The sequence below is a fragment of the Motacilla alba genome, chromosome 2 (genome assembly GCF_015832195.1).
Source record: "Motacilla alba alba isolate MOTALB_02 chromosome 2, Motacilla_alba_V1.0_pri, whole genome shotgun sequence".
In the NCBI taxonomy this organism is placed as follows: domain Eukaryota; kingdom Metazoa; phylum Chordata; class Aves; order Passeriformes; family Motacillidae; genus Motacilla; species Motacilla alba.
This window is the reverse complement of record NC_052017.1, coordinates 66,258,039-66,402,217: the sequence shown is the minus strand read 5'-3', so window position 1 is coordinate 66,402,217 and position 144,179 is coordinate 66,258,039. Positions and strand designations below refer to the sequence as shown.

The 144,179-nt window shown below is 42.2% G+C and overlaps 2 protein-coding genes across 3 annotated transcripts; one reads left to right on the top strand and one right to left on the bottom strand.

Moving 5' to 3' along the window:
* Nucleotides 1-27,676: 27,676 nt before the first annotated feature.
* Nucleotides 27,677-115,796, top strand: BMP6 (bone morphogenetic protein 6). 2 transcript variants are annotated; one of them, XM_038126728.1, is made up of 7 exons: nt 27,728-28,799; nt 90,597-90,789; nt 102,902-103,050; nt 104,232-104,429; nt 112,136-112,212; nt 114,136-114,246; nt 114,338-115,796. In XM_038126728.1, exons 1-7 carry the CDS (start codon nt 28,367-28,369, stop codon nt 114,485-114,487), a joined length of 1,311 nt encoding a protein of 436 aa, XP_037982656.1. In that variant the 5' UTR covers nt 27,728-28,366; the 3' UTR covers nt 114,488-115,796. The 2 variants fall into 2 exon arrangements, with proteins under 2 accessions (XP_037982657.1, XP_037982656.1); XM_038126729.1 differs by lacking the exon at nt 104,232-104,429 and having other exon boundaries at nt 27,677-28,799.
* On the bottom strand, nt 115,619-140,200 carry TXNDC5 (thioredoxin domain containing 5). Its single transcript, XM_038126730.1, has 10 exons — nt 139,918-140,200; nt 135,264-135,413; nt 132,441-132,546; nt 131,140-131,236; nt 128,749-128,864; nt 126,476-126,562; nt 123,593-123,733; nt 120,744-120,826; nt 117,878-118,007; nt 115,619-117,314 (listed from the first exon to the last, which is right to left on the bottom strand). The coding sequence occupies exons 1-10, from the start codon at nt 140,130-140,132 to the stop codon at nt 117,192-117,194; spliced, it is 1,248 nt and encodes a 415-aa protein (XP_037982658.1). The 5' UTR covers nt 140,133-140,200; the 3' UTR covers nt 115,619-117,191.
* Nucleotides 140,201-144,179: the final 3,979 nt, after the last annotated feature.

Sequence of the window (144,179 nt, the reverse complement as noted above, 5' to 3'; positions counted from 1 at the left end):
CTTTACGTGGGAAGAGAGATGTCAGCACAGAAGAGCACTAAGTGTTAGGACTATTGAATTAACAGTCCAGAAGACTTTTAATGTTAATGATGCCAAACCCAGGAAACTAATGCTTTGTTTTTACTCATGTTCAAAACTTTGAAGTGGATTGCTCTACATGTGTTTCCTGAAAAGGTGAAATTTCTTAGGCTGTCAACTCTGACAATGAATAATCAGCAGATAATTACAATAGAGAGCTCATTAGGGTCCTGCGTGCTTTGTAGCCAGGTGGGTCTGGCTAAAAAACAGTTCCAGCTTCTCTTTTGCTCCAGTGCATAGTCTCCAGCTGCAGGGACTGTGCCTGGCTGTCAGTGTTGCAATGGGGGTCCTCCTAGTTTGTGTGTCTGAGGCCTTGAAGCAGACACTAATTTTCTCCTAGTTCATTCCCAGCTGGTGCTTGGCTTTTTCCAAAATTCCAATTACTTGAGCACTCTAATTTATCATCCTGCTGGTCAAGAACAAATCACAGTTAAAGCAGAAAGTGCAATGCTTTGCAAAAGAACTTGCTAAAAACACAGATTTTTCTCATAGGCCAAGAGTTGAAGAGTGAGTTGCTGGAGAATATAGTCTCACAGCCTTCACCTTACGACTCCTAAAGCTTCTGAGGGTTTTCATCATTATGAGGAAAATCATCACTGAGGAAAATATGCCGAGCTGTTCTTGTTTCTACATCCCCAGATTGTTGATTTCTGTCCAGCCCCAGTCCAGCTCTCATCCTTCGGTTGCATCTGCACTTAGAGGTGTTTGTGAATGCCACTTCTTTTTCTTATTTTTATTTATGTTGTGGAGTTTTTACTGAACCAATTCTTCCTTAGGGATAGCTGGGCAGAGAGTTGGGTTCTAACAGTGCTGAGTCCTTGCCTTCTACTTTGGCAGAGCCATTCATCTGGCAATTGCCAGCAATGGCTTGGTTTTACTTCAATACAGTTAGCTGTCAAGGGGAGGCTTTAGCACACAGTGAATGGTATTTCTCCAGGAGCAACAACAACAACAACAAATTAAAGAAACACTGTGAGACTCATTTATTCTTATTTTTCTTCTCCTTTTTTTTTTGTTTGTTTGTTTTTTTTCTAAGGCAATTGAAATTTGGATTTTCCAGTATAAAAAACCAAAACAACAAAACAACCCTCTGATCTCCCCATCACTGAAGATGCTAAAATGGTTGTGCACAAGGAAATAAAGGTGCCCAAATGAGGGGTTTTCTTACACTTCTACTGTCTCCTTGCCCTTCCTAAGATGTGACTGCATAAATGAGTAACTAAGTGTGGTTTGCATCTATTTGAGGCAAAAAGTTCTTAATCCTACATGTTTTTCAACAACTGGATGAAAATGGACATGTAAAAATCTTAGATTGTGAAATACTCAACATTTTTATTAGAAGTCCACTTAAATATTGAAAATTACATGTTAAAGTAGAGTTTATGTGAAACATTTTTAAATGCCATACTGATTTTCTTTGGTGTTTGCAGCAAAATGCACCTTTTATTTCTTTTGAACTAGTAAGTCTTATTTTTGTTCTCTTTAAACATGTAGAGTAGCACATTAATCAGAAAATTCAGTATCTGAGCCTTATCCATTGTAAAACTGTAAGGCTCAGATTCAGTATCTGAGCCTTATCCATTGTAAGTGTGGTTTCCACATTGTCTCCCACAAAGAGTCTAATCTGGAAATTCTTTTATTTACAGTGATTAGGAAACTATATGACTTCTGAGAGTGTTCTTTGTCCTTGCATGGAGGCACACCTTGTATTACATGGCAGAAAACTCTGGTGACTACTTCTTTTCCACACATTGCTCACATTTGTGAGCATGAAACACAGGTTGCATCTCAAATAGCAAATCACTTTTGCAGCAGGGGCGTGTTTCTGAAGCCCAGGTCCTGAATGTCCTCTCTCACTGGGTTTGCTTTCATGTCTACAACTTACAAGGCTGCTTCCACACCATACAGAACTGGAAGATGCTCTCCAGTGGCTGTGCTCCACCTGCTAACCGGTGTTCCATCCATGGGAGCACATGAGAACTAAAGGCAAGTAACCTGCCTCGAAATGGGTTTAGCACAGACATCTCGTGCCCAGCCCCAACAATTTTGGGCTGCTCCACTTGTTAGTGCAGCCATAACCTGGGGCTCATGAAATATGAAAGCCAAAATAGGGGAAGAGTGTGTTATTTAATGTGCTCCTCTTTTTCATAATGTGTTTATTATCTCAAAAATTTAGCAGAGGAATACTGGACAGGGAGTACATACACCCTTGGTCTGGAAACTGCAGCCTTGCACCCCATTTCAGAGAATGTATCAAAGAACTTCTTGTGTTTTGTCAAGCAAAGACAGCAAATCAGGGAGGGACATTATTAATTGCTAATTAGAACTAAGTGCCCTGATGTTGTTTAGGTAGGAGATATTTGTATCTATTGTTCATCATTAAAGTATTAAGACTGATTACCAAAGTTCCTGTAGTGTTAGTTCAAAGGTAATTATTTACATTTGCAGGTTAAAATCTTAGTAATGACACCTTGCATGGATCAGCACTTACAACTAATTGCCCTTATTATTATATTAACTTTTTTTTTTACCTGTATGCTCTTGTCCTCTGGTTTACCTTAGAAAGTAGCCTCAGAGCTGATTATATCTCTGCTGTAAATGCACAGAGAGTAAATTGAAGGCATACTGTGCCCTAAAATTTACTAAGTTAGTCTTTGAATTTAATTTTTGTGATTTAAAATACTATGAAAGAAATGGATAAGTACGTACTCATAAGGTCTGCACTTTAGAGTATTAAACAGTGATTATTAGCCTCTGAAATATCATGAATAAAAATGGAGGATTTCATTTTTATATGGTGAATTTTCAACGGACTTTAAATATACAAATTGAATGAGTGGAACACAGTGTTTCTGAACAGTAAAAGTCTAAATCCAATCTTCATGTCAGTTTTGAGAGAAAACAGATCTGCTTCAGGAAAGTAGCAGATCAAACACCCAACCTAGCATTACAGTTCTAAGTTTGGAGATGGCCAGGCTTTTGCAAACCAGTACTCTCCAGTGAAGTCCATTTTGCTAAATTTAGTGAATCAAATGAAAAACCAAATGCAAACTTGAATCTGTCTTTACTTTGGTTTATACTGAAACGTAATGTAGCCAACTGCGTAATAGCTTATTACCTAGTAACTGCAGATTGATATACCCTGCTGGTTTCAGCCTGCTGGGATCTTAGCTTTTCTAGGATTTTTATTTGAACTGAAGTCATATATGTGGCACTATAGCAATTAACAAGGGACACATTTGTGATGCAAGTCATTGAATCATTGAATAATATAATATATTTAGTGGGAAGCTATCCATCAGGATCATTGAGTCCAACTCCTGGCCCTGCCCCAAGGGGCACACCATGTACCTGAGAGCATTGTCCAAACACTTCTTGAACTCTGTCAGGCCTGGTCCTGTGACCACTTCCCTGGGGAGCCTGTTCTAGTACCCAACCCCCCTCTGGGTGAAGAACCTTTCCCTGCTAGCCAACCTATATCTACCATGACTCAGCTTCATGCTGTTTTCTTGAATCCTATCACTGGTCATCAGAGTTAAGAGATTGGTACCTGGCCCTCCTCTTCCCCTTGGCAAGAAGTTGTAGACTGCAAAAAGGTCTCCCCTCAGCCTCCTCTTCTTCAGGCTGAATAAGCCTCATACAGCTTCCCCTCAAGGTCCTTCTTATCCTCCTTTGGATGGTCTCTAATAGCTCCATGTCTTTTTTGTGTTGTGGCACCCAAAATTGCCCCAGCACTGGAGGTGAGGCTGCCCCAGTGCAGAGCAGAGCAGGACAATCCCCATTCTTGCCCGCTGGCCATGCTGTGCCTGATGCCCCCCAGGACATGCTTGGCCCTCCTGGCTGCCAGGGCACTGCTGGCTCATGTTTAATTTGCCATTGACCAGGACCTTCAGGTCCCTTTCAGCAGCACTTCTTTCCAGCATCTCATTCCCCAGTCTTTATATATAACCAGGGCTGTCCCATCTCAGGTTTGGAATCTGGCACCTGCCCTTGTTGAATTTCATGCAGTTGGGGATTGCCCGTGTCTCTGATTTGTCATGGTCTCTCTGCAGGGCCTCTCTACTTTCAAAGGAGTCAGCAGCTCCTCTCAGTTTTCTATCATCTGTGAGCTTGCTCAGCATCCCAGTCCTGTGTCCAAGTAATTTATGGAGATTTTGAAGAGCACAGGGCTGAGGATGGGGCCCTGGGGAACCCCGCTTGTGACAGGTCACCAGCCTGATGTCACCACATTCACTGTAACCCTTTGTGCCTGACCTGTGAGCCATTTGTTCACTCATCACAAGATGTGTTTATCCAGCTGTGGGCTAGGTATTTTGTCCAGAAGAATCCTATGGGAGACAGTGTCAAAAGCTTTGCTGAGGTCCATAAAGATTACGTCAACTGTCTTCCCCATATTGGCTAAGTGGGTCATTCACTATGTTACCCTTCTTCTCAGAGATGCACAAAAATGTATGTGTGCCAGTCTTTGGGCTTGTCATCACATGAGTGTCAGAGGAGACAGCGTGGAACTTCAGGAAGAACAGCTCCCCTCATAGCTCTGGAATGGTTTTGTTCCTTTATTTCAAGAAAAATTATGATGGGCCAAATAGCTGTAGACAGTATCTCCATTTACCTCCATAGAGTAATAGACTCTGAATTTAGCTGTTGTCCTCTTCCCTCATGTCTCATGGTTCCTGTAGTGACATTCACAATATCTTTTTTTTCTTTTGTTTCCTGAAAAGCTAGCTAACCCCAAAACCTTGAAAAACGCAGACATTCCTGTAATTTAGAATGACTTCATATTAATTGCAAAAATATATGTATTCCTGATGTTGCCACCTTAAAAAGATAACTTACAAGATTGTTTGAGGGAAATTTTTTCTTAGGTTTTGAATGCTGATGACACCCTAAAACAGTCTGATATCAACAAATGCTCTGCTTCTGCTTTGGACTAGTCTGTCATTGTGACCTTTTGGCTCAGGTAGAGCTTCTGTCTTCATGCCTTTGGGACAGTTGCTGTCATCCTTGGAGTGAGGTAGAGAAAGCCTTTAACTCTTTGCAGTGTCTGGATGAGTGTGGCCTGAGATACCTTGCAGATACACATGTAATGCAAAGGAGTATTGACCACCCAACTAGAAAAAACCAAAAATCTTCCTAACACACCTCAAAACCAAAAACCTTTCTAATACACCTCAACTTGAGCATTCAGAAACAAAAACACTGGGAATGTCACGTACTTTTTGAAAACTTCCTTCTGAGCTTAACTATTCAATTTTTTCCTCATTTTCCAGGCTGTTGCTCATTCTATCTTGTAATACTTACAACATGATCACAATACTAATGTGTTAGTGCCTATTCAAAAACCATGCCACTTCTTATCCAGAAGGAAAAGAGATAAAAGAAAGGAATTGGAAAACACTGGTATGGCAAGTCCTAAAATCAATGTAATTTAGTGTAAAACTTTATTTTTAAAAAAGGTGGAAAAAAGAGGAACTAGTGTGTGATTTGCAGCTTATTTTCTTGGGGCATATATATGAATTGTACATAACACAGAAATTATCTAAAATGAGAACATTACAACATTGAATTTTGCAGCCCTTTACAATGATTCCATCTGTTAAACTGTGCAAGTAAATTCCTGCTTTCCATGTATGTTTTGGAGAATTTGTGTTGTCATACAGTCTAGTACTAAAGTATATTGTGTGTTCTGATTTCCATCACGGTGGCTTAATCAGCAGCTGAGTTTTCTTGCAGAACCTAAAAATAATGACACCTTAGTCACCCAAAAATGAATTTAGTCATCTGTCTGGCCTGGTCGCATAGACAGAGGATATATATCCCCAGTGAGGAAGAGGAAATATGGCTGTGGATTAGGAGGGGGTATAATTCTGGTTTACCCTGTCAAAAGACTCTGGAAATGTATTCAGTTTTCATTCTGAATATCCATCCTTAAAATGCAGGGAACATGGCTGTTCCCTGCCTGCAGTCTCTCTTTATATTTTGTGGTATATGGACAGCCTTGAGGAGTGCATACCATCCTCCCTTGTGGTCCAGAACTCTCAGATTACACCATTTGCCTCACCTCCCTTTGGGTGCCCCTTCATCTTGGCACAAGTCATTGCAAGGCTTGCTTTGGCTCCGTGCTTGTTCTCTTTTCAACATCTTTGTGGAATGTAGTATCTCTTCAGGGCATAATCAGTCAGGGTGCAAGGAAAGAACATGGGACAGATCAACAGAAAAATCACTGCAATGCTGATAACTTGCTGATAGGCAAGAATCTCCGCCATCAGCAGAGCAAGCAACTTATTTGATTGCTATATTTGCTTTTTGGGAAGCAATGTCTTAATCACTCTGAGCACATGTTATACCTCTCTAGTCTTGTCACAGCACTGGTCACTGAAGCACTGAGACTTTTGGCAACTTCTGGACCTTTCAGGGAGCTGTGGTTTTTGTATGGATGCTCCACAGTGACAATCATGTCTTCCCACTGCTTCCTTAGCAGGAATTTCTGGCAGAGCAGACTGTAATTCAGGTGTTCCATATGATCCTCACAGACCCTTTGGGTCTTAGAGAGCCTGCCCTCTGGGTTTATCCAGGGCACGAATTGGGAGTTAGAAGTTTGGCCAGTATATCCCTGCTTCCACAGACATCCTTGAAAGTTATAGTTTCATAATTCTTCTAACCCTGTTACTGCTGTTGTTCTGAAGCAGAGAGAAAGTGCCTTTTTTCATGCCACTCTTGAATGGGAATTTATTCTTTCTGGAGTTCTGCACATACAAACATCCATGAACAAAGAATGTGGGCCTGACTCTGTGTCCTTAGACATAACCCACAGGTTTTTGGGTAGGTATAAGAGAAACAACCCTATAATATGAATAAACTAAACTATGATATTTTTTGTGTTAAGTGTAGATCTAAACTCTCAAAAACAGAGGTGAAGAGTACACTACAGAAAACTGCCTTTGCCTCTCATTTACAAAGTATGTTGTCTTGGATGACCTCTAAGTTTGTTGGCCAAAACACTTTAGACCTCCTTTGGTACATTATATTGTTCTTCCCAGTTCAGACAACTGGGTTTAATTTTCAACACATAATTATTCTACACTTCTTTGTGCATTCCCTCTTCATCTCCCCAAAGTAAATGCATTTTGACAGCTACCACCAAGAAATAAAAAATGTTATATTCCACGGTTCATTGGACGCAGTACTGGAAAGTGAATCATTCCCTTCCTGCGTGTTACCATACACTGTATTTTGTTACATGACTAGAATATATATATATTTATATATATATATATATATATATATATATATATATGTATGTATCTAAAACTCTGTGTTTTGCCTGATCCTGTATGTCCCTAGGAATCTTCTAAGATAAAAGGCCCTGTCTAGGACATACATTTGAATGTTACTAGATCTGGTTCACAGTGTGTGATTTCATAGCCCAAGAGCCTCCTTCAGACACAGTCATTTTAAAAACCTGCTTACCCAGGTTTTTATTTGAACGCTATTGTGGCATTTTCACAGTAACAGATTTCATACTCCTGAACACTAATTCTTGGAGACTCAGTCAGAATATGCCTTATTTCTTCTTTTTTCCTCCATTTCCTTCCGTTTTTTAGTTTTCTACATCATTTATATTCTTTACCTCATTCCTGCTGTAAATGTGAATAAAAACTTAATTTTATATCAACATCTCTTCAACATTCAGAGGTGAAAAAAAACTTGGTTATCTTTAAATCTGTTCTCAATTTGGAATGCAAGTAGATGTTTAGGTTTATACAGCTGTTGCTGACTCTCAGAATCATGTTAAAGAAGTGCTCCCTTTTAATGTGTTCCAAAGTTCCATGAGAGATTTGCATATGCATTTATTGATCTGACACAGCACTGGAATGAACTTGTGTGCTGAGATATTTTTCTCTTCTCTTGAGGATGTTTTTAAACTCTGTTCTGATCATCTCAAGGATAAAGAATCAGCACAACATGTTTATATGTGGTTTTCCACTTTCAATATAAGTGCCTTTTCCTCTATAAGGGCCTTTTTCAATATGAGGGCTCAGGGGACTATAACCTCATCTTTCCCAACATGCCCAAGAATAGTTCTCAAGAGAGCCCAAAGGTGTGAATTTATTCTTAACCTATTGGCAGGAAAACCAGTTCACTGACAATCAACAAACTCTGTTTCCGGGAAAATTCCTGTCCTGGAGCAGAACATCCCTCACTGTTCATTAAGGAGCAACATGGCTTTGCATTAGTCACAGTGGAGGAAAGCAAAATGACTTTAATCTTCTTTTCTTGATGTTATACCTAGACTGACAACAGCTTCAGCTCAATATATACACTTTAAAAAATATTTTAAAAGACTGAATCACTTGTTTCTATCTATGTTTGTAACCTGGCTTTAGATGGCCTGTAAGATAGTAGCCCATGTGGGCTTCCTTCTTTCATCTTTCCTTTACGCATCCATATGTGGAAAGGATTTTTTCTTCCCTGGGGGAAGATGAAGTACTGACTCTCTTCTCTCACTTTTATCCCACAGGAGAAGTAGCCAAGCAATAGGGATCCCGACAAAGAGGAAGAACACCATTTATCTATGAATGAAGTCTGATGGATTAACCATTCCCTTGAGAGATGTGTTTTTTTCCATCCATCATCCATCTTGTATTGTTGAGATCATGGATTCTGACTTGTTTTTTTGCAAAGCACTGGGTCAGATTTTGTCTCGATATGCCTTGTCCCATGCCTGTGGAGGGGGTGTTCTGGCTGCTGCCAGGGCTGAGCCTCGTACAAGCACTGTAGTTAGCTCCATGCACAGAGCTGTTTGCTTGGGGTGAAGGCAGCGCCGTTAATTTAAAAGTTTAGGAGCGGTGATTCATGACTCCTGTAACAAATGCTGAGGCATATGCTTGTCCAACCAAAGAGGCCCTCAGGTGGTGGATAACATCTGGCAAACCCACAATAAGGAAGAGGCCTGTCCGTCTCATTGCTGCCTTGGGTTAGAGAGCACTGAAATGAAGACTGGAAAGAGGAACTATTAGGTTATGAGAGGGAGGATTAAGGCTGCCTGTGCAGATTTCTCTTCTGCCCTCTTGTATATCCATTAGTGCTTAGAGCCTTGCTTCATTACCTCTTACAAGTTTTCCAGCTAGGTATTTAATAGATGTGGAAAGAAAAAAAACCCTTACACAAATATTTAATATATTACAGTCTCAAGGAAATGCATGTTATTGAGCATGTCACGCTTTTAGTGAGAAATGGAGTAATGCAGCAAGCTGCTCAAAATATTCTATAACTTTCCCTGCAGTCTTAAGATATAACATACCTTTATAAGGACCTTTGTGTTTCCATTTGATGTAAATACTTCTTAGTGTAAGTAAGAATGGAGTACTTTTCCTTCTCCTGCTTACACTTTATACAGCTGACAGAGGAGTGAGCCATATTAAAAGTGTTACTTCCCATTTAATATCTCTACTTTATGAGTCAGATTTCCAGAGAGTTTGAATTAGTGTAATCTCAATGATATGTCAAAGAAACTACTTCAGTCTACTGGCCCTATATCTCTAAATATGACTTATTTATACGGCCCAAAGCCCTGTGGAATTTTATAATTCAAATAATTTCTAAATTAAACTAAAGCACTTGAAAGGAAGATACATGATTAGGATACACTTAAGAACATGTTCTAGCTATTAACATTTCCTACTATGTTTTAACAGCTCTATCAAACATTATAATTCATTATGAAATGTTGTAGTCTGACCTAAAATCAGTTTCACAAGTGAGGAAGCTGCTTTTGCAGAGAAGCAAACACTTGGAGATTTAACCCTGGAGCTGAGCAGGACTCAGTTGGAGAAGATGGACAGTGACCATGCTGAGGCTTTGACTGCCATGGATCTGAAACCATGGGAGTATCAACCTGGCATCACCCAGAGCTAAGGCTGGTCCCATTGAGGCACAGCTGCATCTCTGGCTAACGTATTTGCAGATGTTTAAGACTGGGACAATTTGACTAGCTATGAATTAAACTGTAGCTTTATTATAGACAATAGACATCATTGCACTTTTTTATTAATTTGTTTTGAAAAGAATGCCTTTCTAGCTCTGTGCTGAAGACAGTGAATGGGTTGGAAAAAAGTGATGATTGTCTAAGATTTATACGCAATGTTTTCTAATCCAAATCTGTTCCTTTAAATGTTCATACTTAATTTTTTCCTCCTCCAAATTCTGAATTAGGCAATCAGGGCACATAAATTTCCAAATGAAAGCAAACAGTGTCCTTTCAGCCTCCTCCAAAACAGAGGAGGACAAGTTCTGGGGAGAAAAAATGTTATCAATGCTTAAAGCTGCATTGACCCCAAAATGAAGCTTTCCCAGATTTGCTGCGGCAGTCTCACTTTTCTGCAGTGTTTTGTAGGAGGTAATTTCTGTGCTGGTTATGATTTGAAAGGCCTGGCCTGCAACCCAACCTCAATCAAATTGGAACAACATGTCACCAAAGGTCCTGGTCCCATGGTATGTGCTTGGAAATACAACTCCCCAGTGCGGAGAGGTTTCTGGCAAGTCAGTGAAACTAAACTCAATTTCCATGGCTAGAAATTGCTGCAGGAGCATTTCATTGTGCTGCAGTTGCTGTGCTCTGTGTGTTTGTGTGGGGGTGTGGGGGACATTGAAGGCTTGCTTGTGGGTGTGTGTGTCACTGAGATAGGGCAACTCTGAAAGCTGGATTTGTGGACAGAAATGACAAATTTCTGCTAAATTATTGACACAGAAGGAAAAATACTTTTGTCCTTTGAAGTTAACTAAAACCAAATGGGATTGTTTCCTCAAGGGAAAAGTAGGAGTTTAGTTATGATGCATCCCCTCCCAGAAATCTTTCAAATTATACATAGTGTACCCTCTGTTTGTATAAATATGAATTACATGATTGTGTGTACAGGGTCATTTGTAGTTCAAATGGAAATGCAATGCTGCTAGGCAGAGGCTATGGAGAGATTGAGGGGATTCTCAGATCTGCCATTTAACCCTTTTCAAATATTCAGTGGCTTTGAGTAGATCTGCAAGAAAGCTTTGGCCTGGCATTACAAGGAGACAGCCTAGTTTTGCTGGTAAATCCAGATTTCTATGCAGCTTTAAATGGAGAGGGGCTGATTGCCTCTCGTTTATGTAGGGTGCTCTGATTGTGCATTGTTGTGGATGGTGACAACCAACAGTTCATGCTCTGCATTAAATTTGCCTATGTGTTCTCATCCAGCTGTGAAGTTCAAATTTTGTAAGGGATGTTTTCCCACATGCAGGATAACAAATTTGTCATATTGACCTAAGGGTTGTTCTTTTCCAATTTGACAGTGATTTCTTTTTCATTTCAGCTAACTTAATAATAGTTAGTTTAATTGTTGTTAAGCCATAAATAAATTGCCTTCTGAAATACTTGGGTTTTTTCTCTCTCATAAAATTGTGTTTCTGTATGTCAGCAGAAAGACATATTTCTGACTGGGTGTCCTTCTATCTTTTAAGCTGAGAGTTTATCAAATTTATTTTCACCATAGGGCATTCAGTTACATTTTTGCTCTTTTTGACTACATCCTTGGACAATACTTTCTGCTGCCTTATGTCTTCTTGCAAATTCTCTGAGGAAACTTAGACAAAATCCCAAACTTAGTAGCTCTGGGCCGTCCAAATGTGATGCCTATAAAGTAGGAACGTATGACTATTGCCTAGTAGACAAAAAGTTTTGTTCCTAATCTGTAGTTTTGTTCCCAATCTGTGTCATGCCATCTGTGTCATGTCTTGTGTTGTGTCTCTGTCTACCCTCCCCTCCCCAATTTCATTAGTTTTTCCAGAAGCTCTACAAGCTTTGGATAGTCTGTGTCTTATTTCAGCTCTAAGAAAGCTTCCTGTGCACAAAACTTCCCACTTAGATGAACTTTTCCACTGCAAATGTGAAGTCATCACCACCATCCATGTGCAGTGTCACCTAAAGATTTTAAGGATGTATACATTCTATCTTCCTGGGACTGAGAGCTAGACTGAAGCCCAGAAAAATGCTTGACATTGATCGTAGCAAGGGCAAGAAAGACAAAGCATGCAGCAAGAGCTCCTGAGCCAATTCTTCAGATGACATTTTAGGGGTTTTTTGCAGTGTTGATGGCAAGCAAGGGTGCAGGGTTTGTCTGGTGTGTGAAAAGACATAATTCACTCTTCTGCTCTTATGGGTGGAGCACCTTCCACTGTGTCTCCTGCAAAGATATCAGGAGAGCTGTCTATGCCACCTCACAGTGCAATAAAGGCTGATTGAAGAGCCAAATGCTTCTAAAAACAGTGGCGTGTGCTTTCAGAGCTGGCATTGGAAAGACTCCAGTTTTACCAAAGAAGTTTGGAACAAACCAGCCTGTTACTGACAGGGAATGTTGGGCAAGTGATTTTTACACTGCTTCTGACCTCTTCACTGGCATATCTCCCATTATCCATTCTTTATAAATCATTTTAGACAGTATCAAGGGACGTGCCAACATTTCCATCAGCAGTGAATTTGCCAGAGGCACACTCATAATGGGTGGTTAATAAAAAGCAATGCAGGTGGATACAGTTTCAGAAAGCAAACTCTTGAATTAGATACACAGGTATCAGTATTGGATTCACAGGTATCAGTATCTATTGACCCAACACCGTATCTCTTCGGGTCTCACCTCAGGTAATGTTAGAGGCAGCCAGGTCAGTAGGCTTTTCCAGTTGAAATGGAAACAGGGCAGCTGTATCATCTGAAATTTGTAGCGGCTCCTCTCATTTGGAGATCACTCTAGGTTTTTGACAGACAAAGCTATGTAACTAATACAAAGGGTTTGCTTCTTCAAAGTTAGTTTTCCAGATGCTTTATTCATGTTATCCTAAGAGTCCTAGCCTCAACATACTTCACTGAGCAAAGTACCTGAGCTGTTTAAAGGTGTGCACGGATCATTGCAAACAGTGTCACACTTCTGTTTCTTCACTCTTAAAAAAATAGAATTATTCATTTTCCAAGTATTTAGCTATACTAATGAACAGACTGTTAGAAATGAGGATGGCAGAAGTGTAAAACTCAGTGGGCTGGCCATGGGATACAATCATATGGGCTATTTCTGTGTTAAATGATCAGTGATTCTTGGTGCTCAACACTGTCCATTTATGTCTTAATTATTGCAGAGATATTGCAATGTGAAGTTGGAGCATAACAGGAGAAGTCAAGCCAAGCTGTTAAGTGAGATTATTTCTATCAGTTATTTTTGTCTTTCGTTATGGTAGCAACAGGATTATAGGGCTGGGATACTCAGCCAAAACCACAATGCAGAATAACACCTAATTATGTGAATACAGTCAGTGCCACCCAGCAGTTTTATATTGTCACCCTATTCTAGCCTTCCTATTTTATATAATGGCACTGGGGTCCTTCTGCCGTTCAATATCCACCCCCCTCTAACACTCCCAGCTCAAGTCCATTGTCTCCACATATTCTTGCTCTCTGAGCTCAGCTGGACTAGCCATGGTGGAGCTCAGCTTAAGTCCTCTGAAATCCATTTCTCCCTCTCCCTTTACCATCTCCCTGCAAACCCTTGTAGTCTGCCTGATTGCTTCCAGCTGCAGACAGGCAAATATGGCAAGATTCATTTCATCAGTGAGGAGATACTAGGGAGAAATAAGGTGGGTTGGAAAGTGGGAGAAAAATCATGCCTTTTAAAATACAATCTGAGCACTTTACAAGCATTTTCACATTTGCACAGTAGCTCCCCTAACCTTAACTCTCTCATCTCCTTCATTATTTAACTCTAATGGAACAGTTTCTTAATGAGCCACAGTAGAATAAGTAATTACTTTTGGCTGGGCATTTATCAATGGTAATTTAAATATTGTTTTGTCCTTTGTCAGATTTATGCATTAATTCCAAGGTCAGTTTGATTCTGAAGAGTGAATCAATAGAAAAGGAGCAAGAAAATCTTCACTTTCTTTCTCAATTTACAAGTAAAAATTTTTTCTTCTAACTGCTAGTTCATTATACCTTAAACTGGGCTGCGAACAGTCAAAGAGGGCTCTCTCTGCTAACTGCATGACAAGCAGTAGCAGTCCTTATTGCCCCACTGAGTTACTTTTTCTCCCATACAGGTCTGATTTAATGGGACTGCTGAGTTTTAGTGCATTGGTAGTTGTTTGGGATGTGTCACAGTGCAGCAGTCTCCAATAAGCTAATCTAACTCTACTGATAAAAAATGGAAACTGGTCAAACCAAACCCAGAATCAGCATGCATATTAGTTGCAAACAGAATTACTGCAAAGGTCAAGTTTGCAAATACTTCAGGTCAGGCACAGGTCTGAGGTCTCAGATGAAATCTTTGCGTCTTCCATTCCATTCTATTTATCCACTGAATTGTGTTTCTGTAAGATTAGATTCTTCTTGTGTACTATACCAAAATAGTGTATGAATGTATATATATATATGTATGGGAGTTTAGAACATTTCAATGGCATTTTTCCTCATGAAGAAAGTTTCCTAAGCATGGGGCTGTTGAAGAGGCAAGTGTGCAGTGCTGGTGGGCTGGAAGTATGTCTTCTTGCTGACTGATATGTTTTGCAGAAAAGAATTCTTTGGAGTCCTCTGCATCACCTCAGGGCACTTTGGAGAAAGTTTCTATAGAAAAGGCACATGCTAATTACCTGAAAATGCTCTTAGGCTCACAGCCACTTCTATATACAAAAGCACATGCACAGACTTTACATTCGTAAAACCTCAATCTTGCTGTAAATCCCATTCTTAAATTTATCAGTGTCTGGTTTGGAAATAATCTAGGTTTGGAAAACTTAAGATTACAACCCCATTTGAGAATGAGACCTAAGCCCTCACGATTTGCCGCCCTTACTATTTTAATTTTTTGTTAGCTTTTTAAATTGTCATTTTCTTAAAGTAAGCTTGAAAATTAAGAAACCTTACAATGACTTCTGTTAGTACAGTGAAAAGTGCAAAGAGGCTGAATTTGAGTGGACCTTGAGCATGTGCTGGCAATGTTAGCAAGGGATTTTGTTGATATATAGTAATCCAAAATGACTTCTAATCAGTCAGAGCCACCAATAGGGGAAGCAAGACATAATTTTCAAATGCTGTTATGCTGAGTTGGGGAAGGGATGTGAGAAAGATCTGTCATTAGGTCCACTCTGCAGTGGCCAAGATGCTGCTGAAAACAACAAATACATTAAAAGTGACACAAATGAAAATGGGTTATTAGGTGAGTTAAACTCAATTACTTTGAATATAATCCTGAACATATCTTTAGACTTGTAGTTTGAACATATCAATTTTTGAGACAAGAAGTGATTTCAGTAGCTCACTCTTTTTTTTTTTTTTTTTTTTTTTTGGTTGAACTCCACTGCATCTCTGGTGATACCCACACTCAATTTCCTCTCCTGATCCAGTCCCTCCAGCTCTTGCACTCCTTATATCCCATTATTCTTCTGCAATTCTTCCCATTTTCTCTACCCTGGAAAAAATTCAAAAGTAAATAGTTTACCTCAGTGTTACCATGGCTTGGGATGTTTCATTGGTGCAGTTACTGTTAACTTAAATTGATCAACTGTTGATTCAAATTCCTCTAAAGGTATGCCTAGCAATTGTAGCCACAACTAACAAATGTCCTGGAACTAAAATTCTGTCAAGCTTTTTTTTTGTTTTGGTTTTTTGTTTTGTTTTGTTTTGTTTTGTTTTGTTTTTGTTTTTTGTTTTTGTTTTTTTTTTGTTTGGTTGGTTTTTTGTTGTTTTTTGTTTTTTTTCAGTTGGGCACAGACAATGAAAATAGAAATAAAAATTGTTATATGTGTTTGATGAAAGGTAAGGCACAAAGGATTATGATAGCTTATTCACAACTGAAACTAAAGGTCATTTGCCATTTTAATAATCCAGCAAAGCAAACCCCTGGTCCCAGTGTTTTCCTTACCACATCCTTGAAGGACAGAGATATGTGGGAAATCCTGTGGAAGAAAAGTGCATGAAAACATATTATTGATGTATTTTCTTTCATTGTCTTTGTGGGAAATTTGGTATGGAGGGGTTGGAGTTTTAAGGTTACGGAGTCTCAGGCAGGAATTGCAGAAGCAAAGGCTGCAGTTTGAGGAACAGGGTGCTGGGAAGAGGCAGGGCTCAAGGAGAGGGCAGAAAGTCTCAGTCTCACAGACTTGTGCAGCAATACCCAGTTCTGTTATTTTGAGCAGTAAAGCCCATGTCATTTTTGGAAGGAGTTTGGGATGAAAAATAATTAGCTGTACGACAACTGCTGGAAGTTATTTGGGATCTGGGAATTGATGAATCTCTGTCTTTTAATTTCCTGGCTCTCTTCTTTGGAGAGTGGCATTTTCATGGCTCATTGTATATCCTTGAGTTTCCCACTGGGTCACACACCCAGAGCTCACATTGTCTCCCATGGAACCATGCTCGCCAGCAAATGGACAGCACTACCTACTAGTTGTCAGAGGAGTTCAGAGCTTCTTACCAAACCTGTATATATTTGTACCTCAATGATAATTTACCAGAAAATTTCATAGAGTCTACACCATGCTGAGATGCCTTAAGAAAGTAAAAAAAAAAAAAAAAAAATAAAATTGCCTGAGAGCAAGAAGGGGAGAAAAGAAAGGGGAGAACTGTAGTCTGTCTCCTATGGAAATTGCTCCTTTGACATTTGGGAAGTCCTTTGGTGGCTGGGAAAGTTTTCCTTAGTAGCCACTATTGTTAGTTTCGTGTATCTGAGCTGAATTTTCTTAAATTCACGTATGATTTGAACAAAAAAATCCACATTTTCTAGTGGTGGATTGCTCTAACTGTACTTCATAGAACAGAGGGTTGTACACTCTGCCATACCCAGCCAAAGATTTTAATGATGACAGTGTAATATAATAACCATACAGGCCTCTGTGTAAAGGAAGTAGTTGATCAAGGAGGTATTTAATTATTCAATTGTTGGCAGTCTAGTTCGTTCTAATACTTTCTGGGATCTGAGTTATGGTCAGATATTGAAGATGATGATGACTGTAGGATGCCTGGGAATAAAAAGCACTTTCACCACACTGGCTTCAAATGTTGTCATGTTATAATGATTACAGTTTATTCGTTGTCACTAACCTGCTCAAATATTTGAGAACAAAGTGGTGTGGTTATATAAAACTTTGTGCAAGAAAACACAACTTTAGAGATCACTTTTAAGCACTGCTGTTGTCATCTGCAGTCCCCTTTGATCCCAACCACATATCTGCGTAGTAGCTCTGAGGATCTGTGAACCATTTCTTTTCCTCCCTGTTTTGGGTTGCAGCTGCTCATCAGAACACTTCAGGACATCTCTTTGAAGAAACATGGTGGTGACAGTGGCTGATCAAACCCCAAATGCTCAAAAACATTGGGCTGCAGGAGGAAATCCATATGTCAGAATCCTGCAACATCTTGAATCTGTTATGGGAGGAAAAAGAGGCTAATGTTTAGGGAACTGTTTGGGAACCAGAAAAACAGGATTCAGCTCTCATTTTCCCATCTAACCATGGAATAGAAGTTTCATTCTCCTTGTTCCTTAGTTCTCTGGGTGAAAATAGATCATTTTTTTCCTGCAGAGGCCTGTAAGAACAACTTCTTTAAGTGCTGGAACACCTGAGTGCTCTGACAATGGTAGCAGTTCAGATGGGTGCAGTTGAAGGCCTAAAGGGGTTATCCTCTGGTGTGAGAGTGATACAGCCCCAAAAGATATTATGCTGGACAGAGATGTAGCTGTGTGCTTACTGTTTGCATCTCCTGGGAACTTTGATGTCACAGCAAAGAGCTCAGTCATTTAGCAAATCACACAGTAGCTGTGTGGAAGGCCATGTTGGCTCTTTGGAGTAATTCCTAACAATATAGTCTCATCTCAGCTTCTAATTCTAATACAGCTCCAACCTGGAGAGTTTTTTGTGGAAAAGTAAGTCTTACTGCATGGGTTACAGAGGCTTAAAGCAGGTCTCTGTATTTTCCTTCTGACAGTTTCACAGAGCAAACAATTTGGAGAGGATGTGAGCTGGAAACTCCCAGTCTATAGCACCGATCTTGTATTTTTCTAATTTACAGCTTCTGTAAAACTTCGTTGATCAAGTGTACAAAAACATATTGCAGGGCATAATATGGATCAATGATAAATATTTGTGAAAATCTGTGAAGGGCTTTGTCTGAGTTTAGTAATCCAGTCTTAGTTCATATGACAGACAAATTACACGGAAATGAGTATCAGATATCAGTGGTGGGAGTAAAACACAGAGGTCAACACCCCTTTTCAGAGTTATTTCTATAACATGAACTGGCAATTGACATTATACATAACTTTTTGCCTATTCAAATGTAAAACTGAAGGGCAAATACTAAAAAAGCTTCCTAATGATAGTGCTCAATTGTGCAGAGCATTCTTGACAGTAACGTAATTCCAAGAAAATGTCTGTAGTATATGCATGCATTTGTTCTTGGAAAGGGTTCCTCCAATTGCTGGTGGCACTGTCTGACTGCCCAAATGAAGTGATCCCCCAGGAGCTTTGGATCTCAGTCCAGGCAGCCAGCCTGGAGTCAGCACCTTGCCAAGCACTGCTCCACACAGCCAGGCTCACTGCTGGATGACCTGCACAGGGAAATAAATGGGTTTCATGTGAATATTTTGACAATGCCACCTTTGAGGATGCTCTAGGCTATACAGAAACATTGATATACGTGATAAAAATAACTTGCCATTTCTATTTTTAGGGAGAGTGTGCTGATTTTGTGTGCGATAAATTTTTCTTCACAGTAATTAGCATGGAGCTGTGTTTTGAGTATGTGCGGGAAACAGTGTCAGTAATATAGAGATGTTTCTCATTATTGCTGAGCTGTGCTTGTACAGAGACAAGACTTCTTCTGCTTCTCAACCCCACCCTGACAAGAAGTAGGCTGGAGACGCACAAGTAGTTGTGGAGTAAGAGAGCTGGGACAACTGATCCCAGGTGACCAAAGGGATGTCCTGGACCATATGGCATTGTGCTCAGCATATAAAAGTCCAGGGAATGAGGAGGCAGTGGGAATATTTGGAGTTACAGAATATGTCTTCCCAAGTAACTGTTACCCATTATGAAGCCATGGTTTTTTGGAGATGGCCAAACACCTGCCTGAAAATAAAAAGTAGCTGATATTTCCTTGTTTTTCTTTGCTTGTTAAATAGTGTTCATCTCAACCCACAAGTTTTCTCACTTTTACCCTCCTGATTCTCTTCCCCATCCTACCAGGGCAGAGTGAGTGAGTGGCTGGATTTCTGGCTGGGGTTAAACCACGAGAAGGGGATTGCATTCTTGTCTCCAGAGCCCAGCCTCAGAGGGCCCTGAATCCAAAAGTGAGGCCTCTTGGCCCTTTTGCCATGCAAACAGTAATTTTAAATATACATCTGGCACACTGCAAAGAGAGAACATCCAACATCTGTCACATTCCATTATCTTGCTTTGATGCTATTAGGCTATTATTAGTATTCAAACTAAATATATCTTCCCACAAGCTGCTGACCATAATACCTCATTCGAGTACCCATTCCTTTTATTGTCGCAAACTGTTCAGAACATCGCATAAATAAAATTGGAACATCACTTGATGGGCTGTTATCATATTTTGCTGCTTTATTTTATTTTACGTGGGAGGAAACAAAACTCACTGAGTGTTGTCGTATGGTTTGAAGAAGATTAAATGGATTTCCCTATCGTTTTGGGTGAGGGAAGTGAACAGAGGCTTCTCTAATGGAGATCAGATGCAGGCATTTGGTTCCACACTAACAAGGGCCCATATGTTGTCACTGGTGTATCAGTTTTGTCTTGGGGCTTCAAGACTCTGGAATGACTGGTTATTTTTTTTTTAAACTGTCTTTTATAATTAATTATCTGACTCCTCTATCTCTTCAAAGCCAAGTGAAATAAAGACGTCGTAAGAGAATAGAATTACTCTAAGCCAGAAGTTAGCTTTGAAGTGTTTCCTTCCTAAGCCAAATGCTGTATTTCTACTGGGAGCCCTGCTCAGCAGTTTGAAATAACTGCCCCAAACCTCAGGTAGCATTTTGAAATGAATAATGTTTTTAATTCACATCAGCACAAAGCGTCACTGCTTGCCCAGGGCCAAGAGCAGTGCCCTTCCTGAGGCTGCCATGAAGGATGCTCAGGAAGCATCCAGCCTGCATCCCAGGCAACTCACACTACATCTGTTCCCATACATTAAGCAGTGACCGCTTATGTTGCTGGGTCCTGGGACAGGATTGTCCTTGTGGCTGAGCACAGCGGTGTGGGGTGTTATTTCAGCTTGGGCCAGGCAGTGCCACCTCAAGTGGCTCCTGAGGTGGGTGGATGCTGGGCCTGACCAGAGGCAGCCCTGGGGAATAAGGGAGGAGCGCCGTGGTCATGAGCCTTCCCTGTCTGGTAGGAGGTCGGTCCCAGAGAGCAGTCCTAACAACATTTAATTTCAGAGCAGAGTGAGTCCTGCAGGCATTGGTGTGCCTTCAGAGGCTGTCCCACCACCCCTGCTCAGTGAGACAGCGGGTGGTCACAGTGCTCCATCCATCTAGAAAGTCTGAGCAGAGCACCACATCAACACAACTCTGCAGCTTCTGGTGTCTGACCTCTGGCATCCTACGCACTGGAGGTACTGAGTTTTAAGCTAATCATATCTTCTCGCTGACATTATTTATTCATTGTTTTACATTATTTATTATAGTACTGTACTTGTCAAATATGAACACAGTAACAATACATTAGGGACTACTTTTTCCACCCCGTGTGAGTCATCCTTTTACACAGGAACAAAGACCTGTGTGGACCTGGAGCAGATCAGCTGCCCAAGTCCCTTCTGAATGGCTTGCAGGGGCTGGGTCTGGCAAGGGAAGGCTTTACCTGCTTTTCAGTGCCAGTGAGCCTGTGCCCACAGCAATGCTGACCTGTGTGGATGTGCTGGCTCCAGGGAGCATCCATGCTGCCCAATGACACCATGGGGAGCCATGTCCCAACTGGTTTTTCCTTTCCTGAGAAGCAGCCATGGCTTCTCAGCCTGCATCCCCTGGGGACCCAGCAAGGTCTGGGCTGCTGACATCCTGCAGGAGGGATAGAGGCTTCAGAGCTTGTGTGCAAGCTGGCTGAGACAGAAAATTTGAGCTCTTCTTTGGGCCAACAGTGCAACAAAGACAAGCCCTGCATTAGAGGCATGCTGTTGCTCTGGAAACTTGAAACCTCTCAAAAGCAATGCAATTACTAGCTGCTTATCACTTCTGCCTCACCAAGGAGGAAATTTATTAATTTAGAGAACACTAAGGACACAGAAAAATTGAGTTTTTTTCTTTTACAAGGCTTCCTTCTAATAGTGTCTAAAGAAACCACACCTCTTTCTCTGTGGTTTCTGCCTACCTCCAGAAGGCGCATGTATAAAATTTCTTTTATGCCTCTAAATGTTTCCTGTAGAAAGAAAAAAGATGATTCTTTTTTCTTAGTTACCTCATCTTGAGCTGGCATGGAAACTTGTTTAGTGCACAATGGCAGCTGCATCTTTTAAGCTAAAATTGCTATATGGCTGCTGCTTAGCTCTTCTCCTGACTTGTTAACAAAATGATTATTGCAATGTTCACCTCTTAAATTTAAATGTTAAATGGTGTTTGGGAACAATTCATGCCCTCTTTCTTAGCTGAATCAGTTCCCTTAAGGAACTAATCCATAAGGCTATTAGCTGTCACAGTAAGTACAGGTAATGAAAAATATTCTCTTTGGGGGATGAGGGAGTGTTTGAAAGAAAAATGTATGAAAGAAAAGGCTCAGCTATAAAACAACAGGGGTTTAAAAGTTTTTTTTTAAGCTGCTACAGTTCTCGATGTCTAAAAATGCCTTTGTAGACTCACTGCCCTGTGCAGTGTCTTCTGGGACCCTGCTTTTTCCTAAAATACCATGTTTGATTTGGCACTGTATGAGGTGGCTTTTAAAGCAGAAGTGAATGAAAGTTAGCGGAGTCTACTGAATGTTAGTAAGTAGCAAAGAACTGTAGGAAATGCGTTTTGTTCCCCAGAGCTTGAGGAGACCACGAGGCAGAAAATCCCTTGGTGGCAACTCTGTTTCAAGAAGGGGTAATGGTGGGAGTGGGGAAGCCCTGGAGATGGCTGAGGATGGGAAAAGGCACCAATCTGCCCGTTAGGCTTCCTGAAGCTGCCCCACCCAGGAAGGAGATGTCCACTGTGTCCAGGGGGGGATGGGTGTGAGGCCACTTGGCTTTCTGGTACAAAACAGCAACTGAGCCCAAAGCAGTTGGGAATGGTCTCTGACATTCATTTTTGGAGGATGTTTAGGACCCTTTGTCTTTGAAAACTTGCTCCTGTGTGGAAATAGATAAGGTAAAGGCAGTCTGAGTACAGTGGACTTCACAATAGCATACTGCTGGGAATGGTATTTGTATTTTCAAACTTTAATAATCTGGCAGTCCCCACTGTGGCCCCATGCTACTTGGGTCTATCCCAATTTTATTGAAAAATGTTGTTGAAAAGACATATTTTGAACACTGGTAAGAGTAGACCTCATTGGAGTTACTTTAAATAAGATTTCAGAACCTTTCTTTTTTTCCTCTCCAGGATATTTTCCAGCCCCATTCTGCAGTGTTTGTGAGCAATTTCAACAGCTGTTCTTTCCTTAACCATTGTCATTTGTCTTGGTTTTTGTTGGTTTTTTTTTTTTTGTTGTTTTTTGGTTTTTGGTTTTTTTTTTTTTTTTTTTTGGTTTTTTGTTTTTTTTTTTTTTTTGACCCAAGGCAGAAGGTGATGGCCAGGCCCTTGCATCTCCAATACTTTTCCTGTTGTCTGTATAGAAATATGCAGGTGCATGAGCTCAGGTGTTTAGCCCTTGGGAGCAATTGTGTCTCTCTGTGGTACACCAGCCACAGAGGGATGTATGTGCTCAAAGCTGGCAGCAGGACGAGGCAGAAGTGGAAGGGAATTGTTCCAGCAAAGTACACTGCTCAATCCTCCTCTTCTGTTGACAGAGAACTGGATAGCCAGAGCGATGAACAGCGAGCACCCAAGGACCATGACGTGGGAAATACATCTGGATCCTTTCCTTCCACCTTGAGGTAGAGATTATGCACTGACTCTAGTATCTGGCTAATGCAGAGGGCTGCAAAGTGCCACTTGCTAAAACCAGACTCTTACAGCTCATTCTCATGTTATGAGCTACCACCACTGGTGTTCATTTTTTCTAGTCAGTATGCCAGACAATACTCATGGAGGGACACTGGCTGATGGCTCACCAGCTGACACCAGCAGAGGATGGAGTGAGGGCCTCTCCTCCTCTTGTCGTCTCTTTTTGCAGCATTCAGGTTCTTGCAGTCTGGTACCTCTCTCATTTTCATTGTTCAGAAGAAATTCAGCTCTTTCTCTGAGATATCACTAACAAAAAAGGAAAGTAAAAGCAAATACCATGAAAATACCCAGAAAAAATATATCAATGATGGAATATATTAATATTTACTTAATTTCTGCAATTTCAGGACAGATTCCCTTGATACTGTTAACTTCAAGTAAGATTTAAGGTACAATTTTTCATACATCCTTGGTAGGGTGAAGATGGTGGCCAGTACTGGAACAGAGTTGAAATTGTTTGTGAATCTCATATGGGACTTTTTTCACTTTTAACTGTTTGCTTTTGCAGGGATAGCAGTCCAGTTGTGTTATTGAATTGATATTAATAACCATTTTTTAAAGTGTTCTGATCTGGGAAATTACCATTGCATATTTTTAGATCAGATTTCCGAGTAAAGAGAGTAGTGGTTTGCTATGTGCAAATAAGATGTTGTTACTATTTTTCAACTGCCTCTACTTGCAGCAGAGAAAGTTCGTTCAGCAAGCAAAAAGAAAAAAAATGAGCCTTCATAGCAAATACTGTTTTTAGCCTTCTTCAATCTTTGAACTAAGATTATACTCAACCACTCTTTCTCATTGGACAAGCAAACTTTGGAAACCGATACACTAAAATTAGGAGGCATGTTTGCATTTTCAACCTCTCCAAGTGCAGTGCTGCAAATAGTTCATTCCAGCTATGTCATTACTGTACAACATAGGGTTTGGGGTTTTTTTTAGAAAGCAAATGTCATTACTTACATCTCTTCCACATTGCTGTTAAAAAAATACCCACTTTGTTTGGCAAAACGAGTGTGGGGACCGAAGTTGCCCTTACTGCAGTGTCCTTGCTGACCCCATGAGCATAGGAGCCTGCGTTTGTCACAGGCACTTTGGTAGCCAGGGGTTCATCTGGGGCAAAGTTGTGTCTTTTCTCTGCCCAGGAGATGGAGAAGGGATCACTAGAGTAGTAAGTTCTCCACTCTATTCAACAGTATTTTATTAATCCTGAGAAAATTTGAATTTAATGTGTATCATTCTGCTAGGGTTGTGTAATCCCAGTACCTGGGATGCTTGATGAAGATTTTGCATAGTTCTCCTCATGAGTACAGATGAGATAGTGTATTTTAAAGCATTGCAATGAAAACTCTAATTTTTGTTTGTTTGTTTGGTGTTTTCTGTTTGTTTGTTTTGTTCTTTGGTTCTTTTCATTCTGAAGGCTTCCAACTAAAGTGAACTTTACTCCTTCAGTGCTTCAGGTGCCTTGAACTGCTCCTCACAACTTCTGCATACAACAACGAGGAAACTTAATTTGATTAAATAAGAGCAAGGAATTATTTGATAAAAGCAGACAATTGAAAATCCAGTAAATCCTCTTTGACTAGAAACAGGTAGCCCAGTTTTTAATCGGAACACTGTCACTATCAGAAGAAATTAACTGCCATAGCTAATCCTTGCTGGCCCCATGCCACACCTTGGGATGGGTGCTCTATGGGGTACAAGCTCGGTTCATGGTCATGTATAAAGGACTTCATGAAGCACTGAGCAGATGTGGGATTGAATATAGACTAAAGTTTGGCTTAAGGACAGACAATTACATAAGGATTGGTCCAGGGGAGGGAGGAGACCTTTTTGTATTATATAGAGAGGGTGTTGCTTATTTCGGTTGGGGGTAGTTGGTTTCTTCTGTTGGTTTCTTTTATTTTGGTTTGATTTTCTGTTTGTTTGTTTGTTTGAGAGACAAATAAATGTTCTATTGCTGACTTGCCAACGAGGGAAACTTCGAGGAACAGACCCGAGTTTCTTCACTTTGCCACCAGATGTCTGTCATGAGCAGGGAAAGCTGGTGACTCGCACGATACCCAAAAACCTGGACTCGCAGCATTTTGGAAGATCTGACAGATAAAACTCGAATGAAATTACGTATTACCATAGAGCTTTGGACGGCAGGTATGCTGCGAAGGCTTTTTGGCCGCGAAAAATCCAAAGTCCTGCCGGTAGCCCTAAAATATATGTTTAACTCTTTCAAACGTGTGTGTCTCAGCCTGCAGCAGTTGCAGAATACAGAGCCTGTGCACTCCTCCAGAGAATTACGTATGCAGCTCTCGTCCGAAGTCCTAAATTCCTTTTGGGAAACTTGCTCTTTCAGATGGCAGGAATATCTGAGAGTCACTGCATGTGACCTCTGGAAGGAGACCTAGTCCTTTTCAGCCTCATCGAATTGCTGAATGATGCTGTGGCTTTCTAGGTCTGATAGCATTGACTGAATCCCTCAGTAAAGCATTCACATCCACAAGCAAGAGGCATTTCCAGGCATAAGTAGCATACAACTCTGGAAACACTTCTGGAAAAAAAGTTGGAACACAAACTTAAAAAGGTGCAATGACTTGTTAAGGAGGGTGTTAGCTTCCCACCTACACAAGGGAATTACCTCCAGAATAAAGTAACTTAAGAGAGAACTACTGGAAGGTTTGCTGTATGTCCCCGTCCTCAGATTTCTTTAAACTCAGATGCCCAAATGCTTCTAACTGTTGTAACAGCTGCTGTTTATTGCAGTAACCACTATTTCAGATTAAAATCATAAAGGTTTGATAGATGTTTGAGAATCAGAGGAGGAGAAACACCCAAAAGCTGCTCCCAGAGTCTGGCACTGTCTGTTGCCAAATGTGCACCATCTCTTCCTGTCTTCGAGAGAAGCAGGGAACATTTCAGATGGAAAGATTAATTCTTCAGCAATAACTGTGTAATGGGACACTTCCCTCTCTCATTGTCAAAACAGGAAGCCAAGGCTACAAAGATCCTCTGGACACAGCCACAGGAGCTACACCCAAACAAGCTCAGGGACTGGGAAGTGAATGTCTGTGGGAAGTGGCTGCTGTCCTACTCCACCACCTGCAGGAAAAGTACCTGCCTAGGAAACGTCCCTCACTCACCTAAGGGCTTGTGCACTTCCTCCCAACTTCCCGACGCCCTTCCTAAGGGGTTACAAAATGTCCTGCATCCCTCTCAGCTCACGAAGGAGAGAGTTTGTGCACTGAGCTCTACTCCTGGGAACCTGGGTTTTCCCAGCAGGATCCCACACTGCCTTACAGAAGGAAAGGTGTGTTGCTCACCACCTCTCTGGGAGTGAGCCCTAGTCTCATCTAATAAAAGCAGCCCCATTGCTCTATGTTGAGAAAAGTGAATAAATGAACCAGCAGTACAAAAATTTCCCTGGACATTGCCTTCTTGAGTCCTTCCTGGGAAACACAGACCTCTTTCATGAAGGTAGTGGGATCTACTACACCAAAAGGAACATCTTGGGTCTGTGCTGCTGTCACATGTACCCCCATTTTCAAATTTTGAGAGTCTTCACAATCTGGGGAAAAAAAAAGGTGCAAAAGCAACTTGCACTTCTTCCTCCCACCCCCATGACTGCTATGATCCAATCTCCTAATCAATGCCGTTTTTCCTATCAAAACAAGTTTTTAAATATCCAGCATTACAGTGTTCCTTGACTGGTGCAGTTAAAGCACACATCTGTAACCTTGCTTTCAGAGATGTGAAGGCTCAGTGTAACCTCTTCTGAAAATACTGTATTCTGTCCTGAATATTCTCAGCTGTGTCTCTGGGAAGCTGAATATGAGCTTATTGCCAGATTCTGATTCTAATAAAGTTGATGGAAATTTTGCCAGTGACTTCAAATGGTCCAGATATTATTCTCGGGCCAACTCCTACGAAATTATCCCAGTTCAAACCTAGAGCAATTGCACTGATTTCAGTGAGACTAGACTGGTTTCATACATCCAGTCCGAGGAGGATCCATGAAGTCAGAGATCAGGATATGGAAGAGCTGCCTCTTGCTCAACCAAATTGCTGTTATTGAAGTGTTGGATGGTGTTTGTTTTTGGTTTTCTTTTTTTTTCTTTTTTTTTCACTCTTTGATGAAAGTCATGAAATCAGAGCTGCAGCATTACTGCAAGAGGGGGTATGTTCTTTTCTGGCAGTATAGCCTGCTCCACAGGATGCAGACCGGTATTCCATCAATCAGGGCTGGCGTGGGGTACCTGGGTAGTCTCAGCCACGTACCACAGTTTCATATTCAGTTCTCCAAGATACTCCAGAAAAAAAAAATGCTGTGTAGTATGTCGTAACCTGCTAAAATAAACCGCAACGCTTATTCAGATTTAGAAAACCCCACCTATTTTCAGGACAAATAGCCAACACCCGCTGGGGGCAGGAAGGGTGGCCGAAACCCTTCCTTTAACAAGAAACAAGCCGGCAGAGTCCAGCGGCAGGAGCCGCAGTTCGGGGCAGCGCCGCTCCAGCGCAGCGAGCCCGCGACATCCGACGGGGCCGGCGCTTCTCAACCTGCTCCTCGGCCGCCCCCGCCCCGCCCGTCCGCCCCCGCGGGGCCGCGCTACCTGCGCCCGCTCCCCGCCCCGGAGGAGCGGCCGCCCGCCCCGCCGAGAGGCGGGCGCGCTGCTGATTTGCCTTCGCTGTCAGCAGCCGCGCTCCGGCCAGCCCGCGGGGACCGGGGCTGCAGCCGCAGGAGCCGCTCGCTCGCTCTCCCCCTCCCTCGCTCGCTCCCCGGCGGCGAGAAAAGTTTGCCGCTCTTCACCCTGCTCCTTCTCCCCCCGTCCGCAGCCCCCGCGGCCCGGCGCGGATCCCCCGGGCAGGGGCATGGCGCCCTGAGCGGCCGCAGCGGGCCGGGGGCGGCCCCGCCGCACCTGAGCGGCGGCGGGCGCGGGGGGCTCCGCAGCGCGGTGCCCCGCGGGCGGCCATGCGCGGCGGCGGCGGGGGCGAGCGCTGAGCCCCCCCGGCCCGGCCGCCCCCCGCCGGCCCGGGCCGAACCCGCCGCGGGGAGGCAGGGCTGGAGGGCGGCGGGCAGCCCGCGGGGACAGCGCGGAGCGGGGACGTCGCCCGCCTGCGCCCGGCCGAGCGCCATGCCGCGCCGGCTGGCCTGGCTGTGCTGCTGCTGGGCGCTGCTGAGCGGCGCCTGCCGCCCCGCCGAGCCCGCGCTGCCCGCCGAGGGCGGGGAGCCGCCGCCGCCCGCCGCCGCCGCCGGCTCGGGCTTCCTCTACCGGCGGCTGAAGTCGCACGAGAAGCGGGAGATGCAGCGGGAGATCCTCTCGGTGCTGGGGCTGCCCCACCGCCCCCGGCCGCTGCCGCGGGAGCCGCCGGCCCCGCCGCCGGGACGGCTGAGGGCGGCACCGCGCTTCATGCTGGACCTCTACCACTCCCTGGCCGAGGGCGCGGAGGGCAGCGCGGGCGCGGAGAGCGGGGGCCGCCCGCCGACCCCTGCCCCGCCGCTGCCCAGCCCGCAGGACAGCGCCTTCCTCAACGACGCCGACATGGTCATGAGCTTCGTCAACTTGGGTGAGTGAGGGAAGGAGGGAGTCCTGGGCTGCGCGGAGCCCACCGAGCCACTCGCCCGTACGTCCGTCGGTCCCGCGACACCCCTGGCCCGGGCAGTGGGGACGGGCGGCCGCTCCCCGGTGGGGCGCGACGGGGTCGGGGCTTTGCCGGCTGGGACCCACCTTGGACTGCGCGGGTTTCGGCCAGGAGGGCAGCTCACTTCGGGGAAGTGCAACGCCTCTCGCAAACAGCAAAAAAAAAAAAAAAGAATATACCCCGGCATGCAAAACCTTGGGCGGAAGGAATGAGAGGAAGGAAGAAAAAAAAAAAAGAATAATTACTTTTTTTTAGTAGTCCGTGTTCTGATGGTAGTGGTCAGAGCCTGCAGTTCAGAATTAAGCACACCCGCCTCTGCTTCTTGGGCAGCAGAGCTGGGGTCATGCCAGAGTATAGGTTGCACTCACTCTATGCAAGGTCCGGCAGCAGAGATGCCTTTCGGACTTGAACAAAGCACAGCCATACTACTTCATGGTGTCCTCGTCTTCTCCTTTTAAAATATTTTTTGTTTGTTTTTATTTTAAGGGATCAGAGCTAGTGTGGTGGTGAATATGTGTACTACTCTGTGTAGGTTATTCCGGTGACTGAGCATGGGAATGCGAAAAAAGTCTGTGTCATGTGGAAATCTTAAATTAAGTTTTGTTAGACGTCAACCTGCTCTTCAAACAAATCATTCTGTCAGCGATGTGAAGGGCTCTGAGGCGGGTATTGCAGTGGGAAAATCATTAAGTTTTTTACTTAAAGGAGCTCTTAGTACTATGCAATTGTAAGGAAACAGTGTAATTAGATTCAGCCTAATGTGGAGAACGAAAATATTTCAGTTGGCAAATAACAGTTCCTTTTTTTAGGGAATTCCTGTGAAGCTCAAGTGTCTTAGCCGGTCAGCTGAAGACTTTGCCTTTTTACTTGTGCTGCCAGAGCTGTGTGCCAGAACGACAACAGCTTGTCTTGTTTAAAAAAAAAACCAAACCAAACCGAATTTGTTGTGTGTTTACTCGTTTGGAGCAGGGATATGTCACTGCAGCAGGAAATTTCTTGGAGCTCCAGTGCTGGTACAGGTGTTCAATAGCTTTGTGCTGTGCTCTGTGCATCTAGAACAAGAGCTGATTAGTTTTTTGTACCTGATGGAAATCACGTGGTAGGTCAGAAGAGCTGCAAATAGTTGTTGAAGGATTTGTCTACATTGAAGCCAAGGCAGCCACGACTCGTAAGGGTACAGCTGAGCTGCCTTAGGTGCTCAGACCTTCCAAGAGCCTGGAGCCCTGCTGTCTCCTTGTACTGCCAGTGTGTACCTGTCAGGGTCTCATCTGCCTTGTTTTAAGTCAGCTCAGGGATGTTTAGGTGGTGTTGCCATCTCAGAGCTCGGATGTATTTGATTTGATTGTATTTATATTTGATTGAGACATCCTGAAATTGTCAATGAAACTAGCATGGTCTGTGGTCTCAGCTCAGAAGCCAAGATCTGGGAAATACTGTACAGGTTTTAAATGCAAAGGGCATCTCTTTTTCTTCCCTCCCAGCCTCCCCAAACCTCTCTGTCCTTTGAATACACAGAGCTGCTGTCCCTGTTCTTTGCCTTGGGGACTTTCAGGAGCTATACTTGGAGCTGAGCTGTGAGTTTAAGAAGTGTGATGCTGACTGTAGCTGTCAATAAGCAACCCCCATGTCACATCGTACTTGAGGGATGTGAAACAGGGTGCCTGCAAGGGGCTACAGAGTTCCCTAAAGAGCTGATTTCAGGGATAAGTGTGAGCATGTGGTGTTTAAGAAGGTAATTAGCTGTTTGTAAAGCACTAGGAGAGTATTATTAGGTGGTATAATCTAAAAGTATGTGTTTCTTTTGAAAATAACCCCTTCCACTCATGATTCAAATCAGTTCAGATAATTTGGATTTAGACACTTATGTAACAATGAGGAAAATTATTCATGTAATGTAGTGAAATAGTGCAATTGAAATGCTAGTTATGTGTCTCAGGAAGCATGAATCAACTGTAGAAATTTCTCATCAACTTCCAAATCCCGAGTCATAAATCATAATGTCATTTAATGTGATTTTTTGTTACCAGAGTGTTGACAAATCGATGGGCTGGGACTGAACAGCTGTTTGGCTGTTTTCTGTGGCTTTGACATACCAGGGATTTTTTTGGGCCTTTCACCTGTGTATTGACATTTTCTTTTCCATTTAATGGTAATTCAGGTTGGAAAACTAGAGGAAGCCTAAGGTTGTATTCCAATATAGAAACCAAAGGTTTGATGGGAGAAAGCCAGCTTGTGATCTGTCAAAGTAGCTTATTAGATGAAGTAAGAAATGCAGCAAAAGATGGTGGGATCACAGCAGAAAGGGAAGAATTCTTAATTTCAAGCACACTGACTAATCCAATGAAGTACATGTCAAACAACCCTGAAAACTCACAGCTGGAATCTGCTTATAAGTGGACACTGCCAGAATTATTTTAGTTGGAGCTTTCGGCATGTGGCCATGTATGCTGTTACTTCTGTTCAGTTAAAACTGACTTCTGAAGAACTTTGTGTTCAACCTTAAAGACTTGCCATTCCATTATTGAAGAGGCAACTACCAAAGAGATGTGAGGGGCCCTTGCTGTTCTCTCAGGGTGAGGAGTGTATGGTATCACCTGGGTATGCAGGTGAATGTGGCTGTGTGGGTGTCAAGTCAGTGTGGGTGACCTGCCTGCAGGTGCTGATGCTGCTTCTGCTGCAGCTCAGAACCAAACCAAAATTTGACGCATCTCATTGTGCTAGAAAGCCATCATCTAGGTCAGCTGTGCAGAGGAGTCCTACTTTGTCATGGAAGTTTGCAGGTGTTGATGTTCTTATAAAAGTGCTTTTAATTTCTCCAGCCCTGTAGTCTGAAAAGGGCCACTTGCTTGTAGTCACTGCTGATTTTAAACATGCAGGGCTCCAGCCCTTCCTGACCAACCTGCATCCTTCAGTGTGGGGACACAGCAGATGTGTTTTCTCTCTGGGGAAGGCCATGTTTCCATATGTGCAGAGTATGAGTCCTCTTTGCGAAGGTCTTGCAAAGCTGAGGTACTTTGGTGAGGTCCTGGATTATTCAGGCACTGCGGGCTTGTGTCAGCTCCAAAGGTGATGGTGTTCTTGGAGATGGCTTCTATTTCATTCTGAGTTTTTTTAAAGTGAAACAGGAAGGTCACAGAAGTGTGGAGGCTCTTCATGCAGAGGGAGTTGTTGTCTTATAGGGAGGACAAGAAGTATCAGTCTTTGAAATGGGGAATCTGGGATTTATCTTTCTTACCTGGTGGTGTCTGTATTGTGGTGTGGGCAATGATTCCCAGAGGGGCTGATTACAGGGGAGCTTAGTGTGTCCAGGGTTTCCAGGAGATGCTTAGCACTTCGTTTTATGAAAAAAATTCCATCTGGACAGCAGTATCAGGGAGGAGAAATAATTTTTTTGTTCCCATTACAAGCAAAATCACACTAGATATAAACCAGTTCAGATAATTTAAATAATAAATTTAATCTATCAGGTTAAATACCAAAACATAGTTTGACAGGAAGCATAATCTGTCCGTGGTAAATCTGGTCCCTTTTTTGGGAAGACAATCCTAGAAGTGTCTGTTTTGGGTGTTTTCATTAGGATGAAGCGTCCGACAAGTGCCTGTTTCTTTTCATTTCACACATAGGAAGTCTGGATAGCTAGGACAGATGGAAACATCTGCATGGATTCACTGACAAAGCAGGGTACCAAACTCCTGCACTGTGGAAATAGCTGTACAGCAGGATTGTGGGGCTGGGGCGGGGGAGTGCGTTGTGGGCCAGGCATCTTTGTGAAACTGATTAGCTCTTCTTGTAGGAACAGCCTTGATATAAATATGTGGCATGTCTTGACACAGTACTTTTGGGGGAATAACATCTATTAATGTTTCCTATCTGGAAAATGTACCTTCCTCATGGCACGAGATAAGGTTATCTTCTCTTGGCAGAACAGCCTGGGGTTGGGATGGAGATACATATCCCTTGACCCCAGTGTTCTCAGGCACATCAGTGTTGATGTGAAGGGGATCTGTGCTGCATCCTCTGTTCACCAGCTGGTGTCTTCAGAGTAGTGCATGCTGTGTGAAGCAGCAGAAAACAAGGCTCTCAAAGACTTGGCTGCTTTAACAGCATCCAGAATTATTGTGTATCGTGAAGGGTGCTGTGAAGCAATCCTATGTCAGAACATGGTCTTCACCCATGTCCTCCTATCGTGGCATCCACACTGAGAGGATAAACAGCCATGCACTTCCTACAATCAAACCCAAGGAATTCAGTGGCAGTCTGAGTTTCTGCGGTGACCCAAATCTGGGGCTGTTGATAGACGTGCAGTAAAAGTCTGAACCCATCAGACCTGCAAGAGATAAGGATCATAAAAAGTGTGCTTTGGGGTATGGTACCTGGTTATTCAGCATTGTGGCTTTTTGTAGCAGACTAACAGCCCTGATTCACTGTATGTCTACTTTTGGAGAGAGAGTTTTCCCTTTTATCATAAGACCCACAGGTCCCTTGGGAGGGCTTCATGCAAAAGGTTGAGGGAAAGCTCGCCTTTTGCCAGCCAGTCCTGCAGTCAGCCCTGAAGCTTCAACACTATTTGAATTGGGATTGGGGTGGAAAGACTCTTCTATTTTTGAGTCCCCAAACACAAGGCAATCCCCATCTTCCCTGCAAGACTTCAAGTGTCAGCTGGGGCAAGGGTGCTCCCTTTCAGTGCAAGGAAGTTGCTGGGTGGTAGATATAAGACTTGTACAAATACATTCTCTTTCTTTCTCTCCCCTTGCCTACAAAGCAGCACCTTATGCATGTGATGTCTTACAAACAGGCTTTTCATCTTTTTGGCAGTGGTGACCTACCAGATTTCCTTCTAGGAATGATCTCGCACAAATCCATAGCACCTTAGGTGCAAGCAATATGCCTTTGTTCTGCACAGCTTTTCACAGGAGGGAAGCAGTGCTCCAACATCCTTACATGTGTTTCTAAAGCAGGTGAATTTTTTCATCTGAAGGATTTGATCAGCCCACCTGCCTTTTTCCCAGTACCGTGCTTGCTGTTGGGAGATAGGAAATTAGGCAACCAAGATGTCTCAGGGATGTTGTGTGATTGGATTGATGGGACCGTACCATTCATACTGTCATCCCATCTGTTTATACTCTTGGCCACGTGTTGTAAAGGTCAAGACATCTACTCAGAGGTAATAACTGGAGTGTGTGATGCTGTGGATCTGGCTGTGCTGCCAGCTGGCTGTGTACAGCCTGACTTGCTCGGCATGTGAGCAGTGTCCTCCACGTGTGTCCAGAGCAGGCCAATACTAGAAATCACGAAGCTGATGATGGGAATGAGTTTGCTGACTTCTGCCAAGCCTTGTATAGTGGGCTTTGATGCCAAGACAGATTCCCAAGTGCCAAAGAGCAGCCTTATATTTGCTGATCAACTGATGCAGCTCGAAATCCTCATTTATGTAATCTCCTTGAAGTAGCTGTTGGTTGCAAGCTGCCTGTTAGTGTGGAGCTGCCTGACAACACAGTTAAAGAATGGGCAAATGGTCTTTCAGAAGTCCTCAGCTCCTCTGGACTTGGAATTTGAGGGACTATAGTCATCCTTCTGTCTTTGGTTGGAGCCCTGAAAGATGTGTGACTCCTGGAAATGCTGCTCTTCAAAAACTGTACTGTTAAAATGAGTGGAGGTTGTGTTCATGTAAGCAATTTATCCAAGTCTGACTGTCATCTGGACTAAGCTACTGGAACCAGACAGTGTGACATTAGTAGGATTATTCTCTGTCTTGTGAAAGCTTTTCAGAGCTTCAAAATTTACAGTCTTAGACTTCAACATTTCACACAAATTTTTGTTCCAGCAACAACAATAACAACAGCAATTTATTGTAATTTAAAAAGCTGGTATTGCCAAACCAGTCTTGATTACTTCAAGCCAAATTTTTTATCTATAAATAAATGAAAAGTTGCATTTTGAATTAGAAACCCAGGTGTGAGGCTGGTGGTTTTTGGTTTTTTAAAATTTTTTTGTAAAAATAAAAGCAGAACTTCCTAGTTCTTTCCCTCAGAAAAAATTTGAAGCTAAACCACTTATTATAAAAAGGTTTTTTTTGGCAATTTTTTTTCAGCTCAACATGGCTTTAGCAGAAAATCACTTGGGCAGCTGTCATGGATGTCTTGTGCTGAGCTCCTGCTGGGACTGCTTGCTGCAGGCTTGTACCTCTGCCAAGGAGATGTGGATCCTTGCTGGGTCTAGTCCGGTGCATTGCAGTGGTTACACTCTCTCTTGTAGTTTTAAATATAAACTTCTAAGCGGTGTTTGTGATTTAGGAGGAAGGAAGGTGGTGTTTAGACTTTCCATGCCATGGAGTCATGATTCTCTTTAGGTCATCTTGCCTCATTGCTAACTTGTAGGGGGTTAGAGGAAGGTATGATTTACTTGGGACGTAAACAGTCCCATTGTGTGTTTCTGCTGTGTCCCAGCAGATGCACAGCTATGCTGTAAAGTTCAGCCCAGCTCCTAATCATTTAACGTTTCCACTTGACCATTTATATAGCAGTGTGAAGCAAAGAGCAAGCACTATTGCCCAAATGGAAAAATGGCTCATGGATGAGAGATTCCCATTTGTTACAGCAACTATCAGACCTCAGAGCCTGGGAGATGGAGGTTAAGGACTGGAAAACTGTCTTCTGCCCACCTGATTCTTGGAGCCTGGTGTTGGGTCACACCTAGATTCCCTGTTCGATGGAGCTGCAGTTTTCAACTCAGACAGGGTAGGTTTAGGTTGGACCAAAGGCAGGTTTTTCAGACAGCAGTAGTGAGACACTGAAGCAGGTTCCCCAGAAGAGCTGTGGATGCCCCATTCTTGGAGCTGTTCAAAGTCAGGTTGGATGGGGCTTTGAGCAACCTGTTTTACTGAACAATGCTTCTGTCCATGGCAGGGATTGATCTGGATGACTTTTGAGGATCCATCCCAGCCCAAACTGCCTGGAATTCTAAGTGGGAATTGGGAGGACTTGGGACTGGGATTCTGTAGCCATGATATGCTGAGGGTGAGGAGACATGCCTGAAAACGTTCAGTGAGTCGTTTGTTTCCACCTTTTTTTCAGTCATGGCTGGTAGAGGATGAGGAGTGGTGCCTTCTGCAGAGCTGCAGCCCTTGCAGCAGGGGTGGCTGGCAGCAGCACACTAAGTGGCCTGGTGCTTTGCACACAGGGGCTTTGGGAAGGGGATGTGGCTGCAGCTGCTGCAAGACTGTTGCAGGAGAAAAAAGCTTAATTAAAGAAGCTGAGTCCCTGTGGGATTGCAGGGGTGTTTAATACCTCGTAATGGACTTTGATTCCTAAAAACTGCTGTGGATTGGGGTTGGCATTTCCTGAACTTTTAGTTACTTAAGAAACAGTCTTGTAGTGTTGGGTAGAGTTTTGGAATGGATTTTTTTGTTTGTTTGCGTTTTGGGTTGGTTGGGTTTTTTTGGTGATGTAATGAGTTTGTTTTTTTTTGTTTTGTTGTTAAGGGCACAAAGATTTTGACAGCGCTGCTTTCAGCTCTTTTTATTTTACGTAGCAGTGTTCATCATAGCACAATGACAGAATTGAATCAGTGGTAGCAACAGTGGGAACTTTTGGCAAAAAAGGATAATGTAGACAGAGCCGAAGTGTTCTGCTAACTAAAACAGTAGCTGTATTTTTCAGAGAGCTAGACATGACTGTTTTGATCCAATGTGGTGTTAATCACAAGAATACATAACTGCTTTCCTGTGAACTTTCCCCTTAAAAATATCCAATGATATCACCTGATGTTTTGCACTTATGCTCAGTATAACCAGAATTTAGAACAGCTGGCTCCATATAAACTTGGAACATTCATAGGTCAAATATTAGTGTATAAATAAAAACATTTTGAAAATGAAAACAGAAGCACAGTATTGGAAATATACTGAATGTGCAGATGTACTTCATGGCTTGAATAGCTTTACAAATTAAACAAGACAGTGTTAACACTTGTTCTGAAGAGTCAAATTTCCTGATAGTAAATGAGGGAGTGTTTTCAAACAGTATTCCAAAGATGTGTTATTCCATTTATGTTAATAGTTGTTTGCAGTGTGAGAAATGTATGAATTGGCTATTTGAAACACTCTTCTAACGAATACATATTTGTTCAACCCAAAATCTTGTAAAACGGAGATCTACAGTTTCTTTTATCAAGTGCAGGCTGTAAAATGTGCCACGTTTAAAGCATGCGCAGAGATGTTTATGTTGAAGTGTACTGCTGTAGCTTTCTTATCTTGTCGCTCACCTCATCGCGTTTGCGTGGTGGGTATGGTCAAGGTATTAGACACTCTGTTTGTACAAGGGCTAAAGGGTGACATAATGTCTATTGAAGCACAAGTGTTAGGCTCCACAGCAGGCAACAAAGAGCACTTAAAAAATGAGAAAGATTAGAGCTCATGAGCAGGGTCCGATAGTTGCACACATAAGCCAAGATGTGTTGGAGGGAGGAAAGGGTCAACAGCTATGGTGTGAAACAGATGTGCCCCCTTGCATCCTTGTCTCTCCTGGGCTTTCCAGACCACTTGAGAGAGAAATCCAGAAGAGTAAAGCTCTTAGCAGTCAATTCCAGTCTTTTTACAGGGAATAAAATTGTTCAAATAAGTTGGAAAATAAGGTTTAACTGTAACTAATGCATACAAGATGCAAAAGACTTGTCTGCCTCTGCCTTTGTAAACTCTGTAATAATACAAAGTTGTTTCAACATGAACACTTGCTGCAGCCTAACTTCCATATTTTTCAAACTGCTTTAAAATATCTGGATAAAGGTGTTCTGTATCAGGGATTAAAGAAGTGGGCACAGATTTAATTCCTCATGACACAGAAGCACCAGCTCCCTCTTTCAGTCCAAATTCAGATGAGCAGAGGTAGAGGCAGCAGTCTTTAATTGCCAGATGCTCTGCAGGAAAAAAGGAGGTAGCATTTCCTGTGTCACTTACCATTGGCTTCCCATTCATGTTTCTGCAGGAAGAGGCCTTACACACTTTTAATGTACCTGAGTCTTCATAATGATGCCAGGCTTGGTTCTTCAAAACACTCGTGTGTGAGCAGGGAGAGGCTTCTCTGCAAGGCTTGACATGTGTGCACAATTTTGATGCAAAAAAAGTAGGAGGATAGTTCTAAAATTTAAGCCTGGTTTGAAATTCATGTTTTAATATCTACACAAAGATTTGATTCACAAGTACAGAATCCAGGTACTCAACTTAAATGATGAAGGTTGGCAAAGAAACGCTTCATTTTAGAAAAGCAGCAGCCTCTCTTGCCCACAAACCGTCATCCTGAGACAGCATTTCAAGCATGCAGACCTTTCTGCTTAATTATTGTAACATCAAACATCTTTGACATGAAAGGGACCAAGCAGTGGCTATGCAAGATAATGACTTGTTTATAAAAATAATTTAAACAACATATGAAAAGGATAAACATGCATGTCCTGCCAAAATTCACTGTATGTTCTGCAGACTTTGGTGATTGTGAATCTCTTGGCTTGCTCTTTCAATTTTTTTTTAAAATTTTTTAAACCCTCAAAGAAAAAAGGCAGAGGGGGAATGGAATGAAGAGAAATGAAGGGAGACTTTGAAAAAAAAAAAAAAGAGAGTTCTCATATTTAAGGAAGTTCCGACTTATTAAGATATGGAAGATAACTGGAGAGAAAATACATTTATTTAATGTACTACAATAGATTTTCTCTTTGAGATGTCTGTGTCTTGTCTCTTGCATGTGATAGTTTTTACATTTTAATGATTGTAGCAGCTGTCCTGTCCAAAAATGTTCCATTCTGCAGGATATGTAATGCTCGTTACTTGCTAGACAACATCAAGATACTACTCAGTCTTTTATTCAGAACCTCAAAACACTTCATAAGCATTTAACTCTCTCAGTATGCTCTGGCAAATGTAAATCACTCTATACTGATTTTCCAAGTAACTAAGTTGAGGCTCAGGGGTTATGACTGGACCAGGGATGTGATCCCTGAAATTTTTGCTTTTGGTCCTACAATCTCACCTGTTTAACTGACCTGGCCAGTCCTCCAGTTGCTCATGGAGCCAGTGAAACAAGAGGTCTTATCTTCCAGGTGAAACCTGGCTTTTTTCAGATGGCAGCATGAATCAGCTGGAGCCTACAGGTTCTCACTTGGCTTAGGCTTTAGTTTTTCCTGCTTGTGGACCTTGCTCATCAGTGTTGTACAGTCTGTGCCTTTTGCAGCCATGCTCCATTAGGGACATGGCTCTTCACACATGCTTGCCAACAGCTGAACATAGGAGAGATGAAAGAGGTCACAGGCTAGCACATGTTTAATTTGAAACTATTGGAGAGCCTAATAAAGGTTTGGTTGACTTTTGATAAAGCCAATGCTGCAGGGAAGCTAATAGTAGATGTTCTTCCGAGTTAACTGGCAGTTTTGTTGAGAAACTCTCTATAAAAATGCAGTGTAACAGCTGAAGTTGGTATAATGACTCCTTTATGTTTCAGAAGCTATTGGGATTGGGTCTGCCTGATACTGTTGCTATCTCTAGTCTCAGTAAAAGCAGTTTTATGGGGTCCCAAAACAGTCTGTTGCTTCTGGCAGCCAGAGAGCTGGCAGCTCCGATGCACTGAGGCTTGAAGAGATAGTTCATTAATTCATGGCACTTTCCAGAATAAACATGGCAAACCTCCTCTGAAATAACAGACGGTAAATCCTCCTTGTCACTCAAGACTGCACATTTGTCTTCAGAAGGGGGCCGTGAAAGAAGCTGTCCGTCTCCTAATGAATGAAAAAATAAATAGAAGAAGAACTGTGCATTGTGTCATACTTGACGTGGTGAAGCTTCGGGGTGGAATAACAACAAACCTTTCCTCCCATCTTAGCCCTGTTAATTGTGGACTGAAACCAAGCAGTGCCCACTGGGCAGGCTCTCAGATGGCACAAACTATCATAGCTCTCTGCCAGGGATCCCTGGTGGGAATGACAACACTTTTTGCTCCTTCTTTGACTCCTTTTGGGAAGGTAGGTGTCAGCGTCTCTCAGCTGCAGGTCCTCAGGGATAGGACCTCAGGTCTCTCTGTGCTGGGAGACTTGTAAAGGTTGCTGCAAGCTGGGGCTGCTCAGAGCGCACAGATGTTTTGTGCAGCTTGTTATTTTCTATGTTGGAGGTTATGAGTCAGAATACTGTTACCAAAATGTTTATGTGAAATCATTTCTGAGTCATATATTTGCATCATATACAACCTGTCTGACAATCAAAACATTCAGTGCTCGGCTAATGATTATACTAAGTTTTCCAACACTCTGCTCCAACATAACATAATTACATGGCAGAATGCAATATATTACTTTGACAGGGTTCTTCATGCATCTTGTGATGTCAGAACATCATCATTGCTATTATTTTAAATTATCAGAGTTTGTTGCATGAAACAAATTTAAAAATAGTGAGAGGCAGTTCCTCAGAAATAAAATGCCGTGCAAATATTCCTGGCATTTTCAGTCCCCAAAATACCATATTTCAAGAGCTTGCATAGTATTTTTAACTTTATTCTCTCCAAAATAAAGTTGATCAGGACTTATTGGTTTAATTGACAGATTGGCTGTGGATATTTGCCCGAAGAAATTGTTTGGTGCCTGCAAGACTATTTGGTAGTTTCTCTAAAATACATTTTTTTAAGATAGAACAAGAGTATTTTTATCAGCATGATGTCTCTAAACTACAGTTTAATGCACTTTGTGTTTGTCTCTTGTGTGAGTTCTAACACAAATAGGAATTGCCTACAAACATATTCTGAATGACTAGGGTGAATATTTAAAATTACACTTCAGGTGTGTGAGAACTCAGCAGGTGTGTTTGCCACCATGTTCCAGTGATTTCAGTAACTCCTCTTGAATAGTTTATTCTAGAGCAGGATGGGGAAAACTGAAGTACCCCCCAGCTCTGTGCTAAGGTAATAGTCAAGGAGGTGTAAAGGACATAGGGGTGAAGGGCTGCTCTTTTGCTTCTTTTGAAATACATGTCCATGAAAAAGCACATGAATGTTCAAATGGAAAATTATGTTAGGGCTGACTTGTCTGGATTTGGTTTACCATCTTTTGGAATTGGTTTTGGGAGCTCAATTATAAGTGTGAAGGGCACAGGCAGGTCCCTTTAAATATAAAATATTGTTGCATGTAATCGCTCTTACTGAGCTGGCAAAGTGCAGTATGGATTATGATGACATTCTTTATGTTCCTAGTGAAAAAAAAGTATGGACAATACAGTAGTGGACTTCCCTGGCCACAAGTGACTGGGCTGCGCTAAGTAATTAAGGATCCCACATTTGGAGCAATAAAAGCATCCCTGTGTAGTATTAGTGAGCACCATCTTTGCTTATGCACTCTCCTTGGCCAGCGTCAGTGGCAAATACATAATTGGTCTATGAGGACCAATATATTGTGAAGTGTAGTGGAAAATGCCAAAATAAAATTTCAGTTGGATGAAGTCCATTTGTCCTGTGCTAATTTCTAGCCCTGTAAACAAACACAGCTGCTGAACGTAGAATCAGTGCTCAGAGTGGTTAAAAACAGTGATGCATTGCTAGTGAGATCACAGCAGAAAAAAATATGTAACACATGAAGCTGCAGTAAGGATCAAGACTATCCTCAGCTCTGAATAATTGTTTCTGTTCATCTATTTTTGATGCTTAGAATGTAAAGATTACTGTTGACTGTTGACTGACAAACCATTCAGCTGGGACAGAGTATTAAGTATTGATGAGCCAGTTGTCATGAACTTTTGCAAAAGAGTGAATCGGCAACCAGAGGCTTGATGAATTTATGTGTATTTATTTTATATTTCTCTCTTTTATATAAATATATCACCCCTTTGGTCATCTGGGCTTTGTTGTTATTTGTTTATATATATGAAGGATCCATGCAGGTAGCTTTGCCTGCCATTTCATCTTAATTGAAACGTCTTTAGAAGTATTGCAATACTGAACAAGGAACGTGAGACTTCGAACATTAGAAATCTCAGGGTCAAGCCTGCTAGGTCATTGGCAAAGTAGCAGCACTTACACTGTAATTTGTCTCATGGCCCAGTTATATGTTTTGACATCCCTGAGCTGACTAATTGCTCTGGGGGGAAAAAAAAGACTCTTGGTTACTGTAGTAGAAAAGTTTCCAACTTCTTCTGTCCATCAAATCCATTGTCTAGGGACTGCTGCATGGTCATCCCCAGAGCTAGTAGAGTAGGGCAGTTTTGAACAGCATCAGTTTTAAAGTTTTGGACATTTTATAGCCATTTTGGGGCTTTGACTTGTGGTAGGTGTGTCATTCCATGCTCTTGCTCAGCACAGGTTGGTGCCACCCTCTTCAGAAGCCTCCTGGGGCTTGAGGAATAATTGGGTGTTCGCGTTGCTGTGTACTGGCCTCGTGCCATCATGGATTTTGTCATGTCTGCAGAACACGACTGGGGTCCATCAGTGGCCTGGGTTCTGGAAACTCTCCTAACCTCTACCCCAGCTCAACTACAGGCTGGCATGGAGCATTTAAATCTCAAACTGTCAGTCTGGCACGTTCCATAAACACTAAATTGACTCAGAGTGGCTAGGTCTAGTGCTATAAAACATACTGTTCAGGTATTATTGCCAAGGAAAAAAAATTACCTGTAAATAGCAGACTTACAGCACGGGGCTTATTTCTGTGCTTATGCTTTTTACATTTCCATTTTTGCACCAGCTTGGCAAGAAGTTAACTTAAATGTCAAAACTATTTTTATGTAAATATATGCATTATTGAATCTCTTACTCATAAAGCAAATAGTACTTTAAACCCACACAAAACAGTTGAAGCTATATATATTTTTTCACTACTGAATTTGGCTTTTAATAACTTGGAGTGAACTGTCCAAAATAAAGTTAGGAATCAAGGGCACTTTATTTTCCAGCTAGCAACATATGTATTCTTGGCTTTGCACTGTACCAATTTGAGATGGAAGAAAACCTGGATTTGTACTACAGATCCTCTCAGCAATCAAGAGGAGAGAAATATCACAGTTAAATAAACTTATTATTTTAAAATTAAAATTTTCTAAAACTGTATGAAGCTACAAAAAATATGAAGGACTATTAAGAGACTGTAGAGGCTTTGATATCAAACGGTGGTTTTCTGATGTGTTTCTTCTGCTGGAAGTGCAGCCTTTTGCCAGAGTCAGAGGCAGCAGTTACCCAGAGAGAAGATTCAACTGTTGCTATTTGGGGAGTAAGGACAGCAAAACTTGCTCTCAGCACATACAGACAGAACCTCAGCTGAGGTAAGGGATTGTGTAGTAAGCCCAGGTCATAGTGGCCTGGAAGGAGATGCTTGCTGTCTTTTGTGGGTTTCGTGGTTTGTCTCCATGTCACAGATTTTCTTGCCCAATGCCCTCTTGCCTGTGGGAAGCTACTAGAGATCGGTTCTGGATCCCAAAGATAAGGTGGGAAAATCACATCAGGAAGTCATACAGACAAGAGCTTGGTGCTGAAGAATACATGGCCAGTGCTCTGCCACAGTGTCCTGGTGGGATCCACCTTGTTGCTGTCTTATTGCTCCCTGCCACACACTCCGTGTCAGAGCCTCTGTAGCAGAGGTCTCCACTGTTTTGCCTTGCCCTCTGCTGCAGCAGGAATTCCATGAGCATGTGGGTGCGTTCAGGCTAACTGGGATACAAAGAAGCAAGAGAGAAGAAGAGGGGAATCCTCAGCAGAATTGCGTGTGATCTGCCATCCTAGATTTCAATTCAAGCTTTAAAGTCAATTATTCAGCAATTCAGATAATTTCTGGCTGGGTTGCAGGGTATTTGCCTGCCACTGTGTGTGGCATGAAGGGCCCACATTGCTACTTATGCCCTTTCTTGTTGAATAAACCCAAGCTGTACTTGAGGAGAAAAAAAATATTGGAGTCCTTTCTGGGGCAGCTGAGCTGTGAAAGCTGCTTTGGTTATCTGAGGCTGAAGTACATGTGGAGCACAACTGGAGAAGACTCCTGAAAAAAGCCAGCCCTTGGAATGTTGGATACAATCACAATCAAAATATGGAAGACTCCACCAGAGCTGTAGTAAATGCAGCAGCTGGTCATGGGTGGGTCATGTCTAGCAGATGATGTGGGCTGGCCACACATGCCTGATTTCATGGGCATGAAGGAGAGGAGAAACTCTGGAGAAGGAGGAATGAACTGGACCAGGGAGAGGGTCCTGGCTCTTGCCTGTGCAGGCAAGTGAATTTGAAGGATGGTGACTAAGAGATTCTGGTTTTCTAAAAATAATGCTTTCCACTGACTGAAACCACAGCTCTTGCTGATGCAGCTTTTGATTATTTTACCTCTTATTCTGTCTTTCCTAGTTTGCATGATTCAGACTTATGTAAACACTGGTAATGGTGCCTCACTGCGGTGAGAGCAGCACTGTGCGAATCAGACGAGGCTCACAGAGGCAGGAGATCTGCCTGAAAGCCTTTTTGTCCATGAGATCCCCTGTGCATCCTCAAGCAGCTGCTGGAGTGAGGGGTCAGATATCTCTGTTTGGTGGTGCCCAGAAGAGAAGTCTGAGGAAAATGATGCTGCTTTCTTTTCTTGTAGTGTCCTCTCCTACAAAACTTCATCGTAATGACTTTTGTTCTTTCTTGTTAAATGTAGTGTATGTGAAAAGGCTGCTTCAGGTTGTCTTTAAACACAAGCCTTAAGGAAAAATTGAAACAACAGATGAGTAAAGTGGTTGTGGTTTAACTTGAGCTGTAAATACTATTTTCCTTTATAAATATGTTTTTGGAAGGTGAGGGGAAACCAATTATGATGTGTGATTCATCTTGACTGGCTTTTTCTTAGTTTTTAAGTCATTCTGCTTGTGTTGCATTCATTCCCTAAGCTTATTTTGTTAACCTTGCCACCTGAACAAATTAAGCACGTGTCTTCATGTGGTGTTCCCTTAATTAAGTACCTGCTGGTCACAGTTGGGACTCCTATATTTGCATCTGCTTCTTTGTGTCGCCAGAGGACAATTAATGCTGCAGATTTTTTTCCTAGCCTTTGAAAACTTTTTTTGTGTATTGTGCAGATTATGTTAGACATCACTTTAATGTCCTGTTTTTCCATCACTTTGGCATTTCTTTATGTGCTTGGAGTGCAGAGGTAGTAAGCTAGAGTATAACAATTGGTACTTGAATTAGCAGTGGTGCTGTACACAAAAAGCCCAAGTCTTAACTAGAAAGGTAAATTCATGAAAGGACTAGCAAGGACCCTCAGAGCTATTGAAAACAAAGATGTTGTAGGCATTTTGTCCAGCAAGCTCCACAGAAATCTGTTCCAGTTTTCCTCCATGTCTTTCAGGTCACAGGACTCCTGCCAGCTGCCCTGGAAAAAAAAAGTAAGAGTGAAAAAGTGAAGAGCAACACCTGCAGCTGTAAGCTGCTGGGGAAGATGTGCTGGGAGCAGGAGAGATCAGCAGTGTCACTGGTGTCCTGGGTCCTCACAGCAGTGCAGCAGCTGTTAGGTGGTGTTCACAGGTGGATGTGAATGTTCTCAGTGTTACAGAGAGAAGAGAAAATACCTAACACGCAAACTCCTCCTGCTGCTTTGATTTGAGGAAAATTTTGTCACTGGTCCTAGCCTGAGCATGTGAGAGATTGTCACTTAGTAGTGGGGTCTGAGCAGGCTCTTGGCCTACAAAATTCACTGAGGCTCTCTAGCTTGGGTCAATCAATACCTGATGCTTCTCCACAGGACCACAGGAAAAGGCTCAGGTTGTTGATGTAAGTCACGAAATGTGGGACCGATACAGTGTAACTATGGGCCACATGAGCAGGGGGGAAAAAGAACTATCTCCTCCCACTTCATTGTGCTCTAGCAGTACTGACAAATTTGACACCTCTGTCCTCATTTCCCAAGTTTCAAGTTCCCATTTCAGAAGGAGGAGCAGTTGTTAAGTAGGACAAAGCACACCCCATCTCTTCTCCCAGTTTTTTTGTGTGGATGCGTGCATGCTGTGCTCACGTGGTCTTCCCCTCCTGCTCAACCCTCTCAGCTTTCTATCAAAAATCTAAAGTTTGCAGTGCGAAGGTGTTGGAGGTGGCTTGTGAGAGATGTGAAACACAGGTACTGCATATTGGCTGCGTGGGGAAGGATCTGCTAGTTGAAATTTGGCTTTTTGTTCTAACTTGTGACATCTATATTGGTGAAACAATACAGGCATTACTATTGGTAGGAGCAATGGTATATAACAGTGTTCAGTGAATGCCCCAGGCATGAGTGTTGGTTTAGATAAAGCTTGACTTTATATCCTTCTTAGGTATTTGATGGAGAACAGCCTCAAAGATCTCCAACTCTATGCAAAATTATTTTGAGTGGTATGTGGCCGGTAGGTACCCTGTGTGAGAGTAACTGGTGTGTCAAGAAAATGAGACAGCTTTATGCTAGTGGGGGAAAAAGCCCTAGAGTTTAACTGAAACAGCATTTACAGATTGTCTCTTGGAATGCAATCAGCAAGCAGTAAGGGTTGTTAAATAGATACGAAATTCAAGTGACTCTACTCTTAATAAAAACAGCTAAATAAATATTTCAAGAAAACAGTGAAGTCAGATTGCAATAAATGTTATTATTTAGTGCACTTTTAAGGCCCCAGGACGGGAATATATCTGCATTCAGGAAAGCACTTAAGCACATGCTTTCCTGAATGGGGACAGTCTAAGGCTTATACTTAAGTGCTTTCCTGAATGTGGGCCAAAGCCTCCTAAGAGTTTATTTTAAAGACACTCTCCCCTTAATTAAAACACTTGGTCAAATGTAACAATTAGGTGTCAGCTTGCTTACTGTCACACAGCAACTTTCTGTAACAGCAGGCGGTAGCACTCTACAATGACTGAGGCCAGGAAGCAAAGACTACTTCATCAGTTGACACTGTGAGAGGAAACTCAATTTTTATGGGCCTCCCAATAGTTCCCTCTGGCAAGTGCTGGAAATCTAAAATAAATTGAAGAGCTCTGCCAAGAAGTGGCCCAAAACTGTTTACAGGGTCTCCAGTGGAACCAGACTGAGCTCAAGGCTTCTCCCCAGCACAGAAGTGCTGAGCAGCACCAGAGCTCTTGCGGGTGCTGCCAGTACTTGTGGCTGGACCTCAGTTGTTCTGCCAGGTGTTCTGTTCCATTTATTCAGATGTTAAATTTTTATTTGATCATTCCTCACAAGCATCCATTTGTTCTTTTTTCTCACTCAGGTGACTGGGAGCCAGTTGTGCTGATGGCACTATCAGATGTGCTGGGGAAAGTGGAGTCATTGCAATGCTGCTCCTCCCCTGATTGGCTCTGAAATGCAGATGAAGCACTGGCGGCTTCTCCTGCCCTTCCCTGCATTGGATGTTTGGTGCTTTGCACCTGGAGGAGCAAGAGTTGCCAAAGCAGTTAAGAAGTTGCCTTGCTGGGAGGGACAGGTGTGACCTGGTCACACTAGTAATCATGAAAATGAAGTTGTTCTGGAACAGGTTGTCAAGGAGTCTTTGTTCCCCAAGGAGGTGCCATTCAAGCATCTCCTGCAGTGCCAGGAAATGCAGAAAAGTAAGGGTTTTATTCTAGTACCTTGGAGGCAGACAAGTGATTTTGATTTCCATACAGAGCTGACCTCAGGTCCTGTACTTGGGGCATCCCTGTCCAGAAGCCATTTTGGCGAAGTGCTAGAAGTGGTGTTGGATTCCTGCCTTGTAGCAGCCTCAGCTGTCCTATGAATGAGGAAATTCACCCTCTGGTTTTCCTGAGGAGTTGGACTTTATGTTAAAGTGTGTATGTTTTGAAAGCCTATTGCATTTTCTTTCCCTCATCTTAGGCCTAGTATGCCTGCCCTCTAGCTCGTAACTAAAGCAGTTCAGTGTCTTCCCCACTTCTGCTGTCCTTTTGAGTTGACTCTTGTTAAAATGGTTGCCCTGTCTCACTTATTTTTATATTCTTTGCTCCAAATTTGTGATCTGTAATTGTGGGATAGCTCACAGCAATCCAACCTGTTGCCTTTTTGTAGTGTGGTTCTTCTGAGTGAAAAAAAACCTGCACAGGGTTTTCATCAGGTTGCAGTAACCTTGATTTTTACATCATGTAGATGTAGGAAGGATTTGAAAAGTGAGGTGGAAGCAAGTCCATGCCACATTCAAAACTGCTCCTGAAAAATTTTCCCACGCTAAGCCTCACATGTAGTTGTCCCTTTCTTGTCGTTTTGGATGTGGTTTCAATTGAGCTTGGGAGGACCTAAAGCTTGCTTTTAGCTCTTCCTGGCAAAGAGGCAAAGAACAAAGGAGAAAATATTTTTTCTGGGAAAAGGAGAAGGATGTAAGATTTGGTAAATAAAGACTGGAAATTGCATCCCTGATAGGTTGAATTTTCCAACTGATGAAGAATGTGCCAGAATACTACAATAAAATACATAATGTGTTTCCTCTGCCTCTTCCCATTGTAAAACTTGAGAGTCATGGCATATTAACCAAAACCAGATACATCCATTGAGTTTCCATACTCTGAAGCCATATAGGGTGGGGTGAAGCTGGTATTAATAGGTCTATTCATCACAATAAATGTTCCTGGTAGATGTGGGTGGTTCAGACTCAGTGAAGAAATGGCTCAGAAGTGATCAGTCTCCACCCAGAGAAGCAGGAATTTTTAGCAGGGAGTGTCCCACATACCGGTAATAAAAAGTGATGGCTAACTGAAGAGTCTTTTCTTGAAGAGTTTTATTTTAAATTCAGATGACCTGAGGTTTCATTACCACCAAGAGTCATTCTGGTTCCCCAGCTGTTTCCTAATGCAACTTGCTAATAATCGGTCCGTGCTCCATAGGTAAATCTGCATTTGATTAAGAGCTGGCTTTGGGCTGTCGTCTTCTCACTTCTGTCCCAGCGTGCCATAAAAAGCCCTATAAAATATGGAGGTTCTTGAGGGAGTTGTCGTCTGCAGTGCTGACTGACACGAAACCAGCATTTTTGTGAATTTGTGTCATTATGTAAGTTGTACATTCTCTTCAGAAATTTATCTATTTATTCATGCGTTTAATTGCTATTTCTTTTACAGCAGGGCTTGGAGTTCATAATGAGAAGTCTGTGCTGGGCGTTGTACCAATACATAACAGACAAGGCAGCTCTGCCCTTGACTGCTAAGAGGACATGACGGGATGACAGGAATAACAAAAGGGGTGGAGGACAGAGTAGCAAAATGCTCAGAGATGAACAGAAAAAGTATGTGTTTACCCACATTAAATAAATTATTTGAAATACAATGTGTTACTTATCAATATGCAGGAATATGCATTTTACAGTATTTCATATCACATTTACAGATTTATGTGGGTTTTTTTATCTTTAAGGAAAACTAAGGATTGTACAAAGTTTATTTCTGTACAGGCAGAGCAGTCTTCTGTACCTAATCTTGTTTCCATGTCCCTGGGAGGCATGTGTACATGGAAATCATTTTAAAGCTGGTGCAGCTGAAATGGAAAATGAGACATCGGTGGTGTCTGAGTTTTTAACTTGGATATCTGCTCATAAATAGATGTTTTGAACTATCTGCTTGGTGGAGAGCAGAGGGATAATTTCTTATGTTGAGTGATGGACCTGTATTGATGGTTGATCTCAGCAGAATATTCAGAATCACTTGGCATTTTGGAGAACAGCGTGTAGGGGATTGAGTCAGTTAACTGAACAGGAGAAAAGCAAGCAAATTTCTATTTCTGTTCAAAACCCAAAGATGGACAGAAAGGAATCTCTCCCCTTAAAGGTATTTTTTGGGAGGATGGCAAGAGTTTGTATAGGGCTTGTGACACAAAGCAGTCACTGAGGTAAAGGTAACCTGTCATTTGCTGCCCACATTGTTTGCTGTGGCTTTCAGAGGCTTAAGAGGCATGGCTTTGCATTTCATGGTATATTCTACAGGGGAGCTTATGGACTCCCTGGAGGTGAGAGGAGCACATTCTTCCTGTGTCTGCTAAATGCAAATGCATTCCCATTTCTTTCAGTGATGTGGATATTGGTCTCAGCTCTGAGTTTGTTAGCTCTGGGCTTTCTGCAGCGATTGAAGACAGCCCATGCCTCGGTGGAGGAACACTGTCTGTTCAGCTATGCAAGGGCTTGTAATTTGATCAAGTAATTCTAAGGTGGTCGCATTTTTGTGGATGAATGGGGGAAGCTGTGTGCCATGTCCCACCCTTGCTGTCTTGAGTTTTACCATTTAAGCCTCCTGTTCGCTGATTAGTCAAATACTGAGGTTTCAGTCTTAGAGCTCAATTTCTGGATCTTCCTGTTCTTAACTTGGAAGAGAGCAACAATCTCCACCACAGTCCAGCCAGCATTCACAATGTGACTTCTGGGTTGGCTTCATACACCCTGTGGTTTGCACTGATGATCTGCTAGCCCTCATGGGTGAGAGGTGGCTGGTGCCAGAGTGAGTTTGGACTCTTGTGGACTCCTCTGAAATACGTGGCAGTGAAGAATTTAGATGGTAAATCATGTTCCTGGTTGGTGGTGGTGAGAACAGATGAGTACTAAGTCAGGCTGAAGTGGAAAAAGTGGCCAGAGGCTAGGGCCAGGACTCCGCATTGGTCAGTGATGGAGGGGAGAGAAATGTGGGACTGGTGAAATAGATGAGTCAGGCAGGAATGTTTCTGCACAGATTCCTGGGTGGAGGAGTGAGGTGGAATACTGGTGCACTGTGTGAGCAAGTTGGGGTGTAAGGCTGCTGCTGAGCTTCTGGTTGTAGCTGGCACAGGGCTGCAGAAATGCAGTTCTGTTTGTGAAAGCAGTGGTAAATGGTGGCATTAAAGAAATTGAAAGAGTGTTCTTAAGAGTTTGAGATGCTGAATTATCCTACAAGTGATATTTCAAGGGAGTGGGCAAGTTTGCAAAGAAAGTTGGAGTAATTTTGCTACTGTTGACTTTCAGTTGTGCTCTAACCTAATCTCAACCATATCTGCAAGAAGGAGGAAAAGGCTCTTGAGATCTGGGTGCCAGAGTTCCTACTCCAAGTTGTCTTTTGTCCTGTCTGTGGCCAGTCCTCCTTGGGGATGAACTGGGTGCCAGCATGATCCTCTCTGCTTCCTGGGACCAGCCTGAGCATCCCTGCCACAGATATGAAATTATTCCAAACCTTCTTGCAGCATACGTGATTGAGGAGGAGGGTTGGGCATGACCTTTGCTTACCTCTTCTTCTGGAAGTGCTGGGGGCCACCAGCTTGCAGTTATTTTGGAGTCTGAATTAGTTAACAGGTGCCAACAGTGAGCAGATAAAATTTGGCTTGAAAGTAACCCTTCTCCTGTATTTTTGATTAGTTCTAGTAAATAAAAATTTTGGTATTATGTAAGTATGACTTGTCATGAGTTGCATTGCTGGATTTCAGCATTATTGTCGGTCAGTCTTTTTTTTTTTTAAATTAACATTTTAGCTTTTTTAACAAAAGAGCTAAAGTTATGGTTTGGACTTTTAAAGGACATTATTCTTCTTTCTATTGAAATAGAAATGAAAGAGGGAAGAAAAAGGAAAAAAAATACTGTCTTTTCCATTAAGAAAGATTCTTTTTTCCATCCTTTTACTGGCATATGTGATGGTTATTTGCAAAAGTTTCTTTCATATTTTTTAAGAGCCCCCAGCCTTTTTTTCTTGAAGGAAATGTTTTAAATATGGAAAACATCATTTTTCATTAACTTGATTTTTCATTTACTTAATTTTGGAGGGTTTTTCTTGCTGTGAGCCCAGTTTACCAGCTGCAGCTACCTAGTTGGTCTCTTGAATTTGTTTTTGTCAGTGGATCTCTGCATAACAGTTTCCCTCTTCTTTTTTCTTGCCAGAGTAGGATTAGAATGAAAGAATCAGCCAAAAGATAGAGAGTGCGCATAGATTTAACTGTTAGTCCAGATGAATTATGCAGAAAACACGCATCTCATGCATTGTGAAAAACACCAGGGGTGAAAAGTATCATCTTCTGAAGGTTAGCTTGTAGAGTGCAAATAAAATAACCAGATTGCAGCACTTTGGAGCAAATTTTTTGCTTCCCTTTTGAAGTAATTGAAAAATCAGTTATTTTCATACAGTCATGCGTAAGTATTTTAGTGTTGACCTCGCCTTTTCATAACTTTTTCTTGCACAGCTCTTCAAAAATTCCTTTACTGTTTTTCTCTGATTTTATCTCAGAACATGTGTTTTTGTCATTAATTTCATTCTTATACCTTCATTGTTTTACCAATTTTTTGTTGGCTTATAGTCGATCCGTGTGTGTCTTATTATCAGTTCCAGTTCAGTTTGTCCTACGAGTGTTGATTTCTTCTCCTTCCCTTCCTCCCCCCTTTCCCCTCCAAGACTCCCTTTGTAGTGTTAAGCTTTCTGATGGCTGGAAGAGTGTGATGGGGTGCTGATCCTCCTGCTTTGTCTTGTCTTTGTCACTGAACATTTTTTACCGGCCACCTTTGGAAACAAGGCTCTGGGCTTCCTGAGTTCTTGGTCTGTTCTGTTAAAGCTCTTTCTGTGATCTTATCAATCTGACTCTGTCTGGTTAGGGCTGTAAATAAGTGTGACTTGCTAAGTGCCACATCACAGACAGAAGGATCAGCCTCAGCCCTCCATCAGCCTTTGCTGTTATTTTGGTTGAGCAAATTGAAAGTAGGAAGATCCTTCAGTTTTTGACGTTGTCATGGAGCAGTATCAAGAGACTTTATTGGAAATTGTCCCTTTGCTTGCGTGTTGCTGGTTTTCTTTTCTGAGAAACTTTGCTCACCTATTGCCATAAAGCACCTGCCTCCAGGGCACGGGCTTGTGGGCAGTCCACCAGGGACCCACAACCACTTCTGTGATTTTTTTTTTGCCCCCATCAACCTTTTCCCACATGAAAACTGTAGAGAGTGGATTGCCAGCCTTTCTTTTTTGTGTATTTCTAGAGCAGAAATGAGCAACAAAGATCAAACTCCTCAGGCTGTTGTCTTGACTGAAAAGTAGATGTTGGTTAAAATCTTTAGTCTTTGCTTTTCAGTTTTTAGTTCTGAATTCTCTTGTAGAAGTCTGGAATATACCTTGCTATGTGTCATTTAATACCAGAAGGAGTTACATTTAGTTTAGTGGCTGACTCGAGGGTTTTGAACATATGACATCAAATGCAAGTGCATAATATAAGACTCATGATAAAACTTCTCAATATGGGAATGGGATGAAGTGCAAAATTGATGGTACAAGGGCATCAGCTTTACTGTGGCTGCAAGAAACGCTTTCCTGTTGGTCTGCCAGACAGATTGTGCACCCAGCAAGCTGTGTTACACTGATGAGAAAAAGTAGGTACCAGTAACAGCTATTTCACTTCTGGGCATGTTCATTAGAGGCCCTTGAGCAGATACCCAAGTGGTGAACTACAGACCGAGGAAAAAAGTAAACCTGTTATCAATATGGACTTCAAGTTATGAGAGCATGAAGAGTAACCTTTTGAGGCAAGATTGTTTGGTTTGGACATACCTACAATTAGAAAAACAAAAATGTGCAAACAGATGTTTCAAGGTTTTGTTTTGTTTTGAATTATAGTATCCAGTCCTAGCTCAGGGTTTTTTCAGGCCAAGTTCTGGTTCAAGGCAGGTGGGAAATCTTAGAAACAACTGACTTAGAAAGCCCTAAAATTACTCAAAAAGTGAGCACCAGCATAAATGGTAGTGATACCCATGGACATCACTGATCTACAGACTCAGCATGGACAGGGAAGCTGAGCCTCTGCCAAGCAGCAGTCCTGCGGTGGGGCTGCTTTCACTGATCCAGGTCTATGTGCTGTGCATTATGTTCTGGGAGTCAATGCTGTGTTTCTGTGTGTTTTTTGGATCCTGCAAGAATTTTATTGTTCTGGTTTGGGGCTTTTTTGCAGTCAAGTGAGTGGACAAATTAGAAATCTCTTGCTGGCAGAAGATTTTTGTGGGGTTGTATATGTGAATTAAAAGGAGCTGCAGATTTAGTGTTCATGGAACAAGTCAATGGGATGGCAGTGAATGGCCTGTTTGCAGCTGACAGGCCCTGGAAATTAGTTGTAAAAAAGAGTGGAATGAATTATTCTGACTAACAGATCTGGGTTGTTCACAAGCTACTCATTGACAACTGGAAAATTGAATAAGATCTTTTGGCTGGTTAAATCCTTGAAGGATTATTAACCTTGAGAACAGTAGTCCTTGATGGGTGGGAGGACTGCTTCAAATAAATATAAAGAAACTAGTTTAAGAGTTTTTGTTGCTTTCTTCCTTTCATAAGTTGAAATTTGGAAAGATACCTTTCACAGCAACTGTCAGGAAAAGTGAGTGTGATTATGAATTGCCCTCATCCCCTTGAGAATCCTCAAAGAGCTGGCTGCTGTCAATCTCAAAATCTCTTGATGATTTTGAGAGGTCATGTCCTGATTTTAAAGGGCAAGAAAGAGGATGCTGGAAATTACAGTTCTGTCAGTCTCACTTCAGTGCCTGGTAAAGTTATGGAGAAGATTACTCTGGGAGGCATGGAAAAACACCTGAAAGACAATGCAGTCAATCAGTCACAGCCAGCACAGCTTCATGAGAAGAGAGTCCTGCTTATCAAACCTGATTTCCTTGTATGGCAAGGTAGCCCACCCTGCTGATCAAGGGAAGCCAGCTGATGTAACCCTTCTGGGTTTCAGTAAAGATTTTGATAGTGTCTCTCACAGGATCCTTCTGGACAAACAACACATCATGTGATGGGTGAACAAATGGCTCACAGGTCACGCACAAAGCGTTACAGTGAATGTGGTGACATCAGACTGGTGACCTGTCACTAGTGGGGTTCTACAGGGCCCCATCCTCAGCCCTGTGCTCTTCAAAATCTCCATAAATGACTTGGACACAGGACTGGAAGGGACACTGAACAAGTTCACAGATGACACAAAACTGAGAGGAGTTGTTGACTCCCTCAAAGGCAAAGAGGCCCTGCAGGGAGACAAATTAGAGACGGGCAATCTCCAGCTGTATGAAATTCAACAAGGGAAAGCTCTGGATTTTGCACCTGGGACAGGACAACCCTGGATGTACAGACAGACTGGGTAATGAGAGACTGGAAAGCAGCCCCATGGAAAGGGACCTGGGTGTCCTGGTCAGTGGCAAGCTGAACATGAGTCAGCAGTGCCCTGACAGCCAGGAGGGCCAACCCTGTCCTGGGGGACATCAGGCACAGCATGGCCAGTGAGCAAGGGAGGGGATTGTCCTGCTCTGCTCTGCACTGGGGCAGCCTCACCTCCAGTGCTGGGGACAGTTTTGGGTGCCACCATATAAGAAGGATATTAAGCTACTAGAGAGTGTCCTAAGGAGGGCCACAAGGATGGTGGTCCACAAGAAGGACCCGCAGGGAAAGCCATATGAGGTGTGACTGAGGTTGCTTGGTCTGTTCAGCCTGGAGGAGACTGGGGGGAGATCTCATTACAATCTACAGCTTCCTTGTGAGGGGAAGAGGAGGGGAAGATGCCAATCTCTTTCCCGTGGTGACTGGTGACAGGACCGAAGGGAATGGCCTGAAGCTGTGTCAGGAGAGGTTTAAGTTGGGTATTTTCACCCAGAGGGTGGTTGGGCACTGGAACAGGCTCCCCAGGGAAGAGGTCACAGCACCAAGAAGCGTTTGGGCAGTTCTTTTGGGCACACGGTGTGCTTCTTGCGGACAGTGCTGTGCAGGGCCAGGTGTAGGACTCAATGATCCTGGATAAGTCCCATCCAACTCACCATATTCTGTGATTTTCTGATTCACCTGTGAGCCATATAAAATGTATCATTCCTCTTTACTCAGTGGGCTGGTGCGTTTCCAAAATGGAGGACTTACTTCTTCCATACCCACTTCTCTGAGATGTTTCTGACACTTTATCTCAGACACTGAGTTTTGTTTTGACTGTCCATTACTTCTGTGAGTTCAGAATATAGTTGATACAAGTTTGGATTGCAGTCTGGGGGATGTGAAAGGCACTTTGGAGAACTCAGCAGAGCCCTCTGGTCTACTCAGGACAGCAGGGCTTTGCATAGGGATAACTTCTCTGTGGATCAGGTGTATTACCTCGAGGAAATACTTGCAAGGATTAAGGAAGACATACCAGTAGCTGACCCTACATTGTTTCACTTGAAATACCTTGGGCTGCTGAGCTGCTGCTGAATCTAGAGTCCAGGAGAAATGTGTTGCATGTGGCAGCCTTCCCCTGTGGCAGGAGGTGCTGGGAGTGTTGGGGTACCCAATTCCAGCACAGGTATTACAGGAGGATCTCAACAATTATCCCCAGCTGCAGAAAAAGTGCATCAAATTTAACCCAAAACCATACTCAAAAGAAATAAAAATTTCCTGACAACTGGAAATGCTGTTTTTCTGCCAGCTCTATACCTGGCTCCAATTTCATCTCCTAATGGAAACAACCTGCAAGATCCTAATTACTGGCTGACAGCTTGGGACAGAAGAGGTAATGGCGCTGCTAAATGCAGGAAGGAGATTTCAACAGGGCTTTGTCAACTGCCCTGCCTACTCATTGATGTGAGGCAATGACTCCACTGTGGATCTGTGGTCTGGCCCCAGGTCCCTGTCTCAGACTGGATCACTCTGCAGTTTGGATGTGATCTGGATCAGCTGTGAACAGATGACATGGGATATAATGCTACCTCGGCGCTTTTATGTTGGCCTTATGTTGCCTGTGGGAGGCACAGACTGACAGATGACTTGGCCAGGAGCCTGCCAATACAAAGTCAAATAGGTAGCAAGGAGTGGAGCAGGCTTCAAGCACCAGAGGAGAGTTTTTCTGTATCTTGGTTCTTTATCACGTTTTTTAAAAATTTGGTAGTAGGAGTTTTAAAACTGGATTCACCATACCAGTAAACCACAGCATCAACATTAATACTGGTTTTCATCCCATTTTCTTCAGCTCTGTTTAGCTAGATTGTTTTGCAGATCTGACCTGGAGCTTGGATTCACACACACTTCATCCAGCATGACAAGGGGCCAACAAGAGCCATTGAGGATGTGATGTCTAGAATGGCATCCTGGAAGTAGAAAGGCAGACAGAAACCTCTAAACTGTCTCTGCCACCAAGGGATGTAGGTTGTGGGACTCCCCTCTCGGAGTTAGAATCTGCCATCCCAGCTTTCCAGCTGGCTTCAGAGGTGCTTCTTTTGGTGCTGGATGTTATTCCTTTCAAAATACATTTTGTCTTCCCTCTTCTTCTGTTCTTTTTGGGGGTTTTGTTTGCTTTTTGGTTGTTTTCTTTATTTTTCGTTTTCTGGTGCTTAAAACCAGTTTTGCATTTTTTTTTCTTGCTGGAATTCTCGACAGTTTATCATTAGAATCACAAATTCAATATTTGTTTAGAAGCCCTGTCTACTGATCCTTTTTTGTTCTAATGAACCTGAAGAAGTTAATATAGGCGATTTTGTAGTATGAGGTAAGAACTTTCAAGTGTTTTTTGTAGGCTCTTAGATGTGTTCATAAACAGTTACCCCAAATGTTCTCTATTAAATCTGTGCCCCAGAAAATGCAGGGTGGTTTTGCCTTGGTCTTTCCAGAATTCTTCATTCCTGCTTGTAGGCACACATGCTTACAGATATACTGATGTGCCTAGCTTGTGTGGCAGTTAAATGTTTACATGATTTCATTGCAGCTCTTGTAAGGTGACTGTCTCTCTTGCTTCTGCATTGCCAGAAAACCTTGTTGATTTTGTAATTTTAAGATTAAATGTAGGTGGGCCTAATATAGATATTGCATGTTTCAATCCATGTAAATGCATGTATATGTAGAAAAAGGAATGAAGTATAGCTGTGCAGAAGGCAGAACCTTGTTATTTTCCTGTATCAGTATTGATACATTAAAAACAAAGGGGAAAAAAGTAAAAACCAAATCCCAAACAAAAAACTCAAACCCCCTCCCAAATCCCCTCGACATTCTGTGGTGTGAAGACCCTCTGGGCTTTGCTCAAATCTGTTCTCCAGGTCTGAGTGAGAACAGGCTCAGAGATTTGTTGTCTCTTAACTTCTTTTAAGAGGGTTTCCTTTAAAAATCTGTTTATGGTTGGGGAGGACATGCCTGAAAAAATATTTGCACATAAAACAGCTGTTAAGTGAATCTCCACACACTGAGATCAAGAGAACGTGAAGAAATATGTACTTCCAAAGACCTCTCTGCCAACTTGGAGCCTCCTTCAGAAAGTAAATACAATCGCCCTACAAGTCTCTGGTAACTTAGTTACTGAAAAATAAATTGAGCTACTTAGACCCTTGAACCTTCTTATTTTTTTTCTCCCCCTCCTGCTGGGTCTGAAGCAAATGCATAAAATTGTGCTGGAATGATATGCACCGAAGCCAAATAGATTGATTTTAATGTTTCTTTGGTATGTTGTCAGCTAGTGAAGTGCAGGCAGCGATGGAGTTCATCTGTGTGTGAACTAACCACTTCCAGTGGTGCTGCTGCCAGCCTTCCAGCAATAAACTAAAACATCACAAAGCCCTTTTAAATCTCCCCTTGCTGCCACTCACTAAAAAGATCATCACCTGTGAGGGGCTATGGGAGGTGAACTACAGTGTTATTAAGGACTTTTTCTTGTTTATAATTTTAACTCGTCTTTCCTCCTTTTGCCTGGCCCCCAAAAGCAGAGGGTTCACTGTGGCAGCATGACTCAGTTTTGCTCTGTTTTTGTTTGTCTGGGGGGTGCTGCCATTTGGTCCTGGTGTCCTTCTGGTCAGGGTGCTCAGGTTCCAGTTCCCTGCTGGAACTTCATGGCCCTTTAAAAAGCTCTGTGGCCACAGCCAGAAACAGTTGGTGGTGCACTACAGATGTTTTTACAGTTCGTCTCCGAACAGCTGCTTTTTCCTTCTTTCGTCTGTTTTTCCTTTATTTATCAACTCCCTGAGGAAGGCTGACTGCTCACAACCCTGGCAGGGGTCCCTCCATAAGAGCCGTAGCACGGAGCCCGGGGCAGACCCCCGGCAGCACCTGCTACTGCTGGGGGGGTCGCTTCAGCAGGTTGCAGTGAGCCCAGGGATGGTGCTCTGCAGGCTCAGCCATGGGCAGACAGGCCAATGTACCTGCAGCTTCTCCTAAAATGGTTTGGGGAAAAGATGGAAAAGCACTTGAGACAAGGGTTGGTCATGCCAGGGCTTCTCTACGGTGGCTGGAGCTGTCCTCTGCCTTGAGGGAGCAACATCTGAATAGCTTTTGTCCAACCGCAGGTCCTTAAATGTGCTCTCTGGCTTAAAACATCAAGGCACGTGCCCTGTCATCCTGGAGAGGAGTGCGCACTTGCTCACCTGCTGCTGTCATGCACCCTCATGTGCCTTCAGCAGAGATTTGTCCTCTACTGAAACAAAAAGTTTTGATTGCAGGTAGTGGGCAGAAGGAAGAATGAAAACAAGCCAGAGGGCCCTATTTGGCCAGCTGACAAAAATCCCCAGGCGTTTGCAACCAGTCCTTGGCTCGTGAGAGGGATTTTTCCCATTCATCTTCCCTTTCAGCAGGCAGATTTCTGTGGATCGTTTTGGGGGAAGAAGTCCAAACATGAATCCTTTCTGCACTTGCCTTCTTACAAAGATGTTTGTTTCTTAACTTGTTTTCAAAATCACGAATATATTTCATCTGCTGCTTTTTCTTTCAATTTTTTTTTTTGTTGGTCCCTTTCTTCATTGAAGTGCAGGAAAAGTGAATGCTGTTGGAAGGCTCCAGGGTTGTTACAGCCATGTTTGCTTCTGTTGTGTGGGCCAATAAATCCAGGACTGCTTTCCCCAACAAGGTTTCAAGTTTTATAACAGCAGATTTCAGATGTCTCGTGACTGGAGGATGCTGATGGAATTGGTTGGTTGAGAGTCTGGTCCAGCTTTGTTAACTCTAAGGCCTGTCAGCTCTTTTTTCATTGTTTTGTCAAGTCCGGGCTGGGCAGATAATTGCTTGAGACATCTTCACAACTCTGAGAAATAAGGTTGATTTTTTTTTCAGTTCAGACTCTCAGAGCAGCAGCTGGAAGGTTGGATGCCAAACCAAAGAGTTTGCTGGATAAAGAGACAAGTGGTAAAATGATTTTGCATTTTGCGATTCTTTTGTAAAAGAGCTCAGCTGGCCACCCCTAACAACGAGTTAAATTGGCTGTGTGGTCTTGCAAAAGGAAGTGCAAGACACTGCCATTCTCTTTTAATAAATGGCCATCGTGCTCTGGCTTCTTGGAGAGCACAGGGAGTGGAGGCAGTTCTGGCATGGAAGGAAGAAGCACTGAGAAATCAAATCTGGATAGAGTAGATTTTTATGTGGGCTGGCAGGGAGCTTTGTGTCCTGGAGAGGAATGATGGGGCCTGAAGGATAGTCATCTGCTTGAGCTGATTTCTGGGGATCCTCAGCAGAGGGTGAAGTGGAGGCTGCCTGTGGCAGAGGAGCAGCAGGGTCAGAGGGCACCACCACTGCTTGGGGTCCTTCCTGTCCAGGGGCAGCAGGGAAATGCGTGAGGTTGGCTGAGTTGGGTTGGGCTCACATTCAATATGTGCTCATGCATCAGGGAAGCCAGAAGGTCGCAAGGATACCTGAGAAGAGGGTTGGGGCAGGAATCTGGTGACACTCACCCTCTGGGCTGGAGTCAGAGTGCCCATGAAAGAGAATGACCTGTAAGTAATCATTATGAAGATATTGCCACGTCTGTCCTTCATGCCTGTTGTCCAATTTCCTCACACAGCTGGATCAGAGATGGACCCTAACCTCTCTTTCACTTGAGTGGACTACTATTCTGCAGGTGGTTGGAAGTGATTTCTCATTTGAAACACTTTCCAACTTAGCTTTTGAGAGTAGCTTTTTGTTGGTATTTGAGTTGTGTCACTCCTGTCAATACTGCCCTTTCTACATCACTGTCACCGATCTGCATCTCCCATGCCAGATTAAGTGGGTTAAAGCTGAACATGCCAGACTCGTATGGTCTCATGCAAAATCAAATGCCATTTCTTTGCCTGCTGAGTCAGGAGGGACAAGAACAGGGATGGCATTTGCTAGTTAACTCATTTCCATACTTTGGGCATTTGGCAGATTTGAGCTCTTTTCTCATTCTGTTGTAGCAGTTGATTTGTTTCAGAGCTTATCTGCTGCTGAAGTAAACTCTTCAGAGTTAGTGTGGTGAGACGCAGTTTGGTATCAGCAAAAAAGTTATGCAGCAAGTTTTTCCTATGATTTTATCATTATTACAGCATTTGCAGTATTAGGAAATGTGCTGTGAAAAATATCAGGCTAGGAAGGTGCATTTGGCTTTCATATTTTTGAAGGTGTTCTTTAGGACAAAACCACTTTTGAAGGTTAATGAAACAGTAAGAGTTGGGATTTTTTTATATCCTGAAGTGAGGCACATTTATTCCTAATAAATAAAAGGTCTGATTTCTTTTTTCAGTTAATGTAGGTTTACCAGTCCTGCCCAGATGCTAGCTTAGATAGACAGCTCCCCTTTGAAATCTATTTGCTTCTGATTTAGGTTTGAACACCACACAAGCTGAAGCTGATACTTAAACCTGTGTACTTGGAAAAGACTCATTAAAATTTGAGTGGAATGCAGGCAACTTGAAAAGCTGTGCATGTGAACACCATTTTGGAGGACTGATGAAGCATTTGGGTTCAACTGAATGAGAGCACTGCTTTTTTCTGTGTAGCTTGAGAAGCATAACCATGCATCTTCCTGAGAGCCTCTTTCTGCAACTCCCTCCTGTTACAGAGCGGTTACCAACTGACTTCAGTGAAAGATCCACGCTGAGAAGCTTTGTCACCCATGATCATTGTGTTTCAATGACTATTTAAAACCACTGTGTAGAAGTTCACCCTTTAGAGAAGATTATGGGAAAGCACTTAATTTCACTTCTGTTTAGGATTATTTTTGGCCAAGTTTTTTTACCAAAAAGGGCTTAGTTTCAGAATACTAAATGTGAAAATCTGTACTGCATGACTTCATTTATTAACAACAGCAAAACTGTCCCCATATGCTTCACTGGCAGGGAAAACATATTTTTTACATAATAGAATTAGAGTAGAAAATATTGTTCCCTCTTGGAAACATTATAGCGTATTAAATATGAACTTGGGAGCTACATTTCCAAACAGTTTGATTGTAAAAGCTTATTACAGTTTGATGTATGCTCTAGTATCTTTCACTTATGCTGGTAGCAGGCATATTAATTAGCTAAGAAAATGTCAATTGATGGCTGTAAAAGTATGAATGTGTATCTTGCCACTCCTGAGTCTTCAAGCAATTCTCAGCAACTACCTTTGCTTTTGTGGGGCTTAAAACTGGAAAGGCAGTTTTCCTGGTGAAATAAGTGCATACACGACTGGCCTTTTATGCCTTAAGAGCCACTCCAAGCATTGAAATTTATGTACATACTGTTTTGTTTTGTTTATGCTGACATCTGGAAGCCTTGATCTGAACTGGTGTTCTCCTTTTGTGAAGGCACTTTACATAAGGATCAATCCTTGTCTAGGAGAGTTCACAGTCTAATTAAAACTAGACTCAGTGAGTAACTTTGCCAATAATTCAAAAGGGAATAGGAAGAGGGAAATGGTAAAGCACGGTGGTTTTTGCTGTCTCTGGAGTCACGTTTAAAAGCCCCCAAATTCATAGGAAATTGTGAAAGCAGTATTTTAAGTTATGAAACTCATTGTTTTGCTGGTATACTTTGCATTTTTTCACAGCTGGATTTCTACAGCTGTGTTCAGATGAAGGTTTGAAGGTTGCAATGGTAGAAAGATCTCCTGGTGGGAGCCTGGACAAGTGCAAAGCTCATGGAGACACATCTGCTGGAGTCTTGGACCCAAGTGCTCCAGCCTCAACTGTCAGCAACTCAGTCTGCAAAGAAACACAGGCAGAAAACTAACAGAAGTCTCTGCATTATTACGCTGCCACTGGGCATCCTTGACCAGACATTTAGTACATGCCTTGACCTGTTCATGATTCCAGGTTGCTCCTAGTCCTCTCTCTGCCTCTGATTACAAACAAGTTGCAATCCATGTTGCTTGTAGGAGTGAGCCCTGTAAAAATGTAGGTGTTGCCTTGTAGAACAGGAGGGTTAAACCACTACCTGGTCCTCCTTAGGAGTTCTGTGGACAGGTTTGGAATGAGCAGCAGCAATACACACTCTGCTGTGCTGTTCCACTGGTGTCCTCTCTCCTCCATCTGGGGATATGGTGGCTGCATCCCTCGTGTCTATTAAGGAGCCTTTCCACAGGAATTGGCAAGGAAAACTCCTCCTGAGATGGCTTCCAGTTGACATTTCTTTTAGAACCTAAACTGGGAAAAACTGCTGCCCTTCCCATCCCTGTCCCCCTCTAGAAAGGTTACAAATGTTTCATCAGGAGTTTATTCATTCAGGGCATGCTTCAGCACAGCAGGGCTAGTAAGGAGAAATCTTTGTGGAAACACCTGCATCATTACAAACCTACTGTCACTAAGAACAGTAAGAAGTTTCTTGTAACTCTGGATGTATGAACTAAATCTTATATTCAGTTTTTATAGTTAAACCCCCAGTATTTTTAATATAGACAATTACTGGAGATGGGGAGGAAAGAATGCATTTGGAGAGATGCCTTCAGGCAGTAAATGGAGATCAGAAAAAGTATTTGAAGACTGGCCTAAGCACGTTTTAACAATACTAAAAGAAACCAAAGACAAAATTCATGGTGTTTTTTGTTAGCATATTAAGTGAGCTTTTGTTATCATCCTGACTGTCTGGTCAGAGAACATTTTATTCATTAGGCAGAGCAAGTTGGAGTATAACTTTTTTTATTCTGTCTTTGTGTTGCTTTGTGTGTTAAATGTTCACATGTGCTTTCATGAACAATGAGGACAGTATCTTGGGTCCCAAGTAAGGTAGGATTTGAATTAAGATTTTTGATGTGGAACACGCACAGATGAGAACTAATGAAAGCCTCTGTCAACTGGGATTGTAGGGAACTCCTTGAAAAGGCTTCAGGTGTTCTTAAAATCCCACCCAAAAAATATCCTCAAAAATACCTCTTCCCTCTGTCTGTCACAGAAATCTGGTAAGTGGCATGATTTGTCATGAAGCTGTTCCAGTCCCAGGCTCTCTGTGACAGCAGCAGCTTGCAGGCAGATGGTTGCTCCTCTGAGAGGAGCAATTTGCTTCACTTGCCCAGACTTCAAATGAGACTCTGTGTAGAGTGAGATTTAAGAGCACCAGAAGCTGAGCCCACATGGCTTGACTTAAGGAGGTGCTGGGTTCCTGTGACCGTCCTTGGTGGCAGTGTGGCTTGCAAGTGGCACTGCTGCCCCAGGTATGTGCAACTTAGGCCTTGCTAAGGATGCCATTGGCATCTTTGTCCAGAAAAGCTCCTGTTCATTTTGTTGGCCTTTGGTTTAGACCCTGTGTTTGGCAGGCTGTACTTAATCATGCTGTCACTGCAGGACAGCCTATTTGTTCTTCACAGTCTTCCCATTACCCATGTTTATGGACTGTCAGCAAGTGCCGTAGGCTGTTAGCTGCCTCTCCGTGCCCACGCTGTCTTCATAACCAGATGTTTCCACAACAGAAAAGGGGATTAGTCACAGGAGGAAGCAGGTGTGTCATATGTAGGAAAGGGCATGATTGAACAGTGGTATTTTCTGCTTAGGCTTCTCCAGTGAACTGGAGGAGTCATCCTCAGCACAGCATCCCCTGTGGTTCAGCTGCAAGGCTCAGGGACAGGAATACCCCCAGGCTAACACCTGCATTTGGTACAGAACCATGCTGCCTTTAACTGACCCATGGGAAGTTTTCTTCTTACTGCTTGTAAGCCTTTGGAGGAGGAAAAAAAAGAGTTCTTGAATTCACAGTAAATATGGTTATAATTCTTTTGTCCTTTTTAGCTAAAGGCCTTCCATGTCTTTCTTCTTGAAATTGTTGTTTTTTTCCTGCTGAGTCTTGCCACCCCTATGGGGACTGGGAATCTGAGCACCCTTGTCTGATGAAGGTGATGTGAAGAGAGAAGTTTTGGCTTGCTGCTGTTGGTACCACCCAGAGCATGTGGGAAGGTCTTCTCCTCCTGTTGCTCTGCTGTATCTGTGCATGCCATGCTATGTTTGTTCCTGACTCTACTGGTGAGCCAGCAGCCAAATGTGGGTTTCCAGAGTGATGCTGTAGTTACTGGGGTCATTTTTACTTTTCCTTAACCATAACAGGCCCTTGTTTTAACAGCAGTTTTTCTCACATGTCAGACTGCCCCCGCTTGCAGAGGGAAGGTGTGTACCTTGATTAAGGCCGCACCTTGGCATCCTTCTCACTTTTCTCTATATTAAAATGGCCACGTACTTCTGCTTTTCAAACCTAGGCTGCGGTTGCTGTGGAAGGCTTTGTTTCTTTGTTTCTGTTTTATTTAAAAGCTTCATTTTTGATTGTTATCTATCAACTAGATTATGATTTTAATTGTTATCAATCAAGTATTGGCTAGAGCGAAGTTGAGTTCTTTATCATTGTCTTTTGAGCTGTTGAAATGCATTAGATAGAAACATGTGAGAATTTGCACTGTGAAGCTGTTTTTTGCCTTGGTTGGGTGTGAGTGCTTCTTAAAGAGAAGCAAATCCAGATGAAGGGAAAATTGTTTCCTCTTTACCATGTTTTAGGAGTAAATTTCACCTTCAGCTGCACCTGTGTTACAATTGCTCCTGTGGAAAAAGGGCACAGAATTTAGGCTTTGATGCTCTGATCTACTAAGAGACAAGGTTCAAATGGATTTTTCCCAGTCACATGTTGCTTACATATTTATTTTCCAATATACTCATCAATAGTTTTAAGAAATGGCTGAAAAGGTCCAGAATATAAGTTTATTGTTATACTACGCTGTTCAGGCAATTCACAGTGAAACACTAGATGAATTTTGAAAGAGACAAAATAAATAGTAGAACTTTGTACCTCACTACCCTTCCACAGTTGCTCTGTATATAAACTGTAGTAATGAAGTAAAAACACAAAGATAGTCACCCCCCTGGAGTGGTTTCTAATCTACAAGCAGAATTTATGGGGATGTATTGTTCAGGAAACTTATTTTCTCTATGGCAGATACTGCAACCATGTTTATGAAATGATGTGTCACTGAAAATAATCCCTTCTATGTTGACAGTAGCTTCTGAAACCCCCTACCTAGTTCGAGGATTATCTTAATCTGGATCAAGAGATACAGATGAGAGTTTGTAGGAGGCAAATGTATTTAGGGGTGTTTTGTGTACTTCAGGCAGCTAAAGAGCCATCATGGACACATTTTGCTGATATCCTAATTACAGCGAGTATCCAAAACGAGTAAGGGTAGATGCCGTGATTAGACTGTGTATTTCATCCTCTGATACGAATGGATATTGCTAACAGGGTCTCTCTTCTCTCTGATGGTCTTCCTGGCAGCACTCTGCCACACATGTGGAGAAAGAAAACTGTGATAGAAACAACAGGGAAGCAGTACCTGGGCATGTTATGTTATGTTATGTTATGTTATGTTATGTTATGTTATGTTATGTTATGTTATGTTATGTTATGTTATGTGGTGGTGTTCTTGTTCAGAGGAGGCATGGGAACATAGTGGGATCTGTTCAGAGACCTCTGTGTTGCTGCTTTCTCTAACCTCCACAGTTCAGAGATCCTATCATGAGGATGTGGCCAAAATATTAGAGCACTAGTAAATGAAAGATGATTATGAGGAGCATGGCAAGACACAAATGATATGGGGAGGTTTGAATGCGAGTAGCCTTTTGCATTAGCTAGGTATGAACTGTGGGGTTTTGCTCATAAAGCATAGCCAGTCAGCAGGTGGGATGGATGGCATTCAAAGATGGTCTCAAAGTAGTTTTGTATTCTTTCTGTCAGGGGCAGGAAGCAGACCTTCTCTGTCAGTAAAATTTTATTGAAGAAAGAGCCTTGTTCCAACTGGTGACAGGGCCAGCATCATCCCTCAAGTAATTGTATCCACCACAAAAGGGATTTTGTGTCAAAGGAGCCTGACCCGATTCATCAGGTGGGTGAGGGGCTCCTTTAATTGGTCTGAAATTATGATTTCGATGATAGACATGGAGAGCAATGAAGTTAGGCTTGGCTAATTGCAGGCTTTCTGAGCAGCAATTAACATGTCAGAAATGTAGTTATGCTTGAGGGAAATGCTGATACTTTCCTTGCCTCCTATTTAAAAAAACCAAAAAACCCAAAACAACAAAACCACAAATGGAAGTCTCCTGTAAACTAATGCAAACAATCTGGTAAGGCTTGGGAACCTGTTTGTCAGTGGTGTGACCCGATGGCTGTAAAGTGGGCTGCCAGCAGCTCTAGCTTTGCTCTTACTGAAAGCAGAGGGGATCACGCTGTGTGTATGAGCCTTGCTAATGCCCCTGGCAGCTGTAAGAATTGCCAAGTCTATAAAAGCAGCTTATCTCCTGAGGAGGAGAGCCCCCTCACCAGCCCCCTCCAAAATTAGACAGATTAACTTCCTAAGAAATGGAGAGTTATTCTGCCCCAAACCTATGCTGCTCATTCAAGCTAATCTCTGGAGGGCTGAAAGGCCTCTTGTCTGTGATTGGAATCATATGATAAAGCCTTGCTTGCTTTCTCTTTTATTGTGCCAAAAAGTTTTTCTTGCTTTTGATCTAGCTGAGAGCTGAAGTAGCTTTTAGTCTGTTTATGTGTCATGCGGAGCATTTTGAGACAAGAATTTTGGGTCTTGTCTCTGGGTTTCTGGCATGGTATGTCCTCATACCCCATGTGGTGCTCTCCTCAGGCATCAGCTGTACCTTCCCCTGCCTCGTGATGGTTAAGAGCACCTCCCAGGGAGCTTTTCCCTTGATATGGTGGGGCAGAATGCAGACTAAACAGGGGTGAAGTTATCTCCATTTGCAGATTATATTCTGTAGGCTGAGAAGGAGAGAATGTTACAAGAAATTGTGATCACTCCTCTCCTGTGTCCTGGCCCCATGCTAGGGAATGACACTTGTGTCTTCTGCTGTACTCAGGCATGACCTGTAAAAATACTGTTAGTAAACACTGAATTGCACTAGCTGCACAGTAATCAAGAGATGCAATGAAGAATCTTTGCCCCACTCTTCTCTGTGATCTCCTAATCCTTGCCTGACGAACACCAAATTTACTTCTGAAGAGGTCTAACTTCGGCATAGACGTGTGAAGGCTATAAATGTTGTGAGTTTTTTTCCCACAAAAAGACTAACTTTCCACTTTATTAAATGCTTGAGAGTCTTTTACATCAAAAATCTGTTACAGAATTTTTTCCTAAGAACAAGCGCTCTTTCCTCCTCCCACACAAAAAAAAAAAAGTCTCAAGGAAAAAAAGAAATCTTTCCAATGTTCAATACATCAAGGTTGTAAAAAACAAGCCCTGAATGCATGGGTGACTTCTCTACTCCCCAGGACTGGATCCTCATTGCTCTGCAGAGCCGCAGCACATAGGCTTTGCTTGGACATGCTAAGATTGCATTTCAGAAGGGCAGGAGACCTTCCTCTGCACTGTGTTTTCAGCGCTGATGCCAGAGACTGATGCTCAGGTGTCACCCGTGCTGCTGCAGACGTGGGTTTCTGTTGTTGCAACCTTCCCCTCTTGGCATGAAGAGCTGCACTGGGAGGATTATGGCAGAGCCAGAGTGTGCTAATGCTCGGCTGGTGCTGGGGGAAGCTGAGGGCCGTGATGTGGGCTACAGACTACCCCCAACAGTTGGTTACTCTGTGCTTTCCCAGGGTGCAGGAGATTGGTACCACTCCTGCTTTGTTTATTGCCAGCTGGGATTGGGGGTCCTGGGAAATACTTGTCCCCGAAAGTCCTGAAGGGAGCAAGAAAAGAGGAATTGCAGGACATGTGGTTAGTTGAGCACTTAATAATTTGGGAACATCAAGGCAGACTCTCAGACTCTCTTCTGATAAGATGAAACACTCTAAACTGTGTCAAAAATGAAGCTTCCAAAAACATCTGAATTTGGATCGTGGCTCAGACCTTGGCTCCCTCCTGACCTTGTGTAAATCATGTAATTTCCCCTAAGAAACATAAGGGACCTTGCCCTTTGAACCTATGGTTCTTGGCTCATCCCTTTTCTGGCTTTCCTGTTCAACTCCTGGAAGGCATTCTTGTTTGCTGTCAGGTTGGGGAACTGACTGCTCTGTCTTCTCTTTGCAGAGCAATGGGAGAAGAGTCATTCATTCATCTGGAAGCTGGTTTCTGTCACAACAAACCTTTTGCCTTCCTCATTTTTTTGGTCTGCCTTGCTGGTCCGAAGTCTGAATGACAGTTAAAAGCCTGCCTAGCTAATGTCACGTGAAGAACAGAACATTTTGGAGTAATGGAGGGAGGATTGATATTGTTTTCCTGAATCCTGGAGACATGTGATGTTTTGGGCAGGGGAGCCTCTTATCACTCACTGAGCATCCTGGAACTCCTCTCTATATCAGGAGAAGAGCAGAGCAGCTGCCTCGCTCACTTTGTTTGAAAGAAACAAAAATACTTTTCACACACAATCTGTACTGTGCTGCATGCACATATTTGTACCATTCAAAAGCATTGTTTTCTTAAAAACCTTTTTGTTTCCCATTAATTGATCAGAAATATGGTAACCAGCATCACGTCAACTGTGCTTTGCTTCCTCCATCATTTCTGTGAAGGGTGCTTTGGTGGTTGTGTTAGTGGAAGCCATCACTGGGGGCTTTCCTTTATTTTTTTCTTTCTGTGATGATTATAAAAACTTGATATTTCTTAAACCATCTGTGATATTTAGTGCCCTATTGTTTTCCTGCTTTGCAAGCAGGAAGGGAGAGATGTATATTTTCCTTTACAACAAACTGGCCTTTGTCAGATGTTGACTCACTTGGTGAGTTGGACTGCCACGAATGGGCTCATTGTAAATGTCTAACAATGTGCAGTTCATGCCTCCTGTCTTTTGAATTATGAAATCATATACTGATATACAGGTATGAGAAGGCCTCTGGATCCATTCAGTACAGGTGAGATTGTTATCTAGACAGTGATTAGCTTGAATAGGAGACTGGACTTAACTATGATAACTTTACAGAGTCCAGACATTAAGATGCTGATGTTGGGGTTTTGGTTTTTTTTTTTTTGCATTACCCAGGTTGCTTTTCTTCTCACAGCTTATCTCTGTTTTAAATAGTTCAAAATAGATGGCATTTTAATTATACAGATGGATCAGATACTTTGGAATGAAACCAGATCTTTCCCAGTGAAGGTCATGCTGAAGTTTTCATGTAATGAGAATGACTATGAATCAATTACTTAGGACTTCATTATGACGAAAGAAAACAAACATGGCATCAACAGTGAGTTTAGCAGCCTTTGTTTCAAAAAGGAACTTGCAGAACCATTTAAGGCAAAATAGAATCCCAGAGAGAAGTATCAAAGGGTTGAAATGAGAGCATAAAATACTGTACAATGAAAAATGTCACAAGAGTTTCAATGCCTTAGATATGTATGTGAAAAATTTCAGGCTGAGCCTTCCCACACTATGGGAGGTCATCAAGTGAAGCAGAGCTAGCTCTGTTTATCTCCAGTCAAAGCGACACATGACTTCATTTGGGTTTTAGTCTCATTACTGCTGAAGTGTGAAGTGTCAGGTTAAAAAGACTACACGCTTTTCACCCCTAGGGACTGCTCTGTTTTAATGGGTCAGGTCAACGCTATGGCTCAAAACATTTCAAACGATTAATGTTTAATATATATTTAAACCGAAGTCCTTGAGAATACAAAATTAACCCTGTGGAAGTCTGTGATTGGGACTTCTTGGTATTCAACTGTTTCAAGGAATATAGTGTGCTATTACTGCTGGCAGTGGAGGGCTGAAACAAAGCCAGAAGAACATATTTTTTTCAAACCCTATTGTTCTTCACAGAGTGGTCCTGGCAGTCTCTGTTCTCTTGCATCCTCAAAGGTTGCCAGGATGAATTACATTAAACAAACATGTCAGTCTTGGGCTATGAGAGGAGAGTAAGTGTCCAACCTAAGTCAAGCAAGAAAGTGTTGCTACTTCTCAACTGGGAGTTTCCCATTTCTGACTTTACCTTCTACATTCCTTCGGTCATATACTGAAACTGAAAAAAACCTAATCGAACAAAACCAAAACCAAACCAGACAAACCAAAAAAATAGAAAAAAACCCCAACACCCCCCCCCCCCAACCAAAACCAAAGCCCTCAAAAGCCCTTACCCAGAAGGGCTATTGCAGTTTCTATTGCTGTTTCAGTGGCAAAAAGATAGGTTTTCCAACATACCACACAGTATCTCTGGTGACTTTTGGCATTGTTACTGTAGTGGTAGATGTTGAAAACGAGTAGCTAAAAGAAACTGGTGTCTTCTTCTTCTGCCTTGTCAGAAATATCACTTTTGGTGATGGTTTATCATTCCTTGTTAAGTCTAAATAATTCAGGAAAGACTGGCTAAGAAACTGCTTAATATACTGCCTTTTTTGGAGTGGCATGTGGACAATTTGCCTTAGTCATAACTTTAAGGAATGCAATAGTCTCTACAGTATAAAATCTTAAGAGGAACACATTTCTGTGGTGGTAACATTCTTCATTCAGACCTTTCCTTTAACCTAGACTACTGGCACATTTATCTCAGAAAGGCATAGATTATATCAGTGTTGATTTTGTGGCTGTGTAAAACAGTGGGAAGATAAGTTAAATTAGTGTATATTGCTTTGTGGCTTACTTTTTATATGATTTAGTAAAAGGAAGCACAATCAATTAAATGTTTCTGAATTTAAAATCAATGTTGCTCTTTTAGGTGTATCATCTCTTAAAGTCCTCATACAGCTTCTGTTGTTGAATGTCAAAGGAAATATTCTGATCAGCAGGGCCTGATGGAAGGACGTTTCTACAACAGGATTATGAATCTTGTAAATCTTTCTTTTAGAGCCTTTTTCACGGTCCTGAACATTAAGCTGGTGTGTCACAATCTGTTATTGGATAGATCAGTTGAGATCCTGGTTTTGAATTTTGTTTTTTTTTTTTTATTTGAACATTTGTTCTTAGGAAACAGAAAGGCTTAGAAAGATGTTGATATTTCCCCCTCCCTGACAACACTGGAGTTGTCTATTTTTATTTACTTTGAGAGGCAGGGGAAATTGGACAATTGGCTGAACCACAGTAACCAGCATCACCCGCTTCTCATTATTTCTGATGCTTCCTTAAACTTCTGAAATTTTGAGACTGTAAGGAAAGCATAGAGTCTTCTTCTTCTTCTTCTTCTTCTTCTTTTTTAATTTGAAAACCACATGTAATCTGGCAAAAATTCCAGTGCTTTTAAGCAATGACAGGATATACACTCTTGTCTTTGATCCATACATTGGGAAAGGCCTCACCCCCTACCCCATCCCCATCCTCCTCCTCTTTGCAGTTTAACTTGGACTGTCAGAAGTGGTTTCAGTGTATAATCCTTTGCAGACAGAAATAGATCTACATCCCTACAAGAGCTAATTTGGCTGACAGTCCCCAAAAAATAAAGCTCATGGTCCTGGTTTTTGCATCCCAGCTTACCTTGCTGCGAGATGAAGCGCTTTTTAGCAAATGAGCTGTCCCAAGGAAAAGTGGAAGAGCAGCTCTCATGCTGGGAAAAGAATGCACTGTGTGGATACTGTTTTTTCTTTGTGGTTAGGTGCAGGCAGAAAAGGATGAAAATGTGGTCAAACGCAGACAACCTCTGTTCTCCTTGGAGGACTGCATAGAAAAAGTGTGTGTGTGCAGGAGACATTGCTGACTGCTAGCCACATCCCACTCACCACTCATTAGGGATTTTCAGAGTCCACAAGCAAGCCAATGGCAAGAGAATTGTATAGTTTTTCTAGCTGTTATTTTTTTTTCTTTATTTAGTGAGGGCCAGTTTATTGTGAATATCTCTTCTAAGCTTTTGCAGCTGGCAAATTTGGTTTACATCTGAACTTGAGACTTTATCTGGGCTGGGACGGGGTGGGAAAGGTTCCATAGACAAAGAATAGGGAGTTTATTCTGGGCATTTGCAAGTTCTTCCTGGGGATTTAAACTATTTGTAGATCTAAACCTCAGATTTAGCTGCCCTGTGGAAGGGGATTTGTCTTCTCTGTTTTCACTCCATCCCCAGCATTTTGAGTACAGTAGCATAAAGCTTTCAAAATACTGCACTGAATAGTCTCAGTCTTAAAAGGCTTTATTTCAAAATGTGGTTGGCTAAGTCTAGACAAGTGGCTTAACCCCATTCAACTCCAACACGTCATATATTTCTAACTCACTTAAAACTTGCAGTTAGAAGTTAAGCACTACCCTCCTGGGATCTGGGCCGGTGCTTCCAGCCCATGTCCTGGCACTCCAGCATGCCAGGGACTTGCACTGAGTTGGCAGAGCACTGGCACCTCCCAATCACCCTGAGCTTGCATGAACACTGCTGTGGCCAGTCAAACTTCTGTGAACAGACTCTAGCATCAATCCTCTCATTAGTCTTGATCACATGTAAAAGAGGCTAAAATTCACATTTTTCCACTCAGAGGCTTTTGTCAGCTTTATAAATTCTATTTTATGTGCTTTCCAAGTGGGTTTGTATATATCATAAAAGCCTTTTTCCTCTTGTCCAATTATCAAAGCTAAATCTAATATGCAGAAGAAGTTAATGTTTCCAAAATTCTTACTCCCTTGATGAACCTCTGTGCTTGGTAAGAAAAAGCTAGGTCCTTGCCACTGCTCTCCTGGTGAATGTGCTGGGGGTGTGAATGTGCTGGGGGAACCAGCAACTTGTTTCCCTCTCTCACTTTTCAGGTGCTTGAGAGAGAAGCACATATGCTCTCCTCCCAGTGTCTCACCAGTGGTCTCTGACAATGCAGTATGCAGGCATCCTGGTCCATGCAGCCAGAACGAAGGGAAGACTTAACTTGACGTGAATTTAGTTTTCTAACAATTGTCTTGACCTGTTATTTGAGAGGCAAGAGAAGTGGATGGGGTGTATGTGCCACAGAGGTTCTCTTCCTGATGTAGGCAAGTGTCTGTTGCTGGAGCTAATGTAGCGCTTTGTGTTGATACAAGACCATGGCCCTCCCTAGATGATAACTGGTGGTATGGAGCTCCTGAGGCCTTCATGATGTGGATGCAAACTTTGCAGACTGGAAAATAGTGAATTTGAACATCTGTGTAGACTTATCTACTGCCAGTCTCTCATCACCCAAATGAAGGCAAGCATTTTTACCCCGTCCCACTACTGCTGGTTTCGTAAGTGTTCGTGAGAGAGCAAGGGATTGCACACTTGGAAGGAAGCAACTCGGTTGGAGGGTGGAAAACCCACATGCCGACAATGTTTCATGAGTCATAGCAAAGGTGCAGCCAGTGGGCAGGAGAAAGAAACATGAGAGCTGCAGCTCATCTGTGATTATGCTATTACATATGCTGATCAAAGGAGAGGGAGAGTTTCATTCCTTTATTAATGCACCTACACTGGTGCTTGATGATACCATCTGCCCCAGAGCCCTTTCCTATCTATAAAACACAGTTACATCTACAGGAGAAATTAGGAAATGGCCTGAAAACACATATTTTACACTGTAACATTTGTAACCTTGATAAAAGTTTAGCTAGTGCCTGCATGTACACTAAATGAGCAGTGGAGAGTAGATTTTTAGCAGGTAAAATAGCTGTTGAGCAAAGTAGATTATGCAGTATTTGATCATGTATTTTCTAGTCTTTTTGAATGTCTGCCCCTGTACGTTGTGATGTGGATGCTATTTTCTGCAAATGCAAACTTTTGTTACAGTTTTCTGCTATCTATAGGAATGCAAAATGAACTCGAAATATATGGAAACTTTCTATTACCTACATAGACCAAAAAGCAGATGTTAGTCTTGAGTTGGTGGAGGTGAACAGCCAAATAAAGTTCAGCCAATTTTATTGGGAAATGAGGAAAATCAAGTAGAATATTTTCCACCATTAAATTGCCTTGCTTCTCCATCATGCTACTGGTATTAAAAATATAGATTTGCTGTGGGTGCCAGAAAAATATTTCATCTTGTAGAAAGAAGAGCATTGTAAGGGAAGCTGCAAAATAATTTACATTCTGGTTTTCCAAGGTCTTTCCAAGGTCTTTATTGGAGGAAAAAAAGCAAAAAAAAAAAAAAAAAAAAAGCAAAGTGCAGTTGGGAAGGGGTTTTCACAAGACTCTTAACAACGGCTTAAGAATGGAAAGGGGTTTTCATGAGTCTCTACCTACCCCTTCTAGTTTTGTGAAAGATGTGGCTATTCCATCACTTAAATAACTTGTCCTAAAGAGCTTTCAATTGGGCACAGTTTTGATTGCAGTGCTTCAAATAACTCAGGAGTGTCAGGCATGGTTTTGGTTGAGCCTTCGCGCTCAAACCAGAAGGGCCAAGGCCATCTGTGTTTCTGATAATTGTTTCAGCTCAGCTGAGTTCTTTGTGAATTACCAGGAATGGCTTAAGTGTACTTTTGGATTCTACCTATAAAGCAGCAACTTCTGATGAAACTGGGTCAAGTTTCTTGACCTCTTTCTCTTAGCTTGCTCTGCCCTCTATTGAGGTGAAATTAGTCCATTTGTATATTTCCATCTAGTGATTTGTGTTTTCTTACAAGCTGGGAGTTTTTATGTACTGTTAGCATGAAACCTTTTGCTTCAGTGAAATATGATTTCAGTGGTTTTGGTTCACTTTGGGATGTTTTTGTTCCAGTCTGACATTAAAGGGCATCAATTTGGAAGTGTTGAGGTTTTGGAAATGGAAGCTCCATTTCTAGATCTATGATAACTCCAGGATCCCAAGACCCCTGGGTGTGTTCCTATGACATTCGTCATTTAATGCTTTCCTGTAAGGCATCTGAGCTGTGATGGTAGCCATAAAGTTTGTAAAGTGTTTCAAATTGGAATATAAATAAGAAATATTTGCTCCTCATTCAGTAACATTCCCCGTTGAAGCTCTGTTTTCCAGTTATGTGGAATTCAAGCAAGACCATAACTTTCCTAGCAAATGTGGCTGCATTTGAAAGAGGTTCTGAGGGGCAGTTTCTTGCTGTTGCTTAATGCATGAACTTGTAATATTTGAACTTGTAAGTTGTATCTCCTTGGACAAGGAATGAAAGGTAGGGATAGAAGGAGCATTTGTTGTATTCTGAATATGACATATCGGTCCAAAAGACTTTTGATTCAGCCCGAGCTGGTTATTTAGGAGTGTACAGCCTTTCAGAAACTTTCAGTTTTAAGAAGAAAACCATTCCATGTCAGAAAATAAAACATTAAAACTGCATATAGAAGAAATGCAAGTCTTTGAAGAAGCTTATAGTGAAAATGCATCCCACAGCTTTACCTGAGCTGTACAGAAATGCAGCTTTAGCCTCAACTGCATGGAGGACATCATGAGTATGGAGCTGAGAATGTTAATTTGAGCATTGACTATTCGTATCTAACAGCAGGTTGTAAGTGTTAAGGCATTGAACTATTGCATTCATGTTTCTCTTTATTTTAAAACAACAAAACTTTTTTATTTTTTATTCAAAGCAGATCGACATGTATTTGATTCCACACTTATATGTGTACTAGTTGGGAAAGTTTATCAGTGCACATTTTGCTGTTAGCAATGTAACCAAAACTGAAAACCTTAGCAAATCCAGCTAAACTTGCATTTATTTATGGATAGACTAGATAATATTTCTCCCTTCGATCCATTCTGAAAGCAAAATTCACACTTGACTGTCTCTTCAAAGCCTTTCAATCACACTTTCTTCTGTGTGCAGAGTACAGTTGACTCCTTTTAAAAATATTAAATAGTCCTACTGCTTCAGATACCTGACTAAAGATCTTGGTGTTTGTGCTTTGTAATCCCACGATACCCAAACAGGACTGGTCTGTGACACACTGAGCCAAAGCACACATTTGAGTGTAGCAAACCACAGGGGGTAATAACCTTATCTCAAGGTTAGTTATCAGGCCACTGCCCATGCTCTGAGCCATTTTGGGTGAGATGCAACTTGGGTTGGTCGTATGACAAACAGCCATCCCAGTTGCTGCTGCTCTGCTGAAGAAAGAGCAGAAAGGCAGTGGCAGAGGAAAGAAACTTTTCATAAAATTGAGCTAAACATATGGGGCTAAAATAGTTGAATGGTAGGTTAGGTTTGAATGATTTTTGCTGTTGTTGAGTATCAAGGTTTTTTTGTATAGAGAATAAAATCTTCTCTTTGAAAAACATTTCTTCCCACTGAAAAAACTTATTGTGCTTTTTTTTTGTTTTCCCTAGAAGAAAAAAAAAATCAGATTCCAAAATATTAAAAGCATAAATATGAGAAAATAATTTCTTATGAAAATACTTATTAGAAAATATATTATCTTTGCCAGGATTTTTTAGGTCCCCAGCCTTATCTCAGTGCCTACAGTAGAAGCTGAGAGCTATGTTTCACCCAGCCCCTTTCTGGCTCAGCATAACGTGGAGTTGCTCAAACTATTGATATTTTCCACATGGTAAAGGCAAAAATTTTTCTTTTCATCCCATAGAAAAGGTTTTCTAATACTGGTTGGAAAGACCTTCTAATACTTTGAATGGATGCTATCCCCAGTGAGATAAACCTTCTATATAAAATGTTTTCCGTCTCAGATTTTCCTCTGATGGAAAGATATCGAGTGATTCTTTCCATGCATTTGAGTACCAGGGTGAAAAATAATGTTGCTACAAGCTCTTCAGGATCTTGAAATACAAAGGTGATATTGTTGAGGTTAGGGAGGGGGTTTTTTTTGGTTATTTTATAATGTCTTCAGATGAAAAGTGTGGGTCAGAAAGAATCTGGAAGGTTATATACATCAACACCGCACCAAGACATCTAGCATGTGGAATTCAATATTGCAGTGATTATGCTTGAAATAATGCTCAAAAGAATTCTCCTCAGCTGCCCGAACAAGTGCACACATATCAGGTAGTCACAGGTCTTCAGAAAACAAACAAAAAATCCACCCAAATAATCCCTTTTGAGTTGGTATATTTCCTGTAATTTTCTAACTAGCATACAGTAGCCAAATTCTGTGGTCTAGACTGGTTTGTTCTGCAATTTTTTTTTCTTAGGGAATTTACAAACCACAGAGAGCTGGAATGGATTAGAATAAATATTTGCTCATGCACCTACTGATTAGAGCTTTCAAAGTCCCCAATCTTGTTACAACACACGTGTGAGCATTAGGACTCGTATAGGTTAGGCAAATATACAGGGTTTCCTCTCTACCCACTTCTCCCCTCCTCAATTTCAGTTTCATGGAGACAACACTTTAAATGTGGTGTCTTTTTCTTTTGGTATCTCACAGTGTTTTCTGCCTGGCAATTATCTGAGACTGTTAATGTACCAGAGAGCACATTTTTTAGAATCCTTTTTATCCCCCTCCCTTAATATCAAGCATATTATTACTCATCTTGGAGCACTTCATCACTGCTGTTCCTGAGTTGGAGATTTCTCCAAGTATGATAGCAGCTGCAGCTAATAACATCAATTATGTAACACTGAGGTTCCTGTTCTCCTATTTTGACTGGAGGAAGTTCTTCGCTAGGACATGCCATATAATTAATTGCCTTTTTCTCTGCATGCAAACATTATAAAAGTTTTATATGTCTATGAGAGAATAGTCATAAAAAGATTCACTTGCTGAAGCCACAACCCCACTTGTTAGGGTGGCTTAGTGTGCAGGAGTGAAAAAGGTTCCGTAAATTTGCATTAAAAAAGTCTGGTGCTTTTCAACTCTCCCCACTGTCTATATGTTTGTAAAAAGTGTGCTTTGATGTGCTAACCTGATCCAAACTTTCTTATGGTTGATGGTTTTCTTATTAAAACACAAATAAAAACTGAGTAGGTATGGCAGCTGTCTCCATGGAGTCTTGTTAATACTGTCAGATACTTAGCATTACCCTCCTGCTGTAACTTAAAAAAAAATTCTTTAAAGGACTTAAGGAAAAAAAAAGTAATTTTTTTAACCAATGTGCCTAAAGTCATAAACTAAAATAAATAGTCACAAACTAAATCATAAACTGAGTCATAAACTAAAATCTGTGTCTGGGTAATTTAGTTGTTGACAACACTAAAAACACTTCAGGCACAACTAAAGATAAAAAAATGTATTTTGAGAAGAAATTTGTTTTAGGCATTTATTTGAATTGATTTCTCTCTATATATTTATGTATACTCAAATTTGAAAGAGTTTTGATGTTTTTTTCCAAGGATGGCATGCGACCAGTCAAGGCAAGAGAGGAGGGCATTACTAAGAGAGAAGAGCGGAAAAATAAAATCAGTGATGACAAGGCTGGATTGGGTGGGGCAGAGAAATGCTGGAATAGCCAAACAGCCAGGACATGATTGCAAGGAGTGAAGATGCAGAAGCCAAATGTCTAAAAATTAATTTGTGGGCAAGCAGCTCTGCTGAAAATTTTAACACATTCTCTTTTTTTTGTCATTTTAAATTCTGTCTCCAAGGAGCCTGATAACTTACAAAAAAAGGGCAAGATAAACTGAAAGCTAGAAATACCAACATACCAGGTTGTTTTTTAACCAGTGAAGTTTATTAATTTCCTCTTTGTTAACCTGAGACCTCAGAGTCAATTTATATGCTATTACTTTAAGAACATTTGTAGAAAACTTTTGATTTTTAAATGCCTAGGGCCCAAGGATTGCTTTGAGTATTTGGTGACAGTGAAGGCGGAGGGGGGAGAAAGGGGAGACAAAAAAAAAAGTAGTACTTGGCAGAGTCTGTCCCTTTTCCTGCTGGATGTTTTTCAGGTGAATTACCCAGTTATGCTACTGTATGTAAGTCAGGCCAACTATGTGGAACTAAGGATTATTCCACAAATCCCCTTTTAATAGTTCTTTTAATGGTGCTTTTCCTCAAGTCTTACTTTTCCCCTAGGATATCCTACCCTGACTGGGAGTCTCCCATCATTCCCAAAGCATTGCATCTCCCTGGCTTTCACCCGGGCTGGGTACTGCGCTCTGCAGCTGGGAATAGGAGCTGTGTCCCCCGCAGGCCCGGCGCGGGCTGCCGCCACTGATGGCTTTATCAGATGGACAGAGACATTCCAAGTATGCTTCTGGTCACTGTGGGATATGGGAATATAAAAAATAATGAAAAAGGAAGGCTTAGACCAAAGCTGTTAGTTAAACCAGGCATTTTTGTCAAGGCTTTTTTTTTTTTCTTAATTTCTTTTCTTAAAGAGTGAAATTCCTTACTCCTAAGCAGATTGTTAAAGCTGTGTGATGTCATTTTCTTTTCTTTTTAAGGCTGTGTTTTGAGCAGCTGAAAACTGCAGGTTAGGTAAAACTATTAATGACCATTTTTTGACCTCTGCTCCAACCGCCCACAGTGGCTGCAAATTTTTAAACGTCTGACGGCTGCTTGGCTCTCTGCAGCATCATTATGTTGGTTGACAGCAGATGAGGTTTCAGGGATAAAAAAGTCACTTCCCAAATTGCACCCTGCTCGCATGGCCAGTAGATAGATTAAAAAATGGGAGTTCAGTGGCATGGTAGGGCAGGAGATCTCGGTTTTTATGAGCAAGGCATGCCAAGAGTTCCCTTCGGTTCTCTCTGGCTGCGTGCATGGTGGGGGCAAATCATGACACAGGGGTAGTGTGGGGAGAGTGCTTTGCAAGATGTTGTTGCCTCAGAAGGAGGAACACTTACTTCACATTGCTGTAAGGGCTGTAAAATATTCTGGGATTTCTGGGGGTTTTTTTCAGTTTTCATGGTTGCTGCTCTTGAGCACTTCCCAGATGTGTTAGGGTTGCACCGTGAGCGGCTTCATGGCCCTCCTGCCTTTGCTGGAGAAGGTTGTGGAAGTGGTGAGAGTTTCCTTTGCCTTCCTCTGTCCTTCTTTGCCCATCCTCTCTCTTTGCCAGCTTCCTAAGCCTGAGAGAGTCTTGTCTGAACCTTCAGGGAACCTGTCAGGGTGACCAGGACAGAAGGACAGGGAGGAAGGAGTGATAAATAAAAAGGGTGGCAAGAGAAATGGTGGGTTTAGCAAAGGTGCTCTGGTATTTCTGTGTAGATCAATGTCTTCCAAGGTGCTGTTTCTTCCAGTTGGCGCAGGGACTTGTCCTAACACTGTGGTGGTGTTCAACCCCAGTGGTGGTTGAGAATCTCCCATACCAGTGATATGTTGGAACCCCTTCCTCTGGATCAGTGTGCCAAGCCAGCACATAGTGAATGGAGGCACTGAAGGGAGGTTCACTTACAAACGTGCTGTTCCTTGGACAAATATACATGGCCAGGAGTAATAGTCTTTAAAACACTTCATTGTTTCTTCAGGCACTTCATGTATTCGCTTTCCTCAGTCTTCAGAGCTGTAGCATCTTCTTACCTTGACTGTCACAAAGAGTGTTTGCTTTGTAGTCGTGTTAAAGGTTGGGAATTTGTGGGGTCTCCAGACCATGATTTTACTCTATTTATCCCTGCGGTCACTTTCTGCCCTTCTTAGGGGCAGTGCTTCCTCCTTTCTTTTATCTTCTGTTCTCTGGCTCATGCCAAGTCTGATGTCCTTCATGCTGTCTCACAGAGTGCCCTGCCCGTTCCCCAAAGCCTATGCTCTTTGGTGGTCTTTTGGATGCTGCTAAATTCAGTCATTTGAAATTAGAGCCCTGTGAAAAATACTAAATACTGAACAATAAGTGAGGCAACAGCATTTTGTGGTATCAGCTGGAGTTGCAAGTCATGTCACCAATGGCCATGCCCTTACAACAGCGGTGTAGTCTCCAGGACAGCCCATAAACTTCTGGAGCAGGGCTGAATTCTGTGTGTCTGAGTCTTGTGTGCTGGATTAAATTTTTCCAAAAATTTATAAAACTCTAAGTGCTCTGGACAGTATTTTTATGGGGATTGATTGCATTGTGCTCTGGAGATATCTTTCTCAGCTGGGCTATTAAATGAAAAGCTGAAACTGGCCTGTGATGCCAAGAGATGAGTTCTCAACAAAATGAAAGCTTGCAACTTAAATTGCAAACATTCATCTGTTGCCTGCTTTCCTACTTGAGGCTAGTCGATTCACAGTCATGCCAATAAACATAAAACCTCATCTGCAAGAAAAGGAGAGAGGGTAATGTCCATAAATTAAAAAAACTTCCCCACTTTGCACAACCTGTATTTTGAAATTTAGCTCAAACTTGCAAGTGAATTGGTCTGTCCTGCTTGAAATTCCTGCAGAAGGACAGATAATTTTGAGGGATGGTGTGAGATGACTATGCCATTAAAAAAATTCTGAAAATATTTCCAGACCCAGTCAATGCACCCAGGGCAGCTGTGCTTCCAGGGAGCTGGGTGCCAGTGGCCGTGCCAGCAGGAAATGCAGCGTGACCTGTGGCGAACCTGGAGGGTGGGAAACGCTGCGAGAAGATTTCCACGGGTGGCTCTGAGTGTCCCAGGCAGTTACTGTGTGGGTATGGACACAGGAGCCAATGCTAAGCCAAGGAAGCAAGCAGGAGCAGTAGGAGAATTCTCTTCCCACCATGTGCACAGCTGCAGAGCACTTCTGATCATGTCTCTGTGCCGATGGGCTGGCAGCATCGGCTTCTCCCCGCCTGCAAGCTGGCTGTGCATGCATGAAGCCTGGCTGTGAAATAGAAATGCTTTTTGAAAAGCATAATATTATTTTAATCACAAATTATTTGGAAACGCAATACAGAAATAGCTTCAGATCACTTCTTCCAGAGGGGTGTTTTTTCAGTCAGAGTCTTTATCAGCTTCTCAGTGGGAACTGCATTAATATTGCCGCAAAAATGCAAACAGTAGTGCCTTTGATAAAGCAGTTTGGCATCTCTTAAGCGAAAAGATGTTTTGTTTTCCTAAGATACAACACTGTTTGCTGTGCAGGGACCTGCCATATGTGCCAGCATATGGAAAGAAAACACCAGCTTTGTTAACATTTGTGTTGGGAAGCTGTGGGGAAGGAATGAAGGAGGTAGCTGTGGAAGCAGTTGCAAAGTGATCTCTGTTATTTCAAGGGGGACAGCCCAGGAAGGCCAGAAGTGAGTGTTGGTGGCAGGGGTGCTGGTGGCCTGCAGCCAGCCTCCTTGCTTAGCTGCCCCCCAAGACTTTGCCAAGGGCTCTCCTTTTCCTCAGCTTTGCTTTGGCTTTTCCCATCATGTGCTAGAGCAAGGCTGGTCCCCACTGCTGCCTCTTCCCATTGCAGAGTGGAAAAGCTTTACTGGCCATACAGTAGGCATCTTTGTGAAAATGTGAAAATGCCTTTTTAGTACTTTCTGATGTCCCATGGGTATTATGTATTTGATTAGGGCATTATTTTGATTTTTAGACTGCCTTTGGTTCAAGAATCCTGAAAGGAAGCTGTTGTGCAACTATTTTAATCTGATTTTACAAGCCGATTCCAGCTTGATTCCCAGCACAAAGAAACAAAGAAGAGCTCAATTGCATATTTCATCCAAAAGTAAAAACCCCTCCTCCTTTGAAGCTCTTGTGTAGAGTGTTGTGTTTAGAGAGAGATTTGCTATTGTTTAAATTTAATCTCCATAATTATATTGGGATTGGATTAATGATGGGTTATTTTCTGAGTCATTATTTTCTGGCACACACATCTATTGAGCATAAAGCCAGATCTTCATCGGCCGTAAACTGGCATCACTCCACCAAAGCCAGTGGAATAATTCCACTTTATATTTTGTCGGCCCAGATGTGATATTAGAGCTGTTTTGAAGAAAGCATCCTTTTGGAGGTTGTTGGCCTTGAATCCTCATATTATTGTAAAGGTGTCTGGGCATTAACTTAAAACTGCATTACATTTATGGTTGCACAGCTGGTTGTTGTGTCTAACCCACCTCAGCTGGACCCAGAGGGATCAGCAAATGCTGCAATGCCACTCTGAACCGTTGGTATCTTGACTTTTTTTTATGTTTAAAAACTGTCTTTTATCCCTGTGCATGTAGGACAAGTTCATCAGAGAGGTCCGGCAAACTTTTACGTGCTCTTATTCATGAGAGCAAACCTTGGTCAGTTTGTTTGGGATACTGTACTGAAAATCCAGGGGAGGTGTCTGAGAAGCAGAGGAACTGCTTCTTTTTGGAATTAGTTGTTTTTGCTCATTCTGCTTTTCAGAAATGGGTGAAGGGGGAGGGGGGAATTTGGGAAGATCTGGCATGTAGAAGAGCAGCAGCAGGAGCAATGGGCAATGGACTTGATGTAGGTGATGAATCCCTCATCATGACTGGGGTAAAAGAAGGAAACATCATTTTTTAGGAGATTCCGGGAGGCTATGTAGCATTGCTGTGATTGCAGAAGGTAGTTGAAGTTGCTGGGCTGAGACCAAGGTGGGAAGAAATCGTCTCCCCACCTCTTGTGCATGTTGGGCAGAGAGGGGTTTGCTTTCAGACCTTGTATTTTAATGTCTCATCTGAGTTTCTTGTCTTTTAAAGAACTGTCCTACTTACCACCTGTGAAATGGATTTTTAATAAATCATAGTTTTGAAAAGGGGAAAGTTTTGATTCCTTTTGGGTCTTTACAGTAAAGAGAAACTGATCAGTCCTGTCTGTAAGCTGGATTTAGGATGTCACTGCAGTGGGATGGACCACTTAACCTCTTTATCTTGGTGCCCAAGTGACAGTGGCACACACTGTATACATGAAACTGTGAAAAAGAGGCAGCAGTGATCCCTTTCTGAGGCATCCTCACTATTTTCTGGAGACATCTGTTTTTGCTGCTGACCTGCTCTTGAACCTGCACGTCCACCTAGAGCAATGTAACTTCTGTTTCCTTGTTAAACAGCAGAAAGTACCTGTAAAGCCTCTTAGTCTTCTCTCCTTCCTATTTGAAGATATTAAACTGGTTCATTGTGCTCTTTGGGTTGTACTCTGCAGTTTTTAAAACAGTGTTTAGGAAACGCTGCTTATTTTAGGAAGAAATGTCAGCTTCAAACAATGCTTCTGCAGTTGTGATCTTCTGTCAGAGATGTGGGACTGTTTGGGAGACTTGGTATCTTTTTTTAGATTGACCTGATGGATTTGGAAAACAGAAAGAAGCCTTCAGGCACATGGTGGGCATCTCTTCAGAGTAAAAAGAATGTGCCGCAGACTCCATCCATGTAGATCCGCTGTGAAACAGAAGGCAAATTGTAAGACCCAAATAAAGACTGAGTTTTTCTCTAAAGCTGGACATCCCTCAGGTTGGGTGTACAAACCCCCACATTCTTACTCTCTTTTGCTTCAAAAGAAGCAACTAGCAACGGTGGACCAAGATCAAGAAGGGAGAATTTAAGCTTACATGGATTTTGTTCTGTGCAAGCTATTGTCTGCCAGTATTGAAGAAATTCTGGTGATGCCAATGGAAGTTCACAGTGATAGATCAGTCACATATGTACATGGTCCATTTATTAGAGGGGACTGTTGGAGCTCTAGTAATGCTTAAAGCATTTGAGGCATAATAGACTGCTTCATTGCTCCAGATGTGATAAATGCTGTTGACTTAGAGCAGAAATTGGTGATGTAATACAGAGGAATTGCCTTTATGCTGATTATGTAGATGTGGTGGTGAATCTCCTGTTAGCAATTCCAGTTTTCAGATGTTTTCTCATTTTATTTGGGAGTGGGTTACGTGTAAAGGCTGAGGAGAAATAAATAGGAACTACTTACATTTGTTCTCAAACTGAAATCTTATGCAGGAATACTTATGCAAAACTCACTTTGCATAAGCAGGCTGTGAGTCCTGACTGCTTTTCCTGGAGCATGTGGCCCTGCAAAACCAAGTCACCATTAAAGATCTTGATATGCAAAAGATTCTTCAGTAGTTTCAGCTTTGCTGGGGTCAGGACAGATGCAGAATGTCCTAAATAGTCCCGTCTTATTAATTTGCAACCCCACTCCTTCCCTGTGCTCTCCAAGGCACATTGTTATGGAAATAATAATTATTTATATAGGAAATTTATTTTTTAAAAATTACTTCTGGAGCTCTAGGTTAGTATTTTTGGCTTTGTTTTATTAGAATTTGAACTAGAAACTTTCTTAAGCCAGTATTTTAATTCTCACCTGAGCACTTGACCTAACACTTTTCTCAGCAGCTGAGAACTGGAGAAAATCACCAGATATCATGATACTTGGTGCTGCTGTTCTAAGTGAAAATTTGGTTTCCTCAGGAAAGGCTCTTGACCTGTTATTTCTGCATACTGGTTTTATTTAGATCCAAAAAGAAATGCTTAAAATTCCAGTGCAGAAGGAGAATTTATTTCCATGGCTGTCATTAGACTTATGCTTCCTTTGGTCCAAGGTGTGTGCTACACAGTCAAATGGAAGTAGGATGGTATAGTTGCCAAAATAGATGTGTTAATTTCTCAATTAATTTTTTCTTTTTTCCTGTGCAGTTTTTTAAAATAACAAGTATTGTAAGCAGCACGCTATTTTTAAACCAGGGACATTTTGTGCTGAAATTGGCTATTGCAACACTGGGTTAGAATTAGAATACACAAAATTCAAAACCACAGTAACCCTAATTTTGCCATTCTTGCCTTTTTAACTGCTCAACAATAGTGCTGTGTTTGTATAGTATTTAAAAATATTTGTTAAGGGGAATGTAAAGAGCTACTAGCAGGCTTCTCTGTTAACTCTTTCTGCATGCTCTGGTAGTCTGCTCAGAAATGGGCTCTAGTGAAAACTCAGAGGTGAGTCCGATATCCAGAGCTCACACCTTCCTTTGCATTGCAAGAAAAGGAGCAGCCACCAGCCAGGATGGGGGCAGACCTGCATGGTGGAGTGGGCAGTTCCTCTGGCTCATGATGGGCTAAAATCTGTTTGACATCTCCTTTTCCTACTTGCAGGCCTGGATTTGTAACCTCCAAGGACTTACCCCAGCAAAAGAATAGTAATGTTTGGGCTAATACAGTCTGACCATGAAGATGAATTATATAGGCTGTAGTTCATGCCTTACAAAGATGGTTTCTGCCTGGCTTGGTCCTAAGGTTCCAGCCAGCCCTCTGGGAAAAGGTTATGGGGGCCCAACACCACTCAGGGCTTCTACCTTCCAACCTGCCCCAGCTGTGAGCTGCCTGATTTTCCCTGCAAGAGCTTTGCACAGTTGGGACATTCTTATGTCCATCATCAGACGGAAATTAGCTTTGGATTTCACATCACCGGTCAGACTGACCCAAATGTATTCATGTGGAAAAAATAATAACGGGAAAGCAGCTTGAGAAATGATTTCTGCTTTTTGCTGTTGCACTGCATTTTGGTGTATGCTGTCTGTATTTTGAATACAAGCTCATCTGATGCATTGTAACGCAATATCAATCCAGACTGGGTAATCCTGGGAACCAGCAGCTTGAATCTTGCCTTTCCAAATTTTACTGTTCTAAAACTTGACTTCTTTGTTAAAAATGAAGAGTTTCCAGGGGGCAAAAAGCCCCCAGAGAAGGACTGTTGGCATTTTATATTTTTAAGCTGTCTTGCTGAATGAAAACATTTGATTATTAGCTTGATGGGGTGACAATGAGTATATAGAACTTAAATATCTCACCACTCCCACAAAGAAAAAAAAATCCTCCCTCCATTGTATCATGGGAAGATACATAGCCAGAAAAACTTTCCAACTCATTAAACTTTTATACTTGCTTCATACAAGCTTAATGTAGGCTTTTTTCCATCCTGTGATGTTGTTGGGCTGCTTCTGAACTGATCCCAGTGGAGGAGGACACCATCAGCTTCATCAGCTTAGCAGTATTTCTTTCTTATAACAGAAACCTGCCTTTCTTATAACAGAATAAGCTGAATTGCTTAATCTGAAGGATTAAAAAAAGATTTCCTTGTTTGTGTGTTTCGGGTTGTTTATTCTGCCAAGCCTGATAACGAAATCAGTCTGAATGTTTCCCCTGTAATCAGTTTAGTCAGCTTCTATGATTGTGTGGCATATTTGGGCAAGGACAGGGATAAAGGAAGAAAGTTTGAAAAAAACAGGAAAATACTATTGTGAATATATCAGGCAAGTTATAAACTGAGAAAGGGTAATTGGAGTCAAGCATCATACCTGCTGCTACTTGTCATGCTCTGTGGTAGTTATTTTGGTGGGCTTTTCTTCCTCTTGTGACTGGTATTTGACTTTTTAGGAGAGGAGTGTGGGAAAACACTGATTTAAAGGACTAGAGTTTGGGTATATCATTTTTAAACTGCGCATTTTGTAGTGATGAGAGAGGTTAGGCCACTGTGCTGACTTGAGGTCAGAAAGGAACAACAAAAAGCAATGTTTGGGCTCATTTTGAGCTCAGTGCTGTGTGGGACAGGTCCAGGCTCTCTCGTGCACAAGGAGAGACCATATCACATCTGGATATGGGGCAAGAGCTGGCAGGAAGCATCAATGGCTCCTTTGCTGCCTCTGGTGTAATTTTAGCTTTCTGGCATCCCGATGGAGTTGTGTTGCTTATCCTGGTTGTGTCCTTCCCCTTGCTCTTCCTGCTTCTTCTTTATCATCCTCAGCCACAAGCCTGGGGAAAAGCCGCCTCACTGCACCTCGCCTGTAGGTCAGCTCATCCCTGTGACAGCACGGAAGGGGATGTGGGTTTCAGCTGGTCACTGCAGCCATGAGTGAGGATGTAGCAAGTTCTAATTTGAGAACTGTTGCTGCGAATGTGTGCGTGCCTCTCCAAACCCGTGGATTTAGACATTCCCTCACCATTAATTACATCCTCTCATCTTTTAGCAGCGAGTAAATGGGCCAAGCTGAGCACGTCCTGCTGCAAGCAGCCCAATGCCATTTCTCACTGGTTGGCTACTTACAAGTTTCTCAACGTACATGACTCCTCTCTTTTGGGAAGTCCATCCTGTGGGACTCTCCTCAGGATGGAGAGTTATTAGCAGCTCGGATCCTGTCTCAGAAGGGCGTACATGCAAGTGACACCAACCAGTCCAGTATTGCTGGAATCTGTCCCCATTAAATACAGGGGCAGGTGCTCCAAAGGGAAGCCCAGATCACCCATAACTAATAGCCAGAGAGGTAATTCCTAGTGGCACTGGAATTGAGTGCGTTACCATCATTGGCCTTGGTACAGTCTCTGACGGAGATGCTGGGTGTCACAACCTCATTTCTGGAAGCCATAGAGCCCATAACCCTCATTTGTTGTTTGACATATGAGCTGCTCAGACAGATGCAGTGCAAGACTAACAAAATTGGCAGCGGTGTCTGACTCTGACAGCATTTTGAGAATTTGCCTGTTTGCCTTGTGGCAGCCCTTAACAGGGCATTCCCCAGTGTGGTGTCCCACAGAACCCTTGGCAGCAATCATGCAGAGGTGAAAAGATTTCCAGGTGAGCTTCAAAGAGAAGGATGTGACTAACTGTCTCACAGGGAGCCATGGAAGGGCTGCCAAAAGAAAGGGAGAGGACGGATGAGACTGTGACTGGAGAATGAGGAGGAGCAGGCAGTTGGGCAAGGTAGAGGGGAAAGTCTCCATGGGCTGTTTCCAGCAGCTGGGAGATGTCTGTTCTTCAGGGAGGTAACCTGTGGGTAAAGTGCCGAACCTCAGGCACGCTGGCTGTCATTCCTGGCTCTGCCGCAAGCCTCCGCCGCCTGTCCTTGGACAAGTCACTCTCCCAGTGACTCAGTATCCCAGCTGGAGAACAGGCATTGCTGCTTACCTCATGGGGATGTTGTGAGAGTAGGCTCGTGGACGCCTTTGCAGTCTGATGTATTAAATGTGGGCAGGGGGGAACAACAAAAAGTGACCACAAAGACAAACATTAAAAGGGATCTGTTCTTCCTTTGCTGCCTGTGCACGTAATCGTGTCCCTAATGATAATGTAGTGGTGACTTATTCATCACTGGCATACACTCCTCCAGTTCCACTGGTGGGAACGGCTTTTTGTTTTTACTTTTTGTCCCCTCAGGCTTGTAAAGATGTAATTTTGTATGTTTATATAATATGTTAATGTTTTAAGCAATTTCTAGTAGAAAATTAGAAAAAATAACAAACAATTAATCAAAATCAGACTAAACTGAGATGTAATCAAGTAATACAAGAGTAGGACTGGAGAGTTTGCAGAGTTTGCACAGGGAGCCTCAAACAGAGAAAATGCAAATCCTGAGACCTAAAGAAGGAGGAATTCTGCTTTGTGTCTGTCTTAAATCCTGTGCCTGAGAGTGTACCCAAGGAGGTCTAAGACCAGAAACTAAAAGTGGTCGCTCTTCAGCTCTCTCCTTCTAAAATAAGCTTCTGCAAAGGAGGGGGAGCTCTGGTTGACTTCAACCCTCAAAATAAATGTCATGCTAATCATAATCACTCAGAAGGTGGTCCAATGGCTAGTGTACAAACCTGGGAACCAGAAAACAGGATGTGTTAGGGCACTTAGGGAGTTGGTTGACCTGGTGCTGTCACTTGGTTCTGCCTGTGCCTGTGTGTGCTAAAGCAAAATGGAGCTACGTGTCTCCTTGCTTGGAAGAGAGCTGTGAGACTTAGGGAAATGCTGTAAAGAACCTGGAGAGACACAGGTGGGAAATGCTGGGAGTGATCACAAGCTTCAGAGTTTTACACGGGAGCAAAATGCATGGTCATATTTCACCTGTCAAAGCTGGCTTTTCTTTAAAAAGTAGAAAATCCAAAAGCAATTGGCTAGAGAGGAAGAGAGGAGGAACATTCATCTTCACTTAGTACTGTATTAAAAAGCTTTAATTTCATAAGTTTTCCTGACACTCACCAGGGCTATCTTTGGAGAAAAAAAACAAGATTCTTGTTTTTTTTTGAAGGAACAGGTGGCAGCATGTAGAAACCTTTTGTTGTTAAATTTTAGTCATGGTTCCTTTTTTTTCCTTTTCTTTCCTTTTCCCATCTGCAGTTGAGTATGACAAGGAGTTCACGCCTCACCAGCGGCACCACAAGGAATTCAAATTTAATTTGTCTCAGATTCCTGAGGGCGAGGCTGTCACAGCTGCTGAGTTTCGGATCTACAAGGACTGCGTTTTGGGAAGCTTTAAAAACCAAACCTTCCTTATCAGCATCTACCAGGTGCTGCAGGAACATCAGAACAGGTATGCAAGAGGGGCTTGCTCTGTGCTACCAGCTGCTGTCCTGGAGAAGACTGAGCTTAGGCAATAATATTGATAAGGCTGAAAATAAATATAGGTTTGTTCATGTTAACAGGGTTATGTTATTGCATGGTCCTTTCCTTATGGGAAATGGGCATGGTAGGGTGTGAATGAGGGTGTGACTTAGCTGCAAGCTTTGTCTGTAAATAAAGAAAGAATCTGCTGAGAAGCAGTGGATTTTTAAAGCACTGCTGGCATTGCTGTTGTGTACTGAAATTCACATATCCCCTTTCAACTTAATAGTAGCAGCCTGTTTGAAAAGTACTGCTAATTAGCTCAGACTTGATCTGCTCTCAGCTGGACTTATATTAAAGTAAATAAAGCAGAAGAAAATTCAACATGCTGACCACAGGTACAAAATAATTTCTGGTCTTTCAGTGGCAATGAGAGAGGAAAAGTGAGAGAGGCAGGGTAGAAACTGTGACACAAAAATCCAAACAAGTGTAAATGGAGTGATTAATTTTAAAAGAGTAATGTTTCAGATGGAGGAATCATGTAAGGGTAAAAGCTGGAAATACATGGTCAATTAAATGTCAGAGTAATGCTGTGGTACAAAAGTGTTTCATTACTTCTACTGAAACTTGTCAGGACTGTAACTGTTCCTCTGCTGCAGGCATTAAATAAAAAAAAAAAATCAAAACCAGCAGTGTTTGAAAAAAGCTCAATTTGTTTTCTCTTTGAAGACTTCATGGGCATTTTCCTTTCTGCTCCATCTTTCTCCAGCCTTTCCACTGGTACTATTTGGAGGGATCAGCCTTTGATGATTGGCAGTTCTTAGGGCAGCTTCAGATAGGTTGTGGTTGTTCTGTGGGGAGTGTGGTTTCTGGGGAAAAGAGAGAAATACTTGGGTAAATAGGTGATGGGGAAGAAGGTGTGTATTTTGGGAGATCAGTGTTCCCTTTGTGCTTCAACTTGCAGATTGCTGGAGTGCCTCCTGGGGTGATGAGCATGCTTGTTAGGATGTTACATCAGTGCCCAGTTGAAGAAGTGATCAAAGTCCATACAGTCATGCAGTTTTCACAGATGTTAGATAATTGTTCACTTGGAGACACGCTGCAGGAAAAATGGCAAGTGTTGGTCTGCTTCAGATTCCAAAAGTAGAGATCCTACTTGTGGAGCAGGAAGGAAAACTCTGCAAAGTGTCTGTGGAAGAAATTGATGCGCTGCTCTGTGACAGTCACTGAAGCAGGGCACGAGTAGGAGAAATTTCAACTTTTATGTGGATATAACATTTTCTCGGAGTAAACTGAGCAAGCAAGGCAATGTGGGAAAGAGAATGAGGTATTGGATAAAGTACAGGGTATGGCCCCTAGTATACCCTGTTCCTAACAAATTTACAAACTATCTGTTCTGAAAGTGGCTGTGTGCAACAATGATGCTGGGGAGACCTTGGATCCCTGTTTCACACACCATGCCAGAAGCGCACCAAAATGGGATTGCACTGCAAAGCTGTGACATGTATGTCCTTTGACATCTGCATGTCCTGGGCATCCCTGGGTGCTAGAGGCCTCCCTACAGACAGAGCAGAAACAGGAGCACCTGGTGGGGATCACCAGGGTGGTCTCTGTCCAAGAGCTGGCAAGTATTTTGGGTCTTTCCATTCCCTTCTGCCGCGTTCCTTCTGCCGTTACTGGCAGCCATGCTGAGGGGATCCCGCTGCTGGGACTGGGAATCCTAACGCAGCTCCCTCCAGGCCCAGGCTGCCAGCAATTCCCTGTCCCTCCTGACCGGGGCTAGGCGTGAACCGCTGACCCAGGGATGAGTGTCTGTAGTTCATTACTAACCTCTGACTCATCCAGTCCCTCAAGGCTCCCTTTTTGTTTCTTTTCCTGCTTTATTTATTTACTTTTACTGGTGGGAAGGAGGGGGACGTTTGGCTGAAGCATTTTGTACTTCAGATGAGTCTGTGGGACTTGTCACATCATCCTCACAGAGGTGGACAAGATGTGGCTCACAGATTCCTGCAGCTGTCTTAAAGGACTCTTTCATGTATGTGTAAAATATAAAATCATATTTGAAAAGTGTACTTCTCTAATTAACACATGGATAGGCTTCTGTACATTATCTGTAAATAAAAGTGCATATATATTTATTAATTGTCCCCTTTATATTAAAGATATGCAGGCGTTAAAAGAGTTAAGATAGTAAAACCTGCATATTGCATATTCAGTGTTACACTCAGTTGAGGTCTGACTCCATTGGCTACAAATATTCACCCTCACTGGTGACCTGGGTGGACTTTGGCCTCTAAATATTCTTGAAAACAAATACTAAAAAATTGTGTTTAGCTGTTTGCTAATATCTCTGTATGGAGGGGGAAAATGCCTCAGATTGTTCTGGTATGCCTGAAAAAAACTGTATTATTTGAGAGATTATGGGTTTTGATCATCCATTCACTTACTTGCTTTTACTGGAGAGGAAAAAGTCCAACATTTTTTTTTTTCCCTCTTGTCTCAGTGGATTAGTTTGGAATACAGTCTTCTCTTTTCCAGATCAGAACACTGGAAGGTTAAACTATAAGGAAAAGAAAGCACTGGGTTTTGAAGGAACTTGCTAAATATTTATAAGGCTTCTATTGAATTTTAGAAAACATCTTATGAGCCAGAAAATAACAGCTGCCTTTGACTTAAAAAACCAAAAACTACTAAAAAAAGTTGGGTCACACTTCTTTTAGATTAATGGTTTTGAATAACAGCCTGATACTTCCTGACATTTTATGACATTTTATTGCATGAGGAGGAGTCTGTACAAATCTTTAAGTCTATCTTGAAGGTGAACTAGCAGGTGAGAGAGAGGAGTTGATGTCACATCTTTTTTCATCTTTTTGTGCTGATATGTATTCCTTCTGGTCAGGACAATTCATCTCTAAGGGCTGTGGAGGGTGCCTGTTCAGTTAAGATTTCCAGTCTGCAGAGAAAGTTCAACTACACCATGTCAGTCTTGGTGTTTATGAGGTTAACTGTTGTCTGGGGCAATTATTGGTAGCTCCTAAAATACTTTTGGGCACAAATTATTCTTAAGAGGCTTGCTGGCATGTATGGGTTTAAACCAGGAGTCTACAAGGGAAAGGCAGCATGCACCTCTGGGGGAAAAATATAAAGAAAAAGGATCCTGCCTGCTTCTGTCAAAGAAACATGTTTGGCAGGGCAGTAGATAAGAGAAATGTTCAGTAAATACAAATCTTCACCAAAGCTCAGAGCCTGGAAGTATCCCTTGGCTCCAATTAAGTGTAATGAAGTGGCTTAATTCAGTATTACTTGAGCAAAGGGAAAAAAGAGCTCATCTGGACAGTAACAGCGTGAGCGTGTGACTCCAGCCCAGATGTGCGCTGCTGCACGGATTCGCGAGGCATTGCTGGCTGCTCCCTGATGGCTAAAAATGGAACCGAGCCTGAGGCTAAAATTTCTGCCTGTTACTGAATTACCAAACTGATTTTTGCCACTGTAGACAGGGCTAATATCGGGTACTATATGGGCCCATTTGAGGCTGTCTTCTAGGCAGACATGTATGGAAAGAGAGCATGAATGATCAGAGATCAAGGCTGATTGAAATAGCATGAAACCTATGGGCAGAAATGTGACCTTGTCTCATCAGAAATATAAAAAATATACTCGTGGGGGCTCCAGGCAGTGAAACTCACATTCTGGACAGTGTGGTCTATGTACATTCTCTCTCAAAAAAGAAAACATTTTTAATACTGACTCACTTGTGTCAGTAATATTTTCATCTCCCCATTCCTTCCACCCTTTCATAAGGTAAGAAAAATAGTGCCTAGAAACGAAGCTTTTGTTTTTTAACCAAACCGTGGTTAACAGCCACGTTTTGTCATAACACAAACTGCTGGAGCTGTCAGTGGGATGCTGCGAGGAGATTAATGAAATCCTCAGGATGGATGGGTCAAGCTTGTGGCCAGCCATCAGTGGTGTGCATTTTGGATTGTGTGGAGAAGAGGCTTCACCAGGCAGGGCTGAAGTGACATCTGGTTTGCTTTGAGGGGGATGGCCAGGTTTTGGAACAGGCTGTGGGCTGTAAGGGCTGATGCTGGGAGAGGGAATGGGTGACACATCTGGCAGATGTTGTTGCCCTTCAGCTTCTGATTCCCCAGAGTTTTAAGAGACTGGGCTATTGGAACACTAGGGTGGCATCTTTTTCTTCTTTTTTTTTTCTTTTTTTTCTTTTTCTTTCTCCTTTGGAATATGCAGAAAACAGGGATGTTTGCCAAAGCACCAGTTTAGGAGGGCAAGTGGCATCAGCTTCCAGGTGCTTGTCCCACCTTGGCTGTATCTGACAGACTGTTTGATTTCAGCAGGCAGAAGCTACCCAGCCTCGACTCTCCTCCCTTGTGTGGTACCAATGCACAGCTAAACCTGGCACCTGGACTTGAGTCTAAAGTGCAGGACTGATTTTGTTGAAGAACCAGCAAAGTCCTCTGTGATTTCTGGTACCTCTTGGGAGTGGAATGCCATGTAAACAAGACCTTTACAAAGGAAGGGAAGAAATGAGTTTGTCCCTGAAAACCGATCATTATTTAAACAGTTTCTTTCTCGAAACTTCCATGCCCTCACCCAGAGAGGTGTCAGGTCAGGACTAGGAAAGGCAGTTTATGGTTGATCAAAGATGTTAGTCCTTGGTTTGTATCATCAGTATGTTTTCAAGTGTAAATATCCTGCTAATGCAGGCCTCAAAAACTCCCACACTGTCCAAACAACTGATCTATGAAAAACACAGTGGCCTGTGTTAGTGATCAAAGGAAGATACGGTACGTTAATGGTCAGTTTATTAAACAGTTTCGTTTGCACCCAGAATGAAATATGGGAACACGATGGTCAGGAAGATTCCTCCTACATGAAAAGACACGTGTGGTCATAAATGTGCCCTGCAGAGCAACTGCCTGGGGACCATGTTCCTGTTCTACTGAACACAATTCCTTAAGGGTTAAGGCGCTTGTTGGTTTTAGCTGCCAGTTATAGTGGTAATAAAGTCTTCCTCTTTGCAACAGGATATTTATACAAATGTGATCCGAGCTTCTAATCTAAAGGGCAAATTGATTCAACTGCAGTGTTTATAGCTTAGAAAATAAATAACCCTCCTCGACTGGGTTTTGGAATGGGTTGTGTAATACAAATGACAAGGCTAGCATCAATCTGTTTCAAGTTGGGGTCAGATTTGTATATAGTGTGCATATATTTGTATATGATGGAGCTGTTTCCATGATGCTATAGAGAGGCATCTGTCCACATCTCAGTTCAGCTCCCACTGTGGGTATGTGATTTGTTGTGTTTTAGGCTGGTTGGTTTAGAGTAGTTTGAAAGTCAGAGTTATTCTGGGTGAAACATACTGGTTCCATAACCAGCTGGCATTTTCTATCTAAACTAAAAATGCCATATCAGTGCCTTATTTCTTTACTTAATGGACAAAGATAAATACCACCCCTTTGTTCTCTTCCCCATCTTTGTGCCTCAAACTGCATTTAAACTCTGAAGAGTAGTACTATAACTGTCACTGCAGCTGGAATGCCCCTTTTCCTTATAGAATTGTAGTAAAAAAAAAAGTAAATACATATCTTATTCCTATCACTTGGGATGATTTTTTTCTTTTCTTTAACTGTTCCAGTTGGTAAAATACTCATTCCTCATATCTGTAAAGCTCGAGACCTTAAGCTGAATGGGTTGGCACACCTTTGCACCCAGATATTTGTGTTGACTTTACTGGGCATTGTCATGGACCTGTAGGTTGAACTTCCCATAGTCTTGGTGTGTTCTAGCTCTAGGCTCTGATTTTCCACCCTTTGCCAGAGGCAGCTCTGAAACCTGGGTTTCACCCTGCTGCTCTCTGGTGAGGCTGGAAGACTTAACCCTCTGCCCTAGGAGACTTTGCTGCCAGAGGCAATGGACACAGTGTTACAGAACAGACTTTTCAGCCCAAGGTTACTCTACACAGAGCAGTGGAGGTGCCAGGCTGAGTTTATCCATTCCTTCTTGTTCTTTTCCATGTCTGGATGCATCCAGGATGGCTTTCCCCTCCCCATGCTGAATTGCAGACCTCCTCCAGAATGTCCCGACATCTCCATTCCATGCTTTTTTCCTCTGCTGGCTCTCAGTCCTTGCAAATCAGTGCCCAGCTGCTGGTCTTCTCTTCCACCTTGGAAGCAACTTTATTTGTAGGTTGACATTTCTTCATATTTCCTTCCTTGTTTCTAAGAAACTCTTACAGGATGTGTACCTCTCTCCTGGCCTTCTGGCCCACAGGTGGAATTGCTTCTTCAGGACAGTTAAACTGAGCCTGACTTCTCATGAAACAATAGAGACTGCCTTTGCTTTCCATGGCAGCTCACTCCAGGTGCTGGCATTCCCCTGCCTGAGGCTCTCTGTACAGGGGAGCACTGAGAGATTAAATTTCCTATGCTGGTGTTAAGTCTTTGGAGTGCTGGTCATTTAGACACACGAAGTTGTTAAGGTTTTGTATTGCGTCTCTTGGCAGTACCTTGTGCCGTGGGAGCTCCACATAAGGTCCATTCTATAAGTAATAAACACTTTTAAATTTAAAGTAGCGCTTACATCTACTGCAAGATGGGGGATCTACAGGTCTGAAGAGGCTGCAGTTTCAAATTTTTGTCTATTTGGAGCTCCATCCAACTCTGTAAGACCAAGTCAGTTGTGGGTAAGAGTTATTTGCCCATTGAAAGTAGACAAGAGCAAGTAATCTCGCTAGTTTGCCAAACACAGGATAATTTTTACAGAAAGTTGATGTCACTGCAAACTAAAGACGCTGATCCTGAGGTGTGGAGAAGAGTGTTTAGAAAGTGTATTAATTAAAATGTAGATTCCGCACACTTCTGTGCAAAATTCCCTTTTGAGAAACTGCTGCTAGGCAGTCTAGACTATTATGTCAACTTGTCTTTGAAGAAAAGTAAACAAAAAGGTTGAGCTGAGGAAAGTTTTAGAGACTTTTAGTAATTAATGTTTTGGTAAATGGCTGTTGATGCGTAACAATCCTTTAAACACCTGGGTAATTGCAAGCTTTGAAGTTGGGCCAAAAATGTTGTTCCAAGACATGTAATTAAAATATGAGACCTTTAACTTGGTCATTTTGAAGGTGAGATTTCTGTTTGTTCTCACTGTCTCCCTGGTAAAACTTCTGTCTGCTCAGGGAAAGAAGGCCAGGGAGGGTGGGAAAGTAAAAAAAAAAAAAAAATAGTTCAACAGATGCTTCTTTAAATTTAGCTTTTTATAGCTTTGGTGTTTTTCCTGTAGCAAAGTTCCATGTTGTAATGTGTATCCAGAACAGAGAAATAATTTTAATGTGAACATTTCACTAAGTATAGTAACTAAGAGAAACCACTTGACCTGGTTACTAATTTGACTGAATTCTAATTTAATTAGTGTTCAATTAAAAAGAATTAACACCTAGAGATGTTCTGTTGAAAGGTTTACACAGAGGTTTCAGTTAACAAAATATTTCTCTTAGAGGGGGAAAGCACTGAAGCTAAATGCAAGCTGTTTCTCCTATAAATGCCCTGAGCACATGGTTGGGATGCTGGCATTAAGAATAGTAGCTATATTTGATATTTATATCTGACAAATCTGCTCTCTGAGGACACAGGAGCTAAATCCTGCCTTCTGAATTACACAGGCCATATTTCCTCCAGTAAACTGTGTACTCCATTCTGTTTATTGCAGCCACTTGTGATTGCTCTGTTGACCTTTGCTTCTCTGTCCTTCTCCAAAGTCTTCTGAAGGCCATGGAAACACTCTCATTTATTTCTTGAGATTTGAGCCGCACTTCAAAGCCTTGATGCAGAACAAAGACCTCCTGTTTTGAGCTGGGAGTCTCTAATTTGCATCTTCCTATTTAATATTTTCTCTTGCATCAGGAAAGTTGTTTCAGCTCATCACCTCAGTTTCTCCCATTCACTTGCTTCCCTTTAATAATAAAAGGCATAAAATAATATGCCTGCAGCAGCCTTCCTATGGAAATCAGTAACTGGACTCATCCAGATGGTCAAGCACATCGAAAATAAAGATGAGGCTGTTGGGCTCATTAGTGACAATGAGGTGGCAGTAGCTATGTAAAAACCCAGAGACAGGTTTAGACAGAGAGTATGAAGAAGCTGCCTGTTTTGGTGATGAAATTTATCTTCTGTATACTGAATTTTAAAGTATTTTAAAGGTACCAGAGGTTCTTTGATGTCCTTGACATCTGGGGTTGCTTAGGCACGAAACCTTTGGACTGACTCTGCTTTCTTCAGCCTGTGATAAGAGCAGATACTTCTTCCTCTCTCTTCAGTGATGCTGGCTAAAAAATGTCTTCCAGCCTTTATTTTTCTAGTTTTTCTTTTTCCTCACACTCAGCTTTCCCTCGGGTTCCATCTTGCCTCTGTTGTTCTCAAAAGCTGGAGCTTTCAGACACCCCTCCATGAATGTGACCAAATACACAGTTGCTGCTTCCTCTTGGAAGGCCACTCCCTGCCTCACTGCCCAGGATCAATGTTGTCATTTAATGACTAGAAATTCAGTACTTTGTTTTGTGTGACTTGTTCAGTATATTTCTCACTTTCTTGTTCACTCTCAAATTTTGCTTTGACTGTAGGCTTCCAGCTGCTTATATGTAGCACTCTTCAGCATGGTGTTTGACTGCTTCCTAAACTATTTCTCTTTTGGACATGACTATAAGGTCTCATTCTTGTTGTGCAGATGAAAATCTTTGTAATCACTTTTTCTCCACTGACTTTTAATCTAAGGTCTCTCCATCTAGTCCTTACATGTCTCTGTGTCCCCCACGACTACAAAAAACCCTCCACCTTTCCCAGTCTACTGAGATATTCTTTTTGACCAGGGGCTGAGATGACATGTTCTTTCCCTTTAACCTTCCTTCCTATTTCTCTTTGACCAGAGGCTAGTCTGGGAGATTTTCCCAGTGTCCATTTCAAGTTTAGACATTATATGGCTTTTTTTCTTTTTCTTTTTTTTTTTTTTTTCAGGAGTAACAGGGGTATCTCTTAGCCATGCAGCTCTAGGAAGGAGCAGATTCTTCTCGGGTATTTGTGGGGAAGGAAGGGAAAGTATATTCCCTGCATGCAAAAAGTCCAGAGAATTTTGTTGCTAAGAGTTGCATCTCTGTTGAGCCTTCGTGGGCAGCAATTTTCAAGTACTTACTTCTTGGCCAAATTTGAGGTGATTTTTTTAAGGAGGTGGGGGGACATGCAAGATTTCTGTTCTGAAGAATATAAAGGAGTGGTTAAAGACACACATTTAAATAGTTGGGAGGTTTTTATATGCGAGTAAATTTTTTCCCCCTACTTCCTCCTTAATTTTGTCTTTGGAAATAGGTGACTAAATATTTTTTTAGAACCTTCATGCCAAAATGGAAACAGTTCTGCGCAGCCTGCTGAGGCTTGGGCAACAAATGTTGATTGAAAAGAGGCTTAAAGAAAAGGTATTCAGATGTGTTGCCTACATATCCACTGTGCCCTAAAATACTTGTGGGGTGAACCTTCATCCAGTTGAGCAATGCAAAAGTCAACTGAATAGCAGAGCTGGTTAAAAACCAGTTCTGTATGGGACTTTTTGTAGAGACTTAACTGGACTGGAAAGCCCGATGGTCTGTTTTTCTTCATTTTACAAAGGAATCAAAATCTTTCCAAAGGGAGAGTGGCAGACTGGGATAAAGTGGCTCATTCTTCTTTGGTAGAATTGTTCTTCGGTCAGGCAGTTTTCTTACTATATTTGTGGAGGATATTAAAATGGGGGATGCCCATTGGAAGGCAAGTCTGTATTTTAAGTAATCTGATAATTGTGGAGATTCAGTCTGAGGTGGGGTGGAGGGGAAATTTGATTTGGTGGAAAGGACAGTTGCATTTGGACGTGAAAAATCATTGAAATTTGAATGACTAGGGAATTACTGTGTCCTTTGTGGTTCAGCAGCATGAATCCAAGGATTATAGTAGATCACAAGGTGAACATGAGTTAACAGTGTGAGTTTTGTGAAGAAGCCAAAATCATATTCTGAGGTGTATGAGTAGAGGCACAGTCTGTGAGATGTATCAAGATTATCCTTCTGCTGTACTCAGCATCAGTGAGGTCTTGATCTGAGCTGGGTCAGTAAAAAACAATGAGAGAAGTCAAAGTCTATGAAACAGGGCTTGTTAAGAAGAGACTGAAGATATTGTTGTAATAAGAAGGGGACATTGTTGTGACATTTAAGTTAGGTAAAAGAAGGGGGACAAAGGTCACATGAAGCCCATTCAATTTCCTGGAAAGATGAGAGAGTTTCTGAGGCTGGAGATATATGAGATCAGGTCAGGCAAACATCTCTCAGGAACAACATGGTAGTAGGTGATCCTGCCTGGAGTTCAGGGGAGTGGGCTAATGATGCCATGTGGACCATTTTGGCTTTACATCTCTCTGATGTCCAGGTGCCTTCCTGAGGGTCAAGGCAGTGGGAATGTAAACTTTCTACCTCCTCCTAGTGTTTTTTTTAGACCTGACTACTCCTATGTGTGTGTTTCAATGTTCAGGAGGGTTTGCTCTTACAGAGTTTCTTGTGTAGAGGAGTTACAGAATTCAGGAAGCAATTGGTGTGAGGAGGGAGGTCACAACAGGTGCTAGGAAAATCCCTTTTCAGATATAGTTGACTTCAGGCATTGGAGAGGCCCAACATTTAAGTCATATTCAGAGGTGGGAATGATGTAGAAGTTCATTCCTCTCTTAAAACTGGAAAGGGAAAGAGTGGTCACAGCTGCAGCTGCTGTTTGCAGTTGCCTTTAAGCAACATTTTGGTTTAAATACCCTGCCTGGGAAAGCCCAAATCTCTCAACCTTAGGGTTTCCAAAACATGTAGCAGCTGACTGGCTGGAGCTGCTTACTGCTGTTGGAGGTGAAGGTCAGAGTTGATCCTGAACCCTCTTCCCGCTGAAGGAATGGTGGCAAAGACTCCTGTGGGAAAGGCTGCTGAGTCAACCACAGTGCAGCTACCAGTGAGGTGGAGGAAAGCCTCCATGTTGTAAAAATAGCTGCACTAGGAGCTCTAGTACACTTAAGTACTTTTTTTTCCATGTGTGATCTCATGCAGACCAAGCTGCTGGGCAGTATGACATAGCAGTCGGCCAAAAATAAAACGTAACTCAATCAAATTTTTTTTTCTGAACCTAACCTTTCGTGGGTAGGAGAGACAGGTACCCTGTTTCCTCATTTGCATTGTTGGAAAAACAATCCAGTGGGGAAAAGAGATGAAGATGGGATTGAAACCTGATATCCATTTTGTGGTGAAGGCCACAGGTAAAAGGTAGGAATTGTAGCTTTCTTGCACAGAAAAGTTACATCTCTAATACAGTAAGAAAATGTGCATGGGATTTCTCTGGGTGCTTCTGCAGCTGATTTCATTGGATAGAGTTTGGGTGAGTACTTGGTGCTGCAAAGGAGTTATTGAGTTAAAAGCATTTGAAGCTGACGCCCATGAAGGTGGTGCAAGACCAGCAGCCTTGGAGCAAGGCATCCAGTCGTTGTTGATGAGCCTCAGAAAAATGTCTTTAGAGGCCTTTAGAGGTCCATTTTCTTTTACTGTTTGATTCTTGGCCAGTTGTTTATTTGGTTCTTTATTTTGGTCAGTTGAGGTAAGCCTGTATTTGTATACGGGGAGCTTAAACCATGATACCCCTGTGGCAAAAGCCGTTGAATGCCTGGTCATGCTGGTGGTTCCACTGGCTATTAATGTACTAAATGTATGAATGAAGTAATGTCAGGGCTAGCTGTACACTCTTCAGGAAGAAGAGTGCCTTACTCATCCCTTGCTGGTAGAGAAATGGACAGCCCTGAGGAGTAGGATTGCTTTCCTTTGTCTGAGAAAATGGTGAAAAACCTTTATAATCCTGAGTTTCATGTGTGGAAGTATGTGCATCTCATGGCAAAACTCTGGATACAAACAGGCAGATTTGAGACATTGTTTTGTTTTAGACATTAACATAACTTAGAACTATTTCAGATTTTATTTCTGTTACAGCAAAAGCCAGGAGAGAGAATCCCCAACCTCACAATCTTGTCACTACCTTTCTCTGCAGGGCCTCTGACCTGTTTCTGCTGGACACGCGGGCGGTGTGGGCGTCGGAGGAGGGCTGGCTGGAGTTCGACGTCACTGCCACCAGCAACATGTGGGTGATGAACCCCCAGCACAACATGGGACTGCAGCTGAGCGTGGTGACCCGGGATGGTAGGTTATGGGCCAGGTAGCACGAGTCACCCCTCAGTCTCTTGGATGCTGTCTAGAAGTGGTGTTAGCAGAACTCTGCTGGGATGAGGCAGGGTGAGCACTCTCCATTCCCAAGGCAGCTGCAGCCAACACCATGAGCAAGATGTCTGAGGGCACAGGTGGTGGGCTGTTGGTTCCTGGCTGTCCTGTGATGGACGTGTCTTTTCCCGTAAGTGAGGTCAGCTGTCCCTAGACAGTACCAGGCCAGCTGGTGGAGATGAGTTTGGGTAGGGCCTCGTTTTCTGTGTTGGGGGTGGAAGAGGGCATGGAACTGGGATGCCATGTGGGGTGAGGTCTGGGGAGGAGAAGAAGAGAAAAGGCAGAGGTATGTACCTCTCTGTGTGGGTTTATGTCAGCTGTCCTGGCTGCTGTGGCTGCTGTTGATCTCATCAAAGCTGACTTGGGAGCAATGCTGGAGAAACTATGTGGTTGCTGTGTGGGGCAGCTGTAATAGCAGCATTTCACAGCCTACAAAAACTTTGAAAGGTGGAAAAGAAAAGAAAATAAGAGACTGCAAAAGAGTGTGAAATTGAGTGTTGGAAGATAAGCAATGGAGAGGATCTAGATGAGCAGGAGGTGACTGTGACATCTGTCTAAGGAGCCAGTCTCTAACCTTGTTTTTTTCTATTGCTTCATGCTGCAATTTAGTACACCTGTGATGTCAAGTAAGACTAGAGGGGCTGTCCACTTCTCCCTGAGGAAATGTTAGTGGCACACTCTACCTCCCCAGCTGGACTGAGGGCCCATCACTGTTCTCCTGGCAAAAGCACACCATCTCTTTGCTCTCTGCTGTCCCTAGACATCTCCTAATCTCATGTCTGCTTCTTGTGTTTCACAAGCAACAGGACTGATGTCATAACACATCAAATTCAGTGTCTTACATATCTATCTATATAACTTTACTGCCAAAATGGGACTAGAGATGCCAAAGGGACACCAAGGAACCAGATGCTGCAGTGAAGTCTTGTCCAGCGTGGGTGGAGAGCTGTCATAAAAATGTCCATAGGTTGTGGTGGCAAGAAAGGAATGTTTGGTGTTTAAAGAAGAGTGTGAGCAAGTAGAGAGGAGACGCTGGTTGCTGAAAGGAGCAATGCAACTGCACCATTTCTCTAATTTTTCTCCTTTTTCTGTTTGGCTTGAAGGTTTCAGTGTAAACCCTAGAGAAGCAGGGCTGGTAGGGCGAGATGGCCCCTACGACAAGCAGCCTTTCATGGTGGCCTTCTTCAAAGTGAGCGAGGTTCACCTACGCACCACTAGGTCAGCGACCAGCAGGCGCAGGCAGCAGAGCCGGAACCGCTCCACCCAGACTCAGGATGTTTCCAGGGTGTCCAGTGTCACAGGTAATCATGGAACAGGAGTAATCAATCATGCAGCGCAAGCTGAGATGATGTCTTGTAATGGCTCTGGATGCTTTGGAGGGCAGAAGCAAGAAGGAGGTCGTGAGGTGGGATGCTCTTCCTTGGGGAAATAGGTTACATCCGCAAGGTTGTAGGAGAGGAGGTCTCATGTAATGAAACTTACAGGAGTGCTCTTGAATCCACGTGGAGTCCAGATCCCCATGTGAAGTTGCATCCATTGAATTCAAGGTGGTGAGGTATTTTAACCACAACTCTTGTGCTTGTAGGTTGCTTGCTATGCAGTATTTGTCTAGAATTATGCCCTGCGAAATGCAGTATTTCAAAGACTATCTCTGCATACACTGAGATTTATGGTGTTGCATGTATGCATTCCCAGCAGATTCCTCTTTCAGTTTTCTTTGGAAAAACCATGGAAGAACAGCACAAGATACTTTATTTTTTTTAATCTTGTGAGAACATCAGTGTACACATGGTGAAGTACCTTTCCAGGCAGGCAAAGAAGTTTACCTTTTTGCTGTGGAGAGGTTGCATGTTGCAGGTTTTGTACGGAAGCCTTGTGAGTGCTGTTGTGGGCCGGTGGGGCAATAGAGTAATGATGACATTTTGGCAGAAATGGAGAGTTTTCTGTCTTCTTAGTCTTGTCTGCCCATCATTTACTGAGTACCTTCTTTCCTCTCAAACATTTCAGCCTATTCCAAGTTGCTTGATTAATTTGCTTATGCTGCCCCCTTCGTTTCCTATAGTATCCCTGCTTTTCTCATGTTTAGAAATGACTATGCCCCAAGGAAGAGAGGCAGTTGTATTTTTTAGTCTATGTCCAAATACAGCAGAGGGAGATGAACCAGCATTGCTGATGCTTAGCTGGTGGGAATATGTAGGCTGTTCCCTGCTCTTGCATGCTTGGGTTGTGGATGAGCCATGTTTGCTCCCAAGGTGGCTCCATGCTGCAGGGAGCAGAGCCAGGCTGGAAGCCCTTCCAGGGCTGGGAGCCAGGGTTTGTGCATGGCCGTGTGTTGACTCAGCTCAATTGCTCCAGACCACTGTGGTGATGGACTTGCCCTCTGGGCTAGCGTGTGCCAGCAGCAGTTGGCCACTAGTGGCCTTTGCATGTCCTTGTGGTGCACACGGCAGCGTGGCTGTGGGTTCCAATGCCATGCCATGCAAGTGCCAGACTTGGCTGGGTGTGAGATGTCCTTTGTGGATTTTAAGGGCAGGAGAAACAACTCAGTTCTTCAGTCCAACCTCCCTGGGGGAGGCTGGCCGGTGCCAGCATGGCATTTCTGGAGGAGTTATCATCCAATCTGCCATGGGAACATCTTCTGTGTATCTAAGTTGCTGAGACCTGCTTTGGTCCTCCTTCAGGTTTCTGCGCTGCAGTTTTTAGGCTGGGCATTGTAGCTGCTTGCTGAGTTGTTTTCCTGCATGATGATCTTGCCAAGGGCACAGGTAGTTTATTCAGCTGGGCGTCTTAAGCCCAGCTGTTATACAGGCAATTCTCCCACTTTGGTAGGCTCAGCCTCTGGGTTCCCTTCACAAGAGCCAATTTTTTAATGCATCCGTGGTGCTTTGGGAAAGTTACATTCTGCGCTGCTGTTTTGTGGTGCTAGTGGCACTTGGAGTCAGGATAAACTCCAGCTTTTTCTTCCTGGCTCTGCAAACTTCACAGTGCTGAAACAAAATTTTCACACTATTAAATCAGGTGATGTGACTCAAAGCCCCAGAGAGAGCAGATACGTTGGGCAAAAAGGGCTATTTGTACTTTGCTGCTTTCTTGACTGCACCACACATCAGATCATAAAATTCTAAAATGACAAAAAGGGAAAATAGCTGGCATTCTGTGGCCTCGAGGGCTTTTTTTGGGCCAGCTTTAATTTAAAACCTGGAATTTGGCAGCGCAGTAGTCAACAAGGCATAGTTGAGACTGTGGATTTAAGGCAGGGGAAAGGAGGGGAATTTAAAGTTAAGATGTATGTTTGGTTGGTTTCTGTGTTTAGAAAAGAGAGACTACATCATCTTGTTTTCCTTTCTAAGTGTGACACTCTCAGACTCTGTTCATTTTAAGAAGTGGTTCATTTAACAGCCTAAGAGGCACCAATGACCAAAAAGTGGTTTTAGCGTTAGAGATCACAGATTTTCTTTTTTTTTTTTTTAACCTGGGAGGATAAAAAAATCCTGATGGATAGTGGGGCTGAGGAAGCATTTCCCCCAGGATGAAGCAGAAGGCAAGCCCAGGGATTATCCTGAAGGCTACCTAGCTCTTCTGAGGGTGCACTGATGCATCTGGACCCAAAGTGAGTGCAGAACTGGCATGCTGCAGTTCCCTTCTGTGCCTCTCCTTGCCTGTGCATCTTCTTCTCTCATTGCATCTCTCATCTTGTCAGATTTTTGGTTGGTGCTCTTCCCCAAGGTAGGATTGCTGCTCCCCAGCAGGGCTTGAGAGCAGTTTCTCTTCTGCAGAGCAAGGCAGTTTTTAGTTTTGATGGGGGTTTTTGTAGACTGCAACTTCTTTCCTCTGTGTTAATCAATACACTGGGTTTTCTTTTTCCAGTCCAAAAAGGAACCCCTTTCCCAAAAGATGCTGTGAGTTGTTTTGGGGCAGTATGTTTTAAAAAGCCCCAGTTACCATCTAGATATGGCAAGTGCTTCAATCAGTTTGGAGTGCATGAAGTGTGCTGCAGGGCTGGTATTGGACCTGGGGAGGCAGGAATTAGGTGAAGGCATGCTGCTGTGTGTGGGAAAGGGACCCAAAGAGACCCCACTCTGCTCCCTTTGGTGTGCAGTTGTCCTGCAGTCAGTACCAAGAGCTCAGATTCTAAGGCTGCGTTTGTGGCACAAGGTTCTCAGTGGTCTGTATTTTTTTTTTGCCAAGAATGCTTATTTCCATGTATTATAAACACTTAATTATCACTGGCTTATATAAAGCAGAACTGAGCAACCCTCATGGTTATAAACTGCTTTGACATAGAGTCCTGCGTCAATGCATTCCTGGAGCCTCAATTCTTCTGCAGAAGGAGGATGAGCAGGAAGAAAAGGGAGTATTTTCATCTGCTGAGGCAGGAAGTCACATGCCAGATCTGGCCCTGGACATGGAGGCACACAGTGGGTGGGAGGAGCCCGCAGGTGTTTCTCTGCTGTTGTCGGCAGGGTCTGGAGGCCCTGGCTCAGCTGAATCTTGCAGTGGCTTGAACTCCTGCTCTCAGACTCGTGCTGACCCTCCAGCTGAGCAAAAAGATGGGACTGTCCAGCGTAACAGGCCGTGAACCTCTACCCTTCAGCCAACTCCATGATTTATGGGTTTTGCACAGGGCTAGTTCTTTCTCCAGTGGCGGTAATCCTTCTCTTTTGCAAGTCAGCCTCCAGGCACATCTGTGCCTGTCAGCCCCTCCTCATGGAGAGAATTTCAATGCGTGACTTTGGGCTGTACTTGCTGCTCTGAATGAAACTCAAGCCAAGTCCCTTTTCAGGTCCTTCTCTTTAATGCCCCCTGGACTGATGTGAGGTGCTCCATGAAAAATGGAGAGCCTTTCCTTCCAGCAGACGTGCACTGCACCAGACAGATTTCCCCGTGTGCACGGGAACCAGGTATTGCAAAGGGCAGCATGCACAAACACTGAAGGCAAATAAGGCCAAACGCTTTTGTGATGGCAATGGCCTTGTTAATAAACTTTGTTATCTGGCAGCCAATCTTCCCTCCAGTGTAGTTTTCCCTTCAGTGCAGTGTTTGGATGCAGACTGGAGCAGTGTGGCCAGCATTTCTGTATGTGCCTTCACGTGCGGGTTCACATCAGCCCAACATCTCCCCTTCTTCCCACCCAGGCAGATCACTTTCATGTGAAGTGGGCTGTTATTAACTGTGTGATCAGTTTACACCAGCTTTATCCGGACAAATCACCAAAGTCAAACACCAAGAAGAAGGGGCTGGCCTTGCAGACCTCTGTCAAAGCTATTTTGAATCACAGAAGCAATTAATTACTGTGTGGAATTTGGTAAACTGGCACCTTGGGAGCAGCGAGGGTGTTCTCAGATGGATCGACTGCAGTAAATATTTATGTGTTCTTTGCCAGCACTTAACGTGGGAGAGGTTATAGGAAATCTAAGGTGGGTGCATAAGTATCTGTAGGAGGAAGACCATTAGGGTCAGGCTGTTCTCTCACCCTTTTCAGCAATGCACATGCCAGTGTCCAGCTTAAGAGAAACATCTGTGCTTGCAGAAAGTCACACTTGGGTCCTGGTGAAGGCAGACGACATTCGGTGTGAACACACCACAGAGACAATCTTAGCTGTGCTGTTTTAACTGTGCTGCTCCGGGGGTTATTTTTAAGTGCAGAACTAGGGGTTTGAGCTTTTTTTGAATCTCTGTTTTAGACAAAATTGTTTGCAGCATGATTAAATGCAGTGCCTTGTAAGTGCCAAGTTAGCGTTTCTGAATTGGTATGTTCAGGGGAAAAAATAGAGGCAATTTTGCTAAACCCACAATGAGCCTACAGGAGCTCCCAAAGCAGCTCCCTAAACTCTCAGAGATGCTGAAGGCCTCTGGTGAGCAAGCCCTGCCAATTGTGCCACGGCAGTGTAGGTCAGCCCTGCGGCAGTTGTTTGCAGCACCTCCCCTCTGCAGGCTGCCTGCTCTTGGCCCTCCTGGCTCCCTGCTGCAAGGCTGGCAGGAAGGGACACAATCCCTGTCGCCTCTTGGCAGTTGGATCTTGCATTTCAAACCACCCCAAGTGGCAATTTGGGCTAAAACAGCTGAGCATGCTGGCCTGGGGTGGCTGATCCTGCTTTCCAGGCTTTGCAGAAAATGTGTTGTGAAAGCCAACTTCAGTAGCTCAGTGAGTGAGCTTTAGGTCATTGCCAAAACCCTGTGACTCTGTGTATTCCTCTTCTTTTCAGGCCCATAACTGATGGGATTTCAAGATGTATGCCCAATGTAGGGCATATGCTGAGCCCCCAGCTGTAGGAAATGGGTCATGATTGTGTGCATCTGTACCACTGCATCTCTTTCCCCAATTCAGAAAGCTCCTGCTAAGGGTTGCTTAAAGGTTTGTGACTTACCTAAAGTTGGGCTAAAATAGCTTCCATAAAGCAAGCATAGTAGGCAAACACATGACAAGAAAAGAGGGCAGGGGATCTTGGGTGAGGGTTAAACAGGGAAGAGTGTAAAGCTAGGGAGAGGAGATGTTTAATGTGTTGACATTTAGAAAAGCAAAGGCTGAGGCTGGGCAAATGAGGAGATAGAGCTGTCTGCATCTGCCCTGGATGGAGAGCAGCCAGGGCTCCATGCAGAGTGTGAATCAGGTGACTGACCAGTGAGCTGAGGCGAGTTTTTGGGGGTAGTGTGAGAGAGGACACGTTCATAACATGTTCTGCTTGGTGTACCTTGTTAAGCAGTTCTCTTTTTCCACCCCTGTGTTTTCTTAAACTTGTGATTGCTTGCAGCCTTCCTTCCCACTCCTGTTTTCTCTGCCTCCCTTGCCTTCTCCCCTTTCCTGTAGCAGATCTGGGTAAAATGTAGCTGGATTTAGAGCATAGCACCATTTTACCCACTCAGTTGTGAATAGATCAACTCCAATGTCAAATACATATGGTTTTCCTCTAAGCAATCTATATATCCCATTGAAGAACAATGAAGTTGTGTTCTCAGGTGTTTTAATGAAAGCTGTTGATCACTAAAAGCATCTTCGCATTTTTTTTCCCTCACTATGACCAAATCATTTAGAAACATCACATGCTAGAAATTTGCTCCTGGGCTGAGCCAGGGACTGGGAAGCTTCATCTGAAATAAACCACCACAGCCTCGTTTCTACTGGGTATGTCTGGTTTGAGAATGGAAAGCTTGAATAGAGAGACTTGCCTCTGTTCTTGCTACCGCGTGCTCCTGGAAGAGTGAATGTTTATGCTGCAGCAGGCTGTTAACCAGCTCTGCTCACCTGATTAAATCCGTGATTGAAGCGAAGCTATTCAAAGGCTGAAATGCAATCCTCAGAGTTTAAAACCCAACTGCTTCTAAAAACAACTCTCTAATCTTTGGTGGTTGGGAAGCTGGGTTTGAGGTGTAAGGTTTTTTCAGCCCTCAGTGTTAACTGTGCCCAGCTGTACTGCTGTGCTGCCCTTAATGTCAGTTGGATGTGCTTTTAGTATTATAGTTTTTCTTCTGAATAAATATTTGCATTTGTAGTTCCCAAACTTCGGGGGGGGGGGACCGGTGGGGGGGGGGGAAGGGGGCGGGAATGGCGCTGGAGGGAAGAAAAAGAAAGGCTTATTCAGAGCCAAGGAAAAAAATCACTAAAAATATTTTTCTATCCCAGCTGCTGCATCTGGGGAAAGCTGCTCTGGGAGGGTGCCCTTTCAAGCTGTGTTAGGGGCACCAGGGGGCTGGTAAGCAGAAAGGTCCAGGGCAGCAGGAGGCAGGGCCATCAGCCTGTGGCATCTGCCTACTGACAGGAGTGCCTTTACTTGCAAATGGGAGCTGTGAGGGAGGAGAAGACCCCTGTGGAAAGGCATGGGAGGAAAACATGGACAATGACCTGGGCTCCCAAGCTGCTTAGCTGAATTTGTTGCCATCTCTTTCTCTCATGCCTACCATCAGGTGCAAAGCACAGGATCAGCAGCTGGAGCTGGTGGCCAAGTCACCTCGCTGCAAGGGCGGTTTCTGTGGCTGCTCTGCTGAGGTCCAGCAGCCACCTGAGGTGTGACAAAATCAGCAACCACCCATCAGGGTGGATCTGTGCAGCCACCTGGAGGTGAAAGGCTCCTCTGTCACAGCTCAGCTCCTCTGCTCACTGTGGTTTCAGGTGTTCACATGCCGAGCTGCCTCTTTCCAAATATAAATGGGAAATTCCACTCGCTGTCAATAGCTGTACTTTGTGGGATCATCAGGAGCAGCTCCTGCATCGTTGAAACATCCCCATACATTGTGCCATGGAAAGGCAGAAGGTCTTGGTCAGGGCTTTGCATCCTGTGTCCCTACTTTATTGACAATAAGGAGCAAGTGAATGGTGAGAGCATGTCAGGTGCTGTGTCATCTACAGATAAGCAGTTTATAGAAAGGAGAAATGTGTTTTTCAGAGCATGCTCTGAAAAGGTTTGTAGAGGTCCAAGGGCAGAGGTGGTGCCATGGGTCACATGAGATGTGTGGGACAAGCTGGGGTAAGGTACAGAGAAGAACAAGGACATGGCTTCCCTGCCTGTGGGGCACCTTAGCTGTTTGAGGACTTCTGCAGACTGGTGCAGGGGCACAAGGTGATGATTAACCTTCCTGGGGCTGCAGTTCTCTCTCTCAGTGAGCGTGTGCGGCTTGAGCTCCCCACCTGGGGCAGCACATGCCAGAAATGGGAGCTGAGGAAGTGAGGTGAGTGTGAGCACCCGGTGGGGATGCAGCCTATGTGGGGCTGAAGTAGATTTATTTTAAGAAGTTATTTTACTGGAGGTGTTTTCCAAGCACTTTAAGGACAGCTGAAGTAACTATAATTGAGTCACTGTTACTTGGGTTCCTCCATTCCCACAGGCATCTTAAAAGCTTCAGCCCTGCTTTGGATGTCCCTCAACACCCTTATCCTTTTAGCTGCTGAGGGAGCTCGTCACTTCTCGCTGCTGAGCCCGCAGCATGCACACATGTGGCCAGATGTGCCCTCCAGCAATGCTTGGCCTGTTTTATTTTCTAAATTCTTGTTTTGCTCTTTTTCTTTTAACAGATTACAACAGCAGTGACTTAAAAACAGCATGCAGAAAGCATGAGCTTTACGTTAGCTTCCAAGACTTGGGATGGCAGGTGTGTGATGTTTCTCTCTGGGTAAACCAGACATTTTGTTATGAAATGTTATCTAAACAGTGTCACGGTAATTCCACTCGAGTCTGCCATTATGCTTTAAAATGTCCCTTGTGCCTCCTCTCTAAAACCAGTCACAGAGAAGGGCAAATAAATATTGATAATTGTGACATTTGATAAGACCCAGAGAAAGCTTGATACTTTATGGGATTCAAGTATACAGTCATTCTCTGTCACTCTTGGGAGTCACGGTACGGGCAAGGGCTTATATCTGTGTACCTCTAATGATAAGGAAAACAATCTGATGTTAAGCAGTGATTTTAGCTAAATTTTTTTCTAGTGATCACCCTGATTTTAACCTTGGCCATTGTTTGAAATCCTCCACAATCCCTGCCCCACAATTAGCACTGCCTGCGGTATGTAGACTGAAGACTGAGTTTAGTTGCAACACCATGAGACCAGAAAGTCATTTAGAGTAAGTTATTTAGGACCAGGCTGTAGTGCAAACAAACATCATATTTCAAAGACTGCCCTCACCTTCTCTTTTTCAAATGTTTTTTCATTCTTTCATTCAGCACTCGTGAGGGAGATCCCATTTCTATCAGCTAATGCTTTTACCAGGTTATAATTCAGGATGGCAGTGCTGTCCCTGCTGCTTCTGTAATACTCAACACATGCAAGTCCTCTTGCTAATGGGATAGCAGCATTTTTTGTAGCTCATGTGTCAACTCCAGCCCAGTAGCTGCAATTGTGGCTGTCTGTTGACTCCATTCCCTGTTACTTATGGGGGGGCTTTTTCACCTGAGCAGAGACGTTCCACCTCTTCCTTAATCTTGCCCTGCTTTTGGGCAGGAAGTGAATTCCAGTTGGGAAGTTCATGATCTTGAAGGTACTACCTTTACCATTCTAGTTGCAGAAAGATAAGATGATGCCAAAGGAAGGCCACAGACTAGCAGGGCTCATTGTAAGAGCTGGAATCCGGGTCCTACTTTTTGTAGGAGAATGATCAAGGCAAAAGAGAGCCCTCCACAGTTGCTGGGCAGTGCTGTTTCCTTCAGAACAGACTTGGTTAGCAAACCTACAGCAACAGTGTATGGCTGCTCAGCCCTGCTGTAGCAAAATTCAGGCGAACTCCGGTGATCATCAGGTAGAGTGGAAACTGCCTAAGAGATACACGCACGTGAAACATACTAGCTCATCCTTCTGCAGGGTGACCTGCAGAGCCCAACACCAAGGGAGGCCAAGTGTCTCTTGTTACATGGTGCTGCTTTTAATTTTCCTTTGGCTCTTTTTTGTCAGCAGCAGACAAGCTTCCTTTGGTGAAGAGTCCCCTTTTTGCCTAGCATGGCACTCAGATTGCCACTGGGGCCATCTGCTTGCTCATGCAGCTCAGTCTGGCTGCCCTGCCCCTTCTTTAGGTGGCTGGCAGATGTGGAGAAGCTGTTAGGCAGCTAAGATTTCCCACAGTGTCTTTAGCAGAGTGGTATCCCTCTGTAAGAGTGTACAAGCTAGGCTGTCTCTGAGGGACACCAGCTGTGCCTGTGACTCAACCTAGGAAAGGTATTTCAGCCAGAGGGCCTGCAGGAAATGTTGGAAATAAAGGCCTCCAAACCACAATCCCCACAATGCAACCCAACAAGAGTTTTGTTACACCAACTAAGAGGTGTAAAGCCCTCTTAGTTAATGGTAGTTGAGCTGTACATAGATGTAAATCATTCTTTAGACATTAAAATCAGTGTGTCCATGGAAAAGTGACAAACAAAAAGTGGCACGCAAAAAGAAATTAAAAAAACCCAACTAAAACCCGAGCAGTTTCAGTGAAAACACATTTTCACCCTCAAGGAAGAAGTTAGTGGAAAATTTTCAGCTGCTCTTAATTGTGTGCAGTTGTGTGTTGAACCACGTTCTGTTTGTTTCCCTAAAAAGGACTGGATAATCGCTCCAAAAGGCTACGCAGCCAACTACTGTGATGGGGAGTGCTCGTTCCCACTCAACGCCCATATGAACGCAACCAATCATGCCATTGTACAAACTCTGGTAAGTCTCCAGGCAGATCAGTGCCAAAGCACCAGGTGAATTTGTAAACAATATACCAGTGTCTCAGTTGTGTTTTCTTTCTTGGCAACAGGTTCATCTAATGAATCCTGATTACGTTCCCAAACCATGCTGTGCACCTACCAAACTAAATGCCATATCTGTCCTTTACTTCGATGATAATTCTAATGTAATCTTGAAGAAATACAGGAATATGGTAGTAAGAGCTTGTGGATGTCACTGACAAACAGTCTTCACACAGACTCTGTGATGCTGCCATGAACTTGGATACAACCTTCCCTGTTTTCACAACCTTGGGGAAAAAAACCCCTCGTGATGAACCACCCTTCAGAACACTATGTATGTGCCTTGTGGGCGGAAGGGGTGTGGGGACCTCCCCCCCAGGGTGGGAGCAAACTGCTGGACGTCTTACAGACTGACCCTACACCACGGTGGCTGCCCAGCTCAGCAGCAGCAGCAGCAGCAAAATGCCCACACAATTTATTTGGCTGGGATGGTCTTAATCTCACAGAGAAGCTTGACCTGTAGCAGGTGCTTGGATATGTGCTGCAGTTTAACCAGATGAGCACTCAACACCCAAAACAAGTGAGGCCTTTCTTTGGGAGCAGGGATGGGAGATGAGGGGGAGAGGCAGAGAAGCTAAAGAAAGTGGTGTTAGAACTTCAGACGTAGAGTGTACATCTCATGCAAGATCCTTTTGGCCAGAAGGACCACTTACTGCACCTAGACTGTTAGTCTTTTCCTGACATCTGTCATGACAGTAAGCATCTAAAATTGTGCCAAAGCAGATGTTTCAGTTCTCTTATGCTCCCAGTACCATTTAACTCTGATCTTGCAAGTGTAAGATGGCATGGCTGTACCCTGTGTTAGAAACACTACCATGAACTCAGACCCTGGCTGGTCTTCCCAGTTCACCATCTGACTGAGCAATACAAATGTATACGCTTGCTCTTATGCAACTTCCTTCCACTCCCCATGTGGAGCTGCCTCATCTACTACCACTTGCCCAGGAAGGAAGTCAGGACACTTCTTCAGCTGTAATTCAGACGTAAAAGTTTAGGGACCATTCATTCTCTAGCTGGACAGTTTGTTTACAGGAAGACAGAATGTCAACAACATTTGCAATCTTTCCCTTTCAACTCATGCAATTAACAAACTGGTATAAAGGATATGCAGCGTAGAGCCATGGTTTGTCTAGCAGAAGCTAATAGCAAATTGTTTTGATCTATATTAAACTTGTATTAAATGCACTTACCCCTACTTGCATTTAAAAGGCTTCTTGTAAATACAAGCTATAATTTATTGCACTTGTCACTGTATATTCATTGTGCTGTATCATTTATAGAAAGACTGCTTTTTTAAAAAGTTTTTATTTAGAAAAAATCTCAGTGTAAACAATTGTACCACTTTGATTTTATACAAGAAACTCATGAGATTGTGCTTCACTATAAAGTTGTTAAAAACATAATAAAGGCTTCCTGAAAGGCAGAAGTACACACGTTGATCCAATACATCTGCCAGTACAACACTTAGCTTTCACTGTGGCTTTTTCACCTTCACACATTTTCAGACTGAACAGAATCAAAAGTTCTGGACAGACAGTGAAATGGAGAACCAGGAGAAATTCACTGGTTTAGAAGTTCATTGATGTTTTGCCTTTTTTTTTTTTTTTAATAAAAAAGAAAAGCAACCCAACTTACTCCATATGATGGACAAAACCCAGCATCTTGACAGATTAGTTAAATTAGCCTGTAGTAATCCTCATTCCTCATGAGTTTCTGTGCACAAGACAGCAGAATTCAGTCCTTGGTTTGCTCTTGCCTTTGTATCATGACAGTCTCTGCAATGTAAATTCTTTGGCTTTCAGTTAAGTCTAACATGGAACATCTTATGCACCAAAGAATAGATTCATATTATAATCCAAGACACCACAAAGTGTGTGGTCCTAGCATTCAAACTTATCAATGCTTACAGCTTGGAAAAACGTTAAGGCTCAAGAAGGGGGGGGGAACTATTTTACACTACTGCAAAAGAGCTGAACGGAAAAAAAATATTAAACGTTGTATTACTTGTTGTTCTCTAGGTACTCTGACTAAGGAGCAGGTCAGCACAATGTCTGGATTCAGGCCGGGGTAGGAAACACGTCATTAGCTCTGGAGTCTGACTGATCATTTACCATTGACGGGGCAGTTATAACAGCACCTATTTTTCACTCTGGCTCTAGAGAAGTAGAGCATAGTTGTGCCTCTGGAGCTGGATGGCAGCAGCCTATGGAAATGCACCTGACACATGTACACTATGGCATCAGTAACGTTCAGGCACATATTAGAGTACCATCACTTTCATTATGGCTAGACCTCCCATGCTGAGAGGATTAACAGGAAACAACCAGCTCATGGTGGCCTGGTATCTTCCAAAGGTGTGTGTGTTTTCAACCTTTCAGCAGCTATAATAAGACAAATAAGAATTAAGTACAATTCTAGAGGCAAAAGTGACTCAACACAGCTGTAGCTTTTGCCTTTCTAGTAATGGTAAGCAGTTTGTGAGAATTACTTTTTAACCAGATCTAACCTGAAGACAAAAATACTCTACTGCTGCCCTTCAGTTGGTTTTCTTAACGTATTTTAGTCTCAAAGGAAACCATTTACACTTCATTGCAGGAATGCAGAAATGCAGTACAGCTACCAATGCTGAAAATACTCTTGATTTGCACAGTAACTACTTGTTAGCTTTCCTTCACACACCCAGAGACGTGTCTCTAACACACACACAAGGGGAAGATACCAAAGTTTAGTACATTCAATTTCCTAAAAACAAAGAAACAAAAAAAGCCCCACCCCCCAAATACACTATTTGAAAATTAGCAAAGATAGAAATCCCTCAGCTACTGTACAGAGACAGCCAGGGACAGAGCATCCAGACTTTTATTACAGTTCATCCCTTGCCTGACGCAAGACAAAGTTATGCAGTGATTCAAGGTCTCTTGTTCCGTTGTGTTCACTGACTTTCTTTCCACCTCGGAAAAGCAGAAGTGTAGGATAACCACGTACCTTCAAAAGACACACACACAAAAATGAACTTGCTATTAATGTTCAAACTTGTATCCATCACTCATATTTACCTGATTCTGAAAAGCCATCAAACCCCTCTAAAACAGTAAGCCATTTTAATTTAAAAAAACAAACTCCCAGTAGAACTTTCAATTGCCAACCTGCAATTTCTGAACACTTTTAAGAGAATGGGGTAACACATGTTCCTCTAGGCTCTTGGAATGACAGCCCCAGCTCTGTCTTCAATTGTATGCTCTGAAAGACATTTTTTTTCTAGGAACAGAACTCGGCATTGGATACCTCAAGACAGCTTTAGTGCTTTCAGAGAGAGGTTTCCCTAAGTAGGAACTTCTTCAGCTTTGTCCAATAATGGAAAAGACCAAGCCCAAACAAACAGTTCAGGAATGAAATGGTGTCACCAGGTGCCTCCTTTTGGCTAACAGAGACCACAGCTGCACTGTCACCAGGCACCTGGAGTGCAGCAGCCAGCTGGGCTGCACACTGGAGCCTCCAACATCTGGTACACAATACTGTCCCATTCATTTCAGAACTTTCACACTTACAGAAAATCTGTTGCAGACATTACGTTCCACAGTGCAGTCCACTTCTGCTATTTTGACATCAGTCAAACCTGGAAATTGCTCTTTGGCAAGGTTCTCCCAGGTTGGAGCCAAGTTCTTACAGTGACCACACCTAGAAACAAAGGAGGGAGATTTGTTTAACAGATACACTTTCTACTTTATCTCTACTGTCTTGCTGCAATTGCTGTAAGTTTAACTAGCAGCCTTTCCTATCCCCTAATGATTTGGCCCTCCAACTCCCTTGCACTATTATGTCAGTAAATGAGCTAAGAAAACAAATGATTTTATTTAAGTTAAGCACTGAAGTACTTTCTGGCCTTTGTTAGTCTTGCCTAGAATGGAATTCTAGATCTCGGTACATTAACATTTTACCCCACAGAGGAATATGAAGCCAAATAAAGACAAGCACCGAGAATATGTAAATGGACAAAAAAGATCTCTTGGAAACAAAAATGCTTTTAGGAAGACACAGAATGTCTGTAGTATGAATTAATTTTTCAGGTAGCATATGCCAGTCATGCTAAAGCTACACAACCCGAGTTTTAATTAGTTAAATGAGATTTTAATTTCCCTATTAAATTTCTTCCAGTTCCTAATGGCCTCCTTGACCATTAGCATTCATTTTGTTTATATTTTGAACTTGGCTTAGTCAAGTTCCTAATGTGAACTTCTTACTGCCTTTAAGAAGAATTCCCAAAGCACTTTAGACTTTAAATCTGCATTGCTCATACTATTCTAACCCAGCTGCACCTTAATTGTGTTATTAAAACAGACCCATAATTGCCTTGAGGCTGGATCAGGGCATTTACAAAAATAATGAAAGATGTCTCAGCAGAAGTTTTCTTAATGCAAGCCAGTGTATATTTAAACTACCTTGTTAATACACAGTGACAGTATAAAAGCATTTCTGACCATGCACAAAAACTACTAGAACAGGATGATTTTGTGCTTACGATGCAAGTTAGCATTAATATTTATCCAAAACTAACTGAAGGGCAGAGCTAGAAAGCAACATAATAGTGTTTGCTGAGCCCTACATAAGTTAATCCACTTGGAAGAGAATATGGTCATTTATATGCAGAGCACTACAGGCAGTCACAAGCCTGACTTTCAGAGCCAAAACCAGGATACAAGGTACATAAATATAGGAAGCATTTTCCTAACTGGTGGCTTTCTGAGCACTGCAGCCAGGCAGCACACACTGGTGACTCTACATCCTGAAGCCATTGTTTCTCAGCCTGCCATCCAACACTGATCCCATCTATGAGATCCAGCAGCATCCCATAAGAATCTCATGAGATGAGGACATGGTATTGTTAATAAAAGATAATCAAAAGGGGAGAATTTCTTGATCTCAAACTCTCCCAGAAAAAGTTGCTCCAGGTAACAAACTAGTAGATATGCCAGCAAGTCCTGGGTTCAGAAATCAGACTGGAAGCTGCTCTTGAGCACAGGTGGGAACTGAATTTCCCAGCCAGTTCTGCAAGTGGGGCAGAAGCAGCACAGGCACAGACTCAATCTGAGTCCCTCAAAGAGTACAGAGGGGATAAAGGCAGTGAGGAAAGAGCAGTAAAAGATGAGGGATCAAAAGCAGATCTTAAGAGATGGAAGAGGGCATAGCAGTGGTTCTCAAGCAGCAAAGGGTGACAACACTGGAAAAGCCTGCAGCATTGAGCTTAAGTGAAATAAAATGTTCCCAGGTAATTCTTGCCTACACTAAGAAACACATTCATGCCTACTGTTGAAGTTAAATGAGCAATATTTTGAGATGCCTGAGAACTTCTAAATATGGGTGGCATTTGCTTGTGTTGCTTTGTAATGGGGCCTTTTGTAACCTAAACAAAAGATCTTTTTAGGTTTTATACACTGTGTTAATGGAATGCTAGTGATTAAATCAGAGATGTGTTATCTTTCACACAGTGGAATACAGCTTAATTTTAATGTCTCCCTCTACACTAGGCTTCCTTCTATTGGCTAAAAGACCAGCAATGGATGAGCAAGATGGCATGCGAGTTTCATTAAATTCTGTAGAGGCACAAATAAGATGAATTCCATAAACCAGAGAGAGAAGTGTGAAATTTTGTTTTTGTCTCAGAAAGGGAATAGTAAGATAAAGGGGAAAATACTTCTTCTACAAGTTTGTAATACTGAGGTCTTAACTCATCTGGGGTGCAAGGCTCTGCTGGATGTAGCAGGAATGGCAGATGCCAGACATGACTTTCATTTCCTCCTCCAACGTGTTCCATTGGATATCTACACCCACACCATCTGCACTGGGCACTTCTACCTTGGGTCCCTCTAAGAACATACTGCACGAACATACACTCTTAAGAACATCTTAAAATTGTCACTTTGCAAATTAGTTTTTTGACAGTTATTTGAAGAGTAACAGGTAGTTAATTATACATAGCTCAACAGTCTGTATCAAAACCAGGTGCTCCAATGAGGCTTCCAAGTGAGGCTAGAGAGTGCCCTAAGGCCAGCATCCTCTCCTTTCTCAGCACTGACATATGGTGATATACTCCCCTCATACTTACCCTAACCTAGGCATAGGAACATGCTGCACCTGCGAAGAAAGCTTCACTCTCCCTGTTATCCCAGCAGTACCTGGAGGCTGACACGGTAAAGCTTCTGTGTCAGCCTTTCCACAGAGAGGCAGCTCACAGGAGCTAAACAAGACTGAGCTTTTTTTCGCTGTGACTCTTGCCAACACACACATTCTTCAGCTAATTCACAGTTTAGATCGAGACAACAAATACAGTACTACAGCTCAAAACCTACAGCAACTATTGCACTCACACCTTAGGCCAGCAATAATTCTGAACAGCAACAGCTGCAAACTTCTTACCATGGAGCGTAGAATTTAATAAAGGTGATCCCCCTAGCAATGGTTGCATCAAAGTCTTTTTCAGAGAGAGAGAGCACTGCAGCCTGCCCCCAAAAAAAGAAAAAGAGAAAAAAATGTCAAAACATTTTGTATATACCACATCAGTCTACTGAGCTTTTACATTCCTAAAAGGGAAACTGGAATTGGAAAAGATAATATTGTTGGTAATATAAACAAGAGTAGCAGCAGCAGACCTGCCTTTTACTTCTCAGCAACTTTCCTTCCCTAGAGAGATGCAGAGAAAAGAGTGTTTTACACTGAATCTCATCCATAACTGGAGAAACAAAGCTTTCCTATTTTGAAAGGATTTGCCTGTATCCAGATTTTCAGTAATTGTAAAAAATCACCTTAATTTTAATACACTATGTTTCAAGGAACAGCCCTTAGAGGAGTTGGCTTCAAGCAGGTAATGGACACCTGAGATTTTAATAAGGTATTCAAGGCACACAAGTGATGTCTCAAGAGCTGCTCTCTCTGTTCTTCCCCTGCATTGCGTTCACAGAAAAAACTGTTACCAGAAACACAGATTTGCCTGTCAAGAGGACATCACAACACCACACTTGCATGGGTGCCAGGAAATGTTTCTACTCCTGATAATATCAGGAGCAAGGGAATGATGGGAGGAAAGCACATTGCTTACAGTCTCACATGAGAGCATGGAGCTGAAACTTCATTTTTCGCGTGAGACCTTTAAGGTTGGGAAGGATTAAAAACAAATAAATGCACCTCATGCCTATAAAAGCTTCAAAATCAAATGAAAGCAAAAGAAAACCAAAGTCACAGCTGACAGTATAATCAATTCTATTTTAATCCCAGTAATTTTTGTGAAGCCAAAGATAAATTTGAAAATCCAAATTATCCAGTACCTTTAAACATTTCTGTAAATAATTGTTAGTTCATATGCTGAAGTGTAATTACCTCTAAATAATTGTTAAGAAATTAGAAATAATACTTTTATACTTTCTAATTAGTTAATATTCAGAAATAATTAAATGAAGCAAAAAGTAAGCACTATGCTTCTACTCTGATTTTCCTAAATGGTTATCTAAAACTGATGTTCCAAACATGATATACAATCTAAGACACAAAATTTGAAAACCTGATTAGTAACAACTTTCCCATGATTTGCAGAGTAAAACAAATTTTAAAGATCTGTACGTTACCATCAGAATAGCAATGTGAACTATATAACCACAAAAATAATTTTAATATCAGATATCTCAATTTTAGCTCTGTGTCTCAAAAAAAGACATCTAATGCAATCACATAATCTGAGCATCCGCTGGTCACACTGCCTTAATCCACCAGGATAATTTTTTGAATTATTTTAGCCATGTCTGGGAGTAGAGAAGTCTCATGGATGTAAAAGTACAGCTTCTGTAAAAGGGCTGGCAAGTACTTGTACTTGTGCTATAAGACATGGGGGAATCCAAGTAGGGGCTGAACACTGGGACACAAATTTGGAGTGGGAACTCATTGCCTTTGTTGCCTTTGGTCAACTGATGGCAAATGCAGTCAGTGTTTGCTGGCTAGAGGGGCTGGCCCCTTGTTTCAAAATTCATGAAAACAAAGAGTCAAGGGGTCTGAAGATAAAAGTTGTAAGGACAAGCTGAGTCCTACACTATGTCTACTATTATTTGGCAAAAAAATCTCCCAACAATCCTTTCTTCCTTGTGTGTGTGCTGGTGAATGCAAGGCAGAAGTGGGAATTTGTGTCACATGTGGTTTGTGTTATTTCTATAAAAATAGAAAGACAACTAATTACTTTAGGCATTGTACTAACACCAGCTCATTGGGATCTTCCAAGTATGAGGTCAATTAAGAAAATAAAAACTGAAGAGCATGAAAATTGCAAATCTATGTGGTCTGTAATGTTTGGTAAGCCACTTTATGCAAGATGGGTAATACTGCTGGAAAAGTCAGCTGGGAAAGGTAATATTTTCCTGTAAGAAGCTGCATAGAAACTGTATTTATATTAATAATATTGTTGCCTAATTATTTAAGTTCATTCTGTAGCACAAGAGAGTGTAAATCCCTGTCCCTTATTTTATAGGCAGAAAGTATGTTCTGCACATTTCATGAAAAATTATGTTTGAAATCCATCCCTAATTTCTCAGCCTCACCAATTTTTTCATTCATCTCCAAGAAAAGTGGCAGATGAAATGCCAAAGGGATTAGAAAAGACAGAAAATTATATGATATGAACTACAACTGTAGAAAGGTTATTTCTGCCAATTTCTTCACAACATAAGCCTGTAGCTCCAACAACCAAGATAAAAATAAGTCTCCAAACACCAAGGAGTTTTCTTGTCACAGGACACATTACCTTACCATATTGGTACTGGTCTTTGTATCTTTGTTCATTGCTTCTGCAGATAGATTTCTAAGTATAGAACCCTGCATTTTTTAGGGGCTTAGCAGTGTGCACCACCCTCCTGGATTCAAGTGATAATCTTGCAAGAAATGTTCATCTCTATAGTGGTGAAATACTCTGTCATACAGACCTGGGTGACAGCAGTTCCATGGGCCAAAAAGACCACATTTATGCCTGTATTTAAATAACTTATTGCAGCCATAAAATAGGAACCAGATTTTTTTCCTTCTCCAATTCATCAGGTTAGTAAAAGTATCTCTAGGATTTGTGATCTGATTTCACTCATAAGTTACTCAAAAAAATAACCAGGAAAGTATTTGATACAGTTTACATCCAGTAATTGTCAAGCTATCAGAGAGAGAAAAACACATGGAAAACTCAGGCAACTAAAACCATCTCAACACCTTACATTGCTGCAGAGTGCAGGAGCACTTACCTCAACAGGGGTGGGCTCTGCAGGTGGCTGTGGGGCTTCAACAGGTTTATCTGCTGGTGGCTCTTTCCCAGAGCTCTGTAGTTGGGAATCCACGTATTCTTTCAAGGAATCAAAATCCCTCTTCCCTTTGTACTGGTCACCCTACAATTAGCAAATAGTTTGTGCAACCTTCTATATGCAGCTGACAAAGCAAATAAATAATTACTAGTAAAACATAAGATTGCCAAGTGTAAGCAACTAAATAATAAATATGATTATCTAGTTCTTAAACTTCTCTATGACATTCCATTCACTCCATGTCTTCAGCTTTTGCCATAGATTCTTCAGTACCCAAAGGGAACACTCTAACTTTCCCTTGAAATGAAAGGTATTTTAGAAACAGAGAAGCAAATTTTTGAAACATTTTCACGTTGACCTTCTAGTCTCACTCTAGTGAGCTTTTTAAAAGTTTTATTTTTTTGAATCTAACTCTACTACAAGGAACAATAAAATACCCACTGTGGTTTGGGTGTGGTCTCTGTTACCCTGTGAGCTCTACACAGGGCTTTGACAGGGCTGAAAACTTTAACTTGCCTGTCTCTGGGCTACACAGTCATTCCTCTGGCCTACACACTTGCCACAAGTCCTTGCAAAACCCAAACACTGAGGCATTGCACTCTGGGCACCTAAGTTCACCAGGGTGCAAGAGACAACAGCAGCCTGCTGCAGGGCAGACATTTCCAATGGCACCACTCTACCAAAAGTCTAATCCTATTTTTTAACCTGCACATGAAGCAGTCAGCCAGCCAGATCTTTGAGAGGTTAGTTTACCTTGGATGCTTCCCCATACTTCAGGTACTTTCCAAATCCAGAGAACAAGACAATCAAGAGATTGTCAGAACAAGAAATCAGAGCACTAGTGAGCAGCTTTTAGTCTCAAACCCACTGTTGGCTCTCTCCAATTTGGCTCTTGCATGATTGCCCTCAGGGCTGTCTGTGAAAATTAGTATTAATTTTCCTGTTCAGAAGAGAGATCATATCTTTGAGGCATTACATATCCATTTTGGATAGAATTCTTGAGATGTGGTCCTATGTGGTATGAGCTGCAAGATGTATTTCCTCTTGCAGACGAGGCAGACTCTTTAAGAAACAACATCCAATCTTCCATACATTAGAAGGAAGAACAGACATCTCTTCAACTTTCCTTTATCATTGGAACTACTTCTACACATTTTCCTTCCTTTGTAATTGATAATGTTTCCTGCAACTACTGCCCCTTTCCTGGCACCGGGTGTCAGTCAATCCCTAAGGAGCAAGAAGCCTGTACCTGTTTGTTTGTACCCATGTCAACAGGGCAGGGTCAGGATTCCTCCCAGAGTGTCTGCTGCATCTCACCAAAAGCAGTGGTGCCAGACTTCAGTTATGGCAAAGGGGATGAAGATATTGCAGCCAAGCTGGATGACTGAATCAGTTCTCCTCCTTCCCCTTACTGACCAGTATCATAGCTGCCAGAGAATTTCAGGAATTTCTTGGCCAGATTATTGGAAAATTGTCGAGGTTGTTCTGTGCTTTTTCAAATATGTTGTATCAGCCCATGGAGGAACATGTGATTTTGGTGGCAGTATTCTACCAAGGAATGCCACACTGCCAGTGAGGAAAGAGTTTGATGTCAACTGAAATACATTGTTCAGATTCATGGCCGAGGTTCAGCTTTACCAAATACAACAGCAGTGATTTTTTTTTTCTTTCGCTGCACTCTTGATTGAAATAACTCCAAGGAACTCCAATTATTACAAGGTTTAAACTAAAGTTTAATTAACTAAAAACCTCTAGCCTTGGACATGCCACCATGTTTGATTTGAGCACTCCCTCAGCTTCCAGTCATGCTTCTTGAGAGGTCACAAAGCTGTACACGAGAATCGAGAATTGTATTTTTACGAGAATTATGAGAATCTGGTTTGGATTCAAAAACACAGGGATTGCTTCATTTATATTCCCTAGTGTCTGATCTCATAGGGGTGCTTATACCAAACCTCATATGGTATGTACTTGCAGCCAGTTTCTCTTCAGAGTGCCAGAAAATTGCCACAAGCAGTGGCCACTAAACTGTTTTAAGCAACAGAACTTAATGTTGCTGATACTGTAAATGTTCAAAAAGGAATGCAAGATGAATGGGAGAAAACCCCCTCCTTCCTTCCCCCTGCCAAGAACTTAGCAGGTAAGAGCTAGAAGTGTAGCCCTAGGTTCTCTTGCAGGCCTGTTTGAATATCCATTGCCTATATTTAACTAATCTTGAAATTGTGAAATATAGTATAAATAACACTACAATTTATAATATGTTTATTTACTGCTGTTCAGGTATGTGGTATTTAAAAATATTTTATCTCCCCAAAATTTCAGAGTATTTTAGTTCTCTGAGTTGCTGCAAGGAAAAATGTCAACTGGGCCCACAAGATTCTCACTCGCAGTGTCATGTGAAGTGTTTGGGTTTATATAAGAAAGAAAATTTGCACCTCTAGACATCACTCAGCAGATGGGCACCACTTAGACATGAGAACCTTCTGATACACATTGTGAAAATTACATACTTTATTATTATTTCTATTTCAGTTATATTTTTGTGTTCCATATGAAATAAAATATATGATAAAGCAAACCCAGAATTCTCTCACACAGCAGCATAACTGGAGATCCTGCTAACAGATATATGAACATTGTATCAGTTGTTTGCAAAACAGAGAACAAAAACCTTTATCTGTGGACAAAGTCTACCTCTTCTAGTACCCAAATGAACATCCAACATCTTTTCTCTCATGAGCAGATTTTTTTTTCCAGATTGTAAGCATAGTTCAAATATTATTCAGAGAAAAATAGTGTGATTTTTTTCTGAACTTGCAGACTCACCTTTTCACCATTCCTAAACCAGAGGAGTGTGGGATAACCACGAACTTGGGCTTCAGAGCATACTTCATAATGCTGGGTACAGTCGACCTACATTTTGGGAATAAAATCCAAAACTATTCAGTGCCTAAAATAAACATACACTAAGCATCACAGCCTCCCTTGTTTAAAAGCTCAGAAAAATACAGGAACAAGCAATACAAGGCCTGGCAAAACTCAGTACCAAGTATTGTCTTGAGAATGATCATGTCTGCCTTCCAAACAGTGGTTTGGTTGTATAATTGGGAGGCTCTGTATGTATTTGATTTATTTATTTTTTTAAGGAGGGATCGGGGAGGGAGGTATGGCTAGAAGGAAGCAGTAGCAGTTACAAAGAACAATGAAGACATAATTAAATATTTCAATTAAAAAGTAGTTGGTATTCTCAGCTAATAAAATCAGTATATGGACAATGAGACACATAACACTAATGTGAGAGAGGTTTAAAGTGAAGACATACTGGCTCACTCATTTTTTAAAAGACTACCCTTTAAAGACTTCAGAAGTCATGTCAACAGTTAGCAAGTGAACTGTGTTTCAAGGGAAGCTCCAAGTGCATAGCAACATTCAATTTTAATATAGTCTGTAAAGTTACTTGTTTATAAGCTTTTCACTGAAGATCAATTCCAAAGTTTAAACAGTGTTAAGACTCTAGTCCCCCAGGTTAGAGGAAGGTCATGGTTCAACCTTCTTAGAAACAGTTGTTTTTCCTGTTTACTTACAGATTTAAAATCTTAGCCAAGACATGCTTCAAGAGATATTTCACAAGCTATACAGTTACATAAAATTGTCTAGGCATTAAGAGAAATCTTAGTGGAGGTATTAAGTAGCAACTCTCAGTAATACAAACTGCAAGCAAGAGACAGCTGATTAAAAGAGAAATTTTGGAAATTTATTGTTTCTTCTTCTCTGGGTAACAGAGAATGGTAACTTCATAAAGATACTTAAGCAACATCAGACAGCAAACAAGGGTATCAAAAAGTACAGAAAGATTCAAAGGAGAAAAAGCTTCTGACATTTCATTCTCAGAGGAAACCTAACTTTATATCCACCAGGTCTGAACATATAAATATATATATATATTTGTGTGTCTTCTCTGAAGTTCAACTGTGCTTATATATATATATATATATATATACATACATATATATACATATATATACATATATATACATATATATACATATATATACATATATATACACATATATATACATATATATATGCATGTCTCCTCTAAAGTTCAACTCTCCTGGCCTGTGCTGTACATGTATAGCATACCTGAATCAACAGATTTTCAAAAGCATTAAAAAAAAAAAAAGTCAAGCTCATCCCTCCTACTGCAGCTGAAAGTGCTGTGAGGGCAGAGGTAGGGGAGACAGCAGAGGGAGAGTCCCTCTGCAGGACTGACAACACTGCTGCCATGCAGTATTTCAGGTCAGCGGAACCACTGTGAAAGCTTAGGGACGTGGAAGTTGAGCCCAGTCTGATTTCCATGGCTGGCAGATAGAGAGGGATTCCCATCATGAGCCACCTGGACTTAGGTATGGGTCAGCAAATAAAGCCAGTAACTGCAATTGCCAGACCACCTCCATACCTCTGCACAGTAGTCACTCCACGTACAAGTAACAAGCTCCCATGGTAAATACACCACAGAACCTGGTTATCAACCCTAAGGGAGATAGTAAAGCAGGATAAGATATCAATTTTTAAGGCGTAAGACCCCCTGAAACCTTTTAGAAGTTTTATGGGGAAAAAGAGGAAAAAAAAATCAAAACCAACAAAGAAACAACGCATCATAAATACCCAGTAGGGCAAAAGCTTGCTAAGGAATCCTATGCTGCAAAGAACAAATTAGAAGTCATTTTCCCACTCAAAATAAATACTGAAGTCTATCAAGTTCTGACAAAGCAAATGAATAATAAAAAACAAGTCTCAAAATATTATTCCCTGCATCTGAAGTATCAGACTTATTCCCAGCTCTCTGAAATGCAGAGAGGCAGCTCTGTTTGCAACAAGGCTTTGCTTAAAATGGGGGAGGTCCTGTTAACTGTGGATGTGTGAGAGAAAAACCATGACTGTCTCAAAACAAAAACACAAACTGTGACTATAAAAGGATTTAAGAGGTGACAAACAAAACAATTGTGATTTGCAAATCATAGCACAGAAGGCATGATTCTTGGCTGAAACATATGTTGACACAAACCATATTTTCAAACTAAGAATGCTTCACCTACCTTACCAATTTTGACAGTTTCTGAATGCTCAAAGACTTGAGCCAGCTGTTCCCAGGTTGGGGCCAAAGCCTTGCAGTGACCACACCAAGGGGCAAAGAACTTGATGAAGTGATTACCTTTTAGGTAAAAAAAAAAAAAAAAAGAAAAAAAAATTCAGCTGATTTGGAATGAACTTGGCTGCAATTAAAGCCTAGGCACTAATCTCAGGCAGCAAATTTATCATGGTATTTCCTGAGTTAAAGATAGGAAACACTGTGAATCAAAGGCCATGACAAAATACTTCAGCAATTAGGTTTTCAATACTGTATGCAGACCCACAGCGTTGCCAAATTTCCTGAAAATTCAAACAGCTTCACAATCTCAAGCCAACAAGTGAGGTATTAAAACTGATACTTTTAACCCAACCATTTACCTTAGTGATTAATTCTACCAGTTGCCCTGCTACAGAGTAGAAAGAACTACCAAGGAATATATGTTGATAACAGCATAAATTGAAGTATTAAACTTCAACTTCATGCAATGGTGTTTCCTAAGAAATTATTAAGTCCATTAATTACCTGAAAAATGTTGTTTTCCATTTTTCTTTTTCTGCCCTGCTCTTTGAATTTTTATGTCAACTACTCAGAAATTTCTGCCTTTAGTAGATGTTCATGGCATTTTATTTACTATCTCCTACTAAGGTTCAGTTTAAAAGTATATATTATTGACTGCAGAGTACCAGAATATGCATTTTTTCAATTAAAATTAATTAATTCTAATTGCTGCACATTTTTGCACACATCAAGGCAAGGCTCTGTTAAATGAAATACAAATAAACTTGATTAAAATAAGGGAAAAAATTAATTTGCAGGAAACACCAGCAACTGGAGAAAAGCTCTTTTTAGCAGAATTATTCATAATCCTTTGAAGACTGCTTTGGGGCTGGTATTACTTGAATTAATTTCTAGTTTGAAGGCTTGGCCACAAAGGAAGGTCAGAGGAAAGGCAGTACAAAATAACCAGGAAACAAACTGCAGTAATAGTGTACTCTAACTTGACTGGTCTGCATGTGGAAGACTTTCAAACTGATTGACACACTCTGTATTGGTCAAGTAAACTGCAAATCAAATTTCCCATGAATTAATAAGAACACTAGTCAAAATCAGCTATTCTTTATCATGAGCTCTGACATACTCTCTTCAGCAGAAAACAACATAATTTATTTTTGCAAAAAAGCTGCAAAAAGGTAAAAGGAGGCTATTTAAGAACAGAAGTCAACTTTGCTGGTGTAACTGCTAAGGCTCACATTAAATTTAAGCACTGAACTTCTTTAACTGAAGTCAAGAGAGGACAACAGATTTACAGATGATCATAAACCTGTTTAACCATCAGATATGACCATGAGAATGTCTCCTCTATGAAGGCCAATGGATACATAATAAAAACACTTAAAACATTTACAATGCACTGAACTTTACAGTCTGAGAAGGTAGTTAAGCTGACAAATGCTTAGCGTATTGCTGATGGCTTAGAGGAAAATTAATTGAGAATTTTGATTGAATTCCACATTAAGCCAGACATGCTGGGAAATTTTAAGTTTGCTGCACAAAATGCTGTTTTACACATGAAAATATTTCTAATGAGCTAATGGTTACTTTAAGAACTTCTAGTTCGACCTCTCTAGTGATTTCAAATGGGCAAACATTTAATTTTATCCAGCCTTTCTTTTTCAGATAACAGATGGAGAAAGTAGGATCCTCTGTTGTCATGCCAGCCCAAAGTTTGTATTCTAAGATTTTGCTCATTGTCTAAAAAAACATCATGTGAGTGGTGAAATTTCCCTTATTAGGTATCCCTCCTGGAATTAATTTTAAAGCTTACAGACAAAATATTTTTTAAAATAGCCAAACAGACAAAGTGTTTTGCCCACATTAATTCTGGAGGAAGGAAGCTAAACAATATCAAATAAAGGGCCAGACTGGAGTGGGATGGGGGCTGGAAGGAGGAAGCGGGTGGATTACACTTATCCAGACTGGGAGGAAGAACAAACCAGCACCTAGGGAAGGAGGAAATGGGACTTGCAAAAACACTAAGTGGCAAGGCTGTGACTGAGCAAGGAGCTCAGGAAAAGAGACAGTTTAGTTGAATAAGCCCCACTAGCTTCTTCCCTGGGGTTAGGAGCCATAATTTTACTGCCTTCTGAGTGCTGTACTTCAACTTTCTTATAGTCTGCAATACATAATTTAACCAGTGCATTTTTACACAGTTTGCTATGTAGTTACATCCTTCACTAGGTATTATTGGAAAATAAAAGTCAGAAGGAGGTATCCTGAAAATGAACATTTCTGAGGCAGACTTCCCACTACTAATGTCTCTGTAACCAAGTTTCTCTTGTTTGGAAAAAACAGTTACCTTCTGCTATGTGCATCTTGAAATTGTCTGCTGAGAGTTCATACATTCCCTGCTTAGGTTCAGGGGCTTTTGGTGGCTCCACATCAGATTCAGAGTCCTATTCACGAGAAAAATTAACTTTTATTTCTCTTCTACAGCAAATACACAACATTTTTTTCTTGTATCACATCATTGTGTGATAGTGCCACAGACTCTGAAATTTTAAATTCCTAAAGCAATGTCCTTATTTAGCTTGATTTAGGTACCTAATGTTTCCTAAAAAACAACTACATGAAAGCAAAAGGTGAAAAGGACTGCCACATAAAAGAGAGATACCAGAGTCTGTGAAATACCAGTCTTTCACTGTGCTGTAGTACAGTCAAAGGGCACAGTAATTGCTGTAGCATTCATTGCATCACCATATATTAACACACTTTAATTATATAACAGTACCTCCAGAGCACCACATCAGCCACAACTGCCATCACACCCATTTCAGTGGTCTCTAGGCTATTTAAAAATAGTGCAAAAGCTATTTTCTACTCCCCTAGTGACAGAAGGAATGCTGTCTACCTAAAGGCTCCAAGAAAACAGCAACAATGGAAATAGAGCTAACACTTAACATATGTAACTTGCAAGAAACTCATGAGCATTTCAGCAAAAGCAATTGAATATTTTCTAGACTCTAACCCTAGAGCTGAAAAGAATTTTTTAGGAACCTCAAAGTGTATTTCTTAAAATAATTTAGCATTTAATGTTCAATTATTAAAAATGCCACATTCAAAAATTTAATTTTAGGCAAAGCTTGGTTCCTGTATGTGAATGATACTCCTAAACTTAAGAATTTTCCTAGTGATGGCATTAGTGTATCTTACTTAACTGATCATTTTAAACCTTTTCTTTAGGCCACAATATTATCAGAAAGTAACTCAGCTAAAGATGGCATCCATGTTTTAAGAGGTAATTCAGCCCAACACAAATGCAATTTATAATGTATTAGAGCTAAATTGCATTTCTTACTGCAGAAACATTATGGCCTACAGGTGTCAAATGAATTGACAGCAAGGACTGTATCTTAAAATGTCAAATGTATAAGCATTAAAACTGCATTATGTACTGTAATTTTAAAAGCAGGAAACAGAGAGCAGGTCACAGGATGACAGTTTTAATCACGACTCTGACTTACATGTAAGCTGTTTCAGATTGATACTGTAACCTGACTTTTATTCTCAGGAGCAGATTTCCTCCTGGAAATTGAAACCTAACGTAGAGAAATGATAGATAAGTAAGCCTGCAGAAAAGATTATTTCCTTTTCACTTACAGATGGTTCCTCATTTAGTTTCTCCAACATCCAGTTTTCCAGTGCCTGGAAGTCCCTAGGGCCTTGGTATTTCAGAGGTTCTTGTCCTGGTTTAAGCAACTTTAGCCTAAAGGGTCAAAATGTGGAGAAGATGGAGAAGAGTGAGGCAAAAATTTTCACACAGGAAACATTCTCAGAAAGATAATTCACTTTGCTAATCCATGCCAATGCACCTCAGGCTGCAGTAACAGATCTCTTGACTATTAGCATCATCATCAGGCACCCCTTTCAGATTAAAGTGTCATGGCTGGAACTTAGGACCTTTTCTCTTTCCCATGTAAGGGAAGATTAGGGAGATTTTTAAAAGAGAAAATAAGACATACCAAGTTAAAAACCAGCAAAGTGTAATATTATTTTGATCAATAAGAAAAAACAATTTTAAAATTGCAGCATTCAGTTCTATGAATCCTATTTCAATTTGTCAAAGAGCATCAATTTTGTTTTGCTCACCTCTCTCCATCACCAAAGGAAAAATATCTAGTGCTTACTTTCCCAGAAATTTCATTCTCACCTTTTGTTCCCTGACTGCTGTTGTGGAGTAGGGCTTGTCATGTGGTATTAAACTGATTAAAAACACACTGAGACAAGTCAATAAGACAAGAGGATAAGTGACTTGTAGGCATCCAGACTTTGTGATTGCAACATTCATTAATCGCCATCAAAACTTTTTCATAGACTATGTAAAGCTTCTACTACTATATTTTAAGTTAAAATTGGAAGCATATTTATTAAAGGCGTGATACTGCATTCTGACCTAGTCTTATTTTTTTAAAGCAAATCAGAGTTTCAGTTACTACTGTCACCTAGCCCTCAGTTCCACTTGACAAGCTGTCATTTCATACTGCTTCTTTAATTTCTTGAAATGTTTTTCTCTCTCTTCTTGTTCCACAGTTGGAAGAAAGGAACATATGAAAGTGTTTAAAAACCACATAATGCAAATACATTCAAAAGAGATAGGAGCTCCCACTGTTTTTTCTTTTCAAGGTACTCTTGAATGTTCATTGTGATGACAGAAAGTCAGAATAATAAGGAAGGGGAAAAAAAGAAAAAATATATCTGAAACACGCATCCTGGCAATACTTTTTGAAAAGTAACAAAACAAATTCAGGTAACATCTTAAAAAAAGCTAGCTGCACCTTTATTTTCTGCAAACAAGGGTAAATTTTCTCTAGTTCAGTTGAGAGAGTATTTCTTTTGCACCACCAAGTAATCCTGAAACAACTGTGATAGGAAGTGCAGGGACCTGCTCAGCCACTTTTTCTTTGAGGGGATGAAAAGGGGATGCAGCCTTTCCTTTGACAGGTGTTTAGGAAAGCAGTGTAGGGATCAGCATAAGCTGGACTTGCAACAATACCTCTGCCTGGGGAAACTGTGAAATTTCTCTTGCTGGAGGTTTTTAGAAACAAGCTAGTTCAAACTTGACTCATAAGAGAACTGTTACCATGAATTCCCCTTCATTGCTATATTTCTATACCTAGCAGATGACTGCCTTATTATTTTTAACTTTTCAAATAGATAAAAGCAAGCACTAACTATTCCTATACATTCAATGACCTTAAAGAGAAGGGAGGGGAAAAAACCCTCCAGCATTACACATCCATTGATTTTTTTTCCTATTTAAAAATCCCTGTCACTCTATTTTAAGAGGAATAGCACCATAATATAATCTATGCAAACAGGCAATGACAATCAATGCTCACTTCCGGAGATATGAAAACAGAACTGTTAAATTCATTCTTTCTTGGTATTTGTAGTGGAAGACACACACTGCCCTTAAGGACAATTTCTGTCTCAACAAGGACTATGCTATTTATAACTCTCAGCTTCTACTCAGTCACACTCATCTGTGTCCAAGTGGGTGCAGCCAGGAGCGAAAGAAAAGTTCAGGCTGTTGCTGGGGCTGGCAAAAACACCAGACAAAGTGAGCAAAGAGAAGGAAACTGAAAAATACTGGCTGTGGAAGGGCTGTAAGATAATCATTGATACAACCTCCACTTATCCCCACTAAGATGAATAATTAATAAAGCAGTTGAAAGGATCCCATCTATATTTGCAAGAAGCTTTAAAGCTTTTTTTAAATCCTTTTGCTCCTTTTCTGTCAGTTTAAAAGGGAACAGACACCTAACCCAAAGGCACTGACCTCTCATAGATACTCAAGACCATGCTCTGCCTACCAAAGCTGAGGTAGTAAGACATACCTCCTTGATAACAGCATAACACAGCAACCTTAAAATACTAGACCAATATAAGCAAATTTAGCTAGAAAAAAAATCCACACAATATCACCACCGCGACGCTAAGTGATCCTATTCATTTATTGCTTTATGAGCACTTAGTTCATTAAAAATCTAAGAGACCACCTACAATGTAATTATGAAGTCAGTGTCAGTGTACTGACAAACTTGTGGCAAGTTACTTTCAAAAGTACTGTTAGCAGAAACCAGCTCTGTCATGCATTTCACAGCTGCACAATGTACTGTTGCTTCAGAAAGAGGTACTCCCACACAAAAGAACAGGAAAATTCTGGACTTCAGTTAAACTCAGCCACCTTCCAAGACATAAACCAGCTTCTTGAAAGAATAAAAAAAAAAAAAAGCCTAAGAGTACTATGTATCACATGATACTTGGCAACATTGCAAAAAGGCTTAAAATGAATGTAGCAGGTCCAAGGGGCTACAAAGAAACCCAGCAAAAATATAGCTTAGAAGTCAGCTTCAAGAAATTGGCAGATGATCATGGAAAACTAAAAAAGAAAAATAGGAGCAGACCTCTTTCTATACTTACGTAGGGTATCCTCGCACGCCAAATTCAGAGCACAGTGGAATATCTACAGTACAATCCACTTTAACAACATAGACCTGTGGGTTTTCCATATTGTTGTATTTATCTCCCAAGTCATTCCAAGTTGGCTGGAGGCGCTGACAATGTCCACACCTATGACAGAAGGGACAAGATACTGTTTAATAGCTGCTCCCACTTAGAAGGGAATGAGCCCATGGAAAAGTTATATGCAGAATGGTGATTTTGATAAATTTAAACAAGTTTTTAAATCAAAACTTAAATCAGTTACATCAGAAATCCTCCATACTCAAGCACTGTAACACTAAGCAACAGCGAATGCTATTAAGAAGTGCAGCATGCTGCAAACATGTCTCATGTAAAAATCATCAAGATTTGAGAAACTCTTGCTACTCTCCTTTTAGAGTACAAATCCTATGAATACCCCCCGAACTTAGTAAGGCTATTAATCAAAGCCCTGTCAGTCTTCTGCTTTCTAGAAAAATCCTGCAAGGTTGCCCAGCTTTCTTTACATTCTAATATTTCAAAATTCTTTTTTTTTTTTTTAGCAAGTAGGTAAGAAGATCATAGTTTCTAGCCTCTTTGTAATGCCACTTGCACTTCCATGCTTCAGAGGAATTGTAACACACAAGTCAAGAAAGATCACATCCAATTTCGTGATACAGTTTCCCAAAATTTTGATGACCCTTGTGGGTCATTTCCAGTTCAGAATATTCTGTGAAAATCCTCCCAACCTATGCTCTGCCCCAGCAGGACACCATCAACTCTTTATATCTGCATACACACAGAAAACTGGCCTCATACAGTTCCTAGAACAGCACCTCCCCAGAAGCAAAAAATAGGTATTATCCTTCTCACTGTTTTCCTAGTCTTTCAAATCATTATAGCAAATACTCTATTCCTCAAAATACAATGGAAGGTATCAAGGAATGGATTTTCATTTCTCTTTAATGGCTGATTTTGCCAACCCTCCAAGACATCAAAGAAATACAAAACTGGAGTAACAGAAAATATTCTCAGACTGACAGTAAGAAAGTAGTTATTGCATGACCTGCAACATCTACTTTGTAAGTAACAATTAAAACACCATTAGGACTTTGGAGAATTTTGGTCGGACTTGAAACAGTTTCACTCATACAAATGATTTTGAGTACACTTGTAGAAAAGTTGCATGGATTCACACCTTTCTATCCTGAGATCATTGAGAGAAAAAAACCCAACCAAATAAAAACAAAACAAAACAAAACAAAACAAAAAAACCCTGAGATTTGCTTTAAGATAAAGAATTTTTTCTGATCTTAATAAGGTCCTGCAACAGTCATGCACAATGAGTCACACATGCTCCCATGATATGCCTGAATATAATCTCCTATGTGATCTTATTCTGAATTGTTCTGGTGAAGGGATACAATGTGTTATTATTAAAATCAAATATTCCTTAAATATTCAACTTCTGACTGAAGTCCCTCCATAGTCAACTCCTTCACAGAGCTTGAATTAAGAGGAGGATTTTGGATACCCTGATCCCTTCCCCTAGCAGATGCAGCGATTCAAAACACCAAATGAATACTGGCTGGTGTTAGAAACAGAGCATGGAAAACTAGGTAAGGGAATCCCAATTAATTAACCTCCGTTTTTTTAAGCACAACAGAGCTGCCTTGTCCCTACTTAACACTGTGATCTCTGCTATACACACCCCTTTCCTCCCTTCTTCGGATTATGGAAGTTAAAACTGAGAATAAAGCAGGAAAAATGTTCCTATCTGAATCAGTAATTGACTAGTTAGTCATTCCCAGTTTGAAAAAAACCAAAACAGTATTATATAGAAGGAAATACATGATGGTCCTGAAAACGCTTTTTCTGAAGTTTCCAAGGAAATATATATAAAACCAAGGAGGGCAAAATCAAAGAGCAAGACCACGCAATATCACATGCTTCCCTCGACCCCATGCACCTACACAGTCCTTCACTGCTGCTACTCAACAACACATCAGTGGGCCTAGAGGAGCTGCTGGGGACAGTGGAGACCTGGGGGTCAGTGACGTGTTCTGCTCTTTTATCCCTACATGGGCTAGAAAGTTGTAAGCATCCCCAACCTCCACTGACAAGCACAAATGAAGATCCAAAAGAGACTAACACAGACATTTCCGGGGGCCACTAGTAGGGCTTGAGCTCTGCAGCCAGCAAGGGCAGCTCGACAGCAAGGTGCAGCTCGACAGCAAGGTACAGCTCAAATCCTTATCCATTTAAAAACATAGACATGGTATAAGCAGCCCAGGACCAGTCTTGCTCTGCACAGAAGAATTCAACTGAAGTAAAATCCAGTCAACAGAGTTCGATTCAACAACAGCAAATTCTGGTGATCAATTCTGCTGCAACTCAGTGGACTTGCCAGGTTTTCCAAGTGAGAACATATGTTGTAAAGACCAATAAGAGTCAAAATAATGAAGTGAAACTACTCAGTTGAGGTGATTTCCTGCTAAGCAACCAGGGGAACCTCACTCCTCTGTAGAAAGGCAACTGGCGTGTCAAACAACTTAAGAATACTTTGTGCCATCAAGAGAGTAACCTGTTCTGTCCCCAGGTGTACCTACCAAGTGGGAGAGCCTTCCGAATAAAAACCTTATGACGTCTGATGGCAAACGACTTGAAATGCCCTCTTCTTGGAGTATCCTGCCATCTTTGAAACAAATAGAGCACCCCACCTGTACCACCACTGTTTCTGAGTGAGGGCCTCAGCTACATTTGTTTCAAGAATCTGGAAGAGAAGGGTGGTGCTGGCTCTAACCCAGCTCTTACTGGTAGCATTAATGATGCAACATTAGCAGCACCCACATAAATCTGAAAGACAACCCCAGATGAACATTGGGCTGTTTGCTGTTTGCCTTGGAACTACAGACAACAGCCTGTGGGAAGCATTAGGAGATTAGCACATTACCTCGGAACAGGGCAAGAGGCTCTAACACAGACTCCAGGACTGTCAGGCTGCCCACCCTGATCCCACTGACAATTAAAATACTGGTGTAATGGTATAAGCACCTCTCTCATGTTCCCTTTGTTCTGCTCTTCCCTTGGACCTGAAACATGGCCCAGTTGCTGACTGTCAGGTACCAGACATCCAGACCAAGGGCCCTGAGGCCAAGAACCAGAGATCTGGAAGAGATTTGCTAAGGATGAGGAGAACATCCAGAGAAGCTGCAACAAATCTGGTAAACAACACAGTTCCGTCACACTTAAGTTGAGCAGAGATCCTCAGCCCTTCCAAGGGCACAGTGTGATCCAAGTCTGCAAGGCCAGCACTCCCTTTGATGCTGAGGATGTGCAGCATACACTGCAACAGCCCTTTTGGCAGAGGGTCTCCTACAAACAGTGTCCTGAGATAAGAGAAAGCTCATCTGGTTTTAGGGATGCCTGTGAAAGAGTCAGTCAAAGTGTGAACAGACACAGATATCATCACCTGAGTACAGAAGAGAACAGAAGCACTCCTGCTCTGCACGGGCATTTTTTAGGCCTTACTGCACTCTCAGGCAAAAGTCCTTCACCAGCAAGTCAGGCGTCCTCCACTTTTGTGATCTTCAGAGAACAAAGGCATCTGCTCTTTCAAGCTTTTACTTAACATTTTCACATGGCATAAATAAGTCAATGTTAATAACAAAAAAAAAAGTTTTCAAAGGAAATGCTTTCCTGCTATAGATTTCAAAGACTCTCATACGCCTAAATGGCACCACGTAGCAACGGATAACTTTGGATCAAAACATAACTTTTGCACATTGTTCCCTTTATTTTATCTAGATTAAAGAAAACTTGGGAGGAAAAATAAAAAAGTAAAAAAAGAAACCTAATAACCCTAACAATAGAACTCCCAATAACATCTACTGGATATCAGTGAGATAAAAAAAGGGTAGGGGAAGAGGCAAAGAAAAGAGAAGAATATGAACAACCATGAGAAAGACCCAGAGATGAGAAGTACTGTCCTCTTGACTAGGAATATCCAATAAAACACTGTTCACTCACTCGTCTCAACCATTCTCGAGCCGCAAGTACCAGTCCAGGACAAAAGCCCAGTGGGTCTCTAACAAACCTAATAACTCTCCAGCTCTCCCACGGATACCTGCGGCCTCGGGGACACAGCACGGTGGTCAACACAGCAAATTTACCCTTAAATTTCGTGTATGCAAAGAGAACATAGACTCTGCCACGAAAGCATCGGCGAGCCTGGGCTGGGGGGCCCAGGGTAAGTAAGTGACGCTGGCCAAGCTGCGACTGCTCTCGGTCTCTGTGGGGCACGCCGGCGCGACTCCCCCGCAGCCCCAGCCGGGGGCGGCTTCGGGCGCCGGTAGGTTGGACCTGATGATCTCAGAGGTCTTCTCCAACCTAACGGGGCCCGTGGCTCTGTGACGGGGGCGGCCGCCGAGGCCAGGGCCGGGCACACGCGGGGGTCCCGCTCCCCGTCCCAGCCCTTCCCGGCCCCCGAGGCTGCCCTTCCCCGCCAGTCCCCCCGCCGGGCTCGGGGCAGCGCGACCCCGCGGCCTCCCCGCCGGCCCGGCCCGCCGCCGCCGCCTCCCGCCGCCACGTCAACGGGGAAGAGGCGGGCGGAGGGCGCGGGCCGGGCCGCGCCGCGCCGCGCTCGGCTACCCACCACGGGGCGAAGAACATGACGAAGTGGGGGGCGGCGGCGGCGCCGTGCCGCAGCATCTCCGCGCTGTAGAGGTGCCGCCCGTGCGGGTCCCCCGCCGCCGCCGGGCCCGGCCCCGGCTCCGGCTCGGCCCGCGCCGGGCGGCCGCAGAGCACGGGGCCGAGCACGGCCAGGGACAGGACGCGCCACCACGCCGGGCCGGAGCGGAACGGAGCCATGGCAGCGCCGGAGAGAGAGCGGGCAAAGCCCCGGGTGGCCGCTGCCGCCTCCGCTCCGCCCCGCCCGCGGCCCCCGCCCCCGCCCGCCTCCTTCCCTCCGCCTCCCGCGGCACCCCCGCACGCACAACCGGACCCTTCTGTCGGGAAATACATCATTCTGTGAAAGTGTTGTCTGTATAGCACGCGACATCTATTTTTTTATGTTCCTCAGTAATTAAATTGCTCTATACATCCACATTAAAGTTTAACATAATTGCAGATTTTATATTTTCTTATTACTGAAACACGCTCATTTCTGCAAATCCTTAATTTTATGAAATTATTGAAATACCATATAATATCTATTTTTATATTATATTTTGATTATATTTATCCATAAATCTATATTAAAATTTAGAACAATAGCAATTTTTATATCTTTTAATGCACACACTTGTTTCTGGAAATAATATTTAAGGCCTTTATAAAATTACTTATTTCAATAACACATAATATCTGGTTTACATTATATATTAATTCTATTGATCCATGGATTTCTATTAAAATTTCAAGCAATAATTTTTGGGTATATATTCACACATGCACACATAGTGCAATGAAATTTTTGTACAATAAATGAGCTATGAGAAGGCAGGTGTGGTGGTACCAGCCAGGTCAGTAATGGTGCTGTGCCTCTGGGAGAAAGCCTGGCTCCTGAGGCTCTCAATCCCAGCTCCATGCCCAGCTGCAAGAGGTCTCCCATCACTTGGCTTGGTTCCCTTACTTCCGAGGGAAGGGAACAAATGGGTGCTCGCACTGCTTGAGGGTTTTTGAGCTGCAACAGTGTAATGGTAATCAGTAAACAGTAATAACAGTAGCAGCAAATAATACAACAAGGAGATCAGCATGAGGTAGCTGCAAACTGATGTAACATGGGAAAAGGGGGTTGTATTTCATGGAATCACAGAATGGTTTGGCATCGAAGGGACCTTAAAGATCATCTAGCTCCAAACCCCCTACCACAGGCAGGGACACCTCCCACTAGAAAATCCCCATCCAACCTGGCCTTGAACATTTCCAGGGATGGAGCATCCATAGTTTCTCTGGGCAACATGCTCCAAGGCCTCTCCACTCTCATAGTAAAGAATTTCTTCCCAATAACTAATCTAATCTAAACCTACCCTCCTTCACCCTAAAGCCAGTACTCTTGTCTCAGCATTCTATACCCCGGTAAAAAGTCCCTCTCCAGGTTCTCTTGCAGGCCCCCTTTGGGTATTGGAATGCTGTTCCAAGGTGTCTCCAGAGCCTTCTCTTCTCCTGGCTGGACAACCCAACTGTCTCAGCCTGCCTGCATAGGAGAGGTGTTCCAGCCCTCTCAGCATCTTTGTGGCCCTGCTGTGGGCTTGTTCCAACAGGTCCATAACTTTCTTGTGTTGGAGGTCCCAGAGCATTTCTGTATGTGCTTCAATTTTAAATATTTTTAGTTTAGATTTGAACTTCAAGTCCTTGAGCTTGCGATAGTGAAGTGGGTAATAATCAGGGACTCACCTTGTACATTTTCATGAAAAACTAAATAATTCATCATGCACATGTGCACACAGACACATATCTGACCTTTGTACCTGCAGCAGTCTGTGTTGGTGTAATATCAGGAGTCAAAACCAGCAAGACAGGCTCATCCTGGCACTGCTCTGCTCGCTGACAAGCTGCTGCTTGCAGTCAAGTGCTTGGACAGGTAGAGCTTGCTTCAAATTTTGTCCTCCAGACTCCTTCTTCCCCACATCATCCCATCACTGAATGCCTCACTCTAACATCACCTCTTCCACAGGACTAACACAAGGAAGGACCTGGCTGTGCTGCCCATGTACTTGTGTAACATCCATCTTATTTCCTGGGCTAGTTTTTGCCTGGAGCCTGTGCTGACTGGTTGCTCAGCTCACTTTTATGCTACAAAGGCCACCCTTAGAGCCAACAAGAATCATTTCTTAACCCCTCCCCCACCCAAAAAAAGAAGAGATTAAAATTAGAGATGTCTTTTCTTTGAAAAATTTTAATTGCTTTCTAAAGCTATTATCTGCCTCGAAATTACTCTTCAAAAATTCTTTATTATGTATACATGAAACAACTACAAAAAATTCCAACTACACTTATTGTCAAGCTAGAAGAATGGACAAACCTTGAGTGTCCAGAAAAGTAGCTAATCACCTGAATGAAAATTTATTTTCAATTCACTAAGATTAAATACAAAGCAGTAGCCCTTCTTTAAACAAAGTTTCTTTCTGTGGTGTTCAAATGAAGTGACTGACTAATTATGCATAAAAAAGGGAAAAAAGAGACAAGTACAGATTATTTCCCTCTTCAGCATATGAAAAAAGTCAACAAACCCCCTGAATGAAAAGGCAGTATCAGAAAGGGTGAGAATGACTAATTCTCAGACCTTTCAGAATACAAGTGTTGATACAACCAGGTGAGTTGTCTAACCACAGAAAGTACCTCCTGTTGTTAAGGAAGCTGTTTCTTTTCCCCAAGAGTGTATTTTTGATCTGCTTTTTCTCTGTACATTTACCATACTTAAAAATAGACTTTTAAATTACAGATCCTCTTACCTTAATTAAAAGTGGACTAATTAAAAGCTATTTTAGAATATTTTTTAATGAACATGTGGAATTAAGGCTTCCATCTGTGGTACATACCACAGAGAAAGGGACAGCAATACATCACCACTTTCAGTAGAAATGTGAGTGTAATATATAATAACATTCCCTAGAGGAAGAGGTACAGATTATAGTTAAGCTCTTGTGAATTAGCCAGAACTACTGCTAGATCAGAATGGCCAATAAGAATAATTCTTTCTCTGGGAATACCTCTTTCCTCTCCATAAAATGTTTATAAGTTTAATATTGCTTATATAAGTTAGTGCTTCCTGCTTGCTGATTTGCATTTTTATTAAAACTCAATTACTTTGTCCAACTCCTCACTCCAGCTCCCTGCTCCCTCTGCCTGTCCCAGAGTAAATGTTGTGGAAGAGCTGAGAAGGCAAGACCTAGGGCAAGTAGTCCCAAGGACCAAGAGCCACCAACATCAACCACTTACACTTGCTGCAATTGCTTCTCACTGGTCAGCAGCTCACAGCAACTCATTTTGGGTGAGAACATGCATCAGGAGCTAAAAAACATTAGGAAAGACAAAGCTAAAAACGGTAGCTGATGGTTGCAAAGACTGAGCTAAACTAACTCCTAATGGAGAGGAAATGGCCAATAGACAATAGCAATTAGCCCAGAATAGTTATAAACATGAGGGCTCATCCTTGGATGTCACAGTCATTGCTGATTATGACTCCCAGTGAATCCTACAGACCCTGTGCACATATGCCACCTCCCAGTGTCCTCCCAATGTTCTCTTGATCTCAGTTCTGGAAGCACCATCTCAAAATCTTTGCAGAGAAATAATCCTGATACCTCAAACCTGGCCCACTGCTTCTTAACCTCCCTTGCAGCCAGCTCCCTCTGGCTGAGAGGCACCACCTTATTCCTGGTTTGACCTGCAGAAGTCAAACAGGAAAAACAAATTATTTATCCACATGTGCTTGGCCAAAGAAAGCCCTTGGTGAGTAGTATGTGCTCAGGGAGGCTGAGCAATGCATAGGTCTGATGTAAATGCTTTGTAGAGTCAAGGAACCTAGGACGAAAAAAGACCTCAGAGTGGATGAATTTTAGTCCTCATTCTGCCAGATAAATAGCATCATACAATCCTCTTTGTAAACTGTCTCAGCTCTTCTTTAAAACAAGCAAAAGGTTGGAGGTTTTTTCTACCTACCCCTCTCTGAAAGTTAGTTCCTTGCCTAGGATTATGAACATTTTCACAGTCAGCCTATATTTACTTATAGCTCATTCATACCAGGGCATTTCTCTGCCAGCATTGTCTTTTCAATGAAATACTCTTTCCCCCTCTGACAGTATTTAGAGGTAGCAGTGACATCCTTTCTCTCTTTTGTTCTGCTATACTAAACAAACCAACAGCTCCCATTCCATTCATGCCTGAATACCATCCCACAAATCTCCTGCACAA

Excerpts from the sequence above, each read along its gene's own strand:
- TXNDC5 (XM_038126730.1), bottom strand. The coding sequence starts at position 140,132 with ATGGCTCCGTTCCGCTCCGGCCCGGCGTGGTGGCGCGTCCTGTCCCTG. Across the intron at positions 126,563-128,748 it reads AAACTGTCAAAATTGGTAAG|GTCGACTGTACCCAGCATTA; the intron begins GTAGGTGAAGCA and ends CCCAAAATGTAG. Across the intron at positions 118,008-120,743 it reads ATTAAATTCTACGCTCCATG|GTGTGGTCACTGTAAGAACT; the intron begins GTAAGAAGTTTG and ends CTTTGTTTCTAG.
- BMP6 (XM_038126728.1), top strand. The coding sequence starts at position 28,367 with ATGCCGCGCCGGCTGGCCTGGCTGTGCTGCTGCTGGGCGCTGCTGAGC. Across the intron at positions 90,790-102,901 it reads CTGCAGGAACATCAGAACAG|GGCCTCTGACCTGTTTCTGC; the intron begins GTATGCAAGAGG and ends CTTTCTCTGCAG. Across the intron at positions 104,430-112,135 it reads CAGGGTGTCCAGTGTCACAG|ATTACAACAGCAGTGACTTA; the intron begins GTAATCATGGAA and ends TTCTTTTAACAG.